Source organism: Anopheles gambiae, chromosome 2, assembly GCF_943734735.2.
Source record: "Anopheles gambiae chromosome 2, idAnoGambNW_F1_1, whole genome shotgun sequence".
NCBI lineage: Eukaryota > Metazoa > Arthropoda > Insecta > Diptera > Culicidae > Anopheles > Anopheles gambiae.
The window spans coordinates 48,141,816-48,263,711 of record NC_064601.1 but is presented as its reverse complement, the minus strand read 5'-3'; the positions used below and the strand labels follow the sequence as shown (position 1 = coordinate 48,263,711).

The 121,896-nt window shown below is 45.5% G+C and overlaps 9 protein-coding genes across 17 annotated transcripts; 4 read left to right on the top strand and 5 right to left on the bottom strand.

Moving 5' to 3' along the window:
• Window positions 1–205: 205 nt before the first annotated feature.
• LOC1270866 (neurexin 1) lies at window positions 206–82,948 on the top strand. Of its 9 annotated transcripts, none has more exons than XM_061642599.1 (22): window positions 206–341; window positions 2,580–4,035; window positions 10,915–11,048; window positions 20,627–20,771; window positions 23,026–23,079; window positions 40,412–40,547; window positions 48,637–48,786; window positions 54,769–54,929; window positions 55,236–55,262; window positions 58,723–58,881; window positions 58,970–59,122; window positions 64,095–64,202; window positions 64,270–64,654; window positions 64,818–65,194; window positions 65,333–65,453; window positions 74,865–75,012; window positions 75,092–75,849; window positions 75,912–76,090; window positions 77,050–77,221; window positions 77,306–77,538; window positions 79,526–79,862; window positions 80,987–82,948. In XM_061642599.1, the coding sequence occupies exons 2-22, from the start codon at window positions 3,088–3,090 to the stop codon at window positions 82,246–82,248; spliced, it is 6,147 nt and encodes a 2,048-aa protein (XP_061498583.1). In that variant the 5' UTR covers window positions 206–341; window positions 2,580–3,087; the 3' UTR covers window positions 82,249–82,948. The 9 variants fall into 9 exon arrangements, with proteins under 9 accessions (XP_061498583.1, XP_061498587.1, XP_061498585.1 ...); XM_061642603.1 differs by having other exon boundaries at window positions 223–430; window positions 65,333–65,444; window positions 79,547–79,862; XM_061642601.1 differs by having other exon boundaries at window positions 223–430; window positions 65,333–65,444.
• Window positions 82,949–91,309: 8,361 nt separating this feature from the next.
• LOC11175609 (zinc finger CCHC-type and RNA-binding motif-containing protein 1) lies at window positions 91,310–92,506 on the bottom strand. Its single transcript, XM_003436654.2, has 2 exons — window positions 92,290–92,506; window positions 91,310–92,222 (listed from the first exon to the last, which is right to left on the bottom strand). Exons 1-2 carry the CDS (start codon window positions 92,409–92,411, stop codon window positions 91,751–91,753), a joined length of 594 nt encoding a protein of 197 aa, XP_003436702.2. The 5' UTR covers window positions 92,412–92,506; the 3' UTR covers window positions 91,310–91,750.
• Window positions 92,507–92,701: 195 nt separating this feature from the next.
• On the bottom strand, window positions 92,702–95,829 carry LOC1270861 (adipocyte plasma membrane-associated protein Hemomucin). The gene is made up of 4 exons (XM_309617.6): window positions 95,666–95,829; window positions 95,394–95,577; window positions 95,084–95,289; window positions 92,702–94,994 (listed from the first exon to the last, which is right to left on the bottom strand). Exons 2-4 carry the CDS (start codon window positions 95,507–95,509, stop codon window positions 93,529–93,531), a joined length of 1,788 nt encoding a protein of 595 aa, XP_309617.5. The 5' UTR covers window positions 95,510–95,577; window positions 95,666–95,829; the 3' UTR covers window positions 92,702–93,528.
• A 313-nt stretch (window positions 95,830–96,142) lies between these two features.
• On the bottom strand, window positions 96,143–97,842 carry LOC1270862 (RNA-binding protein NOB1). Its single transcript, XM_309616.6, has 2 exons — window positions 97,681–97,842; window positions 96,143–97,597 (listed from the first exon to the last, which is right to left on the bottom strand). The coding sequence occupies exons 1-2, from the start codon at window positions 97,741–97,743 to the stop codon at window positions 96,353–96,355; spliced, it is 1,308 nt and encodes a 435-aa protein (XP_309616.6). The 5' UTR covers window positions 97,744–97,842; the 3' UTR covers window positions 96,143–96,352.
• Window positions 97,843–100,893: 3,051 nt separating this feature from the next.
• On the top strand, window positions 100,894–102,003 carry LOC1270863 (mediator of RNA polymerase II transcription subunit 4). The gene is made up of 2 exons (XM_309615.5): window positions 100,894–101,080; window positions 101,176–102,003. Exons 1-2 carry the CDS (start codon window positions 101,010–101,012, stop codon window positions 101,894–101,896), a joined length of 792 nt encoding a protein of 263 aa, XP_309615.3. The 5' UTR covers window positions 100,894–101,009; the 3' UTR covers window positions 101,897–102,003.
• A 362-nt stretch (window positions 102,004–102,365) lies between these two features.
• LOC1270864 (uncharacterized) lies at window positions 102,366–107,349 on the top strand. Its single transcript, XM_061642370.1, has 5 exons — window positions 102,366–103,128; window positions 103,223–103,333; window positions 103,423–105,581; window positions 105,682–105,920; window positions 105,999–107,349. Exons 1-5 carry the CDS (start codon window positions 102,860–102,862, stop codon window positions 106,617–106,619), a joined length of 3,399 nt encoding a protein of 1,132 aa, XP_061498354.1. The 5' UTR covers window positions 102,366–102,859; the 3' UTR covers window positions 106,620–107,349.
• Window positions 107,350–107,418: 69 nt separating this feature from the next.
• Window positions 107,419–111,075, bottom strand: LOC4577027 (uncharacterized). Its single transcript, XM_001230632.3, has 2 exons — window positions 110,919–111,075; window positions 107,419–110,843 (listed from the first exon to the last, which is right to left on the bottom strand). The coding sequence occupies exons 1-2, from the start codon at window positions 110,930–110,932 to the stop codon at window positions 107,765–107,767; spliced, it is 3,093 nt and encodes a 1,030-aa protein (XP_001230633.2). The 5' UTR covers window positions 110,933–111,075; the 3' UTR covers window positions 107,419–107,764.
• A 286-nt stretch (window positions 111,076–111,361) lies between these two features.
• On the top strand, window positions 111,362–113,857 carry LOC1270875 (myoneurin). Its single transcript, XM_309612.5, has 2 exons — window positions 111,362–111,593; window positions 111,658–113,857. Exons 1-2 carry the CDS (start codon window positions 111,576–111,578, stop codon window positions 113,458–113,460), a joined length of 1,821 nt encoding a protein of 606 aa, XP_309612.5. The 5' UTR covers window positions 111,362–111,575; the 3' UTR covers window positions 113,461–113,857.
• LOC3290954 (calcium-activated chloride channel regulator 1) lies at window positions 113,736–119,492 on the bottom strand. The gene is made up of 2 exons (XM_560062.5): window positions 117,434–119,492; window positions 113,736–117,357 (listed from the first exon to the last, which is right to left on the bottom strand). The coding sequence occupies exons 1-2, from the start codon at window positions 119,463–119,465 to the stop codon at window positions 115,616–115,618; spliced, it is 3,774 nt and encodes a 1,257-aa protein (XP_560062.5). The 5' UTR covers window positions 119,466–119,492; the 3' UTR covers window positions 113,736–115,615.
• Window positions 119,493–121,896: the final 2,404 nt, after the last annotated feature.

Genomic DNA, 121,896 nt, shown 5'->3' with positions numbered 1-121,896 from the left:
TCTTTAGCAGAGAGCAAGGGCGCACATTAGCGAACAAAAACAAAACGGTAAAACAAATCCGTGTCCGTGGGAGAAACCGTCGCACACTCGTACGATGTGTTAGTGTTTGCGTACTGCTTGGGAAATGTGGAGGGGAAAAGGCGCTGAGTGTTCCGTGGGTTCATTCGTTTTGAGCGATGAGTGATGACGGTAGAGGTAGACGGTTTTGGGCACTTTTGTGCTCATCGCAAAGGCAAAACGAGTGCAGTTGAGCTTTGTAATCCGACGCAGGACGACCGCGGACAAACCATGCGTACTGCCGTTCCGTACCAGTGTTCACCATCCAGTGGATGGCCTGTGAAGTAGGTGGTTTTACAATCACTTTTCATATTCCCCACAAGCGTGTTTGTACGTGGTATACGGCGTTGGTGATAAGTGATCGTGATTTTATGTAGGTAACACTAGCGGCATACAATTTGGATTAAAGTGTAAAAAGTTTGCGTTGCGTGTTGAGCCACAAAAAGCAAGCACGCATACTCGTTCTACTGTGCTTATGTACAATGCCATACGAAGCAAAGGAAAATCAAAGGGCCATGATTACGAGTGCAAACGAATGGTGCAAAGGAGAAAAAAGAAACTTAATTATTTGATATACTCATCTGTGCTCAACATTCAGCATCGACCGAGAACGAAAAAAAGCGCTTTGGCAGGGGGAGGATAATTCTGGAGAACGTGCCAAGTGGAACCCCCTCCCCCCTCCCATCCTCAAAATGAGCTATTTTGCTCGAGAGTATGAGCGAGAGCAACGTGCAAATGTGCTTGAGTGAGTGAAGAGCACGACGGGTAAATGCTGAGGGTAAATGGAAAAGAAAATTCAACTGTGAAATTTTCTTTCCATTTCCCAAAAGGAATAAGAAACGGAACCCCTTGTGGCCAACAGCAAATGGAGCCAAGTGAGATGGAGACAGTGAAGATGCAATGTAAAATTTTCGACCAAAAGAGACAGAGAGGAAGAAAGCGAGAGAAAGAATTTGAGTAAAGAGAGCGAGGCTCTAGAATGAACCGTATTTCCAAGGACTGTAGGACATTGCTCACGGGGACGGAAAAACACGCGCGGACGTGAGAGATTCTTTTCTTCGTATACTGCTACGGCGTGCTTCCATCGCGCTAGTGGTGCCTGTAACCTAGTCAAGGATTTTTCATATCGATTTCTGTACTAGCTACACACCGCGGCCCTTTCTTCTGCGGAGTTCCACTTCTCCCACGCTCGACGCTGAGTTGGTCGCTCCCGCTAGTGGTGGGTGAGTGATAAGGAAAGCAGCAAAGCCCTGTCTCACCGTTGTTGTGTTACACCGTACAAAGGAGCTTTTGGTGGTATGCGTGCATAGAATAAACACATGTTTCGACCGTTTTTTCTTGTCTACCAACTGGTGTAGGCCAACCTTCGCAACTACGTCCGTCGGTCGGATCATGTGTGTCGGTGTGTTCGTGTGATGAATTTTGGAGAACTTTTCGGTACCGTACTCGTTAGCTGACTCGTACACACATTTGCAGATACGCATACTATTACGCGTACTCATTCAAACACCTCATTCGCCTTCATTCCCAGAACACGCTACGTTTTTGGATGGAGCGACGCTTGCTTAATGTGCTGAGTTTTTTCGACCTTTCATAGAGTTTCTTTCAAAAGTGTGCGTATTTTTTTTCTTTTATGGTGCATTTTTCACTCCCTTGCATCCGTGTGCCAGTGGAAATGAAACATACAACGGTTCCTAAACAGTAGAACAGTTTTTTTTGTGCCGCGACTATTGGACTGTTTTGTGAGTAATCAGGTTCTTTTGAATTGAGGTTCGGAGTTGAGCTAAGCGTACGACCATTTTCCTACTCTTTCTCTCATCTCCAATTGCGAGCGAAACGAAACGCTTTGGATGTGTGGGTGCTTTTAATAGAATCAGGATATTTTACGCCAACCGTTCACACCTGGTTACCATTCTCTTTTACTTTAGCTGGCGCTGCTTTTATTTGCGCGATTTTCACAGTGAAGTGAAGCACCTAGAGATGAAGCATTTACTTTGTTGAATAGGGTGGTGAACATAATGCGAGCTTAGGTTATTATTTGCTGCGCGGTACGATCTTACCGAATAGGAATCGTGCAAAATTGAAGAAGAATACAGTTTCAAATAGAGGCGCATGGTTGGTGGTAGCACGAAGCAAAAACGTGTGTATATTAGCAAGCGATTATGTTTTTCAACAATGGTGATACAAATATGATGAATGATAGGTGGCTCATTTGAACGAGGTGACGAGCAGGCAACATGGAGTCAATTTAATATCAATGTTGTAATCGTTGTGCAAAGGAAGATATTGAATAGCTAAAAACTTTAAAAGGATTAACATACATATATTTTGTGAAGCAAATAACGTTAGAAAAACCGATGCAATTTGGACAAAAGAGTTCGTGTATAATTTTTTTGTGGACAAAATAAAGCAAAAATTAAGAAATTATTTTTATATTTGCAATGTATTAAGGGCAAGTGATGGATCGAATGCGATAAGAAGCACATACAAAGTGTTGGTGATGGTTGCTTACCTCTTTTCAGGAAATGTATGAAAAATTGATCAAAGCAAGCAGCGGCGCTTGCAAACCGAGAAAAAAGATAAGCGTGTTGCGAAGTGCTGGAGAATAGTGAGATCGGGAAAAACAGGAGAGAGACACATCAACAGAAACAACAGAAAATACGCAAAGAAACAGTGAAAGTGTGTGTGTACGCGCGCGTATGTGAGGGTAAGCGTATGTGTGTGCGTGTGTGAAACTGGTATGTGTGTGTGTGTACAATTCGTGTTGGCATACTCGTTCTTAGTGAGCAAATAGTGAAGAAAATCCCGCTAGAATTTGTGAGCATGATCGCGAAACAGGCAGGATAAAGCAAGTTCTACACAACCAAACCCCGAAGAGATAGTGACGTGAGAGTGTGTACGTGTTGGTGTGAGTGATTGCCGTTGAGTGTAGAAGAAAGAGAAAGAGAAAGAGAAACATAATATTGCAGTGGGTGACGGAAAAAAGATCGAAAAAGAAACCCCAGCATTCGGTGCGTGAGTGAAGACAAGATGGCGTCGGTACGTGTGGAGGAACATACACCCCGTGCGAGCGATACGAAAGCGGATGGAAATGGAGTTGTTGGCGGTGGTTCCCAGACTAGCGGAGAGGCAGAATGTGTATCCATTATGAAAAGTGCGGCACCACTTTTGGATGGGGCCAATGTGATTAGATTATCCGCGAGGAGAAAATGCAAGAGAAAACAGCGAGAACAGGCGTCGTGTGGGATGGCAGTGGGTGGATCCTTTGCGAGAGCGAAACCGACTGCGGAACTAACCCTTCAGCAACGACAGTATCGTTCTACAGACCACAGTAATTCCATTAAAAGCCCTAATCACCCGGACAATAATATATGTATCGTAGCAAAGAAGGGTGCCAACGTACGGCAGCGCAACAGCTCTCTCAAGCAATCAGCTCTGGGCAGTGAGGCATCGAGTGCGGACAATAAAAGCAACTACCATTGCCAGCAGCCGCTGAGGACGGCGACAGTGCCCGTGGCGACAGCGCTGGCTTCCGAGAGCAAAGCGCAGCAATCGTTTGACCTCGCTTCAGCCCCTGCAGCATCATCGCCGTCATCATCATCGTCGTCTTTACCGTTTAGCCTGCCAAAGATTCTGAGCAATGCCATGGCAACAGTTCGGCTGCCCAAGTTGCTATTGCTAGGCCTAATGCTGTCCCAGCTAGGGTGCGGATGTTCCGGGTTCGTGCTGGACGGATCGCAGAACAGTTTTGCACAATTCCGCAAATGGTATACCGGGTTGAATGGGTCACTGGAGCTCGAGTTCAAGACGGAGCAGCCGAATGGGCTCGTGCTCTACACCGACGACGGTGGCACGTTCGACTTCTTCGAGCTGAAACTGGTTGAGGGAGCCCTTCGACTGCGGTATAATCTTGGTGGAGGCGCACAAATCATTACCGTCGGTCGGGATCTTCACGATGGCCACTGGCATAAAGTGCAGGTAAATGAGGATATTTGATCTAGGCGAAAAACTACGTTTAATTACAGCTTGCTTTCATTATATCTCGTATTTATTACACTTCGCTAATGGTCGAGACTTCACAATGACTATGGCAAACATGAGGTACCAGAACATGAACAGAGTCATTATGGAAGGAATCTTCTAGAACAACTATTATTTCTTATTTAACCGGTGCTACAACCATACTGCACTCTTGTCCGAGTGCTCATTTATTCACCTCCGTTCCTTTTTTATTAATCCAATTTTACGTTACAACATCGGTAATACAATATTTTGCTGTTCTACTTCTTGGCTTATAGACCTATGTGAAAATGCCTACATATATAGATGTCTAGGGCATATATTTGTATAAGTATATATTGAAATTAAGTATAATGTTGTTATGAGCATTACCAAATTCGGATTCATAAATTAACATAAACAATTTGTATATATGATTATTTATTACACTGATAGTAAAGTGCTGGTTGAATGTGAACAATAAATGCTAAAATGCTAATGTTACTATCTTAACTGGGAAAAGATGCAGTTAAAAATTGCAGAAAAGACAAAATAACTCAAGACAAATCAAAACAAATCGAAATGCAGATTCGATCAAAGTCTATGTATGTCGATTTAAAGAAGGGACAGGTGAACGTGTTTACATTTACAGTCAGAATTTAATAGTTCAACGCTTTTTAGTTGGCATCAAAGTGAGTTGATATATCAAGTGAGCTTATCCAGATGCTTTGTAACTGAAATGCTTTTTAACTGGAAGTTTGCTAACTGGGATTGATCCCAGTTAAAAATTACTTAAACGTCAAACGTAAATCATCCGGCATCGTATGTTTGCGTACGCATGCAAATGGAAAAAAGAGAAAAAAAACATGGGATCGAACCATGTAGGTGTTGCTTTGATGGTTATAATTTCACTTCAGTTAACGAACATCTATGCGCTGACTGGAAAGTAAAAACTTCCCAGTTAGCGAACTAGACTTTGGTAGTCATGGAGCTATTAAGCAGTTCGCTTTTGACAGTTAGATGACCAATTGTTTACAAACAAACTAGTATTAGCTAAAGCAAAAAAGTAGACGAATTTACTATTAGAAAGAGTTCTTGAAATTTGGACCAAATACTCATGGAGATAAAAGTTTGCATGTCCACGTTATATTCAGAAACATAACTTTTCCATTCTGTGACCACGAATCACTTCCGTTTGAAATGGTCCTGCTGGATGAACTAAAAGCTCATTAGTCACAAAACAGCACTGGATATGAGATGTCTATTTAACTTTCAATTAAATACTGAGAGTAAACTGAAACATCGAATCGGTACAAACTGGTACAATGTGTAATCTATCCTTTGTTTATAACATGGCAACGAAAGATTAATGAAATCCTTGGATTAAGTCAGCCAAATAGTTGCTTTAATTAAATTCATCATTCACTATAGGGTGAATCGATAGAGTGAGTCCATCGATAAACATAAGCAATGATGAATTTAACTGACAAAATAGCTTTCCGACAATTTATTCTATACGGATCGACCTGTTTGCTTTCACGGACCTTATTTAAAAGACTCGATTGATGTGCCTCATTGTCGTTAATCGATTATACAATGAAATCCCTCTAAGGCGATCCTTAAGGAGATCTCAGCTTAGAGAGATATTCATGTTAAGGAAAATCTAATAGGTACGCTCAGACACGGCATATCATTATTCGCGAATCTTTCCCCTTCCACTAGAAACAAATGTCAAAAGAGATTCGCCAATATGTTTGCGTTCACACACCACGAATCTTAGCAGGATAAAATTATCGTAATTTAACAAAATTATTCGTAAAACACGGCTTCTTCTTGTAAGAAATGCACAATATAAAACGATTAGAACATTTAGGACTTGGAAGCAATCGAAAACTAATGTATAAACACGAAAAAACACGATATTTCTCTCGACCTGTCAAGAAGATTGCAAGCAAATACCTTTTTCTGAGATTTTCGCGGCAGCGCGAACCGATTATTTGTTCTTTTTCTGTTGGATTTGTTTGAAAACTCGTGTTGTACGAGTGTTGTATTTTATTTTGCGTATACAATGTGAAATAAATAATTTGATTCACAAATCAATTAAATTATTTCATTTTGGCTTATTCAATCGTCCACTACAACTCGGATGGGTATGATATAAGAACCATATAAGACCCATATAAGAACCTCGTCTGTCTGTCAGATTTTATTACAAAATTGACAGCACAAGTCATACGCGATTTTCACGGTACCGCGAAAATCTCAGTTCGTCTATTTCCAGCATTAAAGAAGAAAAAAACTCATCTTGAAGAGAATATATCATCGAGAGTTTTCATTGTATACTTAAAACATTCATTTGTTGATTGCCTTTCCATGCTTACTGCAAACGTAAATATTTGTACCTTGCTTTTGATTTTGATATTTATCATCGCATGTGCGTTCAAGGAAAAGCTTATGTAAACTTCGTTATCATATGCTCTTGGAAAACACAGCCAGTTTGATAAAAAAGTAAGGTAAACTGATTATTGATGATGAGATTGTCAAGTCAATCCACCGTATATGCATAAAGGAAGCACAGACAACATGATAAGGAATTTAATTTTGATCGGTTTGCAAGTCCCGTGAGCATGTCAGTAGTGCTGGAATGCGCAACAGCTTTCATGGCTTTACTGCTTCCCTCCCATGTTTGCTATTCCTCCTATACTCTAGAGCGGGGGTTCGCTCTTTCCAATGCGAAATTCGACAACAATGTTCTTGCTCCAATGGTGCATATTTTTAGACCGTATTCCCCATTCCTGACTAACCAACACTCCAACACACACATTCCTTCAGTATCTAGCCCGACCGTTATATTTCCTCCTTAGTATCCGTTCTGCTCGTGTCACCGTAACAAGAAACAACCTTACAAGGCGGCTTTGGTTAACACTGGCGTTCAAATTTCTTCCCATCGCGGAAGTCGTTTTAAACGTTTTATGTTAATTCACGGGATCGTTGTCGGCGAAAGTGAGCTTATCGTACACAGACGCGCAGTGAATGATGGACGCGATGTTGATAGCAAAGGGCTGACGGGTTAGAGGCAGGGTAGGAAGAATGGTAACATTCTTTATACAGACGTCACTGTAACGAGAGCACCATTATGTTGCTTCCCACGCGTATAGCCGGAATCGCTGCCATTCATCCCACACCCTCTCCCATCCGATCCGACCCGTTCGCCTGCTTTCGGCAAAGTGTGTGCACCATTGTGCGATGGTAACGAATATTTGCTACGTTGAAACATATTCTGTTGAAAGGTAGCTCCAACAGACCGAATGCGCGAAGGGAAATCAATTTACATTTTACATGTGCAAGCTTTTAATTTCACACTCAATGTATTTTTTCGTGTGTTGTGGCGTGTGTGTGGGTGTAATAAGAAATATTCATTTCGAAATTGGAAATAAGTACATTGACGTGAACGAATGATTGAACTGATATTTTAGTATAAGAGTGATATACTTAGTTTATTAGTGTTATGGAATAATTGAATATATACCCTTAATGATAACTCCATTTTTGAAAACTGCGGAATTTGGGTTATGAAACATAAATAACATATTCTATATATCGTTCATCTTTAGCAGATCTTCACTCCTACTTCAAGCTACATCTACTATTAGAAAAAAATATAAAAACTTTTTTCAAATATAGAAAACAATGTTGGAAATTCTCCAGATATCTCAAAGCATCATCGCAGGTTTCATTGCAAAATGCTACCTGAAATTGAACTACCATTACGAGCTTGTCACACAACCTTTCTTAATGAGCTCGAGCATGCTTCATTTAAGCGCCGAACATCAATAACATCCAATCACTTTTTATAACATCTTGACAGACGAACTTCAACGGACTTCATCACATCGAACGAACGCTACACAAAAAGAGCACCGCGCAAATACTCGTTTCGGAGAATTAATCCCTAATCCAATTGGCAAACAGCAAGCATCTTCCAAAGTTTACGCTCGCTTACCACCCCAAAGTCGGTGATAGGGCGGGAGAAAACGAATTTCATCACCATAGATGCAAATTCTCAACTGGCTGGTTCGACGGGCAGGCCATTTTACTGGTTACGAAAAGAACCGAAGACTTCCCACCGTTTGGTTTCTGTTCGCAGCAAGTTTTGCAAACAAGGGGCCAAAGGCTATTTTGGGCCAAAGGCTAACGAGTCTTCGAATCGAAAGTCACTGCCTGCTGATGAGCCATTGTGGCCACTCGCTGTGAGTTCAATCGACCATCTTTGAACCAGCAGTGTCTTTAATGATTGCATTACGTCGGTTAAATATCGTTTCTGAGGATAGTGAAGGTTACACCAAATGGTGCGAAATGGTACACCAGAGAAGGATGCGTTAATTTTGTAAGACTGTGCAAGATATCTTTGTAGTAAAAAGATAGCCAAAATCAAAGCAACATCAAATGCAAGATTGTGGCTCGATCACAGTGGTTCTTTTCTCATGCTGTAGAAAGCAGCCAATAATTAGCAACTACTACTGCCAGTAACAGAGAAACACAAAATGAAGCATTATGATGTTACATGTTACGTATCTTAAAGAAATGTAGTTGTCCAATTCCTTGTAAGATTGCACCTTTTTGTTTAGGTTGTTATGAGGATTTTGTATACTTCTGACTTACTTTTGAAATTGGTAAAAAAGTTATTAAAGCCTATGTACTACTTTACCATGTAGTATTGATTTAAGAAATAACTTTGCAAAATCTTGTACAACTTCATTATTCGATTCCATTTCGGTGGCATGAAATAAGTGTCAAAACGCCATATTAAGCATGGCCAATAAATTTTTATTTCATTAATTGGCCAGTTCCCGCCCCACAAAAAAGCCACAGCTACGCTAAGAACCTTGTGAAACGGAAAAAGAAATGGTTTCCCCAAACAGAATCGAAAACATCCGCCCAGTGATATGGGCCATTGACCAAAACCAGCACCTCATCCATGCCCGGCCGCAAAAGTGCGTGTGTCGGTGCGCCACGGTGAGCGGAAGCGAAGGAAATAAAGGTTAAGTCAACGCACGCCACCACTCGACCGGAAACAGACCCACCGAACATTCGGATTTATCGGCACGAGGGTGTAACGTTCGGGGGCAGGGTCGTTTCGGAGGCATGGCAGACCATATCTGGCACATATGTCGCCGTGCGTATCGTTGACGCCACAGACAGCGTCTAGTATTATAGTTCGGCGGCTAGTCGGCGAGGATTTGTGTTTCATTGCCGCCTCCCAGAACCGACTGGACTGTTTGGCAAGTGGAAAAGCTTCGTGACCGGTATCAGTGTGACACCTTCTTCGGAATAGGGCCATGGAATAGGGTGCGAAAAACTGGTTCACATTCACCCGCAGACACACATACACACAATGCGAGTCAGCATGTTTGTAGCGTGGGTGGGCTTAGCCGCCTGGTACACAAGACGGACGACACCACTACGGACGTTAGCCAATTTAGCTGTAATTCCTAGTTGGATCAATTGCTTAACGGCGAAATGAAGAAGCGAGCTCACTCGTTTTTGGAATGAGTCGATACAGTGTTAGGGGCGGTTTTGGCTGTAAACGCATGGTAATGAAGAAGGCCCCAGCGTATGTTGTGTAACTAATTCCAAGGAACGGTGTTAGCTGGTTAGTTCATATTTGTACAACCTCTGGAAAGGGGATTGAAATGGCAAAAGCTAGTAACGTTACGGAGCACAAGAAATAAAAAGGTTCAACTTCAACAGATAGCAGACAACGTTAGAGTACTTTGCCCGTAAAAGGATACTTATTTGTTATTTTTTGAACAGCAAAGCTAATGCTGTGATGAGTAATGATTGCAATCAAGAGAGCACCGTCAAAGCAGTCGTTCGATAGCCCATTGCGTGATATCTGGCTAAGAAGCTCCAGCGCTTTGTATTCATTCTAGCATTGGCAATTGAATAATGCAGTAAATACGTTTGGTGTTGGAATTATACCTTCCGGGCATCATTTCCTACTGTGCTGCCGGTAGTGAAGCACACCGAACGTTCCAAAAAATGACCGTAACTGCCAAGATTGACGACGGTTAAACAGCTGCCGCACATGCACGTTCCGCGCGGAAGCACGGCACGGGGCAACAGTTCGATGGGCGGGTGCTTCCCGAATTTCGTACTCATTGGAGTTTATTACGCTTGAGAAAACGTAAACAACGCCCTTGGCTTGGAATTAGGTTGTGATCTGCCGTCCAGTGGCTGAAACGGGTGGTACACACTGGAACGGAGAAAACCAATCGAAAAAGCAAGGATGTATTCTAGCATTCTTCTAAGCAACGTAAGATTTCCACGTTCATACGTGCAATAAATATGGAGTCTGAATTACCAAAAACATGTTTAGCACAGGTCAGTGAAAAGGACGATAAGTACATGAGAAGCTACAGTCTTCTTACACAATACCATATTTTAAAAATGCTATAAAATACACCGCCTATTGGATTGCTATATTGCTAAATGAAGAAGACCAGAAAAAGCTGTAAGCTGCTAGAATTTTCCTTATAATTGAATAAGTCAGTTTAGTATTTTTCATTTTCTAATAGTCAAAAAAAAACTTTCCCTGCTTAAGAAATAGTTATCATTTCTCTAAAAGTAAAAGTAACACACAACCTAATAATGCTGAAAAGAATAGTTTTCAAGTATTTTTTTCTTGGAATTTCGAATGAAATTTTGTAGTAAAAATATACAAATGGTACAATTGAAACGGTTGGTAAATGTACATATATCTGTTGCTAAACTGATTGCAATATACAACGAACAATAAACATTTATTTTAGTTAATCTCAGCAAAATAAACATTTCATTGCCTTGTTCTTTTTCTAGGTAATGCGCAACGACGAGCACACAACCCTGACCGTCGACGGTGTCTCACAAAGTCGCAGCTCGCGAGGGAAGGAGTTTCTGTTCGGCAAGTTCGCCACCAACTCGGACGTCTTTGTCGGTGGTATGCCAAACTGGTAAGTAGTACAGTTATTTCGTTACACTTTCTGAATGCTTTTTACGTGCTTGCAAAAACATACCAACCAAACACCGCGACCATCCAGCCAGTGCCTGTATGCTAGGTGGAATGTAAGTTTCGGTGCACTGTTTTCTAAGGCGAGCCGAAATTAAGCTACTTGCCGTACCGTCTTCGCACAAGCTACGCTACAAAGTAAAAGTGTTTCCCCGTCCCGGTAAGGTGCACACACCTTCTGCTTCGCCAGCCCACCAATTTTCGATTGGTAACGGTGTTCCGGTACATTCCTGCCCCTGCAGGCTACTGTTTGATGAAGTGCCTTTTCCCATTTCACTCAGTGGGATAGTGCAACGGCAAAGTTTTTCCATTTAGAGCGCTGGACCCGTTGCCCGTTGCCTAACCAGATCAGGGGTTGGCTTGCGAAATGAACTAACTTTGCATTGAGCCGCTTGGAGTAGTCGATGAGTGCTAGATTTCTGTACAAAATTAAAACACTCCACTCGCTCGGTGTGCTGTATGTAGAAACCATTAACCGCGGTGGAATGCACGGAAAATTCCAGTGAAGATAGAAACTGCACACCATCCTGTAAACTGCAAAGCAATAAGTACGGGCACGCTCTCAAGCAGTTTTAAAAATGAAATGGGGTGTGCATGCGCGTGTCTTGCAATAGTTTTGCGGAATGTTTGCCACCTTTCACATTTCACTTTTAATTAGTGTCAACGGAGCGATGCTGGGGTACGTATAATTTCGCTGCTTCATGTGTGGCTGTTGTGGTGGTGTTACTCTTTCACGGGCGGCAAGGAAAAACTAGGTCATACACGGTGAATGCTATGAGTGAGCCTTCAGGCTTGAGGTACGCTTACCGAGCTGCTACACACACCGTGCACTTTAGAGTATTGCATTCGGTGCAAAAAAAAAAAAAAAAAAAATAGTACACTGCATAAGATTAATTTCAGCTCTGAACTTTATGCTTAGTTGCAGAAACATTCATTATGTTAAATAATAACAATCGAAACTATGCAGGGTTGTAAGGTTGTTCACGTTTTCTTGAAAATAAATAAAGAAAATAAATCCTGAACTTATAGCATATCTATGGGTCTTCTAGATTAGAGATTTATAAAATAAGTTGAACATCACACGGCTTTGAGGGAGGAGGGGGGAGGAATTAGGGTTTTTGCTTCATTTTATATTACTCACATAAATAGACTCTTTTATGGAAAATTTAACTCATTCATAGGATTAGTTTTTAAAATTAAGTTTATTTAGTTCTTATTTAGCATGGCATAATTTCAAAGTAAAATGATTGGACACCAAAACATTTCATGTAGTTATATATTCTATGATTTTAATCCTTTGTATTATTAAACTTTAAGCAAATCAAAGGTGGTTATGAATTATGGCAAAATTTAATGACCCATTACTTCATTTAAAAATGTTAAATATGACGTACGTATCGATCATAACAAATTGCTGTACATCAAAATACCTAGCGACGCATCGTACATGATAAATTGTGCCTTTTAACAAATACTCCGAAACTGGACACACGTTTTCGTAACGTTTAATTTATGTACCTAGTATGTTTAGTGGCACCCCGAAACGATTGACGTTTGACGTTATTTTTTCGCCTAGCTCTAAACACTCGAACGAAATTGCTACACAGACCCATTAGTTATTTATGGACAGCACAATAATATACGAGCGCAACATAATCCACAGATCGATTAGCGGCCATAACGCATTCGTTTCGAGGTAGCGGTGCGGGTCGATAGAAGGAAAGCAACCGATGGAGCAAGATGGTTTGTGCGCGACTGCTTCAGTTGTTGCTCTGGTGTTGATCCACGTGGAAAGGATTTTTTTTCGTGATGACACCCGTGGTCGTTTACTAATGGACGGACAGTGGTGTACCGTTGCCCGTCGGCAGTTACACCGACCGTTGCGCCCAAGGACTGATAGCGGCGGATCGAATGTCGTGTTTCCACGCGATGGGTTTGGCACGAATCCTTCGAAATGAGCATTCGGAGCTCTTGTGCTTTTTGATACATAATTCACAATAAATCAAAGAAAGCACAATGAAATGCTATGTCCTTCGAGTGGTGATGGGTCTGCCCTGCAGACCGCAATGGCGGGAAGGTGGGTGTGTAGTTTTTTATCGATCTGATGTGCATTTTTCTTACCATAGCATTGTATCGTCGTTGCATAAGATTGTATGTCTTTGCTTAATCGAGTGGGTATATATTTTTACCAGACAGGTACTTTGCATATAAACTATTTGCATAAAACCCATAAACTGTGTCAGGGAAAATGAAGTTCGACAGAGATCTAATGCATATATGCACATTGGAAGAATAATCAAAATCACTAGAAAGGTCAAATGGATTCCTTCCACCAATCCTGTTCGGCGCCTTTACCACCTACAAATCACGATTTGCTCCAAATAATATAATCAATGAAGCTTGGCCAGGTACGACAGTAGGGCTATCGAAAACTTGACGTACTTACTCAATTAAATCCCATGACCATGACGATACGAACTGATGTGGGAGGGACAATCGGACAGGTGGCTTGAGCGGAATGGAAAACATATCCGAAATTCCCAGCCCAATAAAGAAAGTCCGTGAAGAATGTTGCTTAATTAGTGTTTCGGTTGGGCGAGCAAGCGAGTGCTAGTGGGAAAGTTCGAAGAATAACGCAATACCAATCGTTTGATCAACTTTTCACCCCCTATGGCCGGTTACAAACACAATCGTCCCACGCTGCCGGCAGCAGGGGGGAACAATCGTATCACCTTTTTCAACTAATAGCAGGCTTGGTGTGGACGATAAGCAGAAAGACCCCATGGATTGAAACCTACGGCGAAGCTGAACGCGGACTGTTGCCGAACTAAGGGCTTTAAGCAATGGCAACCTTTTCCACCCATTAGCTAACGGGTAAGCTGATTATCGGGCTCACATTTGCACGTGGGCCCCGGCAATCCAGGAGGGCGAACGAAAGGCGCAGTGTAATGACCTTCCGTCCTCTCCAGTGGAATACTCAATGGCGCGCTCCGAATCGGACCGTGTGAAACACGACTCGTAATGTGCCATGTTGCTCGACCTCGACCTAGACGCCACTCGGTACGTGAAGGACACAGAAGAAACAGATCGCTCCTGGGCACCGTTAGGACGTGTGTTTTTGTGTTGGTAAGTGTGTTTGTATGTGCGTGTGAGTAAGTGCGTGTGTGGCGTGCTCAACTACACAACAAGTATTAACTATTAACGAACGTTGCCTCGATATCCACGAGACAAAGTGGACCAGTGTTGACTTCTCCATCGCTCGATTCAAGCCCGAAACACTTGTTTTTCTTTGTACTGATGCAAACTGTACGGCACAAAGGTCGCTAGCGTTAATACGAAAAAAAGATTGCCGTCAATGCCGCAGTTTGAAACGAAGTTTTACTTTTTGCATTGACTGTCGCTACCCGACTCCGAGACAAGCAGCATTGCAAGGGTAACGATAACCAAGCAAGAATTAGTTAACTCTGTGTTTTAACCTTTTACACAACCGCTTTCAACCGTCCTTCCGAATCGGGTATTTAAGGCACAAAAAAAGAGATGCCGGGCTTGCTAGCAAACTTGTTTCTGGGAGAAAAATCCTGTCAAAAATAATTGAATCCATTCATCTTCTTACGAGTCTAGTCACGAAGACAAACACCGCCGGGTTTAGCTGGCGGTCCGAGCTCGCCTATGTACTTTTCATAATTCAACAATTTTACGACGTGCTTTGGCACGTCCCTGAAAAGTTAAACTCTTGCCAGCTGGTAAGCAGGTAAGCGGTGAAATTGAATCACTGGCGTGCATGAGCGGCGGCCTCACTGCGTAAGGACCACCAGACGTAAAGCAGGTTGCCGGCCCGGCTCGAAGCCAGCGAGAGAGCAAGGAACCTCCGAAGCCAGCGAGAGAGCAAGGAACGAGCAGACTTTATCGGGGGTGTATGTGTGTGTGGACATGTTTGTATTCTTCCTGCAACCCCGCTCTATGCCTCTGTAACTGGCTCTAACTTGCTGCTAACTTCGCCCTTGCCACAAATGACGTGTAAAAAGGTGGCAAAGCGGAAAATTGATCCGATGGTCCTGTTCTACGGTTTCAATGCGTTTACCGAGCGTTCGGAGCCCGCCGATGAAGCGGGAGCTTCCTTACTTTTGCACTTTCATACCACCGCTGGCGGACAAACTGATTTAAAGAAACACACAAACACACACAAACACGAAGGCACACACAGAACGCGGAAACTCAGGCAGCCAGCTATACCTGTTTGGTTCGGCGCGGCAAAGTAAATCTAATGCAAACTTTCTCGCCCACATGGGTTTAGGCCACACGCTCGCTCAAAACCGAACGACTGAACGCGTCAGTGTCGATTCACGTACAGAAAGGGTTAACATGAATAGCCGATAAGCATGGCTAGAAAATGTTGCCCTGAGCATGACGGCGAAGCGGAAAACAGAGCAAACCAATCCATTCGGCGCCCAAGTTGCGTACTGGTTCACCGAGTTCGTGTAGTGAAACGCATGCAAAGCAAGGAAACATAAAAAGGGAGAAAATATAACAAACAGCGCATCATTCGCGTCAAGCCACTGTGAACGATGAAAAATTGATTTCCAAAGAAGAGATTTATGCTACAAACCACAACCCTACCGTCCTTTGGTTTGATTTTCTCAACTGTGAGGCATCCGAAAATCGTCGTAGGAGAAGATAATTTCCCACTGCCAAAAGTCCACCCTGCATCGAGTCTTCCAGTGAAGGTTTTCGCTCAATTCGTCTCATCACCACGGACACTTGCCGTGACCTACCTTTAAGGATCTGTTCGGTGAAGTACTCCACAATCGTGGTTCGACTCGCGCGGATGGAGTGATGGAGTAAAAAAGGGGCACTGTTTTATTTTTGTCCCATTTTACTTTCCCTCTCTCGCGATACTTTTGTGCGAGCGAACTGTTACCGCTTGCCGCGAGACGGATGGTGTAACAGCACCCATAATTTTCACACGTGCAGAATAATTCGCCCAGTGTTGCTTTTGTTTCGTGCGACCGATGAATGAAGCGGAACGTCGTTTCAGGTCGTGTGGTGAGTTACGTACTTGTGCGGAGCCGCGTTGTCCTGAGTGTGCCTTTGCCCTTTCAAGTGTGTGATGTAACACTGTCCCCGTTGGCTAGGATAACGAACCTTCGCTTACCTGTACACCCACTCAGTGGAGAGGGATTGAGTGTGTGTGTGTGTGAGTGTGTGTGTGTGGGAAGGGAGAGAAAGTTGCCACGAGGTTGACTTTCTGCGTTTGGGCGTACAGTACGGGGAACTGATGAAAGATGTAACCATTGCTACCTCCCGCTAGGTACTTAGTGGGCTATTTCAAGCTGAGCCGCAGCTGCTAATGCCTAGAAAACTCCCGCGGGCAGGCACTTTATCGGTTTTCCTAACTGATTTCTCCGAACTAGAGGGGAAAATGGAGTTTACGCGGAAGCGTCCACAGCACGATTAAGAGTTTAAAGGTTTCATTTTTACACAATTTTGCTATCACATAAAATCCCCACTTTTCATGATTCATTCAAGACGTTTTCGCGATGATAATTCGATCAATGAAGGCAATTAGAACTCTTCCTCAATTATTTTGTTTTTGATAAAACCTTCGCATCATCATGTAGAGATAATTTAATAAAATGATTTAAAAAGTAGAAGGTCGAAATGAGTGAATTTGTGACGATTTCTTTTCCAAATAATTGCCTCTTTATGAGCAAACTGTTTCAGAAAAGTTCGATCAGACAATCAGAAGACAAACAAATGTAGCGAAATTTGGGGCAACTGTGCCACTAAGCATTTTTACAGTAAAACTTTAGTTAAATCTTAGACCGCTGACCTGACATCAAGTGAGCCTGACATTGCGTAGCGCATGGCAAGAGAGCGATGAGAGCGACACTTTGTCTTGTGACTTTTATCACTCTTTTGTTCCATTGCCCTAACCGGCCTAGCACGTGTCGGTCTTGTTTCTTCTTTCCTCCCCCATTCGTTCTACAGAGATTCGTCAGATGCAAAGCTGAGCTGTGAGCAAAAGTCGCCAAACGGATCAATATGACGCAGCGCTTAAAGTGTTAAATGACCAACTGGCCAAGCATCTGTATAGGTTTTGTTTCAATGACTATATATACTGTGCTGCACCGAATTTCAATAGAATTAAGTTAGTGACAAAAAAATAAAAACATAAAAAAACTTGCTCAAAAGAGTAACCTCTGTTAGGAGGCTGCAAGTGAGGCACTATATTTCATACGAGCGGAGCACATTTCGAAAACTCCAATTATCCAAGAAATTCTTTTATTTTATTTAGGTGCACGTCTTGGCCCATACGGGTGGCACTCTTGCACCATAAAATCACGCCTTTTTCAACCCTTTTGAAAACACTTCACAATGTTTTTTACATTTATTATCAAATATCTTTATACATTTATCAAATATCTGATATTCATTGATAAGTTAAAATATAAATGTAAAATGGCAAAGAAAGCAAAATTAGCTTTTATCAAACATGATATAGTGAGTTGCAGGCACAATTGTTTTGCATGGAGTGCAAGCTTGTATTTGCTGTGGAAAGATGGCGTATCGATAAGCTTACGCCCGCCGATATGAAATTGCATAAAACTTTTCCAAACCAAAACGTGAGATAGCCAAAAATTACGATCCGCACGGCGTTGAAAAATGATATCCTTGATATTGCAATCGATAATTATACCTTCACGACAATTGAGCTTCTGGCGACGACGACAAAGCGTTTTATACAGCTTTTGCGCAAGCGTGGCTCAAAAGGGTTGCCTTCAATCGGTACTAACCGGTAAACGATAATAATAAAATTATGGAAAAAAGCTAATCAATAACACATTTCTGGAAATCATCGTGAGGTAATCTACAGCAAATGCAAAACGGGCAAAGTTATACTTGTGCAATAATGGACATACCCTTGTCTTATGCAACACACCATAATTATAAGATGGCGCACTTTGTAAGGAATCAAATGTCCGTGATAAAAAATAAGCAGTACTACGTGCGATGACTGAAGCGTTTCATGCCGTTCGATGCGTTCGGACGCGTCCCATTTCTGTGATAATTGAAATTCCTTCCTACCCACTGCTGGTTGGTCGGTGAACATCATACACTTGTCAAGCATACATGACTTGAACGATCGCAGCATCTAAGACGACGTTTTAGCGGACGCTTTTTTTAACTGTAAATGCAAAAAGTAAATCCACGAACAGCCCACTGGAAGCTGGTCGGCAAGAGAACTGGAAATGTTCACAGAAATATTCATTTGGCCCAGTGGACAGCGTGTGTGCGACATCTGTGACTGAGGAACGTGTAGGAATTCCAATAAAACAATATCTGACAGCATTCGAGCGAGAATAGAAAGCCGACAGCAACCACTGGCAGACTGCCCAAAGAGGACGCGTGCAAACCGACCACAAGCACACCGAAGACATTTTTGCTGAATCGAACTTTACACAACCTGACGTGACCTTGCTGAGGGTGGGGTGAGACCGGGGTTAGTGGGCTGAAGGTGCGGTGTCTGTAAAGGTTAGCGCTCGCCAGCACTCGAGTACAAGGAATTCGAATTATTTTCGATTCACGGCGCACACTTGCAGACTCTAGGCGTTCGTGGCGAAAGATCGAGCAACCGTCAGGTTTAACTGTAATTCAAAATTCGGTTTTGCACTGTCAACCATGGATTCCGGGCAAACGAACTTTCCGGGCAAGCATTCCGAACGGGCCGGAAGATTACAGTCATGTAGGCACCTCTGCACGCCCCCCGCGGTCTCCGATACGTTCGTTGCAAATGTCCAGGGACGAGGTAAAAATCTTTACTTCCATAGAACATCCGATTGTTTCCGATTGGGTGGGCAGCTGAAGGAAGCGCACAGGACGGTTATGTCACGTCGATGTAGCGCGTGTGTGCGAAGGAGAAAGGAAAGCTGAGGGAAAGAAAAAAAGGGAAGTTTATGTAAATTATTCATGGCACAATAAAGATTCAGCTTCGCATGTTACTCTGGGCTGGCGGTGGTAGTCGGTTTCAACGCACTGAGTGTTTTATAACGAGAAGATGGGCCGGGCTTCTCCAAAGGATGTAACCACTTTTGTGCAAATACTTTACATATCTCGAATCGTGATGGTACATTGCTGACACCCGCAATACTCCACGGCCAACCTCATCTTCTGTACAAGACAACGCCGACGTTGGTAATTCATGGAAGCTCGTTGAGTCAGCTTGGGCTTGATCCGGTCGGTCGTGAACGAAACAGAACCTACTAATCGACCGGTCTGAACTTGAACCGTCTTCAGCGGTGCTGTATGTAAGTGTGTGTGTTTGTTTGTATGTTTGTAAAAGCTTATGCAACGAAAAGGAGTCTTAACAAACATGAAGGCTCAACATAAGCCTCAGTACAGTCGTGTAAGCTTTTGTTCTTTCGTTAATGTCCGGAAAAAGGGACAGTATCAGTAGTTAGGATCGTAAAACTGCCCCCAACTTTATATCTCAAGTGGGTGACAAGTGGCCGTATCTCACCGCTAGAATAAACCGTTCGCGACACATGCGTTTGTGTAGTGTTTGTTATTTTTCATTTTGGTTGAATAAATGAGCTTACACTGTATTAGTCCGCACCGAAATACAAGCGACGAGAGACTATCGCAGACACACTTGCCGCTCTTACTTCGAAAAAGGGGAAAGAAGGCTGCGTAGTGGGAGCGTTTTTAGAATTGTTAATCCAACAGAACTTTGTCCCACCGTCTCATCATCGCAATAGCGATAAAAGTGTCCGTAAAAGTGTTTCCAATCTTCTCCACTGGTGACACAATCTTGCACAGCCAAGGGACAGTAGCGAGTTAACTTTGGTGCAGTTGCCATCTTCTTTCTTTTCAATTGCAAATACTTTCTTTTTCGAGACAAACTTGTCACGTAAATCGAAAATATAAAGTAAAGGAAATGCTGTACAAGTATAAAACCATCACTAAGTTGCTGCTCGGTACCGATGGTTCGGGGAAACATCTCGAAAGAGGAAAAACGAATCTCAAAAGATTGGTCACCTGGGAACGATGAAAAACAACCCGCTTACTGAAGTGTGTGTGTGTGGCCGTGGCAGGCCAGTAGTGTCTAAGAGGAATCGCCCAAGCGACAAGGCAAAATAAATTATAAACTAAGGCTAGAAAGAGCTTACCCGAGCTTACGGACGCGTACAGTGAGAATCGAACCACGGACATTGTGTGGAGCAAGAATATGCAACTTTCTGCCGCCGCGTTACAACCGGGTGCGCGTTTCGCATCATATCTCTTGTACATTTTGTAGCACATCCACAAAACACCTTGTCTCTGGGGTTGGAGGCAAGCGCGGATCGTAAAAGTGGAGTATGCTGCTTCTTCAGTTTTATCACTTTTCATTTCTCTCGCTTTCCATCATTGCAAAGTGCGGCGGTGTGATTAATCCCTGGATAATTACGAAATTATTTCTAATCCTGACATCTGCTTCCTTTTTCACCATCCCTCTCTTTCTTTCTTTCTCGTATGTCGCTACAGGTACAACACCAAGCTTGCCCTGTTGGCACTGCCCAGCGTCATCTTCGAGCCAAGGTTCAGAGGATCGGTAAGGAATCTGGTCTACTCGGACCAGCCGGGCGTATCACCCAGGCGACAAGAGATGCGACAACCGCGGGATATCAAGGTAAGCATTACGTTCCACCATCGCCATTAAGCCGTATTGAAGTCTCTCTCTCACAACTGGCAGAGGTTATGTCATTCCCATTCGGTTTTGATTTAATATGAGCTCGATGCGCTTTTCAAGTGGTTACCCTCCCGGGCCAAGGTCGTTTGACGGACGGCAAGAATAACGAAGATAACATTCAACGGTTGTTTCAGTTTCGGTTGGACTATTTACCAGCGATAAATCAACGGATGTCGCACATTGGCGAGTTTTCGAGCTAGTTTTACTGTAAATGGTGGACTTTTCACAAGCGCCTGAGCCACGGTACGATTAAACCGGGACAACTTTCTCGATGGCTGACATGCGATTGTTTTACTTTTAGGTGGTCAGTTGCCAGGTCGATGGCAGCAGGCAAGGACGCTAATCGCTCAATAATCGTTGGTTGGTTGCTCAGGCAAGCATTCGTCGAAACTCTTGGTTACATTACTTGGTTGGTCACACACTATGATACTCAAAAAAGAAAAAGAAAAGACAAATGTGCTTTCAATAGGCAAGAAACGAAACATTTCCGAGCTTTTGAGAAAATTTTAGTAATGTGTTTTAAATGATTGAAACATGGTGTGGTGGCTCTTTTTCTTTTGCATTTCTTCAATTCCACAACGGTGCACAACTGAAACCCACACATTTCAGTTCAATTGTTATACCTTTCGTACATTTCAAACTTTTGATCTGATTGGAAAATCATTGAGATACAAACATGTCAAAAGCAACCAAATAGAATGACTGACATGGCCTACGGAGGCATAGAACGAAACAGAAAATGCGTAGCACATATTCAACGTTGCCTCTTCATTGCTGGTAGATGTATTGTTCCATCATGTTTGAAACAAATGTTTTCCAGTACACTACCACGCTAGAGCACACCCACGCATGGTGCTCGTGTTTGACGAAGATGGGGTAGATAAAACGAATCTCAAAAGATTGTGGGTAGAGGGAATTATTTAACTTCAGTTGACACTCCGCTGTCCTTGAGCGTTTGGCGTGGGTGGTTTGTCACATTGATAACCTTTCAATAGGAGCCAAATTTTCCATTAGCACAACATTCACCAAATCAAATATTGTACCAAATATTGATGTTGTATTCGGTAGTATAGAACACATGACTAAGGATTTAAGGGAAATAAAATTCTAAACAACCATACTTTATCCAAAATATTTAATCTACTCTCTACTCTACAACACCTATGTTATATTAAATATCTTATAAAATCAAAACAATTTATAAAAATGTCAATTTGTACATTCATCTATTGTGATTAAAATTTATATTGGAAACACAAAATCAAATTTATTGTCAATAGTTTATAAAACATTTTTGCGGCGGAAATGTTAAAATGTAGCGAATCAATTGCTTTTGACTTACAATCGGATAGCTTTTTAAGTAGGCTGAAAATGTAAAGCTTCAAGCTGCTGGATTGATCCGGTTGGCCTATCTTTTCGGAAAAAGAAACATTCGATGCAGCTTTGTCGAGAATGGTAAAAAGATCTAAATTTATCACCCATTCGAAATGAAACCTCGGTACCTACGAGTGAATCCTTTTGCTATTGGTATTCGTTGCCAGTTTGCCGGGAGAATTTTTATAATTTACCCTTTCACTGCAATCTTTCCGCCTAGATGCGTGGGTCGAGATGATTTTACTTTATTTTATTTTTTGCTTCATGATGATATTTGGAGCTTTTCGTTTCCATCCTTTGCTGGTTGATCAGAGAGAGGAGAAGAGTCACCAATAAGGGTTAGCCAAATCGGAAAATCTCTGACTAAGCGACTACGACTTGGATACGGTAGTGTGGGCTGAGGTTCGACGAATAAAATTTCTCTTTATGGTGAACAGTTTTTTCTCCACAACGCATAAATTGTGCCTAAAAGCTAGCGATGGAACAATGGTTTTTTTCGTTGCAATTTGCCTTTATCTCCGATGTGTGAATGTGTATGTTTGATGTTTGTCTTTTGATTCAATCTTTCTTTTTATTTGGTTTTTGCCTCCTCTTTTTGTGACCACTTTCGTAGCCCGCGAATTTTATGATAGGAGTGCGCATGGAATTCAACCCATGTAAAATAACTGTTCACGAGAAGCGCTTCCCCTTATATTTCTGATTCCGAAACAGGCTCTACACTTTACCGAATGGGAAGCAATTGGAGTCATTCTTTATTTCAACGATTCACCTCATTCACTGTGTCTCTATTTTTTTCTTACTGTCATTGATTTCTTTCCAGTGCGGAGATTCACCCTGCGATTTGACAGCAATGCCTCGAGAAAAAGTCACACGGGTAAGTGTAGTTTTGTATTTATCATGTTGCGCAACAGATATTGCTGGATTCTTATTTCAACTTTAAACAGCTACAAAAACATTTAAAAGCATCGCAACAAGTGCCGAATAAACGGAAATCACTTATTTCGTGCTATACTCATAGCATTATAGACGCATTTTTGCATTATGCCGCAAACGCATCCACCGTTTGCTAACATAACATTCTCGCTGGGCACGTGCCGACACAGCTGTAGGTCGCATCATTATTCTCACTCAGAAATGAAAACAAAGTTAATGGAATTCAATTAGACGCTGTTTCCACTGTATGCTAATCAGCAGCATTGATTCTAGCAGCCATCGTTCGCTGTTTGCTTTATTGTTGTTGATTTTATTATTTTTATTCTGAGAAAAAGTTAGCTACAAGCGCATCTCAATCGCAAACAAGTTCCCCGAATCGGAATGCTCTTAAATATAACCTCGATTTTGTGAGATATTGCTTCACACATTCCCAAGATGTACTGCATTTTTTCACCAGACTATCATTTGCTATTATAAGGAGGAAGGCATTTAAAACCGAAAAGGGTGTAACCTTTTTCTTTCATAGAACAAAAAAAAACGACATCACAAGAAGCATGCCACCGTAGAGCAAATCATCACCCAAACGATGCCCAATAAATCCTCCAGCATGCGAAACGGTTCCATTGAAGTGGATTTCTTTCATCACATCTCAAACACCTGATAATATCTGCAATCAATTTTTCTCCCTTTCTGCTGGTGTTACACGGCTATCGATCTTACATCATCAGTATCCAAATCAACGAACGTTCCCTTCGAACGGAGCAACACAGCTTAACCAGAGGGCTCAAGCTAGGCTAGAAAGAGCTTTACCTTTCGATCGAACTGTCGAACCGAACGGGGGAAAAGTCGAACCGGGCCGTCCAACCGGGATAGGAAAGCCGAAAACTGCCACTGATGAAGTCCCATTTCTCATGCGGCATTTTGTTTGTGTGTGTTGGTGAATGTGAGTATGCATCAGTGGATTTTTTGTACGCTTTTTCCCATGATGCTCTGCCGTACCTTTGATACCACTTGCTGGCAATCGAGTTGTACCAGTTTTGCTCTGAAAAGATGTTTCCCTTTGTTTTCGCTCCTCATCTAGCATGAGTTTCAGTCCACTGCATTAGAAGTTTAAGTTGTGTATTGTACATATACTTATATTTCGTCTCCCGTTGTTGCGTGTTCGCTTACGGATATGGGCTATTGTTTCTGTTGTTTTCGTGCCGTTGCCCTCGTTTCAAAACATTGTTCGTCTCGAAACGTCTGTGCGATTTTTTCCTATTTCCCAAAACGAGTAAGTAAAACCATTCTGAGAAAAAAATGGTAAGAGATTTCACGGTCTGTAAGCAGGGAAAAAGCGGCAGAGAAAATCGATAACCAATAAATCTTGCCCTCGTTGCCCACCAGCATGCCGCGGTTGCCGTGGTCATAGTCATCGTCTTACCATCTTGCCGAGTTTGGGTGCGAGGTAGTGACCAGAATGATTTCACCTTGCCTGGGGCATCACGGAGCAAATAAAGCCTTCATTCATCAGCATACTATCTCCACACTTTGCGAACGAAAAAGGTGCGCAGTAGGTGGGGTTCGGGTGTGTGCAAGGTTATGGCGGTCTTACTGCAAGGGTTGCATATGGTAAGGTGAAGCGAGTTATCTTTCCCTTCCCATCCACAGTGAAGGTTTTTGTAGCTTTTGCAGCCGATCGGTGGTACGGTTCGTAGTCGATGAACCGGTGCGCAAAAGTAAAATCGCTTCTTTTCGTTTAAAAGAATTTTCTCTGTTTTGAAAGGCACGAAATGGATCGCAATCGAAACGGAACCTACCTGTCAAAGTCATCATCCTCAGAAAAAGGATCATAATATCAGTGATTATATAGTGTTTTGTTTCATTGTTACATTTCAGTTCGCTTTTTTCTACATTTTCGGTTGAGTATTAATATAACCCTATAGTAAAAATATCCAACTATCCGTCTTCAAACAATCCTTACTTGCGTACGGAACTATCGCACTTTAAATGCTGTATATCAGCCACTCCGCCATTTCCCAAAACTCGGTGATCTTCTTATCGCATGAACAGCCTTACCTTTTTCTAGAGGCTCGTGTACTGAAAACGGCGCTCGTGCGCTTCAATAGGTGCTTCTCGTCTTTCTACACTTTTCAGCATGGTTGTGCTAGCTTATGACATAACCAGCTTTTATATACCGTCGTTACCTTTCCGTCATGTCGATATGACAGGAAAAAGCCCTGGAGGAAGGGAAACTCGAGATAGTCCATGGATAGCGGGTTGAGGGAACAATATTAGATCCATCAGAGAAATTTTGGGCCTTTTGTATTCGATCATAGCACCAGCACTGACTTCGTTGTATAACTACTAGCTTTGTAACACATGGAAATGTTTTTTTTATTCTTTCTCAAAATATTCCTGCCATTATTGTGGACTGTATACGGTCCGTTAGTAGGTTGGTTATTTTCTCTAAATATGACTTGACATCGATTTTATGAAATGTTTGTTAGATAAATGAAGCGAGAATTTCTATTATAGTACCTTATAACACATTTCACATCCAGTAAAAACTGTTTGACTTGGAGGTAATGCATTGTTTTTAGCTACTTTGGAGGCTATGAAGGTCATCCGTGACCAGATTAGAACGTATCAAATATGAAAGCAATGCAATTCTCTTCATAATATAATTTAAACCACGCATAGTAACCACACATGGTTGCAAAAGTTCCGTTCTTATTTGCACAACAAAAAGTTTGCACTAGTTCGCTCGTATACATCGTAAACTTTAAATTGAAAACTTTAATCACTTCATAAAACTGATGAATGATCTAACCAATTGTACACTTTTAGTGCATCACACACATTTCCATTGAATGAAATCGAAATCCTTTGTGGTGAATGTGTTTAGACAGGGAAAACTAAAATTAAATAGAAATAGTTTAACCATTTTTTCGCATTCGGAAATAACATTTTCGAGCTGCTCTGAATTCATATTCAAAGTATGAAGTATGCATTTTTGGGAAAACCCCGGAAACCTAGAATCAAGTTCAGTTTCGGATTGCACCAAATTGCTGCTCTTGGAAAAGGCTTTACACTACTTTCCGACCAGATAAATGTAGATCTGAATATTTTGTTCCCACAGGTGAAACTGAATGTAAACTAGCAAAAATAAAATTAAAAAAATAGACCTCACAAACACTGCATTTGGCAACGAGCACCAACATCGTAGTACACAATTCACATCCTGACAGCGGCACGTATGCAAGTTTTTCCAAAGTTTTATGCGGTTTTGCACGTCATTCGGGAAGAGCGTGCATCGCCATTCCCGTATTCGACCGTACGGATTTTGGAGATTGCGCTTCTGAACACATCCCTTGTGTGAGATAGAGTGAGAGGGAAGCTAAAAGAGAGCGAGAGAATGAGATAGAGAAAGAGTAAGAGTGAGAGAGAGAGAAAGAGAGGGGTGGGAAATACAACCGCACACAACGGCAAAAAAGTGCATTCCAATGTCCAATGCGCTGTCCCAATATACACGCTGCATTTCCGCTTTCTTTGCATACCGTTTGCGTACCACTCCATAAAGTTTAGATGTTTGATGTGAGTTTCTGCCAAGTGGAGAGGCAAGAAGCAACTGAGTGTCCTGAATGAACAACTAAATGTCCGAATAGTAAGAGAATGCTCAATAAAGTGTTTGAATTTTTGGGTTATCTTCAAAACACGACGCTTTCTGGTACCATCTGCACCAAAACTCTGAGATTTTCCTGCAGACCCGCCGAAGGGGCAGCAGTCCGAGAATTGACGTGATCGAACTGGACATTCAAGCAGATGGACATTGTGGAGGCACCTGCTGTTGGCATGTTCCACTTGAACGGTTTCGGGAGAGTGGAGAATATTTTTCAAACCAATCGATGTGCTCAATGGGGATGGTGTGGTGTTACCAACTGCCATAAAGAAGAAGATTGCATTCTACCAACCTCCTCCCCGGTGGATGTACGAGTGTGCGCTCGTTCAATGCTATCCGACCAGACTGATAGTCTGGGGCGCAAGATAGAAATTGTACTGTGAAATATACAGTTCCCACCCTCCGGACATCGGACCGAGACCCGAGGCAGACATCATTTAAACACGAACAAGTCAATTTCCATTCGCAGCTAGTTTTGTGTCGGTGCTAGCACATGGCGTAGGGACTCATGAATAACTCACGACTAATTTATGGTGCAGCCATCAATTATCACATCTCTTCAGCCCGGCAGCGCTCGCTCGGTCTCGATGGAATCCTTCACGGATTGTACTCGGTTGTGTTTGCCGCATTTTAGTACCCGCGTGTGAAAAAATCCTGGTTCATGTGATTTTGTTTTGGTTGTTTGTTGGGAAATATTTTCATCTGCTAAGTTAGGTTTCCCTGTTGGACTGGTTGTGTCATGGTATAGAAACAACTACATCTACACAATGAGGTACATTCTATGTTTCCAGGAAGCCAGGGAGCGTCTGTATAAAAATGACAGCAGTGTAGTTAGTGTCTTATTTATTTATTTAGTGCCTAATTGGTATCTTCAAAACTACACGTTTTGTATTCATTTTCGTATGTATATTGATGTTAAACTATTTTTCAAAAATAATACTAATAAAAAAAAGTTAAAATAAAGCAAAGTTAAACCAGTGACACCACTGATGATCTGAGCTTATATGAACCCTGGAAAATGTAAGCTATCCTCATTTGTGGGTGATAATTTACACTCCTATTAACGTGCTGATTGCGTATTTGAAGTCCAGCTCTGGTTCGTACAGTTCATCATCGCCACCCTCCCAACAACAAACCCCCCTCCATCTATATCCCTCCGTAATCGATGGTGAGGCTTTGGAAACGTAGAAGCATAATAAAGCACGCATCAAGAACAGTGCCCTAGGGCATCGCCAACATTTACCATTTCTCCCCTGCCTGTAATTCATTTGGCCCGTTTCAACCGGCAGCGCGTTCGGTGAGAAAGATGAAAAGAAAACATATTATATCGGGCATAAGCGCTACCACAAACAGCGACCGACTCGTATCCACTGTGCAAGAAGAGTTGCGTTGCGGGAGTAACTGAGTGTGTACACAAAACCATTCCCACCCTACCCCTCCTCCTCTTGGTCCCATCAATGCTTTTCCATGATCGTCCCTGCCACGCTCGCTCACGCTCCGAACTACCCCGCACTATACGCGTAACCCAGCTCAGGCTCAAACACTTCCGATGGCTCTCGAGAAATGGAAGCAAACCGAGAAATTGGATCAAATTACTGCTCCCCAACGTGGAACCACGCTTTTCCCGCTTTTCTCTCTCTCTCTCTCTCTTTATCTCTCTACTCCTCTCTCATACACACACACCCAACTGGCTTACAATGTTCCGAGCCCTTTTCCGTTTCCTAAAGTGAAACACCCATCCTTGGGTAAGAGTATCGATGTCAGCTAGCTTGTGCCTCTGCGAGGCGCTTTGCGGTACTAGAATGCGACACGAAAACATTTCCCGCCTCGTCAGCATTGCAAGAATTATCGATCGGTTTGGTTCGTTTGCCCTGCAGGGAGGACAGTTCCCGCTTTCCGCTCCATGTCTACGTTCTGGATGCTGATGGTGGGGGAGTTAGCAAAATAGGATTCGCCCTAACCCCATGTGCGATGAGCATCGTTCTGCTAAGTATCGTATGTCGAAAGATCGAACATTATGATCTCGTTAGTAAACCGATACAACTAGCAAAGAACTCCTCCGGATTGGTTAGCCTTTCGCTGATTTGAGCTGAAAGCCGTTTCTTATGTACGCGGTGAAGAGCGAATCGAAGCTGAAACGCCCGATTAAAAATATGGCCTAATGCGTCGGATATAGAAGGGAGGATAATTTTCTAATTCGAGAATAATAAGCCCACTTGCATACCTCATCATTTTCGCGCGTTCCATGGCCAACTGTAGTGGTGTGGCTCATTACGAGCCAGCCAGCCCATTTGCCACCCACTTTCTTCTCCAGTGTCATCCCGTCCCGGTGTCTCGTCGTTGCTCTTTGGAGCGCATAATGCCACTACTGAAACCATTAAATTATCAACCCATGATGAGGTGATGATGCGTTTCTGGAAATCTCTCCGGAGCTTGTCGGTAATTTTAGCAATCTCATCACAGCATCCGCGCATCTGCTCAAATAGGAGCAAAACTCCATTAAAAGTTCATTTCATGTACTTTCGCCAAAAAGCTGCGCTGTTTCATCGCGACCGGCGCCACTGCCACCAGCGTTCGGTGGCGTTCTGCCCTTTTCAATGATGAAGACATCAGGGTGCGCTCCCCCTACTTCGACAACTCAATCTGCTGTCGGGCGCACCCAAACACACACACACACATACACACATTTCGTTTAGGGTTTAGCGGTGGCGTGAGTCAGTGGGTAAGCCACATGCGAAACGGGGCCCAGAATCCACCACAACCGGGACCAACAACACCCACCTTCGTCCAAACCAACACGCCAGCACTGAGTTGCTGGCGAACGGAGCACACGCACGCTTGTCGGGTGTCGGTATTCCAAGAAGTCACAAACGGACCTAATGATAACAAGCCGCATACGATGGCGAAGAAGGCACCAAAAAAGATGCGAATATATCACTCGCAGCGATAAAAATGAGCTTCCGTGTTGGTGGCTTTTTATGGCATCCCTTCCCACAACGACCCAGGCCACACCGAGGCCACTCACTGTCCGACCACCGCGACTAAAGCCTCCTCCGATTGGTAGTGTCGTTGAAACGCACATTTCCGTATCGCATTTGGTGCGACACAACTTCCGTTGCTGCCCCGCGATTCTTGCCAGTCCGCACCAACGTTCATTTGTTCGTCACTTCCGGTCGGGTCTGGTGTACTAGCTGTTGCTGCTGCTGCTACTACTACTCCTGCTGCTGCTGATGATCGTGCTCCCCCCATCTTCGGACCAATCCTGGGCCGACGGGCCCTAGTCCATTGTCCCAGAGGGCATACACTGGTGGCAAATTATGAAATTATGTGATTTTATATGCCCGTTCCCATTGCTGGCATGTACCGGTGCGGCACCGCGGGCGTGTTGTGCGCGCCGTCCAAGCGTCTTATCTCTGTCTGAACCGTTCTTCCGTTTTCTACGGTTCCTGCATCTTCGGTGCGAATAACAATGGTCTTTGGAGATAACGCCCGGCACGGTGATGGTTGCATTGTGAAGTGTTGGTTGTGCTGACACGGCCGCTGGTGCTCCCCAATACCGTTGCGCCTTCAGCCTGCGGTGCAGCGGTGTCATAAACGCGTCGACGCAAATGACGGAACGACTTGACGGAGGTAGCAGTAGCAGCAGCAGTTTCCCTAACTTCCGTTGCCGCTCTTCCGCTTGAAGAAACTCGCGTGAAACATCGTCGATCTGATGAAAACCAAACGTGTGATAGGCTTTATGGTGTTTTGGTGGTTGTTTTTTTTTGTTACGCCCGTTCTGCTTCGCGAAAAATTCTGTGCGACGTTTTACGTTTTACGGTTTACAGGCACCAGAAGGAAGTAGCGTGAACAAAAGAGCGATACATCATTCCCGTTCGTAGTTAATTTCCAACCACGGAGAAGACCAATTTGACACGATTTGTGTGATCTGTTCCGTGTTTTTGAGCGTGCCAAAATCATAAACGATGATCTAGCGTTTGAAAAAAGACCGAGTCCAAGAAGGAGTTCCATCATACCGAGCATAGATGATATGTTTGGCTTGCTTTGTTTTATTTTTCTTTAACTTGTAGCAATAATAGCCATAATGACAACACGTTTTATTTCCGTTTATCTTTTTTAAGTACATACAAGAAAACTGTATTTGATGTAATGATTAGGATAACTATTGATACGTAACAGAGTCATCATTTAGTATCTAATGACATAGTTTTCAATTTAGGTCCCTAGATTCATCATAGTTTAAGCGCTTTTGATAATTAAAATAAAAAAAATGTGAATAATGTTAGACAGTAAACTGATCTGGTGATTTCATTTAGTGCACAAATTCAAAATTAATTTTCTTTTGATAAACGTACAGGCTCTGCAAGTGAGAAATCTTGTAGTGGGAGCGACAAATACTTCATCACGATCCATTCCGTTTCTTTCGCAGACTCATCGGTAGCTATCCATCACAGGATGGTAATTTGCAATGCCACACTAACTTTGTTTTTCTTTTGTCTATTTTTTCTCTCTTTTTAATTCTCTCTCGTTCTCGTTTCCTTATTTCTCCACCCTTTTTATTTCCATTCGATTTCGTTCGTTCGCCCCATTGCCTTTTCTTACGCACGGTTACGCACGCTACTTCCAACGCACGCGGGTTATGTGGGTCCCGGGGGGAGAGTGCCGCAACCATCACGCACTATGCACTACACAAAATGCATGCAGTTGCACCTCACCACCACCACCACCACAACACCCACCACCGCTACCACGCACCAATGCCGGCACACGCGCATACGGCCACCTGAACCGTTGGCTAGGAGCGGCAATCCAGCCACTAGCACCGTCATCATGGCGCGGTGGTGGCCAACGGTCGATTCCATCGGCTTAGCACAATCCATCCGTCACCGTCCGCAGCCAACGGCACGGGTGTGGAAACGGAACGCACAATTTGGTGGCATCTATCCGCCCAACTACGACCTCGTACATCAGTGTCTTCGATCACTGCCGTCCGACAAGGTGACTAAGCAGTAGGACTCACCCGCTAGAACGTTTTTTGTTGTATGCTTGAACTTTACGCCTATCTATTCTATCGCTTGTTCTGTCCAGGTGTTAACGTTTTGTTCTTTTCTGTTTGTTATTTCGGTCGTTTCTTTATCTTTGCGTCTTTCTATTTTCTTTGTTGCAAGATTTGCACAGTTCTGTGTCGATCTCTGAAATTCATCCGTATAAACGCAACCACATTCGGAATTTCCTTTTCTATCCCATTTGTATCTATTGGCTCTTCGTGGTGTTAGTTTGTATGTTGTTCTACGATTCATTTCACCATTTTATACCCCAACTATGCTAGCAGGTTTCTGAAAAGTAAACACATCAAAGACAGTTTTATCTTAAAACTGCACACTTGCTACTAAATGATGTAAATATTCTATTCTTATAAATCTGCTGAGAGAACTGGAATGTATGTAATCAGCCACTGATACCAGTTTGAAGATGTACCGTTTTTGAAATCGCTAAGCGTCAAATAGTTCTTGCAAACTACACAAAGTATTTTTTTTTTGCTATTTTACTAAAAAAATCAAAAAGAGTGATATTTGAAATGCCAATTCAATAATGTATGCAATTTTCATGCAGTCTAGAAAACTGTTTAGGATAACCTTCAAAAAAGCCCTGGGTCATGGGTAGTTGTAGTTGCTTAAATGTATCTCGTTTCGGACGATCCAGTTGTAACCTTGGGTGAATAAATGAAATAATGTACAGCCGGAATATAAAAAAGAAGCTAAAAGAAAAGAAAGCAAGCATACCGGTGAGAAAAGGGCCATAGGAAACCTAAAGACTACTGCAGCAACGAAAACATTTCCACGATATCCTTGCAAGCATCGCTGTTGAATTTTGCTAGTTAGGGTCAAGAACAAACCCCGTCCCAAAGCACCAGGTCCTCGAAACGATTAGCCTTGTTAGGCCGTCAGCCTGGCGAGTGTAACGAGAAAATTTTGCGGCAGATGGTACAGCGCAATATATAGCAGGCAAGAATAACAAACCCTTCCCAGCGTAATCGCCCGAGGCCTGGAATTGCGGGCGGGCTGTATCACGAGACTTTTATTTTGCAACATTACCAATCATCGAGGCCCGGAAGCAAACGTGCGGCACCGAATGAGTGTTGTAAGCGGTTTAAGTGTTTACACTGCGTTTCTTTTCATGCAGTTCTAATAATACTTCAGAATCAGGGATGAATACATCGTGTGTGATGTTTGGATCGCTAGCAGGAGGTGTGTTGTTTCGAGTATGGAGCAAACACGTATGCATAAACTACAGGTCACAATTTACGTGGTTCACAAAATAATTGAAGCGAATAATTTAACTTAGTTCTAACACACATCTGATTTTTCTGATATGATCTGAAGCTAAAATAGTATTGCCCATTGTGGAAAAGAGTTCATCGACTTCTTAAATGCAATGCCTTTTTCTATCACACAATCAAATGAAATCCTTTGCCAAGGTGGATTTAGTGGGAAATACAACATCATTTATTGATTTGTAGCTCTATAATCGATGTAGCAAATGGAGTTTCCTCATTATCTGCAAAAAACCATTTATCGAAACAGAAAACATAAGCTGTGTCATGTTGCAGCACTATCTGCGATTACTTTCACGGCTAGATCAAATTACAGCCCAATGCCAAAATGCAGGCGCTTGCAACGATCCATTAAGTGTACTTTGTTTTACAAAAATCAATTATCTGCCGTCATCAATTGTACTACAAGTACTACACTTTTCCCGTTCTTGCACCAATGACTCCCATTAGCCGCCATTGACACGGCATGGAGCTTCATTCGCTCCTACCGTGTGGCTGTAGTTTAGCGTACGCGCGCTTGGGTGCACGTTTTGCAAAAGAGCATGACATGTGGAACAGGCAGCGACCGCAAACCGCAAAAAGCAGTAGAAAATCGAAAACCGCACCAGATACCAGCTTTTTCCATCCCGAGGCTGGATGCCGATGAACCGAAGCCACGACCTGATTGAGCGGAGGGGTATTTGACATTGGTAAGCACCGGGGTTCTATACGGTGCAGCACGTGCATAGTAAGTAAAAATAATTTATTCGGATGGCTAAAATTGAAAACGTCAAACATCATTAGGAACGCTTCAGTTCGGCACTGGTTAGATCGGAGGCAGAACATTAAATAACAATATTTGGCAGTGGGCAATCAGTCGTGCATTGATTGGTATGAGGTTGATGATTGAAACCTAGGAGAAAGAGTTGTCAAAAAAAAAAACGACGGCTCAAATGTAGAGGGCAACGAAATGTAGAAGGGTAAATCATTTAGGGGTTTCCTCCTTCCTCCACCAAGAAGAAATGAATACACATTGCAATTGCGTGATACGAACAGGCGTATGACATAGCAACGAGAGCCTGTTAATGCAAGTAGACCACTTTAGTGCTTCGCTGAGTCTCATACAGCCGAATATCCAATTTGTACGGAAATTACTGAAATCGCATCCGCAGCACATTGCCAGTGAAAACTTGAATTTGCGTTCGTTTCCGTTTTCCTGTACCGCATGTATCTTTACTGTCAGCCTGAATCGTTGTACTCGTTATTTGGTACTCCCACAGCCAATCTCTCGCGTCCAAGACCCAGGAGAGTTCGGATCGAAAAACTTCAACTGTCAGCAGATTTTATCAAACGAACCGTCGGGAAACTTCACAAACTTGCTTCACAAGCGCACATTGCCACCGATACAAGCTGCTTAGCTCCGTTCCGCTGAGATGTTGTGTCGTCCCCGGCGGTATTTTTCGTTCGCTTTGGTACTGCTCTAGAGTGTCGTAAAAATACCACAGTTGAAATTGAAATTTTGAAGCATGCTCCAAACGCCCATACGACCCATATGTGAACGCATTGCTTCGATCCGGGCGACAGTAGGACCCACCACCGCATCACTGCACCGGTTGTTGCCATTTGTTGGTGGTACATTTTTTTTGCACTGAAGCAGCACAACCTGAGTACAGCATGTTCCATTTTTCCACATCGAGCACCAGGTCCTGGAGCCATGGAGTCACTGAACGATGTGTATTGTTTACACATTAACGATTTTGTGGACCAAAATCATCCGCCACCATGGCAGCAGCAACAGTAGTAGCAATGAGTGACACCGTAAAGGATTTGCCTACCGTTTAATGACGATGTTGTGCTCCAAACGTTGGTCTCGAAAAGATAAACATCGATTCAACGCAACATGCGTGCTGTCTCTGGACAACGGTCTCCTCGGACTTCCACACGAATCTAACGGTGTGGCTGTGGGTGACTTTTATCGAAACAAATGTTGCCGTTTCTCCTTTCGTAGCGGACCATTGTTGCGGCTTATTGGACAAGTAGAATTGGGGTTTGCCGGCAGCTTTGTCTCGTCATGAAGCCCCGAAAGCTCAGCAGCTACATTCGATGTTGTTTAAGCTAATGCGCGCTTGAGTTTTGTTCAGGATGGAATGGATGTGTCGTGGGTAATTAAAATGTTCGAAGCGGGAAGAATGTACGAAACGGAGGGAAATGGATGAGAAAAAAACGAAACTAGAACATTTATAAATAACCCAAAGGCGACGGAATGAAAATAGTACAAGCTGTTAGGGAAATTGCAATTCCAAAATTATTCCTCCCACACGAGCGATAGACGACGATGTGTACTACATATGTGGATACACAAACATAAACACAGTGCCTTGGAAAAGGGAGTAGAATCCCGCCGTAAATGGACTATTTGTTAGTAGATGAGTGGTAAATGTCCGACAACCATGGTCAGTTTGATGGTGGCCATCTGGCTACCGGTGACCATAGAGATACCCCCCCTTGGTGAAGCGTTGCTGATGCTGGGCACCAAAACGACAAAAAAAACCTCCACAATAAAACAAAGCGTTATTGCTCCTGCGCTCATCAGAAGCAGAAGGTAACACAGCAGGGTCATGGTGGAAGCACTACCAAGCACTTGAAGCCGCAACACATAAAATCTAACCGTGCAGCACAAAGCACGGTTCCCTAGCATCCATACACTTTGACACTTTTTTGTCACTAGCAGCCGGAAGTATCTTGGTTCTCTTCTTTCATAAGCCTTTCTGCTCCAGCCGTTCTGGTTAGTCAATGAGCGCAGGTAAAGAACACCTTCGTAGAAACGCGGAACCAGCGCGAGTGTCTATAACAAAGCGAGCATATTTCACATCTGTTTTTTTTATTCAGCCCTATGATGAAATGAACGGTCCCCAGCTAGAGGCCAAGCTTTGTGACAGGCAAGTCTTGGACAGCGAAACTGAATTGAAAATTCAATTACTTTCACTTCAGTGCGCAGTTTTTGTTGAAAAATAGTAATAAAAACAATACGCAGCTACCTGCGATGGGTGCCGTTGGTGTCTGGCGAAGTGTATTCCAGGAAGTCGGATTCATCTTGCAAGGGCCAGGCATCCTGCACTGTTCTGAATGTCTCGCTAGCCAAAGACCGGAAGACCCATTACTGGCTAACCGAAGAGTTCTTGTTTAATAATAGATTCGCTATCGGCACTGTCTCCTAGCACAGTATAATTTGTGTGTGTGTGTGTGTGTGTGTGTGTGAGAGAGAGAGAGAGAGAGAGAGAGAAGGAGGAAGATAGAGAGAGAAGATTGGCATAGAGCTTATATGCAGGGCTATCTGCTCTATTTAGAGGTGACCGATTGCAACCGACACTAGTGCATTCTAACAACTGCTATTTGCTGCTCGCGCTCCTGAACTGCACCACATAGCCGGTACACGTTTGCTGTATTCCGCTTTGGGCAGCTGTGTGCGCCTTGATCAATACTTTACCACCGGCCAGGAAGAAGCAATTAAAATCGCTAGTTCAGTTGCAGATTAATAGGAGCAAACGGTAAAGCAGTACAAACCAGAATTGAAACTGACAATCGATAGTGCAGTGAAAGTGTCAGGACAAGGCTTCCAGAATGCTACGTTTTATTTTTCTATTTCATATAAAATAAGGTAATAACAGAATGTAATTTATTCAAGATTTCGCTCAACACACAACACACCGCAAACATAAGCGCCTGCCGTAACTAGAAGTAGTAATGGAGATGGAAAGTTATGAATGAAAATAATCGTTTAGATGATTTGATGATGAACCGTTATATTTATACTTTCTCAGTACAGCCTAAACACCTTCCCGTGTTGATCTTTTGTGTACGTTTTTTGTGTTATTATTATTGTTCTTGTAAATGGTTCACTTTTCGATCTGTACCAGGAACTGAGGCGTTTCCATTGCTTCGTTGTTAAAAAAAACTTTCTTCATAAAGTCTGCTCTTAACAGCTACGGATCGCCGAATCTGTTTCTTCTTCTTTTTTTGTTGGTGGGTTTTGATTTCAACCCAATGAGTATCCTTTTTCACGCCGCTCCAACAAATGCTCCAACAAGATGGCAAATGCAGACTCCCGTTAAACGGACAGTCGGCAAAGGTAGAGCAGATTAAAAAAGTTTGCTTCGCACATCCGTCGTTTCGATTGCAGGCTAGCTTTAGACGGGTGAAAAAAGCACCAAGATGCCGCTCCTTTTCGTAACCCTGATCTTCTTTGCCACCATTATGAAAAAGCTGCCTTTTTGCGATGTCGTGGTTGTGTGTTTTTTTTTTTGTTTCCATTCCAAACTTTATGGATAAGAAATGGTTTTATTTCCAGAAGCGTTTGGCTTCCGACTTGGTTGATGGTGTCGCGTTTTGCTACCATCGTAAGGTAGGGATGATGAGAAAAAGTTAATCCGCAGCATATGTCCCCAATAGATACGTATTAAGTACCGAATGCGGTGCCGGAAACTTTTGGAATGCATCTTTGATAGTTTTGTTCCCGAGGATTGACTTTTTCCCTAGTTTTCCCCATAGTTTTGTAGCCTAATTTCGAGTCGCGTATGGCCGAATTTACGGCAGTTCTAGTTTCTAAAAGTTGATCCACACGTTGCATTTCCTTTAAAGTTGTTTAAAGTGATAACTATTACTCTGCTCGACTACAACAGCTGCCTGTCGCACATTTGTGTAACTCATAGTTACAGCACACGATCCACCGTTTCTGCCGCTTCCGAGTGCTTCGAGCAAGCACCCGGCGGGTCCCAAAAGTGGCGTTTGGGGTGGCCTCGAAAAATCCTACCGGATAGCACCAGAATCATAATCGATTTATGTTCCTTTGTTTCGGCCGTACAGCCTGCTAGCTAACAGCACAACTGCGCGATCCACAAGCAGCGGGTGTGACATTCGGGCTTCTCTGAACTCTGATTCTCTTCTGAACGCGAGTTTAGTATTGTGTGCCACTCTGTGCTGCGGTCCCGTGTCTGCGCCTGCCCTTCAACTTAGCGCATCATCATAAATCAAATCTCAATTACGATTCCTAACGTGTGCCTCCGGGTTTCACCGCAACAAACACACGTGCAATATTTCCATTTATTTAGCCCTTCGTCATCGTTTCTGTTCGTGTCTGGAGCTGGGACTATATTTTCACACAGGACGAAAAGCCGCTTATCCCGATGGTCGACCAACGATTGCAATGTTTATTTTCCAATAAAAACAACCCTGTCTGAGTGACTCTTGGCATCATCTATTTAGAATGAACAGCAACGTACAAAAGTAAAATCAATATACCCTGGGGAGTTGGGATTGTGAGCGGTTTGAGAAGTTTTATTTTCTATGCCTAAGGTAATTTAATTGCAATAAGGTCAAAAGAAATGGTTTCGATCGATGTTTTCATGTTGAAATCTTGATTATAATCTACAATCTACCAACTTTGATTTTATTTTTCTCGAACTTTAACATTTAACGAGTGGGCAATAATGCACTAAGTACAACAAAACATCAGCATAATTTAACCACATAATTATTTTTGAATTTTCAGAATTCAATAAAAACGCTGAAATTCAAGCTCATAGACGTGATCACAACTTTAACAAGGTCGGGGTTACTGACACATATATTACTCCAGAGACGTACAAAAATGACGCTCAAGGGTAGCCTTTAACATACTCAACCTTCACACCTTGATTCACCTTCTTTGCAGATTGGTTGAGCCAGTATCATCAACCACTGGGCACCATACACATAGTAACATGTAAACGAGATATTTTGAGACGAAGGTTAAATTTTAATGCCTTGTGTGCGGTTTGTTGTGTTGGAAATCATCTTTTTAATGAGGCTAAAGTAGTTTGTGTTATTAATGTACGAGAGTCTGGGGAGCCAAGTGGTCGTTATAGAAGCGTCGTCATTACGTTGTCTCACACTGAAAAAATAACTATTAAGGCTCAGTAGTGAGGCAGTGGGTGATTCCTTGTTTTCCTAACGATAGCTTACTAATTAACTCATTCATGCTGAAGGAGTCATGCTTCGAGACATGCTATCAAATGCAATACGTTGAATTCAACATTATGAGTAATTGAGTGATTACGTCTTGGGCGAAATCTTCATTTCAATTAAATAAGTAACAACTATAGCCGAGGCAATTCCATGTCATAACCAACTAAATGTATAACCCTTCTCACTGGTATAACTAGCAAAAAAAACTTATCTTTTAATCGTGGCGTAAATTAGAGTTATCATCATATCAGCTTCCTGTATACTTATAGAACAACAAACATGTAGTTTGTTTTTTTTTAACTAATTTAAAAAAAAAAACATATTGGCATTATTATTATATATTGTTTCATTATGTACATTGAATTCGATCAAATGATCAGATTGATCAACATTTCATCTGTTCATGTAAAATACATAATCATTGAAATTTCAATGTCAAGTTACATGCGGCCAATTAGAACGGTTAAAATGCCACTGGATGGTGTAGAATGCCTTAGACAGTGTTAAAAGGTAGAATGTAATAAAAGCCGGAATGGATTATCGTATCATCTACATTTTGCTCGTACAATACGGGTTAAGTTTCATTATTGCTAAACATTGAATTAGTTTATTGTTGGGGAAATAACACATTTATGTCGTATTTATTAGGACTTCCATTTCCACAACGGATTCGTGAGTTTTCTCTTCCAATGAATAACTTAATTTACTGAAACATGGACTTTTTATGAAGTTTATAAATGAGACATGCTATTTTTATTATAATTACATAGTTAAAAAAATTAAGTCAGGTTTGTTGTATATTTCATTTAATTACAATAAGTAATAAAAATGGCTTCCCCAAAGATTTATCCACAACACATTATTTGAGCATCATTATCCTTACTCATGTATTTATTTCCATTAATCATTGCATTTTCTATCATTCCAAAGACAATTCCTACATGTGGAACGTTCCTGGTAAGAGATGTGTATAATAAGAAAGTGTTTTGAAAATTTCGCAAGCAAATTGCATCAACTGTGTTTGTCCTTCTTGGTAGTAAATGTGCATATACATCATTCCCGTGTGTTACCGTTAGCTTGTTTCAGATCGCCACAGATCGTAATATACTCTTCCCCAGCAGATGTTCTCGTTCGTCCTGTGCAATGAGGTCTGCGAATGTATTATACGTTTCGGTTGTCGTGTCAAATGCAATAGGAATAAAAAAGAGAGAAAAACTAAACCGCCTAGCAAAATCCAATAGCAAAACATACTAACAAGCCTGTTTGTTTTCCTTCCGATTTGATGTTTTCTTACAGCAACTTCGAACCAACGTTACTGATGCCTGCGAGCGCCACGATCCTTGCCAGCATGGTGGCATCTGCATATCGACTGACTCGGGCCCGATCTGTGAGTGCCGCAACGTGGAATACGAAGGAACCTACTGCGAGCGAGGTAGGTAGCACGGAGTTTTTGGCTGAAAAACGAGTTCAAATTGACATAAATTTAAACTATTTAAATCGCATGAATCGCAAAGCTCCACACACACGGATAGTGTGAACCATTTCAAAGAAGTCGTAAATTATTCCCCAAACGAGACGGGTATAGCGTTTTTGCCTGTCAGTGTGTCTTCCGTAGGGGATGAAAGCGTTTAACCAGATTCCCATTCCGGTAGCAGGCAACTGGTAGCTTTGGGGCCGAGAATCGGGCACACAGCTAGCCGTGCATGTTTGCGCTCTGGAAAATCCAATCTGCAACATTACTTTGGCAGGGTTCCCCTTGGTGGTGTCTTATTTTATCATGTATTATATGCTTGCTTTCGCGTGCATGGTTCGATAGCATGGCGGGTGCAGAAATCGAAATGCTATCACACCCGAGCCCCGAACACCATCGCCGTACGTCCGAAAACAGCAGCCACAATTCCCATCGATTTCGCTAAACGGTTTCCGGTTTATGGTGGGGACAGGCGTTTCCGAACGGGAGTATTTTGATCATTGTGAGAAAATAATAACGATAAACAGTGATACAAAGCACAATTTGCTAGGACCAACGAATGACACAAAAACGCTCTCGCTACGACCATCCAAGGATCACCATTTGACCCAGAGCAAGACGAGCAGTACGAGTGATAGGTGAATTTATGGGATGTTTACCAATGTAATCAATTTATGATTATCGGACACTCGAAATCGTAAACCATCGAGGCGGATGAGAAAACGAAATGGACACGAAAACTTTCGGAAACAAAATTTCGTCCAAGCGTAAATCCGCGCGGCAGTTTGACGCTGAACAATTATTTTATCCCGCGCTTTGGTTTTTATTTTTGGCCAAAGCGCCGCTAATGAATGCTGCAAAGATTGTACTAAATCAAGATTGCTGTCAGCTCGACTTCTTCCGGTTCCGCAACGGTGAGATTTTTTCTCCTCCTTATATTTCACGTTACTGTAGTGCGGAAGGTTGAAAATTACATAACGGGCGATGCAGCGGGCTGGTTCGGTGAACAGTCAGCATTGGGAAGGGGGATGAATTTTGATAAATCGTTTGAACATTTCGTTACAGCAGCAGAGTTTCTTACTCAGGCGTAAAACCTTTAACGTAATTGTTTCGTCTCGGTAGCCATTTTCTTCTTTCGGTTGTGTTCGGTCCCTGCTTCGGAAGGATTGACCTTGTTTTTCTTTCCTCTTTTATCGTGCCACGCGTTAGCAACATCGCTCCTGTCAGCGTGAAACGTGATGGAGTGGAATTGGTAGCAGTGTGAGGATAATTTAATACATTTGATTGATCATCCACAAATGGCTAAAGTTGGGACACGATTTTGCTTGTGCTGTTGTTGATACTGGTGAGACATACATTTATGTTCCATTTTGGTGCGGTTTGCTGCAATATCTAAACTCTAGTAAGCTTTAGTTGCATGCAACGAAGTAACGTACTATCCGGAGTTGCCTTGATTTCTGGGATGTAAAACATGTACATACTCTTTAAATTTCTCTTTAGTCCTTGATTGGGATAAAGCACTGGTCTGCTTTTCTTCAAAGCCTGACTGGATGATTTCCACCACTTGCTAGGGTAACTTGATTCATCCTTGTCTGGGTTAGTTTTCATCCGCAGTATAATAATGAAAACCATATATCTTACCTACGGACTCCTCAAACAGTCCCTTTCATGGTGAATGTGCTAGGCACGTTGCATTGTACGCTCGTAGATATTAAGCAGCCCGTCTCGGTACAGCCAACTCCGAACCGATTGAATGTGAGGAACTTTACACAACCTTGCTCCACTTTCAAGGATATTCTGCCGGTGGTAATAAATATGAATTTCAAATCAGGCTAAAATATCTCACCGTCCCGGCAGATGTGGTAGCCTGGAGTTTACATGGCACACTGGTCCAGGGTTTAAGCTGAGTGGAAGCGCTGATGATGCTATGAATAAAAACGGATTTTGACCGTTTCTATCCAGATTGTATGGAACACTAGTGCTAGTATGTGTCCGCGTCGGCCCCATTTTTCCCAGCTCCCCTTACATCGGTGCATGATTAACATTAAAACTCTGGCCAGTGCTTGGTGGTATCTAAGGCACCAGGCGTTTAGATTGAATTTTGGAATGCATGACAACGGGTTGATGTTATAGGGGACGATGTAGGTTGCGAGAACGGGTGCCGCTCCGTTTCGATGCCCTGGTGCAGATTGTCCTTGGGGAATATTTAGGAACATCCACCGACCCATTACACCGAAAAGATGCCCATCCCCGTTTGCTGAGACAGACAGATTTTCAGAGCATGCGAGAAAGAAGGATAGAAAGCTTGTCTTTTACAATTTGCAAACTTCAGTCAGGATTTAATTTTATTTCACGGTTCTGTGTCACACACCTTTCGGGCTATTCTACGATGAAGCCGTACCTAACAGACCAACTCAGCACAGCGGTAAAGATCCTAAATTTAGTACAACCATCTACCGTTGCTAGAGCGCAACAAACAAGCTTACATGTCGCGATCGTCGAGGACATTTTATCGCTTCTACACAGCTTTCGCTGACTTTTCGAGCATGCCGTTCGGAACGAGCTGTCCTTGCGAAACACAGATTGGGGCGACTGGTGGTGAGGGCGAGATTTTTGGGTATGATGGGCACCGTGCCAAGGGAACAGCGCAAATGGAGGCTCGTGCCATTTTATTGCTAAAGATAGGAACCACTCACGCGCGAGCGAAGGTGCGACCCGATGATAGACTAAAAATAAATGCAATATTCTCGTGCGCCTCCATCAGATGGGGCACCAGTCCAAAATCTTGGTAGCTTGTAAAACGTGTAATTGGAAACGATGAAACTGAGTGGCTGTTTGAAAAATGTTTAAAGAGGATTGAGTGTAAAGTGATTATATGTAGAAAGCTTGGCCGGATACACTGATGTGATTAACGGCCACGAACATAACATACATGCACATCAAAATAATCATATAAACATATTCTTAACTGTCGTTTTCGATTCAAATCTTGATCCGAATCTCAAATACGCAGTACAGGCTGTCCCCAAGATACGGGCTATTAATGGGGATTTCAAATTTCTGCGTAAGTCGAATTTCTCGATTTACAGTCAAAATATCACTAATTTTCGTGTAAGTTTGATTAAAACGGTAGATTTTAGCCACTTAATTGATTATTTGATTTGATACTAACCGGAAATATAAATGTTGAACCTTTTTGAACGATTTCAATGTTTGATCGATTGGGAATTTGTTTTGCATCTGACAATTCAATTCAAACAATGTCAGATCAGTGCAAAATTCTCAAAGAACTAAAAAAAATAAAAAAAAAACTGTGCATACTAAAAGCAGGTCTTGAAAGCTGTGATTGGAGATCAAAAAGGAGAGAAAACGTTTTAATATCACAAATTTCAAAAGAAAATGAGCCATTAGTATTGTATCAATTATCGTGTCGCATGCATTTTTGTCGCTTATTGCCAATAATTGTTGATACTCACCAGGCGGCTCCATGTATGAGATATCTTGTGGTATTCCAACATAAATTGAAATGAAAGAATCAAGTGACAGTTGACAATTTAAATATAAGTTCAAACATGAAATTGAATGCAACCGCTCTGTTGCGTACGACCTCATTATGAAGTAAAAGCATTTATGCGGATGTAGCGAAGTAAAACACTTCAAGATAAAACACCTTAAGTTAAAACAAAGTTCAAGCTAAACACGCCTCAAGCGATAGCGCGCGCTTCAGAAAGCAACAAACATAAACAGGTAGTCAACCGTTCTCACGGTTCAAACGAGGAAGTAACTTTACGCAATTCATAAACCATAAACATGTCACATGTCGCATTAAGTATAAATACAACTTGTTATCAAAATAGTCATAGTCACAGTTAGCTGACCTATATGCGGTCAGCAACTAAATAGCATATAAGAGATGAAAACCTAAATAAAGTAAGCGCATTCGAACACAAACCTCAGAATCGCTCGTTTCTTAATAGTCGGAGGCACTCTCCGGTCGACGTAGGAAAAATATACCCGACTCGGTGTAAAGCACCGGCGTTGGGCGCTGCGACGGTGCAACACATCCGCCAGCAGCATTAATGTTCTATTTCTTCTTCTTGCTGCTTTTGTGATTCTTTGTTTCGTTTTTCATTATCAATCTTTTCCTGCAATAATTTCTCTGTTTGAATTAATGCTTCTCGCATTTCTTTCCCGTCGTTTGCGGCTTCGTTTAATTCCTCTTGTAACCGCTCCAAATCCTTTTTATTGTTATTACTTTGTTCTAATTCTTTCTCTCTATTTTCCTTTAATAATTCGCAAAGTCTTTGTGATTCTTCTAGAGCCTTCTTTATCTCCTTCCTTTCTTCTTCAGATTTCTTACATTTTGAACATACGAAATTCTTTGGGGTACTCTTTACCCCCAAACAACTCAGGTGAAACCACCTGTCGCATTCCGTGCAACTAACCTGTTTCCCCCACTCATCTTTGTTAGTACAAAGTTTACAATGACCGTTTGGATTAGTAATAAATTCCATTCTTACTCACTCAGCGTTTGAGATGCTTTCGTATGCCGTATCACGGATGTCCGCTTGCTGATGATGCTAGTCGATCTGGTAGGTTCTTCTCTGGTCCGGCTACTGCTGTATAGTCGTCTCTAGTAGGTTGGATGCTTTCTTCAATCACGTTATTGCCGGCCCCGCTCTGCTGCTTGGAAAGTCTGCGATCGCTGTCTGCTGCCTGAAGTCGCTGGTGCACTGACCGTTATCCGCTCGCTGTTTGTTTTGTTTGCCGGCCCTGGCGATGAGGCGACATCCGCCAGCAGCATTACGCTCCATCATATATTTTACTACAATCGATATAAGTAATGCCATCTCACTGTTCGTTCATCCTGAGGTAAATGGAGACGCCCGGTCCTTGTCATTGATTTTGAGTATGTAGTTATTTTTATCTAGCTCGAAGCTCTGTCAATTCAAAACATGCCAAAAATATGTTTATTAAATTTAAAAATATATTAGCAATAACATCAGTTTCCCGAGTATCCAAGATTTTCCTTCGTTGACTTTGTATGTTTGTTCGTCACGAGCCTGAATCGATTTGATGGTCGAAGTTGTCAACTTAATTTCACGGACAGTTTCATTTCCATGAATGTACGCACAGCGAAATAAATCTAATTAAAGTAAGATCTGATGGTGTCCAAATCTACGCATTGATTGATTTATTCAATGAATGTATGTGATTTTAATTAACACCCTTGTGTGTCACACTGCTCAAATTCACTAGCGGCTGTGCAAAGGGCTTTGCATTTTCCCACTCACACCACACTTTTGTTGGTAAGCATGGGGTACCGCTCGAAAAATAATGTTGTGTTGTGATACAACGAGTCAAAGCCATCCTCGCTTTTGTCATCGTGTACCACATCCATTAGGAAACGGAAACGCTAGCATCAACCGATCGTACCCAATCTCCTCTTCTCGAATTTTAACACCCAAAATATCAAACCACCCACACAAACGACCACTTTACCCTCTTCAATCCATGGAATGCTAGAAATGCACTTCGGCGAAGCGGTTCCCACACCTGCCCTCCCCCCGGGAAGCATCCAATAATGATGAAAGCTGACCAACGGGTTGGGTTAGCCGGTTGAACGTACGCCACCGATTTCAAAGCCCTGCTGTGTTCAGCCCCATTCGCAAGCCTTTCTTTTTCTCTCCTGTCCTTCCTTTCTCTTTTTTCATGTCCCACGGGGCAAGCAGATTGGCGAATACGATCGTAAATTTTGTGCCCGCTGCCTACCAAAGGCATTTAAACTGCGTGGTAAACAGCGACCATGTACATCAATTTGCCGGGCGTACACTGCTGCAGCTGGTGCAATGCAGTTGCAAATACCACAATATAGAACGCACGTGTGTGTCGTGTTCCGCTTTCTACGCGTGCTGCATCTGTTGGAAGAATGTGAATTGGGTCGCAGTTTGAATTTTGGCCGCTCGCACTGTGAGGACCACTATGGCTACTAGTGAGATAGTTTGATGTGCTTTACAGTAGCATGTGTGACAAATCCATTGCTGTTATTAATGTGGTCCATGACGCTTTTATTGTTTGAATAGAGCATTGAGCTCCTTTACACGTGAAAGATTATATTATAAACATAAAAAAATGTTATATTGTTTTGCGAACTGTTTGACTACATTAAATAATTGGAAATACGAATTCAATAACAGTATGGTATAAACAAATATATTACTAAAAAGAACGGCATTAGCTTTTGCAAATTTGCCAATTCCAGTTAGAAGATATTATCTCGTAAGAGTTTTGTTTTCAAGACTCATGGATTATGAAGCAAATGTGGTTTCAACAACATTAAACGCAAACGATAACCTTTTCTCACTCTCGCAATCAGCCTCCTTGCTATTGATTTCAACCATTCCCTGCGATAAAACACGTGAATCAGCAGAGCATAGATAGAACAAGTGAATCACAATCGAATTGCGTTAAACAAACAACGGGGAACTGCCAGAATACCGCACGTGATCGGATCCGACGGATGGCAGTGAGACGAACGGTCGATAAATTTTTGGAAAATATTCACCACCCAGCCAACCATCTCGATCTTGCATCCCAATCTAGTTGGGATGTAGATGAAAGAGATAACGAACCAACGGCTGCATTCGACGCATGCTCTACGGTGGCTATGAACTCAAGCAAATAAGATTAATTGTCCTTCGGATGCTAACCATTTCTGCTACAAATCCTGCTGCGATGGGCTGGAAGATTTCGTCGTTTCACCTTTTTTTAACAAACACAACCCTAGCGGTTGGTATATTTGAGCATGTGTTGAACGAGTTGCTTCTGAGCTTGTCCTTTTCTGCTCGATGGTACGGTCGATCCACTGCAGGCACTGTCGAAAGGGGTTTCCGGACCGCATCGATCCTAGCCTCACATGATAAATAATCGTAAAAGGATAATAAAAATAATAATATTTGGCCAGCAGCCAACCGTCGGCATGGTTCTTCAGGGATGCGGCACACCCGCCCTCTCTGGGCGATGTCTCAGCAGCAGCACAATGTTTGGCACCCGCAGTGAACGGTCCGACGAGTCACGGAAAGGCAAGCAGAGGAGGATAAAATGGGCTGAAATATAAACTGGAGCATCATTAAAAATTTTAAGGACCCAAGAATAGACCGCCGGAAGACATAGCTTCCGGATAAGAGCATTGGTGGTGTTTGCCGTCGAATTTTGCTTATCTCACCGTTTCCCAGTGCACTCGGGTCCCCTGATTTTAATTACGATCACATGGACAACCACTTGAAAGTGGTACCATCGGACGATCCCGCAGCTTTCCAAGCTCCTCACGTCGGTGAAATGAAATGCTAATAGCTTACCCAGAAGAGAATCAAAATGGAAGCCTTGCGGTTGTTGTTCGTTTAGACTCGTTGAGCAGTCCGAGCCATTGACTAGAAGCTATGGTTGCTTTTTCTTGGGATTTTGTCTCTCTCTCTCTCTCTCTCTCTCTCTCTCTCTCTCTCTCTCTCTCTCTCTCTCTCTCTCTCTCTTGTCGCTCTCCCTTTCTCTTTCTCTCTCTATCTCTCTGTCTCTCTCTCTGTCGCACTCCCTTCTCTCTATATATCTCTCTCTTTCTCTCACACTCTCTTATTTTCTCCTTTTTCGCTCTTCCGTTGTCTTCGGTGTTAGATTGAGTGCCGGATCGGACGTGAATGTTGATGACAAATAAATTAACGATAAGCGATAATTTATAGAATCGACGGGAAAGTGCCATTGGCGATAACCCGACGACTTTGCCACCGCAATAGCTATCAACGCATCATGCCCGATCGATGCAGTCGCTATAATTTACAGGATAAACAACAGTATCGCAGAATAATGATGTCGTTGGAAGGATGTATCTTAACAGAATAACTTAATTTTTTAACCATGAATAAAGATTTGCTCACGCTTGTGACAGACAACAAGCGTTACCTGGGCCGGGCCTTTGATAATCATTTCAGCATCGTAGACACAGCAGTACACAAGCGAGAGACTAACCCATTTTCTTCACCGATTGTTTCATTCGCAGACAAAGCACCGTCGGAGGCAACGTTCCGGGGCACCGAATTCCTTTCGTACGATCTGGGACAGACGGGCGGGGAACCGATCGTTAGCGCCCAGGATGCCATCACGCTCTACTTTCGTACCCGCCAGCCGAACGGGTTGCTGTTCTACACCGGTAAGTCTAATGCTGCTAGCTGTGGAAATGCTTGCAGATTTGCCCCATGCTCGTAGTAGTAGTAGTAGTATGTTGCTTTTTGGAATGTTCGCGCCCGGTATGATTTAAGTGCGACCATTTTCTTTTATCGCATCTTGGTAACAATCAACTGCAGTGGCAGTGGGATTAAACGATAATTTAATTTTCCGGCAGTGGCTGGTCAGGCTGGCCGTCCTGCATTGAGCGATAGCAGTAGCACAATTTGCCTACAGCTTAGCTCGACGGCGAACGTGCGAATGTTTCCAGGTATTCGTGACACAATAAAAGCTCCAATCTACTTGGTCAGCAACCGTTGGTCGTATCCTTTCTAAGGGACAAAACAAATCGTAAAATAAAGAATCCTCATTCGGTGTTTCCGAGCGCATCCCCGACCCACACTCACCAATAAACTGTCGAGGGATAGCTGCTAGGGTTAGCGATGCCTAAGGTAAGGTTAAATCGATGGTTTTGACCTGCGAGCAAACAAAGAACGAACAGGTAGACGACCACCACTCGAGTGACAAAGTGTGCTGAAAGATATAAAATTCCTTACGATGTTCCATGTCCCGTGCTTACCGGGACCAATGCAATGAACGAGAGGGTCTGGGTGATACGGCATGTGTATACACCCCATAAAAATATTACCTAATGCGTTGTACACGCACACACGCGCACAGGCCTAGAGTGACAGGTTTGTCTTTACAGAGTATCACTGAATTTATTCCCCTCCCCCGGGTATGGTTCCTTGAAAACCGACTGTACATTTGGTCACATTTCAACGCTTCCCTTGCTCGTGTTCGTTTTACGATTGTCGCCTTAGCGCTACCGCTTGGGTTAACTTTCACAATCAGAAACTGACAGCGAAGTGAGAGCTGTAGTCAAAATGTTGAAAGGGATGCTAGAACAGTATAAGTGTACTCATACCACGTTGGTAGACTCTGACACTCATCGCGGAGCAGCCGTCTGAAAACAATAAAGCTTGTCACCTTACCCTACGCTCTATTCTAACATTTTTCTGTTAGATCCAACGCAAACCCCTTTCCGTGAGGTGTTTTTTTCATTTTTTTACCACTCTGTGTTCAAAAACCACAAACATTCAATGGTGCTACCATCTCCTCTGAACCGGACCTAACCAACGCTACTGTAAATTGTGAGTTGTGGGATTGAGCTTCCCGCGTGTTTTTCCTTTCACCATTGCTGCCGTCATCTGGACTCGGCTCGGCTCCATCCCATACCGCACTTTGCTATTCCCCATGATTCTGTCTTTTTTCACATACACACCTTGAAACCTTCCCACCGTTCCAAGCCAACCCCTCCGCATCGTTTCCATCGTTCAAATCCTGATCTTGCCGCCGAGTGGGAGTGGGAAACGATAAACGGCAAGCATCTTTTATGGGTGGATGTAATCTAATTAAGATAATTGCTGCTTTGGCCTTCTGTGGATGGTTCCCGCGCGTACGAATAAGCCGGGTGAAGATAAAACGATAAAGATCGGGCAGCGAACAGGCAGGCTCTCCGTAAAATGGTGCACTTCTGGTCACCGGGATCTTTAGTGCGGCTGCTGCTTTTTTAAAGCACAACGCAGTAAACCTAACGGGCTGTGGCATTTAGTGCGGAGTTCTCCTTAACTACTTAATGTGTACCCTTTTTATACCAATGGAATAGTTTTAACTTAGCAAATGCAATGGACATGAATGTTTGTGTACTTGTGTTATTTTTTGTTTTTGTGATAGGTTCACAATTTCATGAACATTGCTTACACAAGTTCAGGTCTTACAGATGTCACGGGTCGAAAGAAAAAAAAGTTTGATATTTTAAAATATGACAAAACCAGTTACACTTCATCGCACAAATCGATCCTGAAATGGATTGATTACCCACGCGTTGGTGCGTTTTTCGATGAGAAAATCAATTTTCCTCATTAAATTTTCATTATCGAACATCAAGCCCTATGTAGCCTTACTCGTGTGTTCGAGTTGTTCCGATTTTTCTCATTTACGCAAACGGGTGTATCAAACTGGACCAACTTCCCCGTAGCCCCAGTTGCCACGATACTAAACCGGCGGTCGATGTAGGTATCCTGTCTCGAATATCGCTTTGGCTGTGTGGCATTTCCACGAAACACTCGTTTATAGCAAAACGGGACGCTCGATATGCTCGAATTGTGCAGTCCAAAAGCAGATACACTCGGGTAGAGTTGAGGAGCAGTTCAGAGTGTTACCTGGGTTTGCGAAATTCAAGTAGTGAAAAGGAGAGAGAGAATGGAAGAGAGAGAGAGACAGAGAGAGATAGAGAGAAAGAGAAAGAGAGAGAGAGAGAGAGAGAGAGCGAATGAGCGAATAAATTGGTAGCAAAAATGTGGAGGAAATATTTATACCGAATCAAATTAAAATTGATTTGATTTGTTTACCAAGAGATGGACGTGTGTGTGTGTGTGTGTGCCTACTAGCCGTTGTGTGTTTGAGTAGCTGGGTATCTGTGACGGAATTGTGTACGAGACCAGAGATGAATGTTTTCGTCCGAATCGACCCCGAACCCGAGAGAACACTCGTTTTTCATCCGACGAAAAGACGGAATGGTGGGCATGCTATAAATAGACACCTGGAATGGATGGTTACGTGAAAAATAGATTATCCGTTGGTCCTTTAAATCATTGGCATGGCTGGCTCCGGAAGCCTGCGACCGGGACCTGTTGGTGGGAAAGTGATCAACAGCACGTGGAAAGCGGATGTGGTGTACGCGTTGCCGGGAAAAGCGATTTCATTGTTCAGCGCAGGACAGAAAATCGGCGAACCCTTGGCTGGTGATGGTGGACGTAATCCATGGCCTATATTAATTGCAAAATGTATATTTGATGCATAAGTGAGTGAGCTATGGTAGTACATAAACTATTTAGCTGAACTCGATGGCATTAAACACACATCGAATATGCTTTTCAAATAATTCACTTTTGCAATTCGTTTTCTACAAAAAATAGGTCATCGTAAAGCTCTGTATGTGGTTTGCGATAATCATCTGTGTTAAGTTTGATATATGCCCACTTCATTCGGCTATCATCGTTCAGAAAAGCTCGGGCAAAGTTATTTTACAAACAACAAGAGTTGTCAATTTCACTGTTTATTCTCAGTACATACATAGACATCTTTCGCATTTGCCTGCGGGGGAACATATAACACATTCCTGCGCAAAGATTTCATCATCAGAATCCCACCACCCGGTCATCAGCATCGTTCTTCGATTATCATGACGGCGAACTCATTGGCAACCAGTCCATGGAAGTACCATTAATCCGGGTCAGACTTTGTCAGGAATTAACTGATGTACTAAGTACCGTCTCCACATGCACAGTGACGTTGGGGTTGAGGCAACGTGCGCAAGGGGCAATACTGACAGCACCGGAGGAGGACATGTGCGGTAGGAAATATCGAAAGAATAGTTGATTGATGGACTCGCGGCGCATCAACCTTCACTAGCCAGCAAAGGTCATTATTCATCATTTATCCACGCTGCTTCATTTGTCCATAGTAGGCTGTTGACGTTCCAAGTCAAGCTCGCAGCCAGAAACGCTTTCATCGGACAGCAACATTTACGAGGTACTTACATTTTGCCGAAAGCGCGGCCATGGATCGATCGGAGTTGGGTTCATTATTTTCTTTAGCTTAGTTAATTGAACCAAGTGTGGAAAATATTCATTTGACGAGCAATTATCAAACATTTTCGAAGGTGCTATCGATGAGGGAATGGAAGGTAACTTCGTAGGCATTCAACTCAATCGATTTTGTTTCTTAGCCCTCACACAAAGTGTTGAAAACTACCGTTTTTTACCGTTTCCACTCTATGTACCTATGATTGCACCTAGTTGTGCTGTTTGTGACTGTCTGTTGGACGCTCCGTACAGCTTCGCGGCATAATTGACGCTACCCAACAGAAATGGCTCTCGACCCCAAACAAACGACCAATCAATGACCCTAACGAAGCAGGCGGGCACGATTGCTAAAAAACGAAGAATCCACTATCAATCATAAACGGCCCTGTTCTCTTCATTCGTGCCATTTCGTTCGCTTGCACCGTTTGGCAGGCGTACGCGGCCGCAATGTTCGGTTAGGTCATTACGATGCACTGCCACCAATCCATGACCTCGTGTAATGAACGTTTTCCCTTCCCGAATGCTTCGCCCCGTGGGACGCTGGCACATAGAAAATACAATCGATCAAAAAGAGCTTTTAAAATTGGCCTCGTAGACGCTAGTGCCAGCGTCATGCAATTTGCTTCCAGCACGCATCCTGCCAGCAAGCAGAGGCACGCTCTGCACGGTGCCAGCACCAGCAACCATTCTTTGTCAGCTTCTTCTTGGCAGCAAGGGCTAGTGAGGATCACGATAAGACGACGGAGGAGTGCAAATTGCCACCAGCAATTTAGTCACGGTTTTTGAGGGTATCTTGTGGAAAATGGTAGAGGGTCGCGGCGTGTCTGAATTTATACACACCATCGCAATCGAGCCAAAGCGAATGACTATGCCAATCGATGCACTATCGTGCCTCTTCTCACGATTGATTACGCGCAAAAAAAACTGCCTAGGACAGTTTATGCTGTGGCTGATGGGATGATGAAATAACCTTCATGATGCCTCAACGCGAAAATTGGGCAACCGGTCTCCGTGACTATATTTAAGCGCACTGCAACAGTATAACAGCACCCGACAGGTTCCATAATATTGTCGCGCTGAAACTCATTACTCTGACAGTGTCATTAATTACTTTGGTGCTGTTGGTGGCCTGAGCTCCAATAGGTTTTATGTTGAATTCAAATGAAGCATTTGCACTTTCACCGTAATTCATAAAACGTTCATAGAACGAAATAAAAAAAAAGTGCCATAATCATTAGAGTTTTATCTAATGTCAGAAAAGTACCGACTAAAATAAATTTTTAAAACACTGCTTCAACAAAAAAAGGCTTTTAAAATTACTATTTCAGTTCAACCAAAACGTTTGTTCTGATTGCATTTTGATTCCCATCTTAAATAATTCAAACCGCACCGGTGAACAAAATCCGTTGCTAGTAGCTTACAAGAGAGTTATCAACAAAATCAATAACGCGTTGCATGGTGCAGTCGTAAATGTCACAACACAAATCGCTACAAGGAAAATGCATTTTTTCCAAGCCTGCAATCATCGTTCGTTTCGATCTTACCCCGCCATGGTCAGCATTCTGCTGCGTCCATCGCCATGGGCCATCGGCTCGTAGACACAATATCATTATTATTATGCATGCCACTGGAAAGCAGTTTTTTAGTAATAATTCTCATCATACAACTTACAAAAACACTGTGCTGGCAAGGGGGAGATGTTGTGGTCGTTAGTGGTTCGGTCTTGCATGATTTGGTACAACCCCATGTTGTACTATGTGAAAAATGTTAAGACGACGCAAAAAGTCAAGCATTTATAACCATTACAGAGTAGAAAGGAGAGTGAAAATTATGCCCAAACCCTTACCTGAACACGAGTGCATAGGGAATGGTTGGCGTACTAAAAGTACATTGCTTTGCATCGCACACGATTCGTGAAAAGCGATGAAAGAACAGACCGTCCAGAGGAGTTCATTAACGGAGCGAAGTTGTAAATCATTAATAAGGCAACATTTAGCGCTGTTTTCGCTTCTTTCCATTTGCAGTACAATGTTCGTTTTGTTGGCGGTATAGTTAGGATGTTGTGAGCCTTTCAATTTCGTAAAGTAAAGCTAGTCACTATTCCTTCAGGAGGTAAATGAGAAATGCAATGAAAAGGTTAATAATTATTGGCTGTGTATGCATAATTTCATGTGTTTATTTATTTAGTTACATATTTAACCGCCCACAAAACCCCTACTACACCAACCTTTTACATGACCTGACATTAACGCAAGTATTTTTATCGCTTTGTTTCTTCCATGCTGCGAAACGCGCTCATCAACGTGCGGACAAAAAAGGTCACGGAACTGATTATCTGAATCTGGCTCTGCGTGACGGTGGTGTTTCGCTGACCATGGGCCTATCGAACGGGAAGCAAGAAATGCACATCAAACCATCCCGCGTCCGCTTCGACGACCATCAATGGCACAAAGTTACGGTTCATCGGCGAATCCAAGAGGTAAGTTGGACAAGGGGGCAGGGTTTCAGGGGTTGTCTGCTTACAGGACCAGGCCAGGCCATCTCTCTCTAGCTTCGTAATAGCCCACTTCGTAGCCTTTGCGCCGCACACAGCTAAACTGAAAAGTGGTTGGCGAACCAAACGGTTGAGCCGGCGAATAGTTACCTGTGGCAGCCCATTTTCAACTCTGTTCTTTCCCAAGAGTATATTCTAACTGTCCCCGGTACTGGGAAACTTTCCCTCTTTTCTGTTTACCGTCCATTTCATGCACACTGCTGACCATCGCCGCCCGCCGGCCGTGTGCAGATCTCATCGATAACGAGCTTCTGTCGGGTAAGTGTAATCGACCCAGGTCGAAGGAAAAATCCCACTTCGCACCACAGTAACGGCACCCACCACACAACAGACCTTCGCCTTGAGTACGCGCTCGAGCCGAGCTAATTCAGTATCAATTTCAAATCTATACCAATCCCATTTTCCGCTTTCTCATCTTGACTGGAAAGAGCTTGCTTTCGCTTACGCGACTGTTCGGTTCGATTCAATGATGTTGATCTGATTTCGGTCCGGGGTTGGGAAACATATACCGCTAGCTTTCGCTAGAATATGCGTACGAAAGAAGCAATCTTTAGTCGTTTTTCCGCTTTTGTGGCGATGAAGAAATCTAACATTTCACACGACGGTTGTATCGGTAACGACGCTCTGATTATTTACGTTTACATGTTTGTTTCGCTTTCTATTACGCTTATTCTGTATAACATTATCAATTGTTTCCTTTAATGTGTAGATTACTATTCAGGAGCGCACTAAACGTGGATATAAGAATAGAAATACTTTTCTAGGTTTTGTAAATATTGCGACCAGCTGGGGCAACAACAAAAAAACATTCTTAACTGTAGTTAATGCTGTGAGGCTTTTGATATTATTGCCCCCTCATACCGTGTTGCGCTTCCAACTGCACAAAGTGCAGAGCATTGACTTCAAAGGTAATGCATCGACTCCACAGCCTTGGCCGTTTGGTTGTTTGAACCCTTTTATCCTAAACCTTTATTTTTATCAACAGACCGTAAAAAAGGTATTTTCCAGCAAACTTACATGAAAAAAGAAGAACAAAGAAACGATACATTAAAGTCTGAAACATTTCGCCCACCATTCGGACAGCTAGTACATATCCTTCGTTTCGTTTCCAACCGAAGGAGAAAGTGTTAACAATGGAATCACAACACACGTTGTACACATCCTCATCCCACGACGGTTCTACGAACACTCTTGATCCACAGGAACAATAGGCCCATCACACTTCTTGTGACCCGCAAGCAGAGCGAGAACAACACTCAGCCCATCCACACATACACGCATACAAACACTTGTTATGCCTTCCCTCTAAGATCAGCCAGGAAAGAATTAAAAGCCACGTAGTATGGGTTCCGAACAATTTTTTGTGGACTTTTTTTTATGTTGTTTTAGATTTTTTTGCTTGGTTCACTAACCGAAACGACTTTTCATTTTTGCAGCTTACGTGAGAGTGAGCATTTTACCGACCGGAAATCGGAACGTTCAAGGGTGGGCGAAGCGCTCCAAGTCAGATTTTTTGTTGTTGTGTGTGTAGACAAGACTTTGCTTTGTACTTCTATGATGTAGAACATTTTTGAGGTACTTCTATGCTTAATTTTCCCAGCGTACTTCTTTTAATCTTGCCCTCCAACACTCCACAACCTTGCCACTTCACCAAGGCGCAAAGTGAGAATTGTGTTGCTTGTGAGGGTACGCCGTACGCCGGACAGCACCACCGTGACTTCCGCACACGTCACAGTGCACGGTACAGACGATTCAAAGATGAATTGTTTCTTTTGTTGCCTTAAGGACGATACATTCCTCGGACCGCAACCTCTCTCCGGACCGCACTTTTCAATTCGGACGCGCAACAAAGGGCAAGACTCCATGCAACAATGGGGAATGCCGAAGCAAGAAGATGCCGTGGAGGAAGAAGAGAAAAGAACGCACACATACACTTGCTAGGAGTTTTTTTTTATCACACAAAAGATCGAGGGCGAGAGTTTTTCCGCCTGAATGCTTTGAAATGCGAAGCTCAGCAGGTGAAGCCAATCGGTATGGCGGTGTGGAGGCCCGGAAACTCGGCCCCACTAGCCGGAATAGAACCAGTCTCTGTACACAACGGCTGCCCTGTATGTAACCACTTTCCTAATTTCTTGGATAATGATCGTTAAGAAGATGATATTCTGGTGATGTTCGTACGGGTGTCTAGCATGACATGTGATATGAACTGGCGTGGCATTCTTCTTCCCCCAGTTTGCTTCGGCCGGAAATTGTACTCGGCGCTTACTTGTTTTGTTACCGTGCACCTTTTCTTAAGGCTTTCCGGGCTGTAGAACGCGCCTACCGGCCTAATCATCAGTATCCGTGTGTGCCGCCATGAACAAAAGCAACACACGCTCTCAATGGAAATTAATGAGAGTGCTCTTTTTTTGTTGCTACTGTCTCTTGCCTCGCTTCGTTACCTCGGTGGTTGTATTAACCGGGTAATCGACGTTTAAGAATGGTGTCTGGTGCTACATACAAAAAAAAACATCACCGACTTGTAATCATTAATAAGAACGCGCATACTGGCCATATGCTGTGCTTAAAACGCAAATTAATGAAAATGTCTGGGAGCTTTGCATAAAACCATTCGCCTGGACCATTCAGTAAGTCCGCTGCTAAAAGTTTGCTTTTTGGTAGAGCGTTTATTGCCTGCTAACTTATACACCTCAACAGATCTCCATTGGGGTTGTTTCTCTAAATACAGCGTGGTTTATCTTAACCTTTACTTTTTGCGTAAGTTTTATATCCTGTAACCTATCCTAGGTTGTTAGTTTTTGCCAACAAAATTGTACAAAATTAGATGCAGAGCATACCGGCCGGGAGTTGGTTTCAAGACTTTACTTTGCTTCAATCCAACCAAATGCCAGGAATGCCAGAATGGCAAGAGGTGAGATAATAAAAACACAAACCGCCACGAAAGGTAGCGCCCTGAAAACAGAAGTCCACAAACAAGTCCGGTCGGAGCTGTTTGGCATTGTCACTACCAGTCCCCATCCAACCCCTTATCTCCCCTTCGCTCTAGCTTCGATTATCGTTACAACTAGAGACGGTTCCGTGCAGCAAAGTTCTCTTTTGTACAAGCATATCTTCCGGGCGTTGAAGGCTAGAACGAGGTTGCAGAGCGAACTTTATTTGTTCTACCGGAAGCAAAAACTGAACTGTTCTGAGATAGAGCAGCAGAAGAACCGAAAAGGTTATTTCTTCCCTGGTTTTCACCTACTTTGTAGTTTTGTTTATGATAAACCGGGGTACACCGGTATCGTTATCAGCCAGGGCACACAGCACCCCATCGCCCAAGGGTGCAGAGGAATACTGCGGGAATGGGAAATACGAATGGTAAAATTTGCTTAAAACTTGCTGCTACTGTTTATTCAATTCATTTGTGTAGCCAAAACGTAATGCCTAGGTAGGAAATTGAATCCGGCAAGGAGAGCAGAGCTTCGAGAAATTTCCGACCGGAAAGAATTTTTTGTTTGTTGTTGCTTTGGCCGGGTTTGTTTCGGCAGAAGCGATAATTCATCTTAAGATTATAGCCCCCTTAATCCCCCGGCTAGATGGGAAAAACGCAATTGGCGATACAAACACCCACACACCAACATATACACACACACTAATAGCTACAACAGATCTAACCCATCTGTCTTTCTGTTTCCCCTCGTACCATCGTATAATTATTCGTCCCGGTCCCGAGCAGCTGGTCGCCGTTGTGGACGATGTGTACACGGACCATTCGCACATTGCCGGCAAGTTCACGATGCTTTCGTCGTCCCGCGTGTACGTGGGTGGTGCAGTTAATCCTCGGGCCCTTCTGGGAGCCCGTGTGCACAACAATTTCGTCGGCTGTCTGCGTAAGGTAAGGTGTTCTACCGCAAACGCACATAACTCCATCCCAGGTTTCGTTTCGTCTCACCACGTGATATGTTTCTTTTCCGTTTTCGCAGGTGGAATTTTCTGCCGATACGCTGCGGTTGAATCTGATCGATCTGGCGCGCACCGGATCGAAGCTGATACAGGTTGCCGGACGCGTGGATTATACGTGTCCATCTGGGGACCCGCAGGATCCGGTTACATTCACCACGCGAGAATCGTATCTGGTAAGTGTCGGCACTTTCACACAATTTTACTTGTAGTATTAAAGTCTAAAGTCGGGGGTGAATTGTTTCAAACCGAAACGCAGCACGGGAACAAACCAAGGACCCACACAAGCTTTAGGTGCCTCTAGGGTATAAAGTGCCAGCAAAGTCATGTTTTTTTGCTGCATCCGGTTGATTAACTTTGAACGATTCTCTTTCTGGTTCGGTTTTATTTGAACGCGTTACGCCATCTTGCATTATGCTACACTACATACACACGGCTCTGCTCGCTAGCGATGGGCAGACTAAAGCGGACGGCTGGGGAGCGGGAGAAACTTTGCCTTCGCGGAACACAACATTTCCGCAGCAGCAACTTTACCCTTCTCGGAAAGGAGCTTTTGGGCGAAAAACAGTTCGCACGTTCAACTAGCGCGCGTGGTGGTCGTAACCTTTTCTTCCTATGTAGATTTTATGCGGTGACGGAACTATGAAATTTCCTCGAACAAGTTGCTCTTGTTGCCTCAGTGTGTGTGTGTGTGTGAGAGAGAGTGTATGAGCAAAACTTTAAGCACGTTGGGGGCATTAATTTCAATCGCTTCATCTTTAAAGCACGACGCACCCACCCTCCCCACAGGGATGTGCATTTTAATGTGGTTTAAAATGTGCTCTCTCAATGGCTTTAACGGAAATAAATTGTACAGTTTCTATCACCACCGCAAAAACACTTATGTGTAGATAAAACTATCCACCAACGGTGGGTGATTGCGTGACAAACAATACCTCCATCCACATCACTTGTGGTTTGGTGCATTGCATTCATGCAAATTCGCAAACTCCAAACAGCAGTGTAGTATGATTAGTAGAAATGTCAATTTCAACATCCGCTGTATCTTATCTCGTTAAACCGGAAAATTGCACTCCATTTAAACTTCATCTCCAACTCCGGGCAACTTATCTTAGCAACGCTCGCATCACACGCTCACTAGCGTCGGCACATCGCGTGGAACCGCTTGGCCGTTCAAATTTCGGTCTCCTGAAGGCAAGTGTAGTTTCGGGCAGTAAATTGCGGAAATGCTTACGTCCCACCCGTCGTCTCATAAACTGCAGCCCGTCTTTGCTTTTGATAAATCATGCCAGGGACCATCTTTACCAGGCTGCTCCAGGTAGAACCCGAAAGCTGGTTAAAAGCCACACAACACACTCATTTGTCTTTCGTTGTCGCTCGAGTGGATGTCAAGCTGGATCCTCTATCCAGTGCACCAACTTCCTCAGACCAGCGTCCTCAACGGAGAAGGGGAATGAACCGGTAGCGAACCAAACAATGTATCGCACATGCAAAGAAAACCTCCCCAAAACCGGTAGAAGTATATCGTTGTCCGTGATGGGCGGTGATGTTGTTGACCGAGACCAGACAAACTACTGCTCTTGGTGTGTTCCTGCTGTTGCTGCCAATCTGCCGAGATCAGAAGCTAACAGGCACTTGGTTAGTAAAAGAATGGAGGTAGGGAAACACCAGCAAGGGGAGAAAATTTTCCACACAAACACACACGTCATTCGGCGCAGACTTGGATGAAAGTGGGAACTCCGAAAAAGCAACCAGAATCCGTCACGTGTGGTGACAGTGTAGAATGAGTGTGCATGATTGTGATATTTTGGAGTTCTTTATTAAATCTTCCACGTGCTGACGCGATGGGCATAAAACATACCAACATAGAAGCGAACAGCGAAAAACAAATTACACAACGGAAATATTTTACGAGGAGATTTTGGTTGAATTGAGAGCATAAATAGAAAGCTGAATATGTCCCGAACATGTGCAATTGCAAGGACTCCTATTTTTTGTTGCTACTCGCTAGAGAGATTAAATTGACAAGCTAACAGCCTCCCGTTTTAGCTGCTAGATATTGCACAAATCTTGCAGTGATAAAAACGAGGAAAATATAAGATAGGTTATAATAAGCGTCGCATAACTTCTAATAATGTGGCACAAATAAAACGAACAGCTTCAACTAGCGGTGGGAGCTCGATTTAATAATGCTGAAATCGCCCCGGGATCGCCCACCGTGACCACTAGCCCAAAAACCCACCCGTTGACCTCAAATCCGATCTCACCCGTACAATGCGATTCTAGCTCCAGGGGGCGGCGGCCGCACTGTTTTACTGTCCCTGCGGTAAGGAACACTTCAGCAAACAGGCAAGAAAGCAATACCACACAAACTCTTTCGAGAGCGGTTCCGTCTCGTTTTCGCAACACAAGCGGCTGGAGAAAAGCTAGAAATCCTATTAAAAGTCCTGGTAAGGAAATGGACGACACTGTAACCGGCATCGTGCGCCGTGGTTTGTCAACTGGAAACTCCAGCCAAAGACAAAGCTCGCACGATGCTGTACTGCAATGTTTGCGTGGTGAAAACCGCAGCCCATCAGAGGGATCAAAAGCAAACCGCAGCGAAAGCTTCGACCGTCATGCTGCTGCTGCCTTATGAAGACCGTCGCTTCAAACGACGCTACATCAACGCTCGAGCCCTCTGCCCGTCCTGCCGGGATGATCCATGATCGACTGATAGTATGAAAAGCAAAACTTTACTGCAAACTAATTTCCGGTTTCAGTCGTAATGAACGCATTCGCAGTTATTGAGGGGCTACGACGAATCGTGAATGGTTCGCCACCGACAGCATGTTATCTTTGAGCGGGTGCCTGTAGCAAACTTTCTCTCGATGCGTACCGATACGTCTACAACGACATAGCAAATTTAATATGGAAGCCCTTTTGCTGTTTGGCTTCACTTCCCCAAAAATCTACCATTGATTACGTCGGCCAGGTCAAGCGTAACCAATCTCGCGCTCGATCTACGCGCGTCGTCGGATTTGGCGCGTTGTCAACCATCACCATGCATGACAAGGGGCACGGCGTTATTCTCATTCTTTCTGTGGCTTCGCTAGCCAACTGACCCACGTTTTGGGGTAAAGAAGACCCCACCCCAGGCTTAAGACGCACGAGTGACACAAACATGACCGCGACAGAAAATGGAGGGAAGCATGGTCCATAATTCATGCTAATTGCTGGTTGTACATTTTAATAAATAAATAAATTATCCGTCTCTCGCGCTCTCCATTGTGCTTCCCACAACAACTGTGCTATATGTGTCTCCGTGTAAGTGTGTATGTGTGTGTGAATGCGTAGCTTCGGTGCGCAGACCCTGCAACAACCGCAGCCGGAACCGGCACCCGGGCAACTTTCATCCCCGGCCATGCGCGGTCGACCGCGACGGAAGTAATCTCGGGCTAGAGCTGTGAAGAGGTGGGGGAGGGAAGGGGGCGATATTCGTTGCCTTTTCCTTCCCTGTCCGGATGGCACCATTTTTACTTCACTGCGGCTGATTTCCGGTCCAGTCTGCTGGTGCAAGTCCGCTGCATAATGTCATTTAAGCCCGCTAATGGGCAAACTATGTAAAGCGACGTCAAGGAGCCGTGAAGTTAGTGTGTGTGCGTGTGCGGGGAAACAACTTTCGCCACCGTTTTTGTAACTTTCTAACCCGAACTGGTCGTAGTTTTGCAATAAAAATGCATCTATTTCGATCACCTTTGCGAACAGTTTTGGGGTAGCGTTGCTTTAAACTTGTTTAACGCTTACCGGGCCCCCTCAAACACATCTCACACCGAGTAACCAGTCACCACTTTCCCACCACCAGCGTGTGTGTGTGTTCATTGCGGGGGGATACGCGGTCCACTGGGAAACTTTTATTAAAAATGAATAATTAAGCGTTCGTGAAAAACGCAACCACTACCGCCAGAGTTGGCCCAGAGCTCTGGTACTCAAACAGGGACTTTTAACAATGCCCCGAAAAGGTGTATGCCAGCGCGCCCATACACCGGCATTCAAACAACCCTGAGCGGAATTCACTCCCGTAACACACACACACACACACACTGTATCCGTAAGAAAAGGGGGTATGTGACTGGGTAAACAGGCGAGAGAACTGGAAAAGGAAAGTTTTCCCCAGGGAATTTGAATTTCAAATACGCTCAACCGATCACTAGGCCGGCTTTTATGGTTCACAATTTGACCACGGACACAAACAGATACCACAAAAAATTGCACACACATACACACAATTCGCTAATGAACGCTCCACGGTAGATGAAACACGTCGATGAAAAGACATTGAGGTCGTTATGCTATTTTGTGTTGTTCCGTTCATTGGCGTTCCTTTTTGCCGCGACTCATCCCGGCGTACAAAATGGGCCGCACTCGCTTCACGTAATAGCCATTAAATCGGTTACAATCGGGGGTTTCATTCGCTCATTCCTTCAAAACAGAAACAATGCCCTCCGGGGAGCGCCTAGCGCCGCACCAAACAATTGGGGTTGGTGAAAAGTTTTCCCGTGGCTTTCGGTTGTTGCGTTTCTCTCCGTTTCGCTCGTCGCGGTCGCTTCATCTTTACGGATCTCTGCTTACCAAAGCACTGGTTTGGGCCCGGGGAGCGAGACAGCGCCGGCCGGGGGATGGGTTCATTTAATCTGCTCCCGAAAATGCCTGCGGGAAAATGAAGCTCCTCGAGACCGGTGTCCGCTGGCTTGGTGGGCGAGAAGAAATGGAGCGCTGGGACAGTTGTTATTAATTACGGTACTCAGCGCATCGCAACGTCCCTCCCAACACTACCACCGTTCCAAAATAAGCCCGATGAGGTGTCATGCCTTCGGTTCGAACCGGCCCTGGCTGGTGATGTCGGGAAGATACACTTCATTATATTTAAATTTAATTACTCTGTGCGCTGTATCTCGGCAATTGCCCTGCCCGCGGTCGGCAGTGATCTTTGCGGTTTCTGCCCGTCCCATCGCTGCGACAGCATATCAGCTTACCCGCCTGGGCTGGGAAGGTTGTTATTTGGCGTCCGAGCGAATCCCGCGGCAGCACGCCCCACGCCGCTGTGCAGCTCCAACTGTTCTGTACAAATCTAATTTGTATCTCTCCTTATCTATCCGCGCACACCAGCTACTGCCACCGTGGGATGCGTCCAAGCAGGGCGTGCTGTCATTTAAATTTCGCACAAACGAGCCAAACGGATTAATAATCCTCAACACAATGACCCGGGCCCCGAAGGTAGGTTCAAGCAATGACTGCGTGTGGCCGTGTGTGTGTGTATTCATTGTTACCTTTCCGATGGCAGAGTAACTTCTTCGCGGTCGAGCTGCTGAACGGGCACATCTACATCCATATGGATCTCGGATCGGGAGCGGTCAAGGTGCGTGCGTCGCGACGTCGCGTGGATGACGGCGTCTGGCACGAGCTGTCACTGCGTCGCAATGGCCGCGACGGCAAGGTCGGCGTTGACGGGCAGTGGAATGAGTTCCGGACGCCGGGCGAAGCGTCCCAGATGCAGCTGGACAGTCCGATGTATATTGGCGGCATTGGGCCACCGTACGCCGAGATCTACATTCCACCGGCGATCTGGACGGCGACACTGCGCCAGGGTTTTGTCGGCTGTTTGCGAGACCTAACGCTTTCGAGCAAGCCGGTGGATATAGCGCACATTGCACGGCAGCAGGACTCAGGTAAGTGTGTGTGTGTGTGTTTATGCTTGTATGATCCAGCTAAGTAAGCTCTGTGCATCGTCTAAGACGACAATTTAATCATTTTCGAAAAATATGAGCTATATTCTAAGAGCATTCATAGACATAAATCATTACCCTCATCCCTATCCATTTTCCCCCACAGCTGCCATCAAACCGTCCTGTCACGTGATAGCTAATCAGTGCGGTGGACAGGTTTCACCATGCCAGAACGGTGGCCAGTGTACCGAGGGCTGGAACCGTCCGCTCTGCGACTGCTCGGCCACCCTTTTCACCGGACCGACGTGTGGTCGCGAGTCGGCAACGCTCGCCTTCAACGGATCGCAACATATGGCCGTATGGATCGGAGGTACACAGGGTAGCCGCACCCAGACGGAGGAGCTGGTCATACGCTTCAAGACATCGCGACCCGCAGGTTTGCTGCTGCTTACCAGCGCCGAGTCCAGCTCGTCCGATCGGCTAGAGATCGGGCTGGTAGCTGGCCGTGTTCGGGCTAATGTGCGGCTAGGAGATCGCGAAAAGGTGCTCTTTGTGACCCTCACTGATCATTCACTCCCTACAATCGTCACTGATTTTCGTAACACTATGCTAACCTCGCTTGGGCACACTGCCCGGTTTTCTCTCCCTTTCGCTCTTTTACGCGTCCCGTCTACTTCACAGAACTTACTCGCTGGTCTGACCGTGCTTAACGACAACAACTGGCACACGGTGAGATTCTCTCGCCGTGCGTCCAATCTGCGGCTGCAAGTTGACGGGACACAGCCCGTCAGGGGTATGTTATGTATGTATCAACAGCACCATTACTTTTTTGCCCTATTACGTGTCGTGACGTGTCGTTTCTCTTTCTTGAATTGAGACGAATCGAAAACTGTATTGCGAAAAGTTCCATGTTTTTGCTACCCATATTCGAACGATCCGATGAACCCAAAGCCAAAGCAGTCAAAAAGTCAAACGAGATTTTAACGAACGAGAAGCAACGACCAATTGCTGTAGCAGCTAGCAGGACGTATCTAAAAAACTAACTGTAACCCGTACGCTAATACGCCGTGTTACGTGTATTAACGCCATCCAGCCATTCCCGCCCTATCAGCTCTCCGAACCGGTTTCATTCATCCTACTGCCACCAACACACCTCCCACCACCTACTTCCAACAACATCATCAACAACAATAACAGCAGGTTCACGTGTGACAGGGCTTGTACAATTTGCCACCCTTGTAATTGCATGACTCAAACCAGCTTGCGTCTGGTGGTACGAAATCAACCAAAAGAAAAGACAACGACCAGAACGACCAAGACATATACCATCAGCCATCTACCACGTTCCCCCTCGGACGATCCAATTGGCATCGGTTGAGCCACGGTCATTCATCCATTTCCCTGCTGCGCCTTCACACGTTGGAATTCATGGAATAATGATTTCATTAGTTTGCCGTCTCATTCATATCCTTCATCTTGCTTTCATTTCTTCTAATTATTGAGACATTGAAGCGCTATCGAGAAAATGTCGGACAATTGGTTACGAAAGATTGGAATTGGATTACTGGTTACTGGTTTACAATTGGGTTTCCATTGATTCGAAATATGAACAAAAAGTACGACCTACGCATGGCTATTGAGTGAGAACCAAGTTTGATGATGGTCGACCAATGATGGTCGTCTTGGGATAGCCAAAACGCGTTCGTCTTTAGGATATCTTAAAGATTCCTTCCTCCTTCTCAATTTTTAAAGGAATTGAATATCCTTTCTTTTGGTGTATAATAAGCCAAATTCTGATAGAAATTTATTGAAATATAGCAGAAAATTCCAAAATTTCACGTTCAATTTCACTTTTGCCTCTAACGCAGTTTGCCTCTAACGCAGGTTTTAGATTACAACCATGAAAAAAGCCTGGTTCTGATAAGTCAATATCAATTTCAGCAAGTGCTGCTTTCTGTTTGACTTACTAAATGTTACCCATACAACTGGAGTTAAATAGATGATAGATTTCTAATTCAACTCCTCAGTCGAACCAACTGTAAGCTATTCCCAAAACATAGTCAGTGGCACAAGACTAATACATCGCTTAACGTGCATGGACAACCTTACCATAACTTGTCCACAAGGCAGTTGTAGGAATTACGAATAAAGGATAAAAAACTCACTCACACACATACACAAAATAATCAAACATAATCTTATAAAGCGAAATTAGCAGGAAAATTGCTTTTTGATGGTTTTATTTTTCCGCCTCAAAACAGCAACAATAACGGCGTATGTTTTTTTTTCTCTTCCCCCATCGTTGACGTTCAAAATCGGTGGGAGTGCACTACTCTTTGACCCGCCAACGCTGCCGGCCATTTTCCCATGCCATCGTGGGTGCAAGAAGCAACACTGTAAAACACCACCCACCTTCGGTATCCTTATTTCCCTCGCGCCTCGGTAGGGCATCATTAAAATGTGCTTAAGGGCAGACATCTCGCTAGTCGCTGCGAGACGAACTCTTTCCGTTAGGAACGCGAGTGGGGAAGAGATTAATCCTAGCACACAATATGCCGACACGAATCGTAGCAGCGTCAACGTGCCCTGTTTGTGTGCTACTTTGTGTGGTATCGCTTTTTTCTTGTTCTTTTTTTTACTCGACTTTAGCATACTTTCCCTTCCACTCGCGATTCCAGACGGTGAGCCGCATTGGAGTTGGGCCGCCAACTTTACGGTTCGATACTTTACGAATAAACCGCATCGATTTTCTCATTCGAAGAATATGCAATGAAGCTTGAGAATTTTCTTAATCAAAACATCCAACGCGGGACACAACCATGATGCCTCGCGCTACAGCAGGCTAACCGGGGCTGGATGTTTTGCCCTGCTGCTGTATAATATGCAACATCCGGAACCGACCTATTTGTTGAGAACAGGCAGCAACAATCTAGCGGCCCTTTTGCCAAAATACCAAACATAGCACATAACTTACATAATACCTTGTTGGCTCCGGTTAGCCACCCGTCCTTTCACACCGCCCAGGCAAAGTTTAGCACGCCTTGCAATACCTTGCAGTGCTGGCAACCGGAGCCGACAGCTAGCTCGCCGAGCGCATAGCATTCTAGGTGACGTTAAAATTAATTAAATCGTTTGACCTGTTCCGGCGGTGTTTTTGGGTGGCTTTATTGAAGCTATAAAAATAGTTTTCTTCCCTTCCGGTGGCTGGCAGAGCGGTACATTTATGCTTAGCGTCGGGGGATGTCACCCAGATTTGAGCAAAGGATCGGTTAGGATTTTGAGCTTAAGAAGCGAAGTAACACGTTACTTTACCATCTTAATTGCTCTTTCATTCGCTTAATTTCGCATCCTGCTGGCGAAAGGGATGGGGGTTGTTCGCCTACCCGCAAAACAACAGCCAATCAGAACGAACATTCGAAGAAATGGCCAGTTTTAGCTCGTAATAACATTACACAGCCAGGCCGGAAAGTGAAACTGAGTGCATCAATTAGCCTCGGATGATTAGCGCGAGGAGTTGGTGGCCCATTCACATCGTCCACCTCCTCGACGGCAATTGTCACTAATTAAAACATTTCGGTTTGCATCCATCCATCGGCGATTCAATTAAATGTCAGACCCATTTGCAGCACGGTTTACGGCTGACAGCCAGATTTTATGCTCCCCCGTGCCGTGCTGTCGATTGCGGGCTTAAGTGACGTGATTCAAGCACCTAACCCAATGGTCCCAGGTGACAAACCGAACCGGTGAGGTGAGTGGTTAGTTGCGTTGCACATTCATCGAGCCTGCAAAAAGCATGCTCTACAAATCACTGCCAGCGAGATACCAGGAAGGATCAGACAGAGAGAGAAAGAGAGAACATTGGGAAAGGTCAGAAAAGTCCGCCTGCACGTGACACGATTTCCAGTGCGCACCATGCGCTTATCGTGATCTCCATTATCTTCGATTTCAATTGCAGATAGTGTGAAACTCAGCTGCCCGAGGTGGGCGGGTAGCTGAGCACACATTACCATTTGCTCCTGCCCATTGTGCCGCATGAATGCATAGTAATGCGCCTCGCTGCGCCCATCTTCTTGCCCCATTACAGCGCAGCGCAGATAATCATGTAACACGGGCTACGCTGGGCTGTGGTTTGCCGAATCGCCATCCACATAATGTGAGCCCCGGTTCGCATGTGCGCAGATGCACTCCGGCTGCATACATACCGCAATGACACGAGGAAATGTGGTAACGCACCGTCACGAGCGGAAGTTGCTGTATTTTGTGTATGCTTTCCCTGGGATGGCATCGAATTTAATAAAATGTATGACGGCATGTATGATTAAATTTGTGCAATGGATTGAACTTCCACGGGCGGGGATAAATTTCAAGTGATGTGTGTAATACAATCAGAATGGGATAGCTACAAATAATTTAATAACTATAATGGTTTAACTTTAACCTAATCTGTACAATATAAAAGTTTTCAGTAAAAAGTTGATAAATTTTGTTATTAATTAAAATTGCGTGGATGTTTTCGAACACAAAGCATATATTTCTGGAAGTAATGTAAGTTTTCGAATAAATTCGCCTTATCGATGGAGACGCATGGTCGTTTAAGCTCATAGCTAAGCCGATGGCGACGATAAATTAAATTCGAAACATCTTCCTTGGGAGTAATCGAATGATCTGCAGCAATTATGATTCACCGATACCATCCGCTTGGAGGGGTTTTTGCTTTGCTGCGGTGGAACACAGGTCCGATAAAAAAATAACACCAAAAATAATTGCCCATTATGTCGGTACATTTGTTGTGCAATTAACACACACAGACAAGCTCCGTGACAGAGTGCGCCGGGAGAACGGTGCTGGTTGGATGCTCTGCTTGATTTATCGCTAGCGGAGACCCGAACCGGAATTGTATTCCGAGCAGATAGTCACTCCTCCATGCATGCGTGTGTACGTATGAATTGGTGGATCGATCGTTCATCATTAAGCTGAAAATTGATTCATTGCGATTGGTCTTGTTGTCGTACACTTGAAACACTGAAATGTGGAGAGAACAGGAGGATAGGAGGGAGGAATGAGATCGTGAGTTGTTTTTTTTACGTTCTCTGTCTCTTTTTGCTGTACATTATGCAATAAATAATCTACCCATAGCAACACGACAAGGTAATGACATGTGATTATACGCACACTCGAGCATATTTTCAATTGTCATCCCTTGGCCGCTGAAAATTGCAACCGTTGCTATTATAGTTTTTTCAATAACAGCTAGCGTAATCCAATCCAATTTTCATTTGTAGTAACCATTTCCTCCCCGCTGACCAATCCGGTTCGAGCAATCAAGCTGAATGTCTAACACGTCTACCGGTATGACGTAGATGGAAAATTACTATCGATTGAGCGTGGACAGTGCAATCGAACAGTTTTGGTTCAGGTTCAATTTGTGACATCAACTTTTCAACCCATTTTGCCCTTTTCTCTACTCATCACAGCGTTTCGTTTCGCCCCATGGTTTGAGCCCTTTTTTGCATACTCCCTCTTCCATATGACACGATCAATCCCACTGCCACCTAAAACCCATCACAATGCATTCATTCACTAAAGTACTGGTATTTCATGCTGCAGGGTTTTGATATTCGATACATTTATCCTACTTGGTTATCAAAACACGCTGACGCCTAGGTGTGATAAAACTCGCTCAACAACAGCAAAATAACAACACAACCCATCGACTGCGCGTGTGTGTATTTGTTGTATTGGATAAGATTAAAACAACAACAACAAAACCCTACAAAAATTGGCATCAAAAAGGAGCAATGTATGAAGCTGGTTTGCAGCATTGGAAGTTTTGTTGTTTGCGTAAAGCTAAACATTCAAACCAAACAGCTCGACGGACATGCCGTGTAAATACATATATTCGAGCACGGGTCGTGTCTTTTCATTTTTGTTCAATTCCGGTAAACGACGCAAACGTACGCGGCGCGTTCAAAATTAATCGAACGTCAGGGCGCTATTTTATGTGCACCAAACTTTTTCCGTTTCCTTATTAACTAGTTACTTTCGTTGGTTTGTGTTAGTATTTCTGGTCTTTATTTCCTTTCTTTATCGGTTTTCTATTGCTGGCTACTAACGGCGATGATAATTACTATTATTATGACTAGCTCTCTGATAACCCTTTATCACCAATATGTATTGCATTACCCTTCACACGTTCGTTATAAAGCAACAAATTGCCACAGTTCACGTTATGCTCCAACCACAAAGCACACGCACAAACACCCACCATATCTCCTCAACTGCCTTCTACCCTCGAACGACCTTTAGATAACAGCAAAGGGTTTGTCTAAGGGCACATTCTTTAACACTATTCTTTCTCTTGCTCTCTCAGTTTGCTTTTTCCTTTGTTGACTTGAACTTTTGCTCGGAATGTCGCACACATGATTGTATTTGCAAAATGTCCACCCCAGCAACAAGCGCACTCAGGGCGATTGATAAAACATTAATTACATTGTTGCTTTCTTCAATATGTTTATCATCCTTAAATATTCTATTTGAACCATGTTTTGGCACCAGCAACAGCAAACCAATGCATTTCAAGTATTATACTCTATATCCCGTATTCCATTTACTATTATTTGTAGTTAGGTAGCGTAGCCAGAGCACATCAAACTTTTCACAGAAAACGTGTGTGAAGCTCAACAAAATATATTCCTTTTCAGTAATGTACGAGGTTTCAATATCTCAAACTTCCAAGTTTCCTTAAATAAGTGATCAGGTCTTATTCACGAATATTCAAATTCTACAACTTTGACAGTAGTTAAGCTCAAACAGGACATTATTTAATCAGAACAAAATACATTTAATAACAAAGCATTGAAAGTAAGCATTCCTAGAGCACGTAAATTCCAGCCTGGAAAGGTACAAAGGGTTGACCCCTTTCTATCCTGTTGTTTTAAGGTCATTCCTGCCGTGGCACCAATGTTTGCGGTATGAATGACCAATTATTGGCACGGCACAGACAACCTTCAGGCGTAGTAGTAACCTTCGGGACCAGTAACGAGCCCGTGTTCGCTACCAAGGTTTTGCCTCATTCACAGTTTTCCTTGAATTACTCCCTACCGCCCCTTTATAAGTGGGACGGTTGCGTGCTTGGGCGCAAGCTTTGCAGCACAGTTTACAAAATTTGTTCCATTTCCCTTGCACCAACATCATTAGTCGAGTGCTTGCCGTTCTCCACTGAACGGTGAAGCTTGCATAAAAAATTTATTGTTTCACACGAAACCAAATTGTTCTTGACTGTCGCCTGTAATGAGACCATCGAATACGGTATAAGGTATACTTTTTGCAATGCATGTTTCACGAAAATTCCTTATCACAACAAACTTTCAAAATATCTCATAGATTTAGTATGTTTTACACAATGTTCAAAGTAAATGATAGATTTGATTGTATTCCTACAGAGCAAGTAAAACGAATCCTCGTAAAATGATAACTTATTTTCTCCAATGTACTTAGAAAAGAAACCGCACCAATCACAAACAAGCACCACACAATACAGGATTAGCCAACCCGCCACAAAACAAACACCACCAAACAATTCTTTTCAACACACACTCACATACACATCTCACTTCAACTTGAATGAAAGTGCACCTTTCAGATACAGAATGGCAATCACCAGGCAACCTCACTTTTTGTAATCGGCTTGAATCGGCTGACCTGTGTTATTGCACCATTTATTTTCCTTTTCTGTTGCATATCATACGATGCGTTCTCTTTGATTCATAGTTTTTATCATTGTTGTTCAATTTCACTCGTTTCCTTTTTTTCTTCTTTTGTTTCATTTCGGATTCCCATTTTCAATTAGTCCGTTGTTACTCATTTTGTTATTTCGGTTATCCTGCCTCCTAGTTCATGCTCTAGCGTGCCGATGCACTTAATCTGCGCACACGTAGCGATCTGCGGATGACCACCGACTGACACTAATGCTCGTCAAAAAAAACCCTTCACACCCTTCGCACCCCTTTGCTTTGCCTGGCCGGAGTGTGTATGTGTGTGTGTGTATGTAAAACGAAACACATGCATTCCAGTTCGCAAAACGAATGCGCTCCAACCAGATCCGAATTTGACGCTCAATCGATGCACTTTGCAATTTAGTTTCCCTTTTTTGTTTTCTGTTCAATGTACCTGGCTGTATAAGTGTGTGTGTGTGTGTCTGTGTCGGTGTATTTCCTTTTGGTAAAATACCCCGTTAAAAGGCTGCCGTGTTTGCGCTATTTGTTCGATTCGTGCTGCACGTGCGCCTAAATGTATGCAACCGGCCGTATAAAAATAGAAACAATAACGATGCAATATCGAAATCGAACACAACACTGTATTGTGCCTTGCCGATTTGTCTATCGTGTCTATCGGGTTTTTTTTTTTTTGTACTCTTTGGTTTTTGGACTAGCCTTTGCAACCCAACCGCACACCACAGCGCACACCGTTTTGCAACACATCCTCCCTTCCCCATCCTGCCGTTTGGTCCTTTTCCCACGTTTGCGTGTGTTAGCGCACCTTCGTGCTTATCGACACATTTTTCCTTCGTCTTCAAGCGCACCTTAGCCTGGTTTACTCCCCTCTCTGTCTAACTTTCTATCCATATTCGCCGTCCTGTTCTTTCCGCACCAGGGCACGCGATTAGTCGCTTCTCCCGGCGTATACAGTACGATTTGATAGATTTTACTTATGATGCTTTTGTTTCGTAGATCAATCAGTCACACGCACACACATATACACGGGCTTGCTCCTTCTGTTTTGGTACCTTGTTCCACACCACAACGCAAATGTATTGCATATTATCCGTATGTTTCCGTACTGTCTGCTCTGTTGACACCGTTGGCACATGAAAAGGACACATCTGACCTCTCTAACTGCGCGTCACCTCATACACTAGACTGCACCTTCCCATCCCATAGCACCTTCACCGTTCGGCTCACCAACCATCTACGTGCCGATAATCATTCCCTCCTAACCGGTCGCGCTTGTTTTGTTTTGTTTTTTTTTTGCGAACCGTGTGTGTTGGTATCGGCACTAGCAAGTATTAGTCGTAAAGAAAAGTGCAACAGCAACAGTTTCATACACTGGCAACACGGGCACTCTGCGTGATATGCAACTGACCGTTCGAATCGAAACCCAAATCATCAATGCGATTGATCGTGCACAACCTCGTGTTATTGAAAGTTCTTTTTGTCACGTATTTTCGATCCGTCGACACCAATTCATTCTTCATGCTTGGTTTGATGGTAGCAACTGTAGCGCAGTTCAATGTGTAATGTTAGCTTTAATATCGATTATTAGCATGATTTATAGATTTTTTCACAAATAAAAGCATTTGTTTTTTTTTTGTTTTACTCCTTTTTTAGTTTCACTCCTTACTTTTCCGCACAAGAACATATTACTTACTTGTTTGGGTATATTTTCAGCAGCAATTTAGCAATTTTCGTTTACCCTTTTTTACTTTTTATCCCACCCGACATTAAAAGAGTCCTTCCCATAGCATGTTTTGTGCGGATACTGAATCTTACCTCCCAACCACGAAACCATCCCAACAGCATGCGTCGTCGGTCGCCCTTTGCTTATCATTTCGTTACGTGATCATTTCTTGCATTCAATAACCTTAGAACGCATTAGAATAGACGCAATAGCTAGGAACTGAGAACGCTCCGTTTCGCTTTCCCTTAGGGACACACTATACTATATGACGTTCATCGTGTTGGAACTTGTCTTAGCCAGCAAAATGCAAAATCTCCCATTGTCCTCGCTCCCCTTTTCATACCCCATTTTGCATCATTCAAACCACCCTGCCTGCGCGCGATTACAATGTTTTAGGTTATATAGCGGTTACTTTGATTTTTGAATGCATTTCTATTTCTATACAACTATATATATATATATACGTATATGTTACCACTAGAACGCCTTACAAGCTCCCCCTCCGCCCACCACCCCTTCACTGTCCTCTGCCTACATTCCACCCTGCCTTCCTGTTGGTCACTTTTTTGGATATGTTACCTAGTTCCAGGGGAGGGCAACAATTACTTAGCTATCTTCGTTTTCCCTCCCCTCGGAGCAGGCTGCCAAGCGGACCAAGTGGGCGCTATTTTACTGGAACATTTCGCTTCGATTTTTTTCTTTCTCATTCCCGCATCCGTGTGCTGGATGGTTTGTACTTTGCTGCTCGCACCCTTAGCTGAAGCGATCCTCGGCCGACACAGCACGCTGGAAGTCAAATCGATACACCTCGGTGGGCTGTTTCATGCGGAGGAAGAGATCCAGATGACGGCGGCAATGCCTAACTTCGTGGGCCAGCTGCAAGGATTCGTGTACAACGGGCATCGGTAGGTTGCTGCGGTGGTGAACCGATCGGATGCCGTTCATGATCGAGATCGTGTTTTCCGCCCACCTTCTTACTTGCAGATACATCGATCTGGTGAAATCGCTCGGCCCAGAGCTTTCCTCTTTGCCAACGACTACGTTCAAGCTGACCGCACGGTTCGTAAATTCACCACCCGGGTCACCGTACCTGCCGGCAACGTTCCGCTCGAAGCATTCGTACGTCGGGCTACCGATCCTGAAGGCATACTCTTCCGTGTTTGTCGATTTCCGCTTCAAAACGCTCGAGCCGAACGGTCTGCTCTTCTACAACGGTGGCAAACGGTCCGACTTTGTGGCGGTCGAGCTGGTGAACGGGCACATCCACTACGTGTTCGACATGGGCGATGGGCCGATCACGCTGCGCGACAAGGCCCGCATCCACATGAACGACAACCGGTGGCATTCGGTGAGCATCCGGCGACCCGGGCCCAAAACACACACCCTTGCGGTGGATGAATCGATCGAGATCTACACGGCCAGCGGCAACAATATGCATCTCGAGCTGGAAGGCATCCTGTACGTCGGGGGCGTGTTCAAGGATATGTACTCGCGACTGCCCTCCAGCATTGCGTCTCGATCCGGCTTCGAGGGATGCATCGCGTCGGTAGATCTTGCCGACACGTCACCCAGCCTGACGGAGGACGCCGTTGTGCCGAGCTCGCTGGTGGTTTCCGGTTGCGAGGGTCCGACCAAGTGCAGCCAGAATGCCTGCGCCAATCGGGGCGTCTGCGTGCAACAGTGGAACGCGTACGCGTGTGAATGTGATATGACTTCCTTCACCGGGCCTACATGCTACGATGGTAGGGTTCTTGAGACATTGTGAATGGAAGCATTTGCAAAACCAATTTTCATTCATTCACAGAATCAATATCGTACGAGTTCGGAAACAATAAAGGCCTCATCCAGTACAACTTCCCACCGGGACGCCAGCCTGACACGGAGGAGGACAGCATTGCGCTCGGTTTCGTGACCACAAAGTCGGACGCAGTGCTGTTGCGCATCGAAAGCTCGACGACACAGGACTACATCGAGATGGAAATCGTAAGTTTCAGTGCCCGTTTTTAGCAGCTTTAGTTTAATTGTGTCAAGCAATGCGATTGTAACACAATTGATAGCTCATAGTATAGGTTTAGGCTCGACTCAAACGCGAAGTGGCAAGAATTGGATTGAGAATCAATGCGACGAAGACAAAGTACCTGCTTGCCAGAGACTCAGACCATTTGGGAAGCATTGTATTAGTTGACGACGACAGTCTCGTGTTAATAAAGGAGTTTTGCGCAAATTCAGCAGCGAAATTCAGAGACGCATTGTCCAGGGGAATCTATGGACTTCACCGCCTGCTGAGATCCAGAAGATTTCCAGACCACACGAAATGTGAGGTATATCGCACATTGATTCGCCCGGTGGTCCTCTACGGACACGTATTCTGGACTATCTGAGCGGAGGATGCAAACGCTCTGGGCGTGTTTGAAGGACGCATCCTTCGGACCATCTTTGGAGTGTTCGAGCATGAAACATCCTGGAGAACGATTGTTGACCGGGCCATGTCACATCGACGTGCTCTATCGTGAGCAGGTCAACAAGAGAGATAGAGAGAGAGAGAGAGAGAGAGAGAGAGAGAGAGAGAGAGTATAATTCTGCACAGATACAAATTACGGAGTAGAATTAAAATCTAACATTTCCTAACAACCATTTCCATGTTCCAAGAGGGACACGACAAAACACAGATCAGGACATCAAGATTGTTCGTTATCAGCACACAAGATGATCAATTCGAACCATACATAAGCTTATGGCAATTGCAAGCGTGTGTTTGCCTATCTGCATACCACTCTAGATCAAATACGTCATTAGGGTTTATGACATTAGATGTAAAGTACATTCATCTTTTCAAATAACACTACTCTTGTCCTAATTTATCGCTTTGCTCTCTTTTCATGAAACATTTTTACAAAAATAACAACCATTTCACTCATAATACGTTTGCTCTTTTCCGTCAGGTGGAAGGAAATGTGTTTACCGTGTACAACGTGGGCACCCAGGACCTGCCACTCGGTGAGGTAGCAGTCAAGGTGAACGACAACAACTACCATATCGTACGGTTCACGCGCACTGGAGCGAACGCTACGCTGCAGATCGACGACTACAACGTCCAGACGGTGTCATCGATCGGTATTGATGCAATCGTGCAAGGAATCCCTCCCCCTGAACGGTCCGTTCTGATCATTTTCTTTTTTCCACCCTTTCGACCCGCAGGCCACCAGTCGACCGTGTTTACATCGATGGCCAACATACAGGTCGGTGGCAAGATCGCACGCAACGGACGTTCGCGTATCGAGAGACCCTTCAGCGGGGTGATCGCCGGCCTGTCCGTCAATCGGCTGCGCGTGCTCGATCTGGCCGCGGAGCGCGATCCGCACATCAACGTTCGGGGCGATGTACAATTGGTAACTGGCGTTTTAGATAGAAATGACCAAAGAATGCAGCAGGTTAGAATTTTTAAACGAAAAGCAATTTTCTATCTCGAAAGCCGCTCTTTCTCTCTCTCTCTCTTTTTATCTTTCTGTATCTCTATATTTATCTCTTTGATTATCTCTCTCTATACGTTTTATTCTGTTTGTCCTGTGGTTAAACCGATGCGCCGTTTTACGTTTGTTTGTTTGAAGTTTCGTTGTTCCGTTGCGTTGGTGCCTGTTTTTTATATGCCCGTTGGTTTGTGGTTGATTTTGTTTTGTTTGTTTGTTTGTTTGTGTACAAAACATTACTCAAGTATTGTTCATGAACGTTTACGTTGCGATGAAAGTGTGCTACAAAATGAGACTCAAATACTCTTGCTGGCTCAGTTTGGCCAATTGGTATTGATAAGGATCAAATGCTATTGATTTTGTGCACCGCATACTTGCATCGCAATGCACACGTAGTGCTTTATTGCGTTCGTTAGTTAATATATATTGCGCTGTAACGAGCTGTATTTGCATTGTTCTCTGTGGACAAGGATAAAATGAGCATAACTAAACAGAGATTAAATATTTGTTTTCGTCACGTTTTTCACGGTTCGCTGTGCAGCTCGTTTACTTTTTGTATCAAAAACGACAGCGAACAACGTTATGTAAATTGGTACTTCTTTTTATTGTTTGTACATCTCCATTAGCCGTATTTCACTTTCATTGATTTACGAAACGCACCTCTAAGTTTGACTAAATGCCGCACAACTTATTCCATGTATCGTGTTTGTTTTAGCAGTGTCGTGTACATCGTCCGCACATTCGCACAATTCGTTTTCCTATATTGTTCAATCTACAATCCGAGAAGCTCGATACTGTCTCGAGCTGTACAAATTATAGAGAAGAAAACGAACGATAAAACGGGATTTATTTGTGAATCATTTAAAAAAGTACATCGCTACACCGCATACAATAATACTGCCAAGGCCTTACGTTGCTTCTGTTCTAACATCTGTTTCGTTGATATCGAGTTAATCTGTTGTTGTTTGATTTACAACCCGATTGCTTTCTTTATTTTTATGCGCCCACTCTCCCGCCCCAACTAACGGTTGTTTGGTTTTTGTTCTATAACCTCCCGATGTTATTATGTTATATAAACAACAACAAAAATGCAAAAACTGCAAACCACAATTGAGAACTGTTTACTCAACTGTATCCTTTCCTTCTACTTCAACACAGGAGCACCAAGCAATAGTATCCGTTCCCAAACAGAGATAAAGAATAGCTAAACAATTTGCCAAAATGCCAAACGAAAGCAAAGAGTGCAGAGAACGCCCGAATCGGTTGCAACGCTCTGCACGATTGTTTTTCTTTTTATAATTTATTCAACCAGCTGCAATCGAAATATGTCCACGTCCCATCGATCATTACCCCAACCCCGTGTCCGTTCGTGTGTTTTTCTTTCCATCCCGATCTCACCTCGGGACTCTGATCCTTCCGATCAAACGCATACAAACGCAGACGCACACAGGCATTCGCAAACTCAAGTACACAAAAACACACACGCAGCATTAATGAAACGACATACATTGCCGCAGTAACAGTTTTACAGAGAACACAAAACAGTTCGTCACATTACAGTGCGTTTCGATCCTTGAACCTCTGCGGGTTCATTGATTCGTCCCACGCCGCTTCCCATTCCGCCCGACCGTCATTCATATACCATATGTTCTATACTATTACCTTATTACCGCTCTAGCACGTAGCTAATGCCGTCCGTTTTCATTAGTGGCTTCCTTTTAGTACGCACAGTAATCGCAATCCCACTAGCACCTATTAGCCGTTATCCATCATGCACAAATCCACATACAAACACAAACACACGTGTACACAATACACATACAGCTACACCAACACACATGCACCGTGTCATACAGATTGCGCACATCCCGCGCTCCCATTTGCTCCATCGCTAATCCATGCACCACGCTTCTGCAGAGGGCGTGAGCTGACCGTAAGAATTAAACTGAAGAACTCTTCTGATCATTTCAAGACCCCGGCCAGCGGCTACCCAGGAGTGATGGACGATCTGATCTTCAGCGGAGCCGGCTCCGGTTGCCGCGGTGACGATGAGGACGAATGTACGCCCCCGTTCGAGAATGGATCCGGCGATGATCTGATCACACCGGTGTACGTGCCGCCGACCAAGCAAACGGCCACCACTTCCTCCGGTGGCGGCAAGGATGGAGCCAGCGGGCGAGCAAGGGGTAAGGCAGGCGAGAAACTGTGCGATGACGAGGACTGTCTGCATGGATCCGGCAGCGGCGAGGTGACGGAGGTGTTCACAACTTCCACCGCAAGAAGCTCTGGTAGGTATTAGAAATGCTCATTGATATTGTATACATTATAGCGACTTCGATTGCTCTTGTACTGGATTATCAAAATCAGATACTGAGCATTACAGTAGAGTTATTTTCAAGCGGTCAAACATAATTTCTGAAGTAGAGATTTTGAAACAAGAAAAGTAATAAAAGTGAAACGACGCCCTTGGTTCATAAAATACGTAACGCTTAAAAGGGACAAGGGAGATATCTTTCAACGTTTCCTCTTGGTTCATAGTGGAGAGAGGTAGATCAAAACCTACGTAACACCAATCAAGAAGCTCTGAAAATTTCATATTGGTATTAAATAGATAAAAAATACGTTATGATTATGAAAATGAAAATTTATTCAAACTCTCAAAACGTTCAACTTAAACAGATATGACTGCAAACAGAAAACTGGTTGTATGCATTCCAACGTACTAAGTGTTTCTACATTATTTGGAGTTCAAGTTTTTTTTTAAATTGTATATAGCTATATAATTTCTCAACTATGCTCTAAAATTTGTAAAATGTTAATTTCACAAAACCGAATATTGGAGCACTGTTGAATAGAGGGTTTCCGTTCGCCAAAGCATTACATAATTTATAGAAAGAGATTGCTTCCAGTGTTACATTTAACTACACTAGAAATAAGGTAGATCAATTTAGCGTTACGTAATTTATGAATTATCCCTTATTAATTTTCCAACAGCAATTAATTGCAATAATGTTATCAGTAATCAGTCGTCGGAATAAAGACAAAAATACAAAAATACAAATATCTGTAACTAGTTACGTGTATGTAGTTAAAAATAACTGGTCCTAGGAAAATGATTTACTTGTCGAATCAAGAGAGACCAGTTCCGTTTTACAGTCGTTTACCCAACGATCTGGCAGCGTACCCTCTGTGTGCAGGACTTGCAATCTTATGAATTAATACACCAATCAGTCATACGCGGCCTAACTCTTGAGTGGCTAAGACAGACATAGACTAACGATGGTTGGTTTGTCATTCCTATTCGACATATTGGAAGTAGAATATAAATTATCTCAAACGTTGTGCCAACCTCCTCAACTAACATCTAACACACTGACTTTATATTAATCACATTTGTTTGTTTACGCTTCAGAAACGAGTCCCGAAATGACGTACACCACGGTAGACTTTGATCGGAAAACGGATGGCACTCCATCGTACACGACCCAGCGTCGCACGCCCGACACGTACTCATCGTCCTCACACACTACCAGCGACCTGGACACGACGAGCGGTATGAGCAGTGGCACTACAGGCAGTTACGGTGGCAGCAGCAGCAACAGTGGTAGTAGTAGCGGCACCAGTGGCAACTACGGTAGCTCCATCGACAGCTACGGCACAACGGTTTCGATGGGAACGACCGGGTCCGGTACGACGACGGGCACAACGGCCAGCGGGCGGGTGGTAACCACCTCCACCGGCACAACGGTTGGGCTCAGTACGTACGGCTCAACCACGGCACAGCAGCACATCCCGTCCGAAACGACCGTGAGCTACCGCGATCGGGACCGTGATCATATCCGCGAAACGACCTACCCGCAAACACCGACCACGACCGAGGAGGAGATAGTGGACGTGCACCTGCCAACGGACGACGAGGACGACGGGGAGGAGCACCGTACCACTGTGCACCAAACGCCGAATGGACGACGCCCACCGCCAGTGAAGGTGGCCGAACCGCCGAACCCCGAACCGGAGCAACCGTACCAGCCGCACCCGCAACCGTACCCGCCAACACGCCTCCCCAAGCACAAGGGCGGCCGCATCAACTCCGAGGCCGAGGAGCGTACGGCGATGATTATCGGCATTGTCGCTGGTGCCCTGATTGCCGTCATTCTCGTCATTCTGCTCGTGCTCTGGATCAAATCGAACGGAGACCGATCGTACAAAACGGAGCACGACAAGAGCGGGCTCTACGGGCAGGGACCGAGCGCGGCCCTGCTCGGTGGCTCGCACGGCAACTCGGGCACCCACAACGCGCACCACTACAACCAACAGGCGCAGCAGGCCCATCATCAACCGCAGCATCACCATCAGCCGTCCGCTCCGCCGCACTACAACGGGCACCATTCGAACGGGGGCAGCACGCTGCCGCTGAACGGTTCGCTGCGACATCACGGACCCAGCAATGGGGCCATGGGTGCGGGCGGTGGAATGGGCATGGGCAGTGGAGGCAACATGAGCATGGGCTACGGGGGCTTAAACGGCAGCGGTAGCGATAAGGGCAGTATGCAATCGGGTGGCGGTGGTGGCGGCGGCAGCGGTGGTGGAGGAGGAGGTGGCGGAGGTGGTGGAGGACAACCCCAGCGAAACAAGAGCCGCAACTCGAAGGACATCAAGGAGTGGTACGTCTAATGGGACTCTCACAGGTGATATGGCGCTATCAATGATACGCGAGCGTTAGGGGGAGGGGGGGGGGGGGGGGGGGGGAAACGTCATTTACACGCAACGCATGTCCGCATCGGCACAGTTTGTGTGCGATCGGATCGGAAGGGTGATAATTGATGATAATCCAAATTCGAATGCTAAAAACCGCATCTACTTGGGTGGATGCAGGCGTGTGTAAAAAGGAATGTGCAGGCGATCGAGTCCTTCTAAAGGCCGATCCGCACCACCGGCAGTTACAGGGGGAGGGGCGGTTCGAGTGGAGCAGCAGCGGCCACCTCTAGTTAGGCTCATCGTCCCGGGCATGTGTACATAGTCGAGTAGAAAAAAAAACTATTGCAAGTGATGGAATCATTCGTGCTAAACGATGGATAAGCCGAGGAAGGAATCGTGCAAGGCGAAACAAAATGGCACAAAGCCGAAGAAAGGTGGAACGGGGAAGGAAAGTACGCAAAGTAAATTGCAACAAAAATATACACATTGCAAAAGGAACAAACATGACGACCCAACTGCTTGTAAAAAACAGGTTTACCAAATCACCCAGCAAAAATACAAATCGAAAAGTAGCAACAATCCGTTAAAAGACGCGTCCTCCTCACACCGTGCAGCTAATCAATGGCTAAACGGTGCGTTGAACACAAATGGATTATGTTTTGCATGTCGCTCAGAGCCACTAAAACAACAATTACCCGCAATAGAATAGTGAAAGATTTTAAGGCCGGTGGCAGTTTTTGGATACACCAGAGTTTCTGCAGTGGGCAAAAAATATTCGAAACAACCACTACCCGAGTTCTCTCCCTGCCGTACAGAATCCCGCAATACACCGCAAAGAACCAAAATACCGAACAATTACGATACGCTAATTACGAAGGCGCTTACTAGGGAAGAAAGAAGAAGAGAAAATGAAATCAACCTGAAAGCTTTAGTACCAAACTAAGAAATCGAGCACTGGGATTGACAAAATTATTGTGGCATTGTGGTTATAATTATTACGATAGTAGCAGTTAAGCTAACAAAACGAGATACATATTTCAAATGTTACCAAGGCCAGCCAGTTCGCGATACATTAACAATGGGACGGTCAGTTCCACGCAGCCCCACGTCTGATGGAACCGTTTGGTTTTGTCTTTTTCGTGCCGATCATAGTGCACCTTCTACTGGTCGTTTATTTGAGTGGGCAAAAGAGGCCAATATGTGACACACCACTTTTTGTTGGCGCAACAAAGATGCCCGTCTCCTCCCGCTACTAATATGAGTTGTAGCTATGGTTAGCTTTTGGATAGTTGTAATTCGCAACGGCCGAGAACAATGAGTTACAATTTGAAACAAACAGTAAAACACACTAACATGTTTCAAAAAAACAATGACCCATAATTGGCACCCGCTGTGTCTGTGCGCATGCTGGACCTATGTCCAATCAATGCCACACAAAAAACACAGCAAAAAAGTTAAATTAAACTGAAAATTCAATCTTATTGAACCATGCACTAAAGCGTGTGTAGAGTATGACAAAACACAAACGGTGGATGGCGAGCGGGTTCATCTACGCTAGAGTTAAGCATGATTACAACACCGTGTTCCGGTACAAGCAAATTGTTTTTTCTGCACAAATTTACTCTAATTGTAAGAAACATCGATGAAAACCGCTCCCCACGTTTCCTCGCCCCCTGCAAGGGTTTCCCAACAGAAGAAACCCCATTAAACACAGGTATAATAATGGGATAGTTATAACCGTAATGCAAAGAAAGAGCAAAAGGTTAATCGAGTATAGAAGTACATAAAAATGATGAAGCAAGGAAGAAATGAAGAGAGAAAGAGAGAGATATATATATACACTAACACATTAAAACATATTACAACAAAAGGATAAAAAAGAAACAAAAAACACATACAAAAAGGAAATTGTTTTGAAAAATCCTTATCGATAAAGCAAATGCAAAGAAAGGCAAAAATCTAAAATGCAACAAAAAAAAAAAAGACACATACAAAAAACGTAAAAATGCAAAATTAAATAATACCGCCACACACTACTAATGTAGTTTGCAGCGCCAGTCAGTTTCCTTATGTTTCCTACATGTAGCACACATCGAAGGCACAGATTGTGTGTATGTGAAGGTTAGAATGTTTCATTTGCCCCTTATTTAATTTAGAAACAGTGTTTCATCCCTTCCTTTAGCATAGCCAGGGTAAAACTGTACGACGCTATGAGCTCATTTGGAATCCCGGCCAAACTGATAAGGCTAGTTAGAATGACTATGACCAACGTCACATGCCAGGTGAGGGTGGATGGAAAACTCTCAGGACCTTTTGCTACCACCAAGGGTCTGCGCCAGGGGGACGGGCTTGCCTGTCTCCTATTCAACTTGGCGCTAGAGAGGGCCATCCGCGACTCGAGGGTGGAGACTACGGGAACCATCTTCTATAAGTCAACCCAGATCCTGGCATACGCTGATGATATAGACATCATTGGTCTGCGGCTCTCCTATGTAGCAGAAGCCTACCAAGGGATTGAGCAGGCGGCAGAGAACCTCGGATTGCAGATAAACGAGGCAAAGACCAAACTGATGGTGGCAACATCAGCGGACCTACCAATAAATAATCCAAATCTACGTAGGCGTGATGTACAGATAGGTGAACGCACTTTTGAAGTCGTCCCAGAATTCACCTATCTTGGGTCAAAGGTCAGCAACGACAACAGTATGGAAGTTGAGTTGCGCGCAAGGATGCTGGCTGCCAACCGGTCATTCTACAGCCTGAAAAAGCAGTTCACCTCAAAGAACCTGTCGCGACGGACGAAGCTGGGACTATATAGTACCTATATAGTACCAGTACTCACATACGCCTCTGAGACATGGACACTGTCCAAATCTGACGAAGCCCTCTTAGCCGCGTTCGAGAGGAAGATGCTCAGAAGGATACTTGGCCCCGTATGTGTGGAAGGACAATGGAGGAGCCGCTATAATGACGAGCTATACGAGATGTACGGCGACCTCACTGTCGTACAGCGTATTAAGCTCGCCAGGCTCCGGTGGGCTGGCCATGTTGTACGCATGGAAACGGACGACCCAGCCCGTAAAGTCTTTTTAGGCCGTCCACAAGGACAGAGGAGGCGTGGTAGGCCCAAATTGAGGTGGCAAGATGGCGTGGAGGCGTCCGCCATTAAGGCCGGGATAACGGACTGGCAGACGAAGGCGCGAGACCGTGAGCGGTTTCGGACACTCCTGAGGCAGGCCAAGACCGCAAAGCGGTTGTAGCGCCGGATAAGTAAGTAAGTAAGTTTCATCCCTTCAATCATGTAGATGAGTTTTCGTTCGGTTGATTTTCACACACCCAGTCACACCTACCTTGGCGCATTTGTTGGATTTCAATCTGCTACAGGTTGAAATTTCGTGTAACGCAACGGATACACCAAATCCAATTTATAAAACAAAAACAAAAACGTTCTGATAAACCGTCAAATCTTGCACCGAATTTTCTATTCTAGTTCTATAAACGGAGAATGGACGATAGTGAAGCAAAATGAAGGAGCAACAAAAAAAAAACCTTACACTTGATATTCTATTTCCAATTGTACGCGCACTGTCTCTTGTACTTAAAAAAAACTCTCCATTGATACTACACACAATCGAAGAACGGAAGGTGAAAAACGTAACAAAACAAACGAACATTATACAATATTATCTAAGACACTCGGTCAAACTCCTTTACACCTCTGAACACAATCACACACACGCACACACAGACATGACACACAATTTGAACTAAGTTTTTCACCTTCAAGCAAAAACTTTACAACACAGGCTGGCTAATAAGACACTGATAGAGAGGGAGGCGATAAATGCAACTAACACTCACAGTTTGAAATAAATAAAAAAAAAAGAAGAGAAAGACAAACAAACGAAGAGAATCAACATCAATTGATAAGTAGACACAGAAAGGATAGCAAAAACAAAAGCAACTAAAAACGTATAAAAATATATCTATATATTTGATAATAGACACAAACAAAACAAAACGAAGATGCAGCAGACAGGTAACTGAACGAACAGAACGTCGTTTACGTATACTCAAAATCAGGATAAGCGTTACATCAGGATAAGCCAACAGTGAACAGCTTCGAGATGAAGCTGTTTGACAAAGCTCAAAGGCGAGCATTTTCACAAACTTGCTGAAATAATTCAAGCTTACCCCACGTTTATGATTGGTCCGTTTTCAACACTTCGTTCGTTACTTTTGCTCGAACGAATGTTTGTTTCTTTCTGCTTTCACTGTATTACCAAACATTAAGGTACCGCAAAACACTCTAGAAACTCCCTCATACCACCGTAAAGTGTCCCGATGTTTTCTGCGCTTTTGAAACAGCACCATTTTACAACTTTACGGTTTTGTACGACGTTACACGCTGAAGCAATGCAAAATCAAGGGCCCTGAATGTTGGGAAGCGGGAAACAATCGAGAAAAAGTTAAACGGATAGGTCGAACATGCAAGCATGGTCAAACATATCAGTTTTTGGAGCAAGTAATCTTTTCTATACACAATTCCCACTTGCTAGGTACGTTGGAGAGAATGGCGGAGTCTGTTTCGCGCGTGAAGCGGGGTCGGTCGATCAATCGACCGGCCGGGGTATGGATGGATTAGGCGCTCCTTTTATTCCTCCTCTCTTATCAAAACCAACGCAAACCTAGCCGAGACAGAACGTAGGTGGCGCGAATCCCCTTACGCTCATCATAATCTTTAAGAAAGGATCATGCTTCCGGTCCATCTACGCGATCCATTGGTTTTTCATGGCGTCGAGAGAGGATCAGCGGGAAGCATTCGTGTAGAGCAATCACCTCATCACCCTTAGATAGGCGCAGTATTAAATCCCTGTTTTTCCCTACTACGATACATTTACTCATTATCATACAACGACTTGTGGACATGATATCCACACGATACACTGAATTTGTTGCCCTTTATCCTACGAATTTTGCAACAATCCTAACCAATGTCCTGTCAAAAGGCACACGCAAAACAGACAAAAATGGCGAATGGCATGAGAAGAGCAAAGACACAATACTTTAGCAACGTACTAACGCATGTTCTGAAAGGATTTGACTGAAACAGTTTCTAGAGCTAACGTAGGCACCGCTATCGTTCCTTTAAGTTATTTAGCGCAAACGAAATGACTGGCGTGGAAAGTATCCGAGAGTATTGTTAAAGATTAGAGCAGAGAATGTTTGTTTGGAATTAAGCACCTTGTTTCTCTACACTCGACACGCCGCCAATACATACTCCAACAGCTGCACAACCTTGTTCGTGCCCCTCTAGCTTCGCTCCATGCAGCAGCTGACACGAGTTCCATATTCCGACATGATTTAGCACACTGGGTATTTTAAAGCTTGCACACAATATGAGGCAAGTGCACCAATTAAACTACACACACACACACACACACACACACACACACACACAACCTCCATGCCCGACAAACGAGAAGGACAGGTGGGCCAAATCGCAACCGCAAAACGACACATTATTTTCTTTACGGTCCTACTATATAGGCTATGGCGAAAGTGATACTAAGCGAAAAAAGGCATTTGGAAAGGGAGCTTATGAATGAGAAAAGTAGAAAAAAGAATGACAAAATATCGATACATAGTAAAAAAGAAGCAAACAAAAGACCCACACATACACACACACACACACTAGCCAGTGAGCGGTATGACTAATGCAACTGAAATGGAATACACAGGAGCGAACGGAGCAACAACAATGCCACAAAAACCAAAAACAAAGAAAACTCACAATTACAAAATATGGTAAAAACGAAAGTATGTTATATAATTTGTTAAGTTGTAGAATTTGTAAAGACTAGTAGAGAGCAATCGGGATAAAAGGATAAGCTAACAAAATATGTTTGCAACATTGCAACAGGACAAGAGCACACAAGGAGCAGCACAAGCACACGCGTACGTGAATCACTAAGCCACGCGCAAACGCACGTGTTGTGTGGAAGTTAGAAGAGGAGGATGTTCGTGGGGCTTTATTAAAGCAACCCTAGCAAAATGCAGCGTCCATGCTCTCACGGTGGACAACAAGAATAACTCAAGCGAATCACCGTTTGTTCGTTCTGCTGCTCGGTCGAGTTCATAAAATATGTAGCTGTGCATATATAAGTACATATAAATATATACATATAGAGACATAAGTTAATGTTACTGCTGGTAGCTGGTTATGTTTGGGTGTTGATTTGCGCTCGAGAAGGGGTCATCAATAGTGAGGATGGAAGGAGAGGGGGGGGGGGGGATGGAGGCGCAAACCATATTCGAATGTTTCTATCCGTGTCCACCCCACAAATCGAGGGGATCGACAGTAGTTGACTAGAGGAGTAAGTGATTGTTTCTGTTTGCTTTTGATTTTATGTTACCTACTATTCGATCGTCCATTTTGCGTTGTTGCGAATCACTATGGACTAAACAAAATATAGCCAACAGAACACAATACTAAGCAAATACAAGAAGGTAACAAAACAAAACTGCTCCCCCTAAAAAAATTATAACTTATACTGCGTAATACAAGGAATCCCAGACGCATTGCGAAAGAGCAGTTGGTTTACGCAGTCAATGGTCGATGGTGTATGGGTAATAGGAACGAATGAAATGATTAAATTCAGGCTGACACTGACACTGATTCACACAGCCACAAAAACAGACACTAACAAATACACCCATTTTACAAACTATCTTAAACACATACAATAATACTCACATATTAATGTAGGTGATGCTGGACACGAAAACCAACCCAAGAATAAACTAAGACGCAAATGTGTACATTGAAATGTGTTAGACAGGGGAGGGGGGGGGGGGGGGCAGGATGAACGAACAAACAAAATGAAAAATAAACACAAACACACACTTACACGAAACTAAACATTCTCAAACACACTTACACAAAAAGAGCCGAGAAATGGTTTTTGTTGCTAACAATAAAAGAAATAATTCGGAAGTATTAGCAATGTGTTATTCTTTTTTCGGGAACTATCCGAATTGTTCTGCAATTCCATCGCAATCTAGAGCCAACTATGGTAAAACTTCCACCGTATCCTGCCACCACAATTTGAGGCTACCACGCCTCCTCTGTTCTTGTGGACGACCCAAAAAGGACTTTACGGGCTAGTTCGTCCGGTTTCATCTGTATAACATGGCCATCCCATCGGAGCCTGGCATTCTTCATGCGCTGCACGACAGTAAGATCGAAGTACAGATATGTACATGAGGCACACCTGCCCTTGGCTGGGAAATTGCCTACGTTCTTCACGTCGGTGCACTGTAGGATTGCACGCGTACATGTACGCCATCCGCACAGTCACAGTTACCATCCTCGTCGAGTGACACGTTAGGATTGTGATAGTGGATGTGAACATCATTAGATGCGTGCGCAGCTGATCCTAATACACTAACGGCGGGTCAGTTGCAAATCAGAGGTACTTGTGTTCGGATCATTACAACAATAAAAATTGCTATCGCTTTATCCATAACTGTACATCTCGTATAGCTCGTCGTTGTATTGGCACCTTCATTGTCCTTCCAAACATACGAAGCAAAAGATCCCACTGAGCATTTTGTTTTCGACTACCGCTAAGTTGGTTTCGTCAGAATCAGACTAGTGATAGGTAAAGTTGGGAAAAAATCCGGAGTCGACTCCGATCCGGCTCCGATAAATTCGGAATCGACTCCAGAGGGTAGAACCGCCCTGCATTGTTCGGAGTCGTGCGGAATCGTCCAGAATTGCCCGGAGTCGTTCTGAGTCGTTCGAAATCAGAGTCGTACGGAGTCGTTCGGAGTCTTTCGGAGTTGTTCTGAGTCGGCCGGAGTCGTCCAGAGTCAATCTGAGTTGGCCGGAGTCGGCTTTCGAAACAAAGGCCTGTATACGAACTGCACGCGCAAAGTGAAAGACAAAAAAACACAACAAAATGTTAACTCCGTCCGATGGCGATTCCGATCGACTCCGATCGATTCCGGACGACTCCGATAATTCCGATGACTCTGGACGACTCTGGACGACTTCGGACGACTCCGAACGACTCCGAACGACTCCGAAAGACTCCGAAAGACTCCGAAAGACTCCGGACAAATAGTCGGAGTCGGATCGTAGCCGTGGGTGTGCTCCAGAGAACACTAAACACTAAATAAGACTAAATTCACACATCACTAAATGTCCATGCCTCAGAGACGAATGTGGGTACTACTACTACAAAGATACGATATAGTCCCAGCTTCTGAACTAAAGCAGCAGAGTCTCAGGTGAATTCTTGTTCTATCCTTGCACGCAAGGCAGATTTCATGTTATTGTCGGTGCTGACATTTGCAGCTCGATTCCTTGATAAGCTTCAGCTACATAGGAGAGCCTCAGACCAATGATGTCTATATTATCAGCGTATACCCGGATATGGGTTGACTCAAAGATGGCTATTACAGGGTTTCCCACGATTTATTGGTTGGTTCCCATCAATTTTTGGTGGGTTCCCATATTTTCTTGGTGCGTTCCCACGATTTTTTGGTCGTTTCCCTGATTTTTTGGTCCAATTGTATTGATATCCAATCGGAAAATACCAATAAATTATGGGAACGAACCAAAAATCGTGGGAACGCACCATAAAATCATGGGAGCTGACCAATAAATCGTGGGGAATCCTGTAAATTATGGCTAAATGAATTATAATTTCACTCAGAAACTACTTAACAAACTACCAGGAGCAAGGCAGACTAACTTTAACTTTTCGAATCTTACCATGAAATTTACTCTTCTAGCTAAGAAGGTTAATTTTACTCCCAACGGATTCATGTAACTATCTTCCATTTTAAAAAGAACGCACAGATACGCCTCTAACCGAAGAAGTTTGTTTTCTGTTACAAATAGGTAGATCGGAAATGACTTGATTAATATTTATTAATCAAATTATATCGAAATGAATAAATAAATAATATAAATATATATTTGAATATAAGTTAGCGTGTGATATCAGCGTGAGACAAAAATGTTTGGTTTGTTTAAGTTTGATACATCGATTATTATTAGTTATCTAGTTCATTCCACCCTTCGCACAGACTACCTTATTATATGACTTTCTGGGTTCTGTTTCTGGGTTATCTCAAAACAATGGCACCCTTTCTCAAATCGTTGTTAGGTCATAAGGATTTGTAAAAGGATGTCCCCTAACTTAAACTTCTAACCATGCAACTAGACATACCGGTAAATAGCGTCACGCCGTGAAGCGTGAATATGATCGAATGTCATCGTACTGTACAGGATGACAACTGTTTACATACATTTAGGCGTGAAATGTTTCAGCGATGTTGATTTTGGCTATTTTTTCATGCTTCACGGCGTGAAAATTTCTCTATATGTCTGGTTGCACGGTAATATGTGTAAGATTATAGTTGTTTTTAAAGAAACAACAATGCCATACTTACATTGTAGGCCACATTAATCTTCACTATCGAGCTCTTCGTCATCGCTGAAATATTTGCTTTTTCTGTACTTTACCTTTTTGGTGCATCCAGTCGTAGTTGGTTCTAAACTAGCGGTAAGTCCCTCTTCCGTATCGCTAGCCCAATCAAACGAAGCCGTTGTTTCATTCGGTTGTTTTCGTTTCGCTTGTTTTCGATCCTTTTTCCGTGGGGGTGTTTTGTTTCCGAGCACATTTTTGGGACAGCTGTAGCTCATGTGTCCCTCTGTGCCGCACTCGTAGCAGCGGCTTTTGTCGGGGTACTGTTTTCTTTGAGCGTGTTGGGCCGATTTACCATTGTCCTTGGCTATGCTTGCCTTCAGTGTGCGGCCAAACATTTCCGTGCTGTTACACGCGTTACAACAGTCCAGCGCTTCCTGTGCGTTGGAGAAAAGCACAAAAGCTACCCCTTTGCTCTTTCTCGACACTTTATCGCGCAGTATGGTAACTCTACAAAAGCAAAGTTCGTTAGTGAGTGGTACCTTACTATACCTGTTGACTGATTGCCGCTTCTTACTTGATGATTTTTCCATGTTTGGAAAATAATTTCTGCACATCAATGTTGGTTAAATCGAACGGCAGGTTGGAAATGTATGCAGTACATCGAATATCCGGCACGAGTAGCTTTGGTTTGTTCATGACACCAAAAAGGTGCAATTTTTGCAGCACCGAATTAAAGGTAAACAAACGTTGTTTACACACTTTTGCCGGCAGTGACAGTACAGTGCGCTACGGAATAGGCGCAACACCACATCCAACCGTCGAGCATAGTGTTGTTCTAAAATTCACAAGCCATACCGCCAATCCAATTAGAACAAGTTGTAATAATTGGGTGAAACAGATTTTCCCTTCATTTTTAATTGTACTAACTGATTTGAATTCATGCTAAAACCGCTTTAATTTCTTTTCAACAATTCAAATGCGTACTATTTACCCAAGCAAAAAAACGTTTATTCTCTCAATGCCCTCAATGCGCAGTGGAATACATTTAAACCTTAAACAGTTACCAAATATGCATTTTCCTCACAAAAGTTGAACCCCTAATAAATATACAAAAATGAGTATGAAAAGAATTTTGAACCAATTTGTTTTGCGATGCATTTGCTTTAACGCTTTTCACCCTCCTACACCATCTGCTAAACCATCACCTATCGCTGCCAGATTTTTCTGCTTGAGAAAAACGACGGATGTGAGCATTCACCTTACCAATGCCTAGACTCGTTGTCAGAACACTTTGGCCGCACTGGTCACTACCTCAAAAAAAGGAATAGTTTTGAATGAATTTATCTACCTACGCACAAATAGAGTATACTGGGATGCAATCAAAATCCCGGAGGATTGAAAGAGTAAAAAAATACCTCACTCATGGAATGAAATTAACAAGAATGTTGTACATTAGCTGCCTACAGATAAACTACCCTCGCCTCTTCTGACGCACACACTGTTGGACACCATCATCCGTTTGATGGTAAAGTATATTGCTTTAATTTTCCCGTGTCACTTGGACTATGTTGACGGTTACGGTAACGATCGTGTTGTAAAGCTCTATCCAGGGGGATTCGGCGGGCGTACTCTCGGGCTCCTAAGAACCAACGCCCGCATGCGTTCTAGTTCGTTGCGCATTGCTTGGAGGCATGTGCCTACGACAACGCTCAGCACGCCATTGAATGCGCGTGTTGTGCATGTTTTGTGGTTGTGATGATGCTTGATCAGCTAGTTTAGATGTTTGTTTGTGCGTGAGTGAGTGGAGGTAGTCTTATAGTTCTCCCTGCTCACCGCCCTTCTTTATCACCTTCAATTTCTCCTGCTTCGGTTTGGGAGTATCGTTGGGAACTTTTTCGTGAATCGGGGCAGGCTCCGATGGGGTTTCCTTGGAGCTGGCCGGTGGCGGTGTTTTCTTGTCGGCTTTCTTCGCTTTCACTGGCTCTTCGGTGGATGCTTTTGGAGCTTCCGTAGCTTTCGGGGTGCTTGTAGTAGCTTTTGGCGTTGGCGTCGTTTTAGGTTTCTCTGTTGTAGTAGTAGTCGTTGTCGGTTTGGGAGTGGTTGTCGTTGGTTTGGGAGCGGTTGTCGTTGGTTTGGGAGTAGTGGTGGTAGTCGTCGCCGGTTTAGGGGTGGTAGTAGTTGCAGGTTTCCGGGTGGTAGTCGTTGTTGGTTTTGGAGTGGTAGTAGTCGTGGTCGTTGTGGTCGGTTTCGGTGTAGTCGTGGTCGTTGTGGTCGGTTTCGGTGTAGTCGTTGTAGTTGTCGTTGGTTTCGGGGCAGCCGTTGTTTCCGTTGCCGGCTTGTACTTTACATCACGTATTTCCACCTTTGGCATCTTTGGCAGTGGTACACGTGCCAAGAACTTGTTGTACGGCGAACCCAGATAAAGATAGTCTCCCAGTTCGGCCACGTGCGATACACTTCCAACGCTACCGTCGAAGCCGTGCAGCGATCCGAGGATACGACCGTTCCAGCTAATTTTCACCAACGTTTGACGGTTTGGAGCAAAGAAGATGAGCGACTCAAAGTGACCGATCGCGTGAATGATGCGCTGCGTGTGTACATTGGGCATCACCTGATGGATCATTCGCATCGGCAGCTCAGCGAGCGCCAGCATACGGATCAGGAACTTTCGAATCAGCGGTACGTTCGAGAGCATTTGTGGGATCGATGGATTCTCGTTGTCAGCGGCTTGGATCAGTGGTGCCCAAATGCCTTCCGCGTCCGCCACCAGGTTATCGACTAGACCTGGCAAACCGTCGATGAAAATGTCATCCGTGCCCGCCTTCGGTCCGGTCAGGTAGTAACGGCGTATCTGAGATGCCATCGTTTCCGCCACCAGCACGAAGTCCTCGTTAGGGCTCAATGCCACGCCATTTGCAAAGTACAGTCGATCTAGAAGCACTTTGTTCTTTCCAGTAGCACGATCATACTGGAACAAACGTCCCGACGGATTGGCAAATATGGTAAACACGCCATCCTGCAGCGTGAAATCGGACGACGAGTCGGTCCAGAAGATATCACCATTGCGAGCGACAGCCACACTGTTGAAGAACTTTCCTTTCCTGTTTGCACCCTTGCCTTCCAGCACGGTGTCGGGGGAAACGAGCTGCTCCTTGTTGCCCGTCGTCAAGTCAACCAACCAAATGCCGTAGTAGGCATCGCCAACGATCAAGTTCGATCCCTTGGTGTCGAAAGCAAGTCCCAGCGGACGGCCGCATGTTTCCTCCTCGAACGAGAGCTCTGGAAAGGAGCAATCACATGAAGCGTTTGTATTGATCGCTCAAGCCTGAAACACCCAGAATTTGATCGTCATATGTCATCGACCTTACCGCATGGTTTGCCGAACTTGGCGATATGTGTAATGTGTTCACCATTGATGCGAATCACTTCTCCACCGTGGATCGTGGTAAACAGATCTTTTCCATGTACGAGCAACGCTTCCGGGCCATAGATCTTTCCTTCGAACAGTCGCTCCGCGTTGTCCAGATGATTGGTAGGTTCTAGCGCTCCTTTCAGCTCACGAGGCTTGGAGAACCTGATGAGCAGCAATGGAACGAAAGCCGGCAAAAGGATACAATTATGTAATAGGAGCGAGCCGGCACTTCCCGCATTGAGCCATCCTTAGCCAAATAAGCATACCTGAATCCTTCGAACGGGAAGGTCGTTTTCGGGGGCAAACCCGGTAGCAGCACAATCAAGAAGAAGAAGATCAAGCAGTTGATGACACGCACACGAACCCTGTATAGAAAGCCCATTTTGCCGAGCCGAAACGGTGACCACTTTCACTGCTGATGAAGAACTTGGATACCACCCCAAAGTAAAACTGTCGAATAAAGTGATACAAAACGACACAATACCGGTGTTTTCAATGAGGACTGCAGCATTTACCACTTAGAATCTGTTTTACAAACCGATCTTGGGGATGACTAGAGAGAATAAAACACAACCGATAGAAAATTAGACCCTGCGATAGATTTTCGTCGGTTCCACCGCATCAGCAGTTTTTTTTTTGTTATTTTGACGTTAAACCGTTTGACAGAAGTTGATGACACGGCATCCGGCATGACGGTGTGCAGACCTGCATTATGCTTTGCAATGTGCGTAAAAATACGAATAGAAACTGTATTTTTTATTTAGATTCTAATAAAAATGAGATTCTGTGTACGAACATTGTGGCGAAATTGCTCTTTTAATTATCATTTTTGTACAAATAAGGTATATTTCTGTTGCACACTTATATTCCAGGAAAATATTTGTACTAAAAAGTTAACGAATCGTCAAGTGCCCGTCGTCTATGAAGCAACAATCAACTGCATCTGATCGAACAGATCGAAACCGACTGTTCATATACGAAAATTCGATCTTTTTAAGCATTCAATAATATGTGCTTTCTTAAGTAGGATTATTCTTTCATTTTATTCAAAAATGTGTAATGCCGAAGCAAAGAACGGATCATCAGCGAAGAATCATACTGAATAACATGTGCTGATAGTTACATATATCCCTACAATGCAATCAAACCTTATCTTATGCCAGTTAAATGTCTCTGTCGGTTTAACTATCAGCCATAACAGAAAAGTAGACTTGTTTGCAACTCCTTATATCGGCTTTTTATATCCCCGGCGCTTGTTATCGTACTCGTAGTTGCTCATTCTCTGTTTCAGATTAGTAGAACCACGCAGTACAGCTGACCGCGAATCGACGTCTCTCATCACGAACGGGGAGTAGCCGGCAATGTAGTCATCACCAAGCGCGTTGGTCTTCGAACGGGCCTTGACCGATATGCGCTGCTGTGGCAGTGGTTGGTCCGCAAACAGCAACGGGTTGGCAGCGTGCTTGCCACCTTCGAACTTGGCTACCGGTCGGTTTTTGTACTTGGCCGTCAGCGGTCGCCGATTGTTGATGTGGATAATCTGTTTGCCTTCTCCGTCCAGACTGACGGAAACTTTCTTCAGCGTCCGGTTGCCGCACTTCGGGCAGAACACCTTCGTTGCGTCCGGTGTCGTCTTAAAGCAGGCGTAGCATCGCAGTATGTACGTGCGCACCTGCTTGATCACACGACCATCGAGGGCTGCGACCTGAAGGCCGATCTGTTTCAGCACGTTCTGCAGTGCGTAATCCGTCGTGATACAGGCCACGGTGGTTGGCGTTTCGTCGTGGAGATCCATCCCCATGTCGCGCTTTACCTGCTTGATATTACTCGGTGTTATCCAACCAGCATCATCGTCACCATCGTTGCCATCCTCATCATCTTCACCATCCTCCTCTTCTCCATCATCATCATCGTACTCTTCTTCGCAGGATTCGTTATCTGCATCATTCGCTTCACTAACGTTTGTTTCGGCAGTATCACCTGCAGGAGCTGATTCCTTTGAACTTTCCTGAACATCGTTCGCTGCAGTGATAATTTCGTGTTCTTGTGCTTCACTATGATCATCTGAAATATCGCCAATGTTTTCGCCATCGTCCTCTTGCGATTCATCTGCCGACTGGCTTTTTTTCGTCGGAACGTAGAATCCCTTCAAAAGCTGGGTTCCTCCGAAAGCGTCTGGCTTCGTTGCTGCTGCCACCGTTATGGACGGCAACGGCTCATCGCGCAGATGGTCCCTGCCCACGTGGATTGTTTCGAGTTCATACGTGAGCGCAATAACCTGCAGATCGACCAGTGAGAGCGAGGCATAGTCACCCGTCTTCTTTGCAATCGCCACCACCTTGGCCAGTACATCTGGGTCCGGATCCTTCACTTGCAGATTGTACGGAAGCACGGCGAGCCGTTTCATTTGCCGGTTGTTACGAATTTCAGCCATCACACCCGGAACGGTATAGCAATTCGATGCGTAGTTCTGTAATCGTTGTGGAAAGGGAAATCTGTAAGGTGTTGCGCCGTTCGATTCGGGAGCTTGTGAAAACTCTACCAATTACGTACCTGCAACTGGACATTCTTCACGAACGCAGCTGTATCTACAATTAAATGATCGAATTTCGGCATGTTTCGGCTGCAATTGAAGCACTTGATGATACGCACAGTGTTTTGATCCGCACGCCATGCGATTGCACGCTACAAATGTCATGAAGTGAGATTTTGTAAGTAGGAGGTTGCATCATATTCTGCGATGGCAGAAGCTTGACAATCGCATAATGCTGTAGAACCTTACAACAGCTCCCGCTTGGCGAATACAGAGCTTTTAACGAGCTCGCCAACGCTCCAAATCGGTGCGATTTTTCCTTACTGGCGAGCGTTTTTGAAAGGCGTTCTGAGGGTTTTTTTTCATTTCGAGCAAGGGTTTTTGAGGTTTCAAGATGGTCGCCAAAAAGCACGCGCTGGTGTGCGACTATGCTGGTAGACAAAATTAAATGGCCAAAAAAATAAACATACATGCGGTCCCCGAGATACACGATTAATGGGGACCGAAAACGGGCACAAAATACCGCGTATTTCGAATTTCCGCGTAAGTCAAATCTTGTGATATCCAGCCAAAATATCACAAATTTTCGTATAATTTTGCAAGTAGGGGGTGATTTTAGCTACTTTTTTATTATTTGATATGATACTGACTGAATACAACAGTTTCCAACCTTTTGAAATGATTTTTCACGTTTGATCTAGAGAGAAATTATGTGGCATTTGCCAAGTTATGAGTCAAATTAGTACAATTTGCCCATATAACTGTCAACTTTAGAAAACCACGTATCTCCGAATCCCTATATGAGAGGTACCATGTATCTCGGGGTCCACTGTATTACTATCTCCACCTCCTCGCACAGCTCCCATAAGCGTCACAGATTAAGCTTAAACGGCTAGAAAATCAAATATTCATAGAAAAAATAATGAAAGCTCCATAGCTTTACTTGTTTGCTCAATAGATGGCATCATATTACAACTGACCATTATATTGCTGTCCTTTTCTTGCAATGCGTTTCGAATAGTTTCATGTTATCATGACCTATATAGCCTTCTAACTTTCTGAGCAAAATCTATAAGAATGGTTGTGTGGTCAGATACGTGGGTATCGACACCAACTACCATTACTCAAATTTCACTTGCTTCAGTGCTGGTGGTTTATATTGGAGTTTAGTATTTAAACAATCGTATCGTCGTTCTAGTTCTAGCGATGCATAACTTCAACGCGAAACCATACAACAGTACAGAGAGTATGAGAAAGCTCTCCTCCAAGCGAGGAAGCTCCACTGGCTGAGTATGGACCAACAGATGGCACCACCCGCTTTTTTGCTATTTTTAGAATGCATGAGTCTTTTGCCGACTGCTACACGAAGTCTTTCTATATTTCGTTTAGGTTGAGAGCTTGAGTAGTTTAGAACCCGATTAGTGGTCGTTTAGTGGATTTGTGGCACCTGGGATTGATCGAGTAACAAAATTTCACATTTTCAATAGCTTTTTAACCCAAAAAGTTAGATAAAATTGTTCACTCTACTTTGACACCGGGCACATGGTTTGTGTTGTGTCCGCACAAATGATACATGAGACGGTGTGTACGGCACAAACAGAATATATATTTTATCACTACTCTTTGGTATTATTGTATTACACGGGTATAAAATAACATAAACGCAACACACGCAATGCGGGGAGAGGACGACTGGTCCTTCTCGCGCCGCGATCCTCACTGAGGACGTCACCGGATGACAGCCCTGCTGTCAACGGCGAGCCCTCAGGATGAGGCAGCGGTCTGTCCACAACATCTCCCCGTTTTAATTAGGCCGGTACGGCTTAAGCCGACGCAGCAGTTTTAATGTAATTAAAACCGGCGTGGCAAGCGTACGGCTCAAGTGGCGCTGTGTAAAACGGGGGAGAGTGATGACCGGCCTCCGTGTCTAACGCTCGAATGGGATGAGCGTTGCGGGCTGCAACAGGGGGCAGCTGATGTGCTGCGCTCGCTCGTTCCGTTGCAGCCGCTGTGGTGTTGTTGTTGGTGTTGTTGTTGATGGTGCAACAGTAGCGGATAATCCTGCCGCTGTCGATGGCTGTTGCACCTGACGCCGATGATGATGAGGCAGCTCTCCCGGATGCTGCTGCCGATGGGGCGTCACTGTGCGGCTGAGCAGGGGGCGGCCGTGGTGCCGCGCGCGCTTGGACCGCTCAGCCGGTACCACTGCACAGGGGCGACCGTGATGTCGCTGCCGGTGAACTGCTGTGCAGGGCGCGCAGGATGATGGTGATGATGATGACGATGCTAGTGCACAGCGGGCGACCGTGATGCCGCGCACGACGACTGTGCACTCGGGACACATGTGATGGTGCTGCACAGGGGCGACAGTGGTGTCGCCGTCGAGACGCACCTGTGCAGCTGGAGCGCCGGCGATGAAGGTCCACAGGGGGCAGCCGAAATGCCTCAGCACTGTGCCTTATCGGGCTCCGCGATGATGCTGGTGCAGCAAGGGCGGCCGTGATGCCGCGCACGACAATACTGCACCAGTGTGTCCGATGACGCTGCAGCGGGCGGCGGTGATGCCGTGTGACGACGGTCCAAAGCGGAATGTCCCCTCGCTTTGTCCGGTATAGTGCTGCAGCGGAGTGAGGATCTCTTCAGGGCTTCGCGCAAGCCCAAGCGTGCCCATCCTGCGCGATGGCGGTTGCGCGATGGTAGAACCGCGATGGTGGTCTCGGTGCTGCGTCGGTTCGTTAGTAGGATCCCCCCCTACGCGAGGAGGATCCCATCCTCGTCGCCACTGTTGTGTCCGCACAAATGATACATGAGACGGTGTGTACGGCACAAACAGAATATATATTTTATCACTACTCTTTGGTATTATTGTATTACACGGGTATAAAATAACATAAACGCAACACACGCAATGCGGGGAGAGGACGACTGGTCCTTCTCGCGCCGCGATCCTCACTGAGGACGTCACCGGATGACAGCCCTGCTGTCAACGGCGAGCCCTCAGGATGAGGCAGCGGTCTGTCCACAACAGTTTGTTTATATTTTTTCACCATGTGAGTGAAAGAGACGGCACGACAAATTGAGCGAGAACTTACACACCTCGCTATGATGCGCATATATTGTCACCAACACAACGAAAGGCAAGCTCACCTCGAAACGAGCACTGTAGGCGAGTAAAAGATGGGTAGAGAAAATGAGCGAGAAGCAGCAATTTTTTAACGTCAAAACCCCGCGCCTTGCCCAACGGGTCATCGTGTTGACAGCAAAACATCATTCAGGTCTGTGCAAACTTCTGGTTTGTTTGGTCGGCAACATTGTCGAAGAACGTTTCGTGCCGTCGTACAATATCGCCATGTCCTCATATCATCTCAGCACCCGAGAACGGCTCCTGGCCATCATAAACGATATAGAAATCGTTGCCAAGTAAGTGTCCCTGCTAGTCCCAATCTCGGACCGATTCCGCGCATCTCGTACCGCACTGCTTCCGCAACACTCTTCACCAACATTCCTGTTTGCAGGGAACTGATCGAAAACACAATCGCACCCAAGGCGCAGAAAATGTCCAGCACCGACCATGCCCAGCTGGTAGAGCTGCTCGTGCTGAAGGATAAAGAGCTGAAGGCAACGCTCCAGCTAGCGGCCGAGCAAGCCGGCATCGAGAAAAACATGGACGCACTGCGGGAGCAGGTGCGGAAACAGGACGAGGAAATCAACCAGCTCCAGCGGCAGCTAAAGGAAGCGGAACAGATTCTGGCGACGTCAATTTTTCAAGCGCGACAAAAGCTGGCCAGCATTGCGAAGGCCAACAAACGGCCGGTCTCGTCGGAGGAGCTCATCAAATTTGCCCACCGCATCAGTGCGTCCCACGCGATATGTGCCCCGCTCACCTGGCAGCAGGGCGATCTTCGCCGGCCATACCCGACCGACATCGAGATGCGGCTGGGCTTTCTGGGCAAGTCGGACCTCAACATCAACGGGCACAATCTGCAGCATCCCAACAGCTTGAACGAGATGCATCGGAACGCGTCCACCGTGGGTGCGGGTGGGGCCGGCGGTGACATTCCGGCCTCCGCACCGAACCAATTTGCGTGGCATCCGTCGGGCGAGCTGCACATGTCGATGGGTGCCGGGGCCGGTTCGGTTTCGCTGGACACACGGGCGCACAAGGATGCATCGCAGGATGATGTGGAAGTCATGTCGACCGAAAGCTCGAGCTCGAGCTCCAGCGATTCTCAGTGAGCGGCTGGCACTGGTGATGAATATATAGGATTAAGTATTTGCCGTGTATTGTTAGCTGCATGTCGTGACTTGAGGAATGAAACGAATCCCCCTTTCTGATATTTCTACTCGAGATGCTTATTTATTTGTGTCGCATTGGTTTGGGTGGGTAACGTTCAACGTGGGCGAAACGGTCAAGACAATATTGATATAACCAGAGCTCAGGCAAAAGCACCATGAATCGATGCTCTTAATTTGGCCCGAAGAAATAGAGCCGGTGAGGTTCAAGCAGTGTGGGACAAAGGAAATAAATTAAATCATGAAAGCATTCCAGTACCCCGACTACGATTAAATGATTTTCAACAACACAAAAATTGATGCAAATCTACCAAACTTCCAAAAGGACGTTTTGAAAGAACACGGTAAAGCGTTTTGACAATTTTGTTGTTTTTGACAAGAACCCTGCTTGACGTTCCGCCGTCAGTGTGTGCGTGCGTCAATTGTGGGCGAAGAGCAGTTTCGTCGGGTGGTGGAGGAAAGGGCGAAGCAGAAAACAACACGAAACTCTCTGGTTCGTATTGACTGGGCAGAACGGTTCGTGAAAAATACTGTGAAAAGTCAGGAATATTTGTCTAACAACTGCGCCAGCACGCCGAGCTACGATTAGTGTGCGGCTATTCGCGGGTGTTATGATTCTTCCGGTTCTTCCAACAACATCAGGGGCTGAAAGGATTCCGTACGGACAAGCTGCCCACATACACACCGCCTGAGGAGATCATCGACGAGGCAGGGTCGGCTGGCTGGCTGGCTGGCTGAGTGACTTGCCCGTGCGGAATAAACGCCGCCGCGAAGGACACATCGGAGCAGGATTCGGTATCTGACACCAACGAAGCTGCAGATCCAGCTGCAAGTGAAAAGTGCGAGTTGTGCGTGTGTGTAGTATGAAGAAGCTAACAGCGTGTGCCTGTAGCGAACAGTAGAGCCATGGATCCGAATCGATCCCTCTTCGACGAGGAAGCGGATCGCACCAGCGAAATGCAAAGGCTACGCTCGTCGGACGGCCACCGGTTCTTTACCAGGTCGAACAGCGCGAATGGTACGCAGAATGTGCTGCTGAAGGTGCTGACCCGGCAGCATTCGGGCTACCTGGCCTCGGGGCTTAACAAGCGGTCGCACGAGCAACCATTCCCGGAGGTGCCAGAACAGTTGCAATTCTGTCTGAAAAGTATTGTGCCGTATTGTTATTTGAACGGGTAAGTCCTACCGTTTCCGCACGCTGTTATGCGGCGGATATCCATCTGCGAACAGGATTCCATCTGACGGTTTTCTGCTCTTTCCGTACTGTAGACACATTTTCATGGGCCTGACCAGCTGCGGACAGTTTCTGCTCAGTTACAAACTGTCTTACGATTATGACGATGCACTGGCGAATGATTTCTCCTCCTACCATAAATATGAGTACGTATACACCTTACTGATGCAATCCATACCTTTTGCTTCGTTACGAACCACTTACGCTTCGGTTGAATGCTTGGTCCCTTTTGCAGGCTTTACTTTTGGATTTACAGGCCGCACATGCTGCTGAATAAATACTTTCATGTTTGCCTTTTCGATGACCACCGGGTGGATGAAATCAAGAACGTAACGATAACGCAGTGGAAAACGGACAGCCAGCTGCTGATTGTCCACGGCGATAATGTGCACGAAGACTCGGATTCGTATGTCACCATGGTGCGCGTACCGAAGCTTGGCTGCCTGGACTGCAAGCAGGTGCGCGATGCGCACGAGGGCGATGAGCAGCGGCAGGACATTCTGTGCATTGGCTGCAACATGACGATCCACATGAAGTACCGGAACACCGATTCGGGCCCTCGGTTCAATCCGAACTACAATCTCAACTGCCCGGGATATATCATCATGAGCGAGAACAGCATCATTCACACGATCAACGTGAAGCTAGACATGGGCCGACCGCAACCAAACTCCACCGTGGGCTCGGCGGCCGTTCTAAGCTCCAAGTATTTGGGCAAAGACAGCCAACAGCGGGAGGCGATGGCGACGATGGAAGAGGTTAGACGAACGGCTACACCCTGCAGGACTGCGGACGTAACAACGGCCGTCTCGAAGCAGCAGCCCGACAGTAGCAGCGGTATTATGAGAAAAAGTGACTCCGAAATGAGTAAGGGTGACGCTTCGGCTACGTTGCTCAATCCCGAGATGAGCATTGCGGAACAAATCATTGCGGATTTCGCAGAATACGAGACTGATATGTACGAAACGAAGTGTTCCGTCCGAAACTATCCGGATAATTTTGACGAACTCATCATTACCTCGCCCATTGCTTCGGCCGCGCAGCCGGAAGCGACCACCGAGCCACCGACTGGTGCGCAAGTGCGACTGATGAACCATCGTACCAACACAAACATAGAGCTAAGACTTGATGGCGTGGCCGAGCGTGCCTCGAGTTCCTCCGCGTCAACTTCCGGCGGCATGCCGGGCCCGTCCGGTCGTGCGATTTCGAACGTATCGCCACGGAAGTCGTTCGTGACGCGCGTCGATCTGCAGTCGGTCGACAGTTCGCCCTACCCGGAAGGTTTCGGCAGCGCCAGCACAGCCAACCCGGCCTGCTCCGCCGTACCCATGTGTGATATGTCATTTACGGCTAGTTCCTCTACCACTGCACTGGCGCCGCTGATCTCGCGGTCGCCGCTGCGAAGACGGTTCGATCTGGCCGAACCGCCGTCCTATGTTCCTAACATTCAAATTGCTCACCAACAGTCAGCGCTGCCGCTGCAGCAGCGCGTTGTAAACGGTGCTAACGGGGCGAATTTCCATGGCGCTTCCGGTGGCGCAGCGCCGCACGATTCGGATGTCGATTCGGCAGCGAAAGCCTACGAGTTCTCCGAGGACAACGAGCGGTGCGAGAAGATAAGCGCCTTCCGAAAGCGACGACTGGCCGACAAGAAGTACGAGTTTTCGGAGGAGCCCACCAGCGAGGAAAACATAGAACCGTTTAACCGGCTGCGAAATCAAATCCGGGCCCGTGTACCAGCGCCCGGTTACAGCGCGTCGCACCATCATCATGCGAGCTATGCCGACCTAATCTCATCCACCCACCATCTGCATCGGGCTTCACCGAACCATGGATTTCGGTCACCGTGCGGATCGCCAGTTGGGAACCGGTACCTACGCTCGCCGCCTGGGATTCGCTCCCCGTCCTACTACCGACACCGCTCGCCGTCGTCCCAAGGGCCACACGGTTCTGGTTCCATGGTGATGGTTGGCGGTAGCGGCGGAACTACTTCAGCGTCTGCGCAAGGACCGGCATCGGCGCCGATCAAGCAGCTAAAGCGCAATGTGCCGCTCGATCCGCGCGACTACATTCAAATACTTTCGCCCGGTGGTAGCATCACGTCGGCCGGTGGATCGAACGAGGCAGGCACTCCAGACATTCCTAAATTTTTCATGGACGCAGTTCAGAAGATAACGGCACGTAAGCTGGCCAACGAGTCGCTACTGCTAGACGAGTCCAATAACGAAAACAACATCAACGGTGATAATCAGCTGCCGGCCAAACGGTCCGGAGCCATCGATGCATCGTCCGGTTCGTCAAAACAGGCGGCAGAGATGCCAACCTGCACGAAGCGGATCGTCAAAATCTTTGTCGAAGAGGACGATGCCAATTCCGTGGTAACGATGGAGGATGGTAAGAGTCGCGGCAAGGCTGTTGATTGTGCATCATGTTTTGGTGGATTGGTGAATTTTTAATTTTTTTCAACATCCGTATCTCTTGCCCCATTTCATAGATGACTGCATCTCGCCAGGGTATCATGCTTCGCTACCGATGGAAGTGCACGGATCCTGCTATTCGAAGATGCAAATCATTTCGCAGGCTTCGTTCAATAAGCTCAACTGTCCGGCTGTGGTCGTGACGCAAAATTCCTTCGATATGGAAATGTTCTCCTTTCACGTGGCCAACTACATATGCGAACAGAACGGCAAGAAGTATGGCATTCTGTTGGATTCGGCCTACGAACTGACGCACGTAAGTAACATTGTAAAAAGCGCGCACGGAAGAAATGTGAAACATTTTTTTGTTGTTGTTTGGTTCTATTTCGAATAGGTATGCCCGCTAACAGAAACAATTACTTGCACAACGGTGCTGCAGTTTACTGCCAATGACATTGGCACCAGTAAGCCAAAGACCTGCCGGAACTGTTCCGCGACGATCGACTGCCAACTCCATCGGAAGATCTACCAGTGCCGGTCGCTGTTCACGTGGTGCATCACCACGGGCGAATGGGCGATACTGGATTACGGCGTGTTAAAGTCCGGCCCGTACCTGGAGGTGAAGAAGCTGGCCTCCAACTATAACCACCTGCTGAAGAAGCTGCGCTCGTTTACGAAAAAGCTGTTCGCGAACGGTGGGCAAAGTGAATCGAACCGCACGTACGAGTATCTGCGCCATGTGCGGGTACTTGACTCCGACATGAGCAAGACCAAGCGCCGTCTGACCGATCTCGATAACATGATTGAGTTTTACCTGCGGCGGCAGCGTATCGGGGACGACTTCAGCGGAACAGACTCCGACAGCTACGGCGAGGACTACGAGGAAGAGGACGAAGAGGAGGAGGAGGGGGAGGAGGAGGAAGATGATGACGATGGGGACAGTTCCTCCGACGATCTGCTCGTAGCGGACAGATCGGGAGCCTCCGATACTGTCAGTGATGAGGACGATCTATAGTTAGGTGATGATTGTAACCGTTTCACTAGATCTGCGCTCCTGTGCACATCCTCTCTGTATGCGTCCCACCAAACGTTCGGCAGCGTCAACGTGTCGCTGAGGAGTAGATGTATTCTTCTGGTTGGTTTCGTTTTCGTGAACTAATCGGACACTGCGCACACGTGTATGTGTGTACTGTGGGGTATGTAGAGCATTCGTTTATCTACCTTTTTTTACTTTAGCAAGTAACACAGACTGGTTAATATTCTTGGCGTGAAACGAATCAAACGTTCTTATGAATAGCTACCCTGACGGGTTCGATTGTGTTTCTTTTCTTTCACTTTGGATGTACATACTTCTCATACTGTTTTCAATTTCGATTTCCGTTTGATCTTTCGAGCTTTACTGTAGTAGTACTACACGAATGCTTTCCACGAAATAGCAACATTGACTGTTTGCCATTACGCGACACACAACCGTTTGTAGCATATTAATATTAAAGGAATCCAAATTCAACGAAAAAACATTACACTGCGGGAGCAGACAGCAGATAGGCCGGCACGAAACCATGGAATGTTGGAACGGTCGGGCGCCCTGCAGCCACCACAGCCAGATATGATAAAACGCTCGGTGTGGTGCTCTGCATTTTGGGGCGCTTTCGGAGGTTGTGATTGAACTACTTTCATTTGTCTCTTTTTATCTAACGAAACAGGAAACTAAATAAATACGATTACGAAATTTCATTCGAAAAGAGTTTCATGTGTGTGTTTTTTTTCAGGAGGATCGTGATCGTGAGAGGAGAAAATAAAAAAATAGAGCGTTCGGTTCGAATCAAACTTAGCACATTTATTTTGTAACGTATTTTTACTAGTATTGTATGCGCTTAAAGAAATCACACGATCGCGCATATTGTTGGTAGAACTCGTCTGTACACAGCTGTATCGTTATGTTTTGCTCACATCAAGACAGAAGCTAGAAGTCGTTCGTACTCTACAAGACATTTTAATGTTAACTTAAAATATAAAACAGGGGCTGCCCTAGCCCCTGCGAGCTCCAATCGAGCCTTAAGGGCTTGGGCTAAGCACAATAGCGATCCCGCTGTAACATACAAACGGATCTGCGAAACGTTCAGCTTGGCCATGGATGAGCCTTGCTTCCATCTACGCTTAGGGAGTGTGTACGTGTTCCGTCTTACCGTACGGCTGGTAGTAATACTTCCCGAAGCAGTGCGAAACGGCCACCCCGATCTTGCATCCCTGCCAGCGGTACCGTACGCACCGCCACAACCATTCGCCGTTATTTTTCGCCTTGTAGAAGTAGTACCGATTCTCGTCAATCATCAGCGAAAGGTTGCCGTTGCTTGGTACCAGCTCGTACTCTGACACCTTTTGGCCGCCGGGCATCTGCGTAATTACCCCCCGCTGGCCAACCAAACCCTGGGAGATCAGATTTTTCAGCATGTTGAACCGGTCGTTCGTGCGGACGGTGGCAAACCGTTCGTGCGTGTGAATGGAGAGATCGCTCAAGCGCGCATTGCAGCCCAGCGTCCAATGGAAGGCACAGAGCCATTCCGGCGATTCGAGCGATTCGAGATCCTCAAACTGGCGTACGTACAGATGGCCATTCAGGAAGCAGGTCATGGCGTCGGGATCTGGCTTAATCTGCAGCATTTCCCGCTTCATCTCTTCCTTGATCAGTGTGCCGCGAATGTCTTGAAACATGCTCAGCGTAAGCTCGTGCGATTGGTCATCCGAGGTCGTTGGATTGATAAGCGCCAGCGTCCCCTTCACATCCTCCGTGCTGAGTGTTTCCCGCACGGCGCGTGGCCGCAAACGGGGCGAATCTTCCGTTTTAATGCATTCGTACGTTTCACGGCGTCTCGCCGGGACCCGTTTCGAATCGTCGGAGATTTCCTCTTTCACCTTCACGAGGTTGGCGGTGCTGTCATGCCTTACCCTAGAATGATCGTGCGGATGATCGTCCATGGTTGCCGGTTTGCTGAGCGTTAGCGGCACGCTCAGGAACGCTTTGCATCCGGCCTCACTGTGGATGCAGCGCCAGCGGGAAGTTTGGGTTGGCTCCTGCAGCTTGTACACCCGAAAAACGTGCCCCTCGTGCAGTAGCAAACAGTTGCGCCCGGTCATCGAGTAGATGAGTTCGTAGTTCGGGCCTTCCACGATCACCTGCGCAGTACGGTCCGGCTCTACAATCTTTGGCACCGCGCGTGCCAAATGGTTGTGCGTCGCCACTATCTCGGCACAGAGAGCGTTGTTCGTGAGCACGATTTTGCCGGGACAGGCTTGCGTTCCGTCGCGCAGGATACAGTGGTAGCCATTCGTGCCGGAACCGTCGGGTAAGTACTTGTGGGCAACGTGTACGACGATATCGATGTTTAGATGATCGTCGTGCATCCGGCGGTAGTTGAAGCCTCCGGCCAATAAGCGAACTGGCCCGGGACTGGTGAAAATATCACGCGAGCTAGGATTCGGCCCCGATGTGTGCTGCATCCTATGCAAATGGTCAATTCGCGTGCGCTCGTGATCGTGTACCGGGTGTTCGGCAACAATCTCGCCACACTTGCCGATTGTGACCGTTGCCTCACAATGGGTGCCAACTCCCCGGACGCAGTGCCACTCAATGGCACCGTTTACGTACGCTGTTCGCCCGTAGTACCGGTAGTCCTGTCGGCGAACGATTGGTTTGCTGTTACGATTCCACAGCAGTTCATAGGCGGGAGTGCACCATAATTTCCGCTCCGTCCCAGGGGCTTTCTCTCCACCAGCTGCGTCGGGGAGAAAATGTTGCTCCAACACATTTCCTACCCGGTGCTCGTGTTTTACCGTGGAACTTTGGGTGCAGCCATACACGATTTGCTCGTCGGGAAGCATTCTTAGCATTACTTTACAGCCCAACACCTTGCCAACGCAAGCCCACTCTGATGTGCCGTTTGGGAGCAGCTTCTGTAGCGCGTACTTTTGCTTCCGATGCTGCAATCGTACGTAACCGTGCTCTTCTACCATCAGCCGATAGTTTACACCCTGCTGTATGGTTTGCTTTGCTACCGCATTGGTGGTTTTCGTGATTTGTCGAGCATGGTTATGGTTGCCAGTGCTCGTGGCAATCGTTTTATGCTGTATCTCTACCTTTGCGGCGCAATCTTTCATCCGGCATTTCCAAACCGCCGCTTGGTCTGCACCAGCATGGTCAGCGGAATCATGTGGCTTGTAATAGTTTCCGCTGTACACTAGTGCCCCTTCGGCAATGAAATAATTGAGCCCGTTTGTTCTTACCAGTCGGTTTGGTTTTTGCTGTGCCATTAGCTCTGTGTTTGTAGTGAGCAAAGGCAGACCTGATTCCATCTCGTGGCAATGCGATTCGTCACCCACTATGCACGTCCGGGAGTCTTCGTATGATAGCTGAACGCTGGCTGAACACTCTGACCGTACACAGACCCACAAACTCCTGCCAGCACCAAACATTGCGTGGCGTAGTCGAAACCGGTACCCACCGGCCAACAGTCGCATTCGCCGGCTGGGATCGACGACAAGTGCATAGCCGGGTTCGGAATGAACTATCTCTTCGCTACCCGGATCCTCCCCCGTTCCTATCATTTGCACTATGCTCTCGCTGTGATTGTGACGTACGGATTTTGTGAACAAGGCTAGCGGAAGGCCACCCGACGACGGGATGATAATACTAGCCGGACAGTTATTTGATGCGTACGCCACACAGATCCACTTGTTCGATTCGGCCGCTTTCGGTTCCGGCTGGTAAAACCGGTGCTTGTGGTAAACTAGCACATCGCTTTCACCGTTCACGCGCACGATGCGATAATTGTACCCGATCTGCGTCAGCTGCGACGGTCCAGCGAATGATTCCAACGCTTTCGATGCATCCGGTCGGGGACAATCCAGGTTCGTTATGGGCTCGATGAACTCTGTCTCCGGTAACGGAACACCCTCGAATTCGCCCTCATCCAAGCCGCCGCGTTCGCTGCAGTCCTGGCGCAATTTCTGAAACAGCACATCGTTTTCCACGCACCGCTGCTTGAAGGTGTAGAACTGCTCCACATCCACGATGCACTTGATGCAGATGGCGGAACTTTGATCGTACTCGTACGATATTCGCACCGATGCGCATTCGTATATTTTCCGCAGCAGATCGTCGTTCACGGGCTCGTTTGCTGGGAACATCGGAAGCAGCTGGAACTGTTTTTGCAAGCACAGCCGGCACGCCAGGGAATTGCTATGGGAATGGAAACAATCGGCATGATAACAAAAAGTGCGATTCACTCGCGGTTTCGTTGTTTCAAACGCTTACCATAACTCAGCCATAGTATTGTTGCATTAATCTACATGAAAATATGCAGCAGGCTCGGGCACGATGTCAGCTATTGGCGTATTTGGGCGGAATTGTGGACCGCACAAGCGTCGCTGTGGTTGGTGTATTGACAAAATTGTTTAGCTAAATTTTGACAGCTCGTGTGCTTCGTTTTCTTCTTTCCAAATTGGAACAGAGATGGAACGGGAACCGTAAAAAAACTGGCAACACTGCTTGTAATAGCTTTGTTTTAAAAAAGTATTTTCATGCAAAAATTAATTTTGTTATGGAATTAACGTGTTCTAATTTGAGTTTGTATATTAGTTATGAGTTTTGCTAAACTTCCTCCCGGTAGAATTTAGAAAAATTTAAACATCGAAACAAATTTAACGAAACAGTTTTAAACGAAGCTTTTTGATGACAGCACACAGCTGACATACTTCGCTGTAAACAGCATTGTTTACATCGCTTTCAACGCAGCCTACAATCACTCTTGGTCCCCTAAAGTTAGTTTTAGTTTTTCTCTTATTGCTTAAAAAAGGCTTCAGCTCCACGCAAATAGTTGCTTTGTTTGTAGTGTTTTTTATCTGCTAGCATTGGGTATGTAGTGCTAAATTGCCACCATCCTCGAATTTGCATCGCTGCTCTAAATGAAAGATGGATGGCTCCCAAGAGGTAAGCTCAATCAATACACTTTATTTAGTTGCTATCCTCACGACTACGACTTTTGCTTTTGCAGGAACTCAATTTAGAGTTTAATATCATCGATAACATCATTGAATCAGCTGTGGGCGATCTGCTGCTGAAGGACAATAATAGCGTCCACTATGAGTACAGTGCGCCTTTGCCACTGCTTCTACCATTGTGTCGCTTTTGTGCATGTGAAAACACTCAAATGATGCATATATCCGATGTGCATCAGCAAATAATTAACGATCTGCGAATACCCGGAATACACGAGACAAGCGTGTGCACCAACATCTGTGGCAGCTGCAACCGGTTCCTGGAGGAATTTTGCAAATTTCGTTCCGTTTGCGAGGAGGGCCAGAAGCGTTTGGCGACACTGTTGTCCGGTCGACACGTCGTATCGAATTATTTGAAACCGGTATTCACTAAAAGAGACTTGCTGCCTGCGCAGCTGAATGAACCGTTCGATCATAACATCCGATCGGAGCTCATGTTAAACTCCGTCGAAATTGTTCAAACCTCCGCAGGATATGATGCGTCGGAAGCGGTAAGGGATGCTGTAAATTTGGATACCACTTGTAAACTATCGCCTTCTGTAGAGGACACATCTCCTATTACGTTACACATAGCTGTGATAGAACAACCGGACATTTCTGACCAAACAAATGGGGAGCCGGAACATTCGATAAATCAGGAAACAGGAGTTGAATCAAACCACTCATCTGAATACGGTTCCGAGTTGCAAGAAACGTACGAATCTAATCATGTCCAAATATGTGAAGAAACCAACTTGAGCGAGTATTTTGAAAACGTGGAAAACATCAACAATGCCCAACGGTTCGATGCTGTGATAGAGGAAAAGTCGAACGACACGATCGTGAATCGAAAAAGATCACAAAAAACCGAAGCTCGCCGCCGCGTTGTGGACGGGCGGCTGGAATGGGTCTGCCTAGACTGCGAGCAGGTGTTTCCCAGCTGCCTTCAGCTAAAGAAACATCGACGAAACTGTGAACTGGTGGGTAGCAAAACGTCCAAACGCTTCGCAACACTTGGCTGTGATATTTGTGGCGAAACCATGTCCACGGAATCGGCGCTGACTATGCACAAGCGCAAGCATGAAACGAAGGTAAAACGTCCTCCCGCATTAAAACCCCTTCCCTCTCCCAATTTGGAACCCATCTTTTGCGATGTGTGTGGTCACGCGAGCAAATCGAAACGTGCGCTTCGACTGCATCGAATTACCCACAGCAACGACAAGCAGGTAGAGTGTCATGTTTGCGGCAAACGGTTCAAGCGCCGCCGCACACTCCGCATCCATCTGGAAGGCCACTCGGGACAAAAGTACGAATGTGAAGTGTGTGGCAAACAATTCCTAACCACCGTCACCCTACGGAACCACGCAAAAACGCACAGGAACAGTGATGTAATGCACGAGTGCACCGTGTGCCAGCGACCGTTTGCGCATCCGAATCAGCTACAGAAACACATGATGACGCATACGGGCGAGTATCCTTACGTGTGCGAAATTTGCAATGCAATGTTTCGCACACTCGGGCGGTACAATCGGCATATGCAGAGGGGACACGTGCTGCCAGAGAGCTTGAATGTAATCGAGCAGACAGAAACGAACAGTTGGGACGATTTGATCGAGTACCAGCCGGAGTCAATGCTGAGTGACACGTTGGACGAGACACGGTCGGATGTGATGCTGGGGATGGGCGAGTCATCGAGCGACACGTCCTTGCCGGATGTGCTAAGCAACTATGCATCGGATCATCAGCCGTTCGATCAAGCTCCGGGAGAGTTTGTAGTGCAACGCGTTGAGCCGATTTATGCCTTCATCGATTGCAACTAATCATTTGCAAGTGTATCGGCAAGTGTCGGCGAAAAGACCTAAATGAACGCTAGTAAAAATCTAATTAATCTGTGGTCGGTGATATAATGGATAATAACTGTAGAAGCTACACGATTGCGATCATCGAAGATCAATTAGTTAATGTTCTTCGAAATCAAAAGCGAGAGGGAAAAAGGGGTTATTGCTAGTTATACGATGTTAAGGGAGATTGTTTCTTTATACCAATTTCCTGTCCATTTTTCAAACATTCACATTAGTGTAAAAGGAAAAACGTGTTTCACTTTTTGTTTAAAATGATACATTTCGTCAGTGGTTTTATTAGTTTCTTTTAAAACAGACACTATAATTTATGTACAAAATCAAATAAAATTATGCCCTTATGAAAACACAATGAAAACAATGATCCGTCTGTTTTGCCTTTTTAGCAAATCTTATACAGCTTTCGAAAATGCTCCAAATAACTTAAGCCTAATGGGATTTTTCTTTCAAAGTGTGTTGTTCCTTTGTCCTATATAACCTTTTTGTTTCGTTTTTGTTTCTGTATCGCTGTGTTTTTCTCGTTCTTCTGTTGTTAGTAACTCGGTGCCACGGCACTATCTTTTGATTGAAAAAAATGGTGAGCTTTACATTTATACGGTGATAGATTTACTGTTATGCTAGAGATTCTTTCATAGTTTAACATTTGTTTGTAGCATTTGTGGTGTAACAGTGTTGCTCTGTTGTGAAGGAGTTCGGGGTCGATTCGTTATTTGAAGTTCCGAGCAGCCGCCGAAGTGTGAAGGCTGTTTTAAAAGCTTTACTGTTCGGGTTTTGTGTCGTTTGCTATCCATGCCTATCAGAAATACACACATAGAGAACAGGTTTCGTGTACTTATGATAAGTTATGTAGTGTTATCTTGACACTCTCTCACTTAGCGATACTTAAAGTTTATCCATTCACATGCAGTTATGCCTTATCCCTGGCTTGGCAAAGGGCGCTATCAATCGCTCCTTTCACCATTTATAGTGGTAGTTTGCCTTAGTCCCAAAAGTCGATCCATGTACAGAGCGTGTAATGATACATTTATAGCATCCATCATCCCGTTCCTCTTCCCATCCTATGTACACCGTCATCCTTCCTGTGCGTATGACTCTTACACGTGTTCCGTCCCTTATACAGTAATCTCTACATTGCAAACCTATAGAAAGAACAACATCGCATTAAAAGCAAACTCACACACTCTTTCGCACACAGTAGGTGTAGCAGTAGTACTGGCCAGTTGAATTCTGCTGCCTCTACCGGGGTCTCGACCCTCTCAGCACAGCACATCACACATCAGACTTAAGATTTCTTTTCTCATTTAATGCCTCTCCAAATAGTCTACAATAGATCACTTTGGCGTAAAGGTGTGGGCCAAAGTTTGGGGCCAAGCAAAATTTTACTACTCTAGGACGTTGGTCATACCCCAACAAATGCGTACCCCCTTCTCCGTTACCGTATTCTACCGTGTCTGGCCCTGTGTTTGGATTCGCTAACACGCCACCATCGTCTTTGTTCTGTTTTCAATCCTTGACAATCTTACACGCATATACGTACGGCTAGTAAAGATCTGCTAATGCCACTGTATTGATTTATCTACAACTCATCTCATGATTTGCATGAGTCCTGCGAGAATACTGCCGCACACAATCCTGTCCTCGAGTCAGTGTCATTGATCGAGCGAGTACGAAGGGAAGATTTTTTTTATAAATGCTTCTCCAATCTCTTCTTTAGCCCCAAAGCTTAAAATCGGACTTATCTAAAACTTATCGAACGCTAGCCAACCGTGTAAGAGTAATCTGACACCGGTCGACAACCTAGCCTGTGTACAAAATAATGTTTAAAAACTGAACAAAAACACAATTTGTTAAAATCGTAAAACGAAATCCTCCGACAATGATCTGGTTTGACTAGTTCGCACTGTACGAAGCGCAGGGGCATCCGCATCCGACACCGCTTTGGACCTCAAATGGCAGGTGGTCTTCATGGGTTTAGCCGCCGCCACAAACGCTATTGGTGGGTTGTACGAGGGAGACATGAGCAGGAACACGGTTGGAACAGAAGTCTTTGGAAAACGTAGAGTCTCTGTTGCGCAGCGGCTAAACCACGAGGTCCATTGGCCACACTGACGCCATCTTACACCATGGTGACGTTGCGCCGCTTCTTCGTGTCCGTGCCGCTGATCGTCGACCCACCGTTCGGTATCGGGCCGAGACCACTGTTCACCGAGCTTACCGAGGAACCGTGGCTCTGGCCGTACACGTACGAGGTCGTATTGCCGATGGCCGCACCACTCACACCAACGCTCGGGCTGGTGGTGTAGATCGGTAGCGGTGGCACCGGCGGCGAACCGTTCTCGTTCAGATGGTTGTTGTTCAGCAGCGACATCTGATCCGTGCCCGGCTGTCCCATCAGGTGTGCGGTGTGCTGCGGGTGAAGCTGCTGGCCTGGCTGGCCCGGATTGTAGTACGACGGCTGCTGCACGTTGTTGTCGATCAGATCGTCGATGAGCGTCGGGCTGTGGCGCCGCTGGTGCTGCTGCTCGTGCTCCTGCAGCAGCTGCGACGCGGACCAGGACTCGTACGGGCTGAGCGTGCGGCCACCGACCATGATCGTGCCCGCGTTCGGGTTGTACGTGCGCGTCAGCGTCGTGTTGTTCGAGGTGGTGGAAATGATGCTCACGCTGCAGTTGTTGTTGTTGTTGTTCGGACCGATCGTTCCGTTGGCGGTGGGGCCACCGTGGCCCGGCATGATGAATGACTGCGTGTCGATGATGTGCTGCTGCTGCTTCAGCTCCTCGATCAGCTGCTGCTCCATCGGGTGCGTCGGGCCCATGTTGATGACGGCACTGTACCGCTTCTTGGCCAGCAGCACGTCGTCGTCGATGTTGTAGATGGTCGGGATGCCCACGGTCTGATGATCGCCCAGCCCCATATCGTACGAGTTGGACTGCGGAAGGGTCGTCTGCCCGCCGTGGCTAGCGGTTTGGTGGTTGGGCGAGGACGAGGACGATGTGGTCGAGTTGGAGGAAGGCGACGAACCGTTGCCAGCCGCCGTCACGATCACGCTGTGGCTCGTGGTGAGCTTCGTGTCGCTCTTGAACGACTTGATCGGTTTCTTCTGCTCGTCGTCGTGCGTGTCGTGCCGCTTCTTGATCACGCAGAACCAGCAGTAGATGAAGATGAGCGCGAACAGCAGTATGATGCCGGCAATGATGGGCAGCAGCAGCTCCGGCCCGAGGTCCATGCTTTTGGCGATGCGCGGTATGATGTCCATGCTGTCGTCGCCTCCGTTCTTTGCGATGCCGTCGTAGGACGACCAGATCGAGTCGTAGCTCTCCGTGCCGCCCGTGCTGGACGGTGGGAAGAGCGTCGTGGGCTTCGGTTTCGTCACAAACGCGCGCACATAGTTCGAGATCGGTCCGGGTTCGGCGTCCTTGGTGAGCGTTGCGTACGGCCGCACAGCAAAGTACAGGATCTGGCCGAATAGATGCGGCTCGTGCGTGATGTTCATCGTGAACTCGCTGCCCTCGCCGATGGAAAACGTAAACGGCGAGTCATGGTGCCACAGTACGGCGGCTGTGTCGAAGTTATCCACAATGTCCTTGATCGTGGTCGCATACTTCACCTCGTACCGGGCCACATTCTTGCCGCCCATGTCCGGCGAGGTCCAGCTGAGGCGCACCTTCATGCCCTCCACGTCCGCGCTGAGATCGCTGATGCGCCCGACCGGGATCTTGGCCGCGTTGATCAGATCCGCCTGGCTGACGAACACCGTCATCGGCGGCAGGATGCGCTCGAACGAATCCAGCGACTGCTTCTGGGGAATGGGCACCGAACTACCGCAGCAACGTCCCGGTTGCGTGCTGGACGTTGTGGCTATAGTGGATAGGAAGAGAGCATTGTTTAGCTTGATTGTGAACTAACAAGGAAGAAAGGCGCAAGAAACACTTACTGTAACTGGCACCATCCGCTAGCGTGTAAGCCGTGTTGCCGCGATCGCTGACCGTCACCTCCAGCTGGTACGTGCCCGGGCCGCCGAACTCGTCCGCATTGAAGTAGCGCGAGTATACGCCATCGCCCTTGGTGATGTCCGGATCGCCCGCACCCGTGTCGAGCAGCAGGAATCGTTCGTCGCTCTGCACGGTCGGTTCGCGGAAGCGTTCGCAGACGCGCTCCAGCCGGGTTACGGTGACCTCCACCTGTGCCGACACGACCGGCAGATCGCCCTTCTTCACCTCCGCGAACAGCACGATCGGTCCGCCGGCCTTGCTGCGATGGACCCAGGCCCGTGCCGCTATGACCGGCGCGTACCTGGAGCGGGGCGTAGCGATCACCTGCACGTAGTGCGGCTGCGGATTGCCCTGGAAGCGCTCAATCGAGTAGTTCCAGATGCCGGTCTCGTTGATCGTGGACAGGAGCGACAGCTGCCGCACCGAGGCGCGCGCATCACTCATCGAGGAGTAGACGATGCCGTTCGGGTTGGTCAGCCGCACGTTCGATACGAGCGGGTTCTCCGAGTTGTGCACGTAGATGAAGAACTCGGCCGGCGGGCCCATGAACGGGTCGAGCATAAAGTTGCCAGTGACCGTGCGGCTGCTCCGCTGCGAGTTCGTTTCGCCCACCGAATCGACCAGCACGCGGCGGAAGATCTCGACCGGGAACTCGTTCCGGTTGCCCTCGTAGTACAGCTTGCCGATGTTGTACAGTGCGTTCGACAGCTCGAAGTACGTGGTGACGAGCGATTTCTCCGAATTGTCGCGACACTCGAACACGGAGTAGGCGCTGCCGCCCGTCTCGTGCGCCAGCGGATCCAGCGGGCGGCGCGGCTCCACGATCGGGTAGTTGATGGTGGCGATCCGTATCTTGGATGCGCGCGCCGAACGGGCGAGCGACTCGTGCTCGATGTCCATGCCGGGCGCGATCACCAGTATGATCGAGTTGGCCGGCCCGTGGTGGCGCGTCTGCTCGTTCAGCATGTGGATCGCGTCCGAGATGCCGCAGCTTAGGCAGGTCGGACGGTTCAGGTCGCTCGAGGTGTACGGGATGAAGGACGCGATGCGGTCCTTGTTCTTCTCAATCTGCAGCGACGTGATCGGCAGCATGTCGTACGTGGCCGTATCGTTCGCGAGCGCAATGCCGATCTCGGTCTTGGTCGCGGGCAGATCGTACACGATCCACTTCCGGATGGCGCGTCGCAGGAAGCTCCACGTTTCCCGCTCGCGCATCACGAACGTCTGCCCGATCACGATGACGTAGCGGGTCAGCTTGCGCGACTTGTAGCTAAACTTGGGCACGGTGTTGATAATAACCGACGGGTTAAACTCCATCTGGTTTTGGGGCGCAAAGTCCGAATGCTTCAGTATGACGTCGTACGTGCTGCGCCGATCGCACATCTGGTTGTGCTTGGTCGGTGCGTACCGGTTGTGCGTGCCCTCGTCGCAGAACATGGTGACGCTTTTCGACTCGGCCGCGAACATGATGCTGGTGCGCGCGTTCGGATCCAGCACGCGGCTAATGTTGTACGGCACCGGACCGGGCGAGGCCGGGCTGCCGCACAGACCCTCGTCGTTGACCGGCGCGTCCGAGCAGCCGGTCAGCTTGACCCGATGCTCGTCGTTGATGTAGCAGCGCGGATAGACCGGATCGCGATCGTACCCGATCTCGTCGAACACGCCGTACCGGTACTTGGCCCACTCGCGGATAAACTCGCGCCAGATCGTCTCCCGGCCCAGTATCTCCGGATCGATGTAGATCTGTTCGCCCGACTCGCCGCACCCTGCGTACTGCTGCGTCCAGATCGACGGTTCGGCCTTGGTGTGCGGCCGGATCGTGACGTCCGCCGTCTCGCCGCTCGCGGAGGTGCGCGTCTGGTTGTACGGGATGCACGACTGCGGCCAGTGGTTCGGCAGTATAACCGACACCTCGCCGAAGTACACCCGACTGTCGAGTGCGTTGAAGAGGTACTGCGATGCGGAAGTAAGCATAATCTGCAACGATAAGGTAAGCAATGGGAATGGGTTTTTAGCCTTCAATGTGATGAAGAATGTGACCAACAAACAAATTGTGTGTGTGTATGTGTGTATGTATGTGTGTGTGTGATTTTTTAAAGCTAGAAATCTGTCCTCAATTACAACGTGGGTCGATCATCCGTTCGTCTTCAAACGGTCGTTGAAATCCCTTCCCACTCTGCAAAGGCCTAGCTCACAAACCGTCGCTCGAGGCCAAACGTGCCTACGATCGGGCCCATGTTTGATGACCGACATTTGACCAGCCGCGTCGGTCCCATGCATCTCACTCCCCAGCAGCGCTAGAAGCAGCGTTGGGCAATGGTAATTGTGCGAACATTTCATAATGACCTTCCCCACACCGAAATGGACATGAATTCGTCGCTTTTTCACTTTCGTTTGGGCCGATCATCATCATCATCATCATCTGTGCTGTGTGAAAGCAACAACAACAAAAAAGTCCATGATCGATTGGATGAGTACAACATGAAGCACGGCACGGCCCCGGGCGGATGGAATGCTTCGCTAATGGTCGCACCATTAGTCGATGACACATCTTCACTGCACGCCGCGCACCGACACCGTTTGACCGGAATGGAAAGTGAGGCCGGCCTTTTTCGAGCCATCGTGGGCCATCGATCGGGCCGTGATCGTCTCTAAAGCTACGCAAAACACGCGTGGGGTCAGGATCGGATTCTGGCGGCCTACGGTCTCGAGATGCGTGTGTGCGTGACTCTTGCGTAAGGGTATCTGAAATCTTAATTATTCATGCACTGCCCTCCCACTGCACACACACACACACCCTGGGAGCTCAAATAAACCTTCGATGAGCGACAGGTGGCCCGCTTTGGAGCTTTTTGTGTGTGCCTTTTGACAAGCCTTTCGCGGCGGTTGTGCCTTTCCTTTTTCCGGCTGGTGTTTCGCACTTGGTCTCACACGGACTCATCTGCTCCTGGCGGCTTCGAACGGTCCGGGACACGGCGCATGTTTGCATGAATCTTTCGTTACGCCCCGCTCCAGGTGGCACGCGGTCTTAATGTGCATTAAATTTACCTTTGTTTCTCTTTGCGCTCGAGTTTGTTTTTTTTGTTGTTGTTGTTTGTTTCGAATGTTTTGTTTGCAGCCGACGAAACCGTGATTATGGGATCCGCTGCCCGATACGGCGCTGCCAGTGATCTCGTACGCGAACGAGTTGCATCTGCAAACGTGATGCCGAGCGGATGCAGCTGCCCTTGCTGGCACGATTGCAACAAATTCGTTTCCCATCTACCTTCCCTCGATAGCGCTAGAGCGCTGCCATTACCCATGCAAGGCTGTAATCTTCCGCGGACAACGTTTGCCTCCGGAGACAAATTGACAGCCGTCGTAGGAACAGCGGCAGCAGCAGCAGCAGCAGCATCTGCCATAGTCACCCAGTGCAAAGGAGTCCCCCGTCTAATGGCGTGCGACCTTTCTAAGTCCTGATTTTAGTCTCGCGATCGTTACCACCGACAATACCGACCGTTTGCACCCTGCCCTCCTTTCCCAAACGCGCAGCGCAATGGTAAAAACCCCCCCGACCATCTTTGCGACTCTAGCGCGCGAGGATTGCCTTTTAAATTGAAAAGGGCATTCATCATTCGCTGGCCCGGTGAAGCGAAGAAGCGCTCGATGGCGCAAAACTTGTTTCGGCTTGCCCGCGCTAAAGCCCGCACTCACGAAGTCGCTGTCAGGCGGGAGATAAATAAGCGGGAGAGCCTGCACGCGGCTCGGTTGCGGTGGCGAGCTTTTGGGGCCGGTGTAACCACCGCAAACGAGACAGTTTCCCAGCGCGGGCTTCTCAAGCACTGCGACTCTGTCACTTCTGGCGCTTGAGTACGATCGCTGGCTAAGCGGTTTTGCGCAAAAAAAAAACGGCGAGGAGAGGAAAAACCAACCGTGAGGCTGGGCGGTGTTGTGGGGGAATTTATTATATTTCAGCCGATTTGGAATAGGCCAACTGTTACCCGGAGGCAAACTGAAGGCGTTTAGATGGTGGAAGGAAAAAAAGACAATCCTTTCAGTGGGATGCTTTACTTGTCGTTGGTGGAGAGTGGAATAGAGGGATAGTGCATCGTGGGGAAAGTAAATTTCCCTTCCACTCCATTAGCAATGCCTGTCTCCGGCATCGAAGATGACAACGGGCCCGCCGAAACGTGGCCCTTGAGAATGTAAAGCAGCTAGGACCCAGATTGACTTATGCCTCCTACTTTCTACCTATTCGTTCCATCTCGTTTAATTCAACAAATACAAAATAAAAAAAAAACCTCCCGATCATGGGACATGGGAAGAAACATGAAAAAAATAACAAAAAAGGGTCCCTCTTTACTGAAAGGTTGCAGAGGTTCCTCTCTTGACCACCTGTTGATGTTTTGTGTTGATATGCGCGGGA

What these genes read in the sequence shown, in the direction of transcription:
- LOC1270866 (XM_061642599.1), top strand. Translation starts at nt 3,088, where the DNA reads ATGGCGTCGGTACGTGTGGAGGAACATACACCCCGTGCGAGCGATACG. An exon ending in CTCGAGAAAAAGTCACACGG is followed by an intron (nt 23,080 to 40,411) that starts GTAAGTGTAGTT and finishes GTTTTCTTACAG; the next exon opens with CAACTTCGAACCAACGTTAC. An exon ending in TTCCACCGCAAGAAGCTCTG is followed by an intron (nt 79,863 to 80,986) that starts GTAGGTATTAGA and finishes TTTACGCTTCAG; the next exon opens with AAACGAGTCCCGAAATGACG.
- LOC11175609 (XM_003436654.2), bottom strand. Translation starts at nt 92,411, where the DNA reads ATGAACAAACCAAAGCTACTCGTGCCGGATATTCGATGTACTGCATAC. An exon ending in AAACATGGAAAAATCATCAA is followed by an intron (nt 92,223 to 92,289) that starts GTAAGAAGCGGC and finishes TTGCTTTTGTAG; the next exon opens with AGTTACCATACTGCGCGATA.
- LOC1270861 (XM_309617.6), bottom strand. Translation starts at nt 95,509, where the DNA reads ATGGGCTTTCTATACAGGGTTCGTGTGCGTGTCATCAACTGCTTGATC. An exon ending in TTCCCGTTCGAAGGATTCAG is followed by an intron (nt 95,290 to 95,393) that starts GTATGCTTATTT and finishes GCTGCTCATCAG; the next exon opens with GTTCTCCAAGCCTCGTGAGC. An exon ending in CAAGTTCGGCAAACCATGCG is followed by an intron (nt 94,995 to 95,083) that starts GTAAGGTCGATG and finishes GCTCCTTTCCAG; the next exon opens with AGCTCTCGTTCGAGGAGGAA.
- LOC1270862 (XM_309616.6), bottom strand. Translation starts at nt 97,743, where the DNA reads ATGCCGAAATTCGATCATTTAATTGTAGATACAGCTGCGTTCGTGAAG. An exon ending in TGAAGAATGTCCAGTTGCAG is followed by an intron (nt 97,598 to 97,680) that starts GTACGTAATTGG and finishes CAACGATTACAG; the next exon opens with AACTACGCATCGAATTGCTA.
- LOC1270863 (XM_309615.5), top strand. Translation starts at nt 101,010, where the DNA reads ATGTCCTCATATCATCTCAGCACCCGAGAACGGCTCCTGGCCATCATA. An exon ending in GATATAGAAATCGTTGCCAA is followed by an intron (nt 101,081 to 101,175) that starts GTAAGTGTCCCT and finishes TCCTGTTTGCAG; the next exon opens with GGAACTGATCGAAAACACAA.
- LOC1270864 (XM_061642370.1), top strand. Translation starts at nt 102,860, where the DNA reads ATGGATCCGAATCGATCCCTCTTCGACGAGGAAGCGGATCGCACCAGC. An exon ending in TCCTCCTACCATAAATATGA is followed by an intron (nt 103,334 to 103,422) that starts GTACGTATACAC and finishes TCCCTTTTGCAG; the next exon opens with GCTTTACTTTTGGATTTACA. An exon ending in CGTGGTAACGATGGAGGATG is followed by an intron (nt 105,582 to 105,681) that starts GTAAGAGTCGCG and finishes CCCATTTCATAG; the next exon opens with ATGACTGCATCTCGCCAGGG.
- LOC3290954 (XM_560062.5), bottom strand. Translation starts at nt 119,465, where the DNA reads ATGCTTACTTCCGCATCGCAGTACCTCTTCAACGCACTCGACAGTCGG. An exon ending in AGCGGATGGTGCCAGTTACA is followed by an intron (nt 117,358 to 117,433) that starts GTAAGTGTTTCT and finishes TATCCACTATAG; the next exon opens with CCACAACGTCCAGCACGCAA.